The sequence below is a fragment of the Canis lupus genome, chromosome 23 (genome assembly GCF_003254725.2).
Source record: "Canis lupus dingo isolate Sandy chromosome 23, ASM325472v2, whole genome shotgun sequence".
Classification (NCBI taxonomy): Eukaryota; Metazoa; Chordata; class Mammalia; order Carnivora; family Canidae; genus Canis; species Canis lupus.
In genome coordinates this window covers 5,104,437-5,248,615 of record NC_064265.1, presented here as the reverse complement: position 1 = coordinate 5,248,615, position 144,179 = coordinate 5,104,437, and the positions used below count along the sequence as shown (strand labels likewise).

General features: G+C 36.5%; 1 long non-coding RNA gene across 3 annotated transcripts; it reads left to right on the top strand.

Annotated features, from left to right (window-relative positions):
* Positions 1 to 48,116: 48,116 nt before the first annotated feature.
* LOC112668793 (uncharacterized) lies at positions 48,117 to 106,040 on the top strand. 3 transcript variants are annotated; one of them, XR_004808740.2, is made up of 4 exons: positions 48,117 to 48,367; positions 82,670 to 82,782; positions 85,576 to 85,642; positions 90,716 to 91,459. It is a non-coding gene; the product is annotated as an uncharacterized LOC112668793 (long non-coding RNA). The 3 variants fall into 3 exon arrangements; XR_007405312.1 differs by lacking the exon at positions 90,716 to 91,459 and adding an exon at positions 105,931 to 106,040 and having other exon boundaries at positions 48,118 to 48,367; XR_003141879.3 differs by lacking the exon at positions 85,576 to 85,642 and having other exon boundaries at positions 48,178 to 48,367.
* The last annotated feature ends 38,139 nt before the right edge of the window (positions 106,041 to 144,179 follow it).

The following is a 144,179-nucleotide window of genomic DNA, read 5'->3' as shown; positions in this document are numbered from 1 at the left end:
GTATAACTTAAAGTCTAGAATTGTGATGCCTCCAGTTTTGCTATTCTTTTTGAAGGTTGCTTTAGCTATTTGGGTCTTTTGTGGTTCCATACAAATTTTAGGATTATTTGTTCTAGTTTTGTGAAAAATGTTTTTGGTATTTTGATAAAATTTGAATTAAATCTGTAGATTACTGTGGATAGTATGGACATTTGAATAATGTATATTCTTTCAATTCATGAGCAAGGGGTATCTTTCCATTGGTTTACATCATCTTCAATTTCTTTCATTAATATTTTATAGTTTTCAGAATACAGGTCTTTCACCTCTTTCATTGAGCATATTGCTGGCTATTTTATTATTTTTGATACAATTATAAATGGGATTATTTTTCATTTCTCTTTTTGCTATTTTATTATTAATATAGAAATGCAATGAATTTCTGTATACTAAGTAATGTGCAGAATTGTTGAATCACTATATTGTATATCTGAAAGTAATATAACACTGTAATTATACCGGAATTAAAAAATAATTTAAAAACTATATTGCTTACTGTGATGGCTATAAATAATAATACAAGGAATAGTCCACATGAACATTGGTAACACAAGGGGGATGATGATTCTCAGGAGACAGAAATTCAGAGCTACTGTCAGGTTCTTCACTAACAATTTGTTAACAGGTTATTAAAAGTGATCACATTAAGCAATGTATTGGTAAACAAGACTCTATAATGTTTAAAAGTATTGAGTACTCACAAACTACCTAAATACATTCTAGTGACAAATAAAACCCAGGTAAATAGAACAAAGAAAGACAAACAATATTCTGAGTATGTAAAAATATCTTCAAATGTAATTTTAAAAGTAGAAAATAAAAACAGAAAAATGAAAAAGACAATAAACAGGAATTCAAAAAAATTAAAACAGAGCCTCATGCCAATAATCATAGGTAACTTCAAAATCAATCATAAAAATTAAAATGGTAAATTTAAATTGTTAAATTCTTATTAAAATTAAAATAATAAACACCTGTATCCTATTTTTATTTAATTATTTTTAAGTCCCAGGGTTTGGAGAAATAGGTACTTCATTTGACCTTTACTACCTTCGATTTATTTTCCTCAATAAAGTTTGTTTTCTTATATAGAAATTGGATTAATCAAATTATGACAAATGTATTTTAAAATTATATTGAGTTGGAAAACACTCACCCACTGATTTTTAATTTATAAGTCACTTAATACTATATTTACTTCTTTTGAATATATCCATATAGTGGTTGGTTCTGAATTATGAGTATACTAACATATCCCCTGGGGAACATATTAAAACACATAGAGCCAAGCCCCTTCTTCCTAATTCTATAGTTTTTGGATGGAATACTGTAACAAGGGCCACAATTTGAGCAGCACAGAGGTAGAGTAAATGACAGAACTTGTAGCACATATAAAGAAAGGAAGAGCTTGATACAGTTAGTTAGATGCTAGACTGATCATGACTCTTGTCTGGTGAAGATGGCATTCAGGAAAGGAGACATAAAATCTGAAGCACTGGGTGGTCCATGGAGAAAAGGCTGAGAAACAGGTCATGGATGCCTAAGGTAATAGGTCTGTGTAATCTACTACAGACCCTTATCAGGAAGTGGTCTTCAGGGGAACATCATAAATCAATTAGGAGAGTATCTAGAAGATAGGTCAGCAAAAGGAGACAGTGACCAGAAACTCTATGACAAATATGTTATAAATTGAAATTTTGCGTGAGACAATTGAAGTTAAAGCATAAGTACCACTTTTTTAAATCAAGAGTGTCTAAATCTTGTGCAAATTAATCTTCTGTTTGTATTTAGGGGAATATACTTCTTGATTGTCAGGGGCTGAGGAATAGAGAAAATAGGAATAAATAAACAAAATAGATTCTAACAACAAAACAACAACAAAAAGAATTCTAAAACAATTTGTTGTTAAAGTTTTCATAGGCTGGAATTTTGCCTTACTAATTATTATTATTATTATTCCTAACAAATAACTACTGAAGATCTCTGTGTCAGATAGTTGTTCCGTCACTAGGAAAACATCAGAGTATAGTGCATCCAGATCCATGGCTTCTTGGAGCTTACCTTCTAGAATAGAATGACAAAAAGTAAACAGAAAAATAATTTCTATGGAACACAAAAACAAGAGCAAGATTAGGAGGGCTTGAAGTCTGGAGTGGTGATTGACATTTAAATAAGATAAAAAGTAAATTTGATAAATGATCTGAAAGATTAAAGATAAAGCAGGACCAGTGCATCATGTGATTTATTTGAGGGCAGGAAACTACAGATTGCTATAATAAAGCAATCACATTTGTCAACATTATCTTAATATTCAAGATTGAAGTTGGATGCCAGAGAAACTGAATACCAGGAGAATACTTTTAAAAAAACCCTTTTGGTGAAAGGTAAATTCAGGGTATTTTAGGAGCAACCACACTCAAAAAAGAGTCTAAAGGTTCATTAGGGACACTTTAACTGTCCTTACTTAGTATTATAAAATGATTAAGAACCAAGTAGGTATGGCTTAGAATTCATGTTTTGGAAGAATATTTTTGGGAAGACCCCTCTGGCTATAACTTCCTCTTCATTTCCTTTGTAGCCCATGATCTAAATTACTGGGACACTTGGCTAATATTAAAATGTAAATTGAAGGCACTCTATTTTAGTTTCAGGGTAGGACCCTAGGCAATCTAAAAACACCCAGAAAAAAAACAACATCCTTCCAGGAGTTCCCTACAGGCTCTCAACAATGGACGTATTACCATACTAGGAACATGATAATGGCAGGGATAGGCAAGAATTTAAGCCCACAATAGCAGTGAAATGGATTTAGCTTTGGAAGATTCTATCCTCCACTGAATGATACTTAGTGGAAAGCAGACTGGGGTGAGAATTCAGTACCTGTTTCAGGTTCAAAATTAGCTTTTCAGAGTTAAGTAAAGGTCAGCCTTCTTTGTGACATTGGATTTCCACTGTGTGGTTGCCTTTGTCTGGTACTTCCCTTCCAAACAAAAATTCACAACTACAAAAACCCCAGGGAAAGACATCTAACCCTATTCAGGGTAATATGCAAAAGCTAGAGTTGGATGGACCTTAGTGAACAAGAGAGAGGATGGCACAAATGTGTTTAAGCACATAGAGCTTTACAAATCATGATGAAGTGTAATATTTTATTTAGCCCAAGCGAGGAAAGAAAATCTTGAGCCCTTTTAAACAGAGGAGTGATTTGATCTGATTTGCACAATTAAAAACTTACTCTGGATGTTCTAAAAGAGCGATTGAGAAGGGAAGTAGGCATGAAAGCAGGGAACAGGGAGGTGTCATTGCAGCCAAAGAGGAAACAAGGGGAGCTTTGGTAGGGCACTGCAGTGTTGGGGTGAGAAGAAGCAGTATTTCAGTCTATGTTGGAGGTGAAATTCAGAGGACTGATCAGTTCTAGAGTGTGACGAATAGAGTGAAATAAGTCAGGTTCCAACTTTCTGCCAAGCTTTTGAGTGGATGATGATGGTTTTTCATGATCACAGACCAGATGCCCCATGTCTTTTTAACCCTATTGAATGCTCTTAACAGAGACCGGGGACCTGGAATTTATTAGCTTTGTGTCCTTGGGAAAGTTACATGATCTCTATGACTTTCAGATTGTTGGTTTATTGGTTTGTTTATAAAATTCAAACATCAAATTATTATTCACAGTTTCTACAACTTAAAGGTGAGTGTGTGTGATGCATCATATGAAAAAATCAACTCCTTTACCTGACAAAGTGCAAGAGCTCAATAAATGATAGCTAAATTGTAGTTGATACCATTGTTATAAATTGTTGCTGTTATGTTCTGATACGGAGACTTTTACTTTCTACTATCCAGTAATAGTTAGCTTTTGTTCTCTTATTTCTGATCAAGAACACGAACGTGTTCCCTTGCCCTAGAGTATCTTCCTGAATCCCAGAAGAACTCAGAGGAATTCTGCTAGGTTTGATGATACTTTCCAGTGTCACATGCTCTAGAATGTTTTCTGTGCAAAATTGGAAAACAGCAGCTTCCTCAGCAGGGGTAATAAGCATCAGTTGATACAGTTCAATTCCAGGTAAAGGTCGATAAACCTATGCGGAATGGTTAAAGTGAAACACAACAAGAGAAAACAAAATAAAAACAGTCTGTTGAGACTGGTGAGTAACTAGGAAAATATTTCAGTAAGGGGAGAGATGGAGATAAAAATACATTCACCTCAAATGATCCAACTCTACAAATGGATAAAGAATTTTTTTAAAAAAAGTTAAACCTGTATAAAATGTTCAGCCAGTACAGATGAGTAGGAAATGAAAAATCCTCTATCCTTAGCCCACCTTCAGAGGTAATTAATTTTCAGAACTTCTGTTTTAATTCTTCTAGTGATTTGCCAATATGCTTATTCACTCCGTTTCTTAATGTTCTCACCTATAAACCTACTTGTTTGCTCTCTGCTATAAGATGAGGAATTTTGATCACTTCCCCTGGTCTTGCTTTCCCCCCCCCAACCACCTCCCAGGGTTCATTATAATTTTCCTTTCATACATCTATTAGTCACATTTATTTTTAAATCCATTAACCTTTTAGACAGTATAATCGATTCCCTGTTTACAAAAGATAAGTAATGGAGCATCACTATGCTTGTTCATTTCTCTTCTTCCTTCTAATACCTGAACCCTCTGAGCTACACTATTATGTCTATGACTTCAGAGTTTACAGTATTTATTTTCCACACTATAATTCTACTTAACTTTCAGTGCTTGCCTCTATTTCAACCTTAAAAGTTGAAAATCAATAAGTGGTTTTTATGTTGTTAGAAATACATGAACATCATTCACAGCAATCTGTTAGGCTCATAGGAAACCAGTGATCCTTTCATGGCAACTTTGTGCTCTAGGAAAATTATTCCAAGTATCAAGGTCATATGTCTTTCTCTTCTCTATCTCTTGCTCAAAATCTCCATATTTGAGCCATGGCTCTATTATATAGCATTTTTACATAGAAGTTTTTTTTTTTTAATTTTCTATTTTAAATTCAATTAGGCAACATATAGTACATCATTAGGTGTAGTGTTCAATAATTTGTTAGTTGTGTATAACACCCAGTGCTCATCACATCATGTGCCCTCCTTAATGCTCATCACCAATTACCCCATCTACCCACTGACCACCCCTCCAGCAACCCTCAGTTTGTTTCTTTTTTTTTTTTTTTAAAGAGTTATTTTTCTTTCTTTTTTTTTTTTATTATTTATTTATGATAGTCACAGAGAGAGAGAGAGGCAGAGACACAGGCAGAGGGAGAAGCAGGCTCCATGCACCGGGAGCCCGATGTGGGATTCGATCCCGGGTCTCCAGGATCGCGCCCTGGGCCAAAGGCAGGCGCCAAACCGCTGCGCCACCCAGGGACCCCCCTCAGTTTGTTTCTGAGGGTGAAGAGTCTCTTATGGTTTGTCTCCTCTGATGGCTTGCCCTTCAGTTTTTCCTCCTTTTCTCTATGATCCTCTGAGTTTTTTCTTATATTCCACATATAATTGAAACCATATGATAATTGTCTTTCCCTGTTTGATTTATTTTGCTCATCATAATATCCTCCAGGCCTATCCATGTCAATGTAAATGGTGGGTATTTATCTTTTCTGATGGCTAATATTCCATTGTGTGTATATATATATATATATATATACACCCCACATCTCTTTTTCCATTTATTTGTTGATGGACATCTGAGCTTTTTCCACAGTTTGGCTATTGTGGACATTGCTGCTATGAACATTGGGGTGGGGTGCAGGTGCCTCTTTGGGTCACTACATTTGTATTGTTGAGGTAAATACCTAGTAGTGCAATTGCTGGGTCCTAGGGTAGCTCTATTTTTAACTTCTTGAGGAACCTCCATACTGTTTGCAAGTGGTTATACCAGCCTACATTCCCACCAACAGTGTAAGAAGGTTTTCTTTTCTCTGCATTCTTGCCAATATTTTTTGTTTTCTGTCTTGTTAATTTTAGTCATTCTGACTGGTATAAGGTGGTATCTCATTGTGGTTTTGATTTGTTTATATCAGCATTTGTTCTTGTTGAGAGATAAATTATATGTATACTTCACTAAGATCATCACGTTCTTTTTTTAAAAGACTTTATTTATTTATTCATGAGAGACACACAGAGAGGCAAAGACCTAGACAGAGAGAGAAGCAGACTCCCTGTGGGAAACCTGATGCAGAACTCGATCCCAGGACCCCAGGATCACAATCTGAGCCAAAAGCAGATGCTCAACCACTGAGCCACCCAGACACCCTGATCATCACATTCTGTTAATCATATTACTTGTTGAGGGAAAAATGAGCACAGAACTTGAGATTGATTTTCACCATTTTCATCATATGGAGTCCACTGTTCCTGGGATCTAATATCCTCCTACTCTTCCTTCTTTTTTTTTTTTAAAGATTTATTTATTTATTTTGGGGAGAGAGAGCACATGGGAAAGGGAAGAAGGGAAGGGAGAGAGAGTGAGAGATTCTTAAGCAGACTACTATTGAATATGGAGCCCAATGTGTGGCTCCATTTCATGACCCTGAGGTTATGACTTAAGCCAAAACCAAGAGTCAGATGCTCAACTGCCTGAGACACCTAGGCACAGCACCCCCCCCACCCCCAACGGCCTCTTTAAAAAAATTTTGTACATAGCCGAGAAGATATTTTTCCTCTCAGGATAGGGTTGCGTACTAGGACTTATCTCCTTAACATTAGTAGTAAGATAGTAGTTGCTGATGTGGATTGAAATGCTGCCATGCAAAGATATAATAACATACTCATAGATATTTGCTTCTATAATATTCCCAGTCCCATTCTAGTTCCCATGATATTCTCAAAGTGATCACTGGCATATAGGTTCATCTTATACTGCAACCAATTAAACATGTTAGTAGAGGACATGAAATTTGAACCTTCTCTTCCTTTAGTTACCGAGGTTTCAGGCTCAATTATGTTTCTGTAAAGATGCAATTACAATAGAACTCAGTTTTGTATTAATTGCACAGAATGTAAAATTTCTTGATGTCTTTCCTTCTAACTTTAGCAAATCTTATAAGGCAATTGCTCTTATCTTCGCTTCATATTCAGATAAAGAAACCAAAACACATAGATTTTCTCAACATCTCAAGGTATAACCAGGACTTCAACCTAACATCTGAATGTATGTTTGATATACTTTTTACCTTATCAAAGGCTCTTCCTGGCAATGTGCTTCAGAATTTGAAGGTGTGGGAGGAAAGGATACAGTTCAGTAATGTCCCCTGAAATGGGTGAATTATCAAGTAAACAGTGAAAAAAATGTTACAAAGAAATTTTTTAGTATGAGAATTTGGGAGAAGCTGTTATACACAAAGCGATGCTAGGGCTATGCTGTGAAGCAAGATTTCATATGAAGTTTGTATATACCTGATAGTGAAATTTTTATTTATTTATTTTTATTTTTACTTTTTAATTTTTTAAATAAATTTATTTTTTATAGGTGTTCAATTTACCAACATACAGAATAACACCCAGTGCTTATCCTGTCAAGTGCCCCCCCCAGCCCATCACCCATTCACCCTCACCCCCCACTCTCCTCCCCTTCCACCACCCCTAGTTCATTTCCCAGAGTTAGGAGTCTTTATGTTCTGTCTCCCTTTCTGATATTTCCCACACATTTCTTCTCCCTTCCCTTATATTCCCTTTCCTATTATTTATATTCCCCAAATGAATGAGAACATATAATGTTTGTCCTTCTCCGATTGACTTACTTCACTCAGCATAATACCCTCCAGTTCCATCCACGTCGAAGCAAAGGGTGGGCATTTGTCGTTTCTAATGGCTGAGTAATACTCCATTTTATACACAGACCACATCTTCTTTATCCATTCATCTTTCAATGGACACTGGCGCTCCTTCCACAGTTTGGCTATTGTGGACATTGCTGCTAGAAACATCGGGGTGCAGGTGTCCCTGCGTTTTATTGCATCTGTATCTTTGGGGTAAATCCCCAACAGTGCAATTGCTGGGTCGTAGGGCAGGTCTATTCGTAACTTTTTGAGGAACCTCCACACAGTTTTCCAGAGTGGCTGCACCAGTTCACATTCCCACCAACAGTGTAAGAGGGTTCCCTTTTCTCCACATCCTCTCCAACATTTGTGGTTTCCTGCCTTGTTCATTTTCCCCATTCTCACTGGTGTGAGGTGGTATCTCATTGTGGTTTTGATTTGTATTTCCCTGATAGCAAGTGATGCAGAGCATTTTCTCATGTACTTGTTGGCCATGTCTATGTCTTCCTCTGTGAGATTTCTCTTCATGTCTTTTGCTCATTTCATGATTGGATTGTTTGTTTCTTTGGTGTCTTCTCCCATTCTGTAGGTTGTCTTTAGTTTTGTTGACTGTATCCTTTGCTGTGCAAAAGCTTCTTATCTTGATGAAGTCCCAATAGTTCTTTTTTGCTTTGTTTCTTTTGCCTTCGTGGATGTATCTTGCAAGAAGTTACTGTGGCCGAGTTCAAAAAGGGTGTTGCCTGTGTTCTTCTCTAGGATTTTGATGGAATCTTGTCTCACATTTAGATCTTTCATCCATTTTGAGTTTATCTTTGTGTATGGTGAAAGAGAGTGGTCTAGTTTCATTCTTCTGCATGTGGATGTCCAATTTTCCCAGCACCATTTATTGAAGAGACTGTCTTTCTTCCAGTGGATAGTCTTTCCTCCTTTATCGAATATTAGTTGACCATAAGTTGAGGGTCGACTTCTGGGTTCCCTATTCTGTTCCATTGATCTCTGTGTCTGTTTTTGTGCCAGTACCACACTGTCTTGATGACCACAGCTTTGTAGTACAACCTGAAATCTGGCATTGTGATGCCCCCTGCTCTGGTTTTCTTTTTGAAAATTCCCCTGGCTATTCGGGGTCTTCTCTGATTCTACACAAATCTTAAAATAATTTGGTCTAACTTTGTGAAGAAAGTCCATGGTATTTTGATAGGCATTGCATTAAATGTGTAAATTGCCCTGGGTAGCATTGACATTTTCACAATATTAATTCTGCCAATCCAAGAGCATGGAATATTTTTCCATCTCTTTGTGTCTTCCTCAATATCTTTCAGAAGTGTTCTATAGTTTTTAGGGTATAGATCCTTTACCTCTTTGGTTAGGTTTATTCCTAGGTATCTTATGCTTTTGGGTGCAATTGTCAATGGGATTGACTCCTTAATTTCTCTTTCTTCAGTCTCATTGTTAGTGTATAGAAATGCCACTGATTTCTGGGCATTGATTTTGTATCCTGCCACACTACCAAATTGCTGTATGAGTTCTAGCAATCTTGGGGTGGAGGCTTTGGGTTTTCTATGTAGAGTATCATGTCATCGGCGAAGAGGGAGAGTTTGACTTCTTCTTTGCCAATTTGAATGCCTTTAATGTCTTTTTGTTGTCTGATTGCTGAGGCGAGGACTTCCAGTACTATGTTGAATAGCAGTGGTGAGAGTGGACATCCCTGTCTCGTTCCTGATCTTAGGGGAAAGGCTCCCAGTGCTTCCCCATTGAGAATGATATTTGCTGTGTGCTTTTCATAGATGGCTTTTAAGATGTCGAGGAATGTTCCCTCTACCCCTACACTCTGAAGAGTTTTGATCAGGAATGGATGCTGTATTTTGTCAAATGCTTTCTCTGCATCTAATGAGAGGATCATACGGTTCTTGGTTTTTCTCTTGCTGATATGATTAATCACATTGATTGTTTTACGAGTGTTGAACCAGCCTTGTGTCCCGGGAAGGCTTGGTCATGGTGAATAATTTTCTTAATGTATTGTTGGATCCTATTGGCTAGTATCTTGTTAAGAATTTTTGCATCCGTGTTCATCAGGGATATTGGTTTGTAATTCTCCTTTTTGGTGGGGTCTTTGGTTTTGGAATTAAGGTAATGGTGGCCTCATGGAACGAATTTGGAAGTACTCCATCTCTTTCTATCTTTCCAAACAGCTTTAGTAGAATAGGTATGGTTTCTTCTTTAAACGTTTGATAGAATTCCCCTGGGAAGCCATCTTTCCTTGGACTTTTGTGTCTTGGGAGATTTTTGATGACTGCTTCAATTTCCTCCCTGGTTATTGGCCTGTCCATGAATCTTTTTAATTCTTCCTTAATTTCCTGGTTGACACTTTCATCTTTTAGCAGGATGGTCCTTAGCCTACACGTGTTTGAGGTCCTTCCAAACTTCTTGTTGTGATTTAGTTCTAATTTCAAAGCATTATGATCTGAGAATATGCAGGGGATGATCCCAATCTTTTGGTATCGGTTCAGACCCGATTTGTGACCCAATATGTGGTCTATTCTGGAGAAAGTTCCATGTTCACTTGAGAAGAATGTGTATTCAGTTGAGTTTGGATGTAAAGTTCTGTAGATATCTGTGAAATCCATCCGGTCCAGTGTATCATTTAAAGATCTCGTTTCTTTGGAGATGTTGTGCTTAGAAGACCTATCGAGGGTAGAAAGAGCTAGATTGAAGTCACCAAGTGTAAGTGTATTATTATCTAAGTATTTCTTCACTTTGGTTATTAATTGATTGATATATTTGGCAGCTCCCACATTTGGGGCATATATATTGAGGATTGTTAAGTCCTCTTGTTGGATAGATCCTTTAAGTATGAGATAGTGTCCCTCTTCATCTCTCACTACAGTCTTTGGGGTAAATTTTAGTTTTCTGATATAAGGATGGCTACTCCTGCTTTCTTTTGAGGACCATTCGAATGGTAAATGGTTCTCCAACCTTTTATTTTCAGGCTGTAGGTGTCCTTCTGTCTAAAATGAGTCTCTTGTAGACAGCAAATAGATGGGTCCTGCTTTTTTATCCCGTCTGAAACCCTGTGCCTTTTGATGGGGTCATTAAGCCCATTCACGTTCAGAGTTACTATTGAGAGATATGAGTTTAGTGTCACCATGATATCTATTCAGTCCTTGTTTTTGTGGATTGTTCCACTTAACTTCTTCTTTTTTTTTTTAAATTTTTTTTATTTATTTATGATAGTCACAGAGAGAGAGAGAGGCAGAGACACAGGCAGAGGGAGAAGCAGGCTCCATGCACCCAGAGCCCGACGTGGGATTCGATCCCGAGTCTCCAGGATCGTGCCCTGGGCCAAAGGCAGGTGCCAAACCGCTGCGCCACCCAGGGATCCCTTCTTCTTAAAGGGGAATTTTAAGAGTCCCCCTTAAAATTTCTTGCAGAGCTGGGTTGGAGTTCACATATTCTTTCAGTTCCTGCCTGTCTTGGAAGCTCTTTATCTCTCCTTCCAGTTTGAATGAGAGCCTTGCTGGATAAAGTATTCTTGGTTGCATGTTCTTCTCATTTAGGACCCTGAATATATCCTGCCAGCCCTTTCTGGCCCGCCAGGTCTCTATGGAGAGGTCTGCTGTTACCCTAACACTCCTCCCCATAAAATTCAGGGATTTCTTGTCTCTTGCTGCTTTAAGGGTCTTCTCTTTATCTTTGGAATTTGCAAGCTTCCCTATTAAATGTCGAGGTGTTGAACGGTTTTTATTGATTTTAGGGGGGGATCTCTCTATTTCCTGGATCTGAATGCCTGTTTCCCTTCCCAGTTTAGGAAAGTTTTCAGCAATGATTTGTTCAAATACATATTCTGGCCCTCTGGCCCTTTCGGCGCCCTCAGGAACCCCAATTAAACGCAGTTTTTTCTTCCTCAGGCTGTCATTTATTTCCCTTAATCTATCTTCATGGTCTTTTAATTGTCTGTCTCTTTTTTCCTCAGTTTCCCTCTTTGCCATCAACTTGTCTTCTATGTCACTGTCTTGTTCTTCCACCTCGTTAACCCTCATGGTTAGGACTTCTAGTTTGGATTGCATCTCATTCAATTGATTTTTAATTTTTGCCTGATTAGCTATAAATTCTGCAGTCATGAAGTCTCTTGAGTCCTTTATGCTTTTTTCTAGAGCCACCAGTAGCTGTATAATAGTGCTTCTGAATTGGCTTTCTGACATTGAATTGTAATCCAGATTTCGTAACTCTGTGGGAGAGAGGACTGTTTCTGATTCTTTCTTTTGAGGTGAGGTTTTCCTTCTAGTCATTTTGGTCAGTGCAGAGTTGCCAAAAGCAAGTTGTATTGGGAAAAGGAGTAAAAGAGAAGAGAGAAAGAAGGAAAGAAAGGAGAAAAAGAAAAAAGAAAAGAGGAAGATAAAAGGAAAAAGAAGAAAAAAAGAAGGGGAAAAAAGGGTGGGTGAAGGAAACAAATCAAAAATTAAAAAAAAACAAACCCTCCCACCCCCCAAAAAACAAACACAAAACAAACAAACAAAAAACACGGGGGAGTATCTTCTGATTCTGTATAATTTAAGTCCTTGACTTCCCCTGGAACTTGTCCGTCCAGCTGGTCTTCTGGGGGCGGGGCCTGTTGTGCTGCTTTTCAGGTGTCAGCACTTGGGGGAGCTGCTCAGCCCCTGCCTGGTGCAGGGCTTGCTGAGTAATGTTTAAGCTGCTTATCCGGTGAGGCCACTGTGAGGCTCAGTGGGGGCTGTTTACCCCGTGAGGCCCCAGGAGGAACCACCGCAGTGGCGGGGCCAGCTCTGGAGCCCTGGAGTCAGCTCCCGCAGTAGCTCCGGAGCTCTCGGTCTGCAGGGCCTGGAGGCTCCGGGCGGGGCCGCTGATCTGCTCAGCTGGGGCAGGAGCGTCCTCGCTGTCCTGGGCCCTCCGGCCTCTGCCTGTCCCGGGGGAGGCCGGATCCTGGGCTGTGTCCCGGCTCCCTGTGCTCCCGGGGCCTGCGCTGGTGGATTCACGCTCCCGCCCCGCAGCCCCCTCCGCGGAGCCTCTTCCTCTGCCCGAGCCCCTCCGAGCTGCTCCCGCCCCGCAGCCCCCTCCGCGGAGCCGCCGCCCGAGCCCCCCCGAGCTGCTCCGGGTCCCCCCGTGCGCGCTGCAGCCCTTAGGGAGCTCGGCGCACTCTCCCGGGGCGCAGGTGTCTGTTAGTGTCCCCGGGAGCCCGAGGGCATCCCCGCCCTCCTGGGTCCTGCTCCACCTCCCCGCGAGCCCCTTTCCGCCCGGGAAGGTCGGTGCAGCTCCTGCTCCTCCGGGACGGGGCTCTCCTGTCCTGGGGACACTCGCCCCGGCCTCAGCCCGGCTCCTCGCGGGCCCCTCCCCCTTGGAGGCCTTTTGCATCTTTACTTCTTTTTCCCCGTCTTCCTACCTTGATAGAAGCGCGAACTCTTCTCACTGCAGCATTCCAGCTGGTCTCTCTTTAAATCTCAGGCCAAATTCATGGATTTTCAGGGTGAGTTGGAGGTTATCTAGGTAATTTGGTGGGGACAGGTGACTTGGGGACCCGACTCTTCCACCATCTTGCCCCTCCTCCCATTTTTACTTTTTAAAAAGATTTATTTAGTTATTTTAGAGGGAGAGAGCACACAAGTGCAAGCAAGGGGAAGGGACTGAGGAGGAGAGAGAGAAGAGGGAAAGAATCCCAAACAGTTTCCATGCTGAGCATAGAGCATGATGTGGGACTCAACCTCATGATCCATGAGAGCATGACCTGCGCCAAAACCAAGAGTTGGAAGGTTAACCGACTGAGCTGCCCATGTGCCCTATGGTTGTGAAATTTTTAATATAACATTTTCAAAATAGTGTTCCAAAGAATATTTCTTCCTCAAGATATAGAAATATGTTATTCTGAGTAGGGTTTGTGTTTGAATGAATTTTAAAAATAGGAGGTCAAATTAAGTTAAATAGGTTCTTTACTACCAAACCTCTGAAAGTCATAAACATATGTTAATATGCTTTATTAATTTTCAAGTGTGAGATTGTGAGGATGAATAGAATAGAATAAAGGTCTTCCTAAATTATGTTACTATGGGACACTTCTTTCTTAGAGCAGCATGCTAGGCTAGTGTGCAACCCACTTTGTGGAACATTGAATCATATCTCACACCAACATAAAATGACCTCTTAATGTATGGATAAAATGTTTCATGAGATATTCAAGATTATAAAACAGAACATTCTCTATTATCACTCATGAAAATACAAGAAGAGGAAATACCCTCCAGGCCACTAGAACTTCCAATTATATCCTTCCAATAGTATACTTGCCTTTAATAGCAGATGTAGAAAAACTTGCTCCATTACAATATCACCCTTTTTAGATATTCACCATATCTAGGTTGTATAAATTCCTTTTTATGTGCTCATAGACAATAATTTTATTTTCTATTGGAATAATCACCTAGCATTGACTTTCCATTGTGTAGAGGCCAGGAAATGTTCATAAAGATGCAGAATCATCTGAATTTAGTAAACAGGTTTTATCTTAAAATGGAAATTAACACTTGGACTTGAGAGGCTTGGATGAGGGCAAAGTATTTGTCTTTCAGGTAGGGTGGTAATTAATCAAATATTCTACTGTAGTGCCAGGGCACATTGGGAAATTAGTATCTGCCAGCAGGTGATCTTCATATGAAATGTGAACAGCTAAATGAAGTATTCACTTGCAGGATTTTTGTGATATTAATTGGGGGGCCTTTTTTTCTAAAGACACTTAGCTGAAGAAGGTAAATGTATGTAAGTCTTTCCTATTAAAAAAAAAATCCTTCCAAAGAGATGCCACGTTTGTTCAGTAAAGAGTACATTCATTTTCTGTTTCAGTCTTACTGAGCACCCTCAATCTTCAAGGATTTTGGTGTAAGAGGAAGAACACATTAGAAAGCACAACAACAACAACAACAACTTCTATAGCAGTCTTCTAACAGCAGGATAGATGGTATGTCTACTATGGAGATGTTACAAAATAAAAAATGAGAGAATTCTCAAGAAAAGGTGATAGCTAAAAACTGCTTCCCTGCATATGAGATTAAAGTGGACGATTAAAAGCTCAAGAGAGGAGTTTCTTAAATCAAAGATGGATATTACTTCTCTAGTTCCAAAATATGCATAAAAATAGTATGAAATTGTGATAGTATGAAAGTATACTGTAAAATAGTATGCATTAGCATGAAAACAGTAAAGTATGAAATAGTATGAATTACTATGAAAATTTCATAGTGTCAGATATTTTACAAATAAAAGTGAAACAACATTAGGCGGTAGGGAATATTATTTCATTTCTATTAAAATAGAATTTTATTAACTTATTTGAAGACCAGAGATATTAATTTATAGTTATGGTTTTTTTTTGAATATATGATAATATGAGGGAATCCCTGGGTGGCTCAGCAGTTTAGCACCTGCTTCAGCTCAGGGCGTGATACTGGAGTCCCAGGATTGAGTCCTACATCAGGCTCCCTGCAGGGAGCCTGCTTCTCCCACTGCCTGTGTCTCTGCCTCTCTCTGTGTGTCTCTCATGAATAAATAAATAAAATCTTAATATATATATATATATATGACAATATGCACTCATAAAAAATAGAAAAACATCAGTAATATTATTTAAAAATTTCCTTTGAATTGCTACTTAATAGGCATTCATATGAAATTTGCTGGATGTATTTTATCATTCTCATTTTGTTATGCATTTAAAATATTTTTGAGCTTTCACTATTACATTTGATGATGACTCAAATTCTTATGTATGAAATTTTGTGTAAATCTATGATTATTTGACTTTTTTATATGACTGATGCTTTCTCTTACTAAAAACTAGTACCTATATATAATAAAATTTTCTATATAGGTGAACATGGGAAAAGAAGTAAAAATAGTTATAATTCCTGAATCTAAGTCACAACCATTAAATAGTTGTGAATGTCCTTCAATACTTGTACATATTACAAAAATAGGAACTACCTACTTACTAGTTTGATTTTGCTTTATTCATTTTGGAATATATATCATTTCATCTTATTTTTTAAATATTTTATTTATTTATTCATGAGAGACATATAGAGAGAGGCAGAGACACAGACAGAGGGAGAAGCAGTCTCCCTGCAGGGAGCCTGATGAGGGACTAGATCCCAGGACCCTGGGACCACACCCTGAGCTGAAAGCAGATACTCATCTACTGAGCCACCCAGGTATCCCTCATTTCATCTTCTGTATCATTCTCTTAACTTATTAGAAGGGATTAATATATTGACTATTCTTATAAGCCTATTTGTGACATAAGCCATAGTGAACAAGCTATTTAATCTCTCTTGCTCTCACTTCATTCATCTGCAGGAAGAATACAATAGATCTTAATTATATATACCCTTTTTATAGGGCTCGTGAGAAAATGGAGAAAATGTGTGTGTGTGTAGATGTATACATATATATATAATATTTGTATCTGTATGTTATGTGTCTATAATATAAACATGTATAGTTGAATATTACACATATATGTTGTGTATAGGTGTAGGATACACACATTTACCAACATATATCTTCTTAGTTTCTGAAAGGATAAACAAAAAACCATTGAGTGTTTACCTTTAGGCATGGAGTTTTTGCTACTTAAATGTTGTAAGTAATTGTATCATTTTCATTTTTTAATGTCAAAGAGGCTTGTGAATTCTTCAATCATAAGTCAATTCAGTCTTTAAAAATTGTTTCTTTTGCTATTGGAAACTCAAATATTAAAAATATATAGTTTATAAAAAGAAAACTATGGTCTAATAATTATAAGACTTTATGATTACTATATATATTATAATAATTATGTTATAAGACTACATCTCACCTACAATGCTTAGCTATAGAGTCTTAACTATAGGGTCTTAGTTATAGAATCTCATATTATATAGGATATTCACAAATCAGAGCACCTTCAAAGAAGATTACCAAATTCTCTAGTGGTATAAAAAAATCTCTTGCATGTAGGGAACGGCTAAAGAAGCAAGAGATAAGGAAACACTGGAGAGGAGGAAGGAGTAATGATACTTATCAAATCCTAGAGGGTTGTCCATTGGAAAATGGAATAAGCTGGCTATGTCTAGCTCAAAAGATTTATCTGTATAATAACAGAGCTTATTCCAAGATTATATAGAAAGTAATTTTGTCATTAATCCATTTGCTAATCCAGTCATTCAACAAATACTTACATGCCTGTCAAAAGTACTCTACTGAAGTACAAGGATACTTTTGAGAATAAGGCTGAAAATGTTCTGCTTCAGAGTGCATCTTCAATGTCAGATAGAATATACATACACCTTGCCAGTCACAAAAGTAGTAATACCACTCTTCCAGGATAAAAGAAGAGATTAAGACTCCATAAGGTTGTTTTTTTTTTTTTTAATTAAACGTGTTTTTTTCTGTTTGAGATAAATATAGAGTCACATGCAGTTGGTAAGAAATAATGCGGAGAGGGGCACTTGGATGGCTTAGTCGGTTAAGCATCTGCCTTTGGCTCAGGTCATGATCCCAGGGTCCTGGGATGGAGTCCCACATCAGGCTCCCTGCTCAGCAGGCAGTCTGCTTCTCCCTCTGCCCCTCCCCTGCTTTTGCTCTCTCTCTCTCTCACTTTGCACACTCTTTCTTCCAAATAAATGAATAAAATCTTAAAAAAAGAGAAATAATGCAGCGACGTTTCATGCATTCTTTACTCTTTTAAACAATGGCAGCATCTTGTAAATGTATAATACAATAACACAATCATCATAAGCAGGATATTCAAAATCCAAAGCAATCCCACCAGGAAAAGTTTCCCTTCCATTGACTTTGTATAAATACACCACTTCCCTCCCACACCCTCCTTCAACCATCACTAATCTGCTCTCTAGTTGTGCAGGTTAGTCATTTCAAAAATGTTATATAAATGAGATCATACAGTATGTAACCTGTAACTTTTTCTTCATATGAGAATACTTTGATTTCACCTTCATTTCTTTTTTCCTTTTTAATTTTTTTATTGAGTATAGTTGACACATGTTACATGAGTTTCAGGTGTACGACATGGTGATTGGACAAGTCTGTATGCTATGCTGTGTTCACCACACATGTAGCTACCACCTGTCACCATACAGCACTCTGACAATATCATTCTCTACTCTGCATTCTCTGTACATTTGAATCCCATGACTTAGTTATTTCACAACTGGAGTTCTGTACTTCCCACACTCCTTCACCCTTTTTGCCATGCCCCAATGCCACCCCTGTGCCAACCACCAGTTTTTTCTCTGTATTGATGGCCTGCTTCCACTTTTTGTTTGTTTATTCATTTGTTTTTTTGGATTCCACATTTAAGTAGACATTTCACTCAATATCGAGTTCTGTCTTGGGGCACCTGGGTGGCTCAGTCATTTAAGCTTCCAACTCCTGATTTTGGCTCAGGTCATCAACTCAGGGTTGTGAGATTGAGCCTTGCATCGGGCTCAACACTGGGTATGGGGCCTGCTTAAGATTCTCTCTTTCCCTCTTCCTCTGTCCCTCCCCTCCAAAAAAAGAAAAAAATCTAGCTTTTTCAGCACTCAGAAAATGTCCACGTCACCTCCTTATAACTTTGCTTATTTCTGATGAGAAACCTGCTGTCATTTGAATTGTTCTTACCCTATAAAGTAGGGTGACATCTTCTACTTAGGTAGGCAAAGAGCCATCACCCTGGCACTTCCCCCTGTGGTAGAAGTTTAGTTTCCTCATTTGGCTTCTAATGATGCCTTCCATTGACAGAGAGAGGGTTCCTTGTTGGTGCTGGGCAAAGATGAAAGTTTTGGTTTTTGTTACTCTGGCTAGAAAAGACAAGGATAGCTTTCTACTTCTCCTCAGATGGCCATACTGATAGCAAAAGTAGATGGACTTACTGCTGCTGTGTGGTGGTGAAAGTTTAACTCTACTTGGTCTCCTCTGACCTTTCCCCATTTTTCCTCATTACTTCCAGTTGGGCGTAAAAGTCTAGACTTCCCCTGTGGTCTCCCCCAATACTGCAGGACTGGGGCCTCATTATTATCCAGGAGAGCTGAAAATTCTCACTCCCTACTTGGTCTATTTGGCAATTCATTACAACCTGGTGATGAGGATTGTGGGAGTTTAAGTTCCCCATTCAGTCTTTGCTGGCAGGAGTGGACATTTGTCCGTGGTATTCCCTGAGTTGTTTGGTTAGAATAGAACAATTATTGTCTACTTTCTCTTCCTTACCAGATACCACTTTCCTGGCTCTGTGGAGCTAGCAGGCTCCTTTGGGGCTGGTGTGGCACATATACACTTGTATTTCCAAGGTACTGGCTTCCAGGCTCAGACACATAGGAAAAATGAAAACTGAGGGAATTCACCATTGCGTGTTCCTCTGTCCCCAAATCTCTGACTGACTGGCCTTCAGTGTCCTTTGAAACAGAGTTATCTTCTGTTTGTTTTATATATCCTGTGCAGAACTTTTATTTTTATGAAGTAGGATAAATTGTGAAAAGTACTTCTCCATCATCCCTGGAAGTTGAAATTAACCTAAGTCTTTTTAAATTTTTTAAGATTTTCTTTTTTTTTTAATTTAAGAGAGACACAGAGAGAGGCAGAGACTTAAGCAGAGGGAGAAGCAGGTCCATGCAGGGGACCTGATGTGGAGCTTGATCCCAAGTCTCCAGGATCATGCCCTGGGCTGAAGGCAGGCGCTAAACTGCTGAGCCACCTAGGCATCCCGAAATTAACCTAAGTCTTCAATTTAATTCTTTAATTCCATCTCCACAGAGCCACTTAAACCAGATGCCTAATTTGTTATATCATCTTATGTAGATATGTGCATGTTTAGTCCAAGATGAGATTTGGAATCTGATTTCACTTAGTAGAAACAGTATTTCTAAGTTAAAAACAGGAACCATTTGGAATAATTCTGAGCAATGAAATCCAATCCACTGACTTCTTGGGCTATTCACGGATCCTGTTTGGATCTGTTTCTTTGTGTATACATAGCCTATTAGTATAGTTGTAGATGTGATTCTAAGAGCATGTCATAGGAGGAAGGATTGAAATGTTAAAGTAGTGAAAAACATAATAGTATTTATGTATTACAAATGTGTATGTTTTTTATAATATTATATATTTACTGTGTCTGTGTATTATGTATTTCATTACTCTAGTAGTTAGTCTTTTAAAACTGAATAATTTGTATTTGTTGGCAAAGTTTTGCTCACATTAAAAAAAAATCTGCAGTAACTTTCAAAATCCGCTTTTCCTCTGTCCAAAACATTTTATGACTAAGTGTGACATTCTTATGTGGTTTTTTTATTTAATAGCTTTACTAGTGTTATTTGCCATAAAACAGACACAACCGGAAGCAAAGCAATATAAGGTCTGTTATAATGAGCTTACTTTATCACCAGTTTCTCCTAATGGGATTATAGTCTATAAATGATGGTGTTACCATAGCAACATGATTTAAAAGCCACACCGGGCTGTAAAGGCAATAACAACACCTGTGTACCATCATTTTCTTGGGTAGTTTATATCATTTTTGGTCCAGCAAAATAAGAGGACATCAAAACAACAACCTATTGTTTCAGTCATGATTTCCTATAACATTCATTTTATATTCAGTCATTCTGAACTTAAATCAGTAAATTCCACACAGAAGATGGAAGGAAAACTATTTTGATCACTTCGCTGAATTAACCCTGCATAACATCAAAAGAAAAACTTAATTAATGGAAAGATTAAATTTCCAAATGGAATACAGTAGTATAAAAGAAATACATTTAAATACATTTCAGAGTCCCTTGCCTTCTGAAAAATTAACTTAGTTCGCACCCAATTCTGCTTAACATTCATGTAATTGTGATGTAGTAGGGGATAAAACTATTTTGCTTTGATAAAAACAAAACAATTTCTGTTAAATGTACACTAGACATTGGTTCAGAAAACAAATTATGCCTTCACTGTTTGGCTTCTGATAACAATAAAAAAATTGGAAATCTTACCTTCACATCTTTCACCTAAAAGATGAAGTCAAAGAGCAAAAGTGCAGGGCAGGGGTGGGGAGGAAAAGATTGTCAATAAAAACAGTGCCCTCTCTCGCTCAGTCTTTTGATTTTAATTCTTTCATTGTGTAAGTCTGGATGCTCTAAGTTTGTTGGGTTATTGACAACTCCCGCTTCTCGGTGGCTTAAACAATGAGGATATATTTCTCCCTTCATTCCCTTTTGTGTCTTTGCTCGTTGCTTGGGTGAGAAGTAGAGGTGTGCCCACTCACTCTCCAGGACCTCTTCCCATCAGTAACACGTGTTACTAATATTTCATTAGCTAGTATAGGTGCCAGGATAAGGGCTACATCTCTGACATCTTCCAATTGTGAGACCTTTGTTGTTTCTTGACTGGTTGCTTTTCTCCATCTCCTTACATTTAATTTTACTTCTCTGAGAGGCCTTGTTGCTGTGTCTTCCACCCATTCTTCCTCTTCCCCAACACCTTATTTGCTTTTCTCCCTGGATTTCCCAACCTTTCACTTGTTTTTTGTTTTGTATGTTTGTTTGTTTGTTTTTTTACATTGTCCTTCTATTTGTCTTCTTGGAGATTTTTAAATTGTTTTTATGACTTTTTGACAGGTGGTATAACTGGGTAGAAATTCTGAAAGGAAAATTACCTGTTCCTTTCTCACTAAAGATAGCTGAGTCTCCTGTCTAATAATATTATAGGATCATATGCCTCAAATACCTTTCCAATTTGTATTAAGTTTAAGGTGAATAAGCAAATCATGATAATTGTAACAGCTAACATTTAGTAAGTTCTTATTTCAGGCGCTTGGCAAGCATAACATACAGGGAATATCCTATTTATTCTATTTATCTTATTTCAAAATCATGTACTGCTGATAGTATCATTCTCTTTATGGTTAAGGAAACTGAGTCAGAAAGAGGCAGAAAGATTTACCCCAATTCACACAACTGGTAAGTGGTAGAGATGCAGTTTGAATCCAGATACTTTATACTCCAAAGCCCACAGTTTTGGGTATGATTTAACCTTTCTTTTTTTTTTTTTTTCTTTTTTTTTTTTTTATTTATTTATGATAGTCACACAGAGAGAGAGAGAGAGAGAGGCAGAGACACAGGCAGAGGGAGGAGCAGGCTCCATGCACCGGGAGCCCGATGTGGGATTGGATCCCGGGTCTCCAGGATCGCGCCCAGGGCCAAAGACAGGCGCTAAACCGCTGCACCACCCAGGGATCCCTGATTTAACCTTTCCATTTTACTAAGATAGAATTATTTTAGAACTGAGTAAAAGTATGATATTACTAAATGATTATCCTTCATTCAATAGATTATACATTTATATTAATAAAATTTCATTGTCAATTTAAACATAAGCAAATGTATAGTAGTAAATGCAAGAACTATAAACATAAAATGGATTTTGAATTATTAATTTCTTCTTCCTGGGGTATTCTGTAGTTAGCTAGGAGTTTCTAAAGCGTGTGTTTCAGCCTGAGCTTGTCTTCTTTTGCTTTATGTCATGGTTCAAAAACATTCTCTGATCTCTGTGTGTTTTTGGTCTATGTCTCATGCTGACTAATGCTAACTTAAAATGAACTTTAAAAAGTACTTCAGACACATGTATTGTCTCATTGCAGGGGAATAAATTCTTAGGTAGAATTACTTGGAGAAAGAAAAGAATCTTCACAAAGAATTTGTATGCCATGTGATAGTTCTGATCACATTTATTACTAAACATATTTCTGCAAAAGATGGCTACTTACCTAATTGTGCAAACATCCTGATTTGGTCACTTGTGAATTACTCAAGCATTCCTTACTTGAACTTGTAAAATTGGAATGCCTAGGTGGCTCAGCCGTTGAGCATCTGCCTTTGGCTCAGGGTGTGATCCTGGGGTGGGGATTGAGTCCCACTTGGAGCTCCTTGCTGGGACCCTGCTTCCCCCTCTGTCTATGTCTCTGCCTCTGTCTTTCTGTGTCTATCATGAATAAATAAATAAAATATTAAAAAAGAACTTGTAAAATGACCATCTTAATTTTGCAGAAAGTAAAACAACTTTCAGAGCCATTCCTTCGGAATGTCTTTTTTTTTTTTTTTATTCAGAATTTCAATTTCTACAATGGCAATTCTCCCCTTGCTGATGTAGCTGGAGCTAAATCATTAATTTATTATTCTTTTGAATGGAAGGTTTGCCCCACTGAATTTAATGCTTGTTTATATGAGTAAACTTTTTATCTTTGCATCTTTTCTTGATAGATGTTACATTCCTGAAGGCAAGGACATGTTTTTATTTTATTTTATTTTATTTTATTTTATTTTATTTTATTTTATTCTATTTATTTTATTTTATTTTATTTTATTTTATTTTAAAGATTTATTTATTTATCATGAGAGACAGAGAGAGAGAGAGAGAGAGAGAGAGAGGCAGAGACACAGGTAGAGGGAAGAGCAGGCTCCATGCAGGAAGCCTGACATGGGACTTGATCCCAGGTCTCCAGGATCACACCCTGGGCTGAAGGTGGCGCTAAACTGCTGAGCCACCCAGGCTGCCCAATATTTCATAATTTCATGTGTCTGAATGCATCATGAAACCTATGAAAAAATACTACATACAATTAATGGGAAAGAATTAAAGTTTGAAAAGAAAATAATTGAGTTTTCAACTGCTTTCTATATAATGGTGTTTTTTAAAATATATAAAAAAGGATTCATTGTTGGATATTGTGTTGAGCTTTTTAAAAAATTTCCTAACAACTAAAGCTGAAATTTTCAGAAGTCTTAAAGTCTTTAGAGAATTCAATTGAGAGATGAGACACAGCAAGGAGCAACGTGGGATTTTGTAATATGTGACATTCCAAGATCGTTAAGTTTTCATTGGAGAATTAAACATTAACCAATAAACCTGAAGGTAAACTGTGAGGAATGGAAGAAGCCACTGTTGCTCTTCTACTTTAATAGAATTCTCTAACAAGACATTAGGATTTGAAATGCTTTAATTTAGATGGTCTTGTTAGTCACTGGAGATATCAAATACCAAATGCTAATTAGATCATAAGTTATAATAACTAGCTAGATGGAAATGCCAAAATATTAAAGGTTATTTAGTCATCTAGAAATGAGAATTTTCCCCCAGAAGACACACGATATATACTCCTTTTCCCCCAGAAGAAGAACTGAATTTAGAATGGCTTAATTTACAACAAGACTAGTTGCCTTATATTTACAGTAAGAAAACTACTATATACAGCCATAAATATCCAGCATGGCAAATGATTATGGCAATAATTGATATTTATCTCAGAGGAGGTTACTATTATTAACATACATATTTATTTATATATCACTTTAAAAATAAAAATTCATCCAAATAACTATATATGTATATGTATATATATGTGTATATCTATATCTATATCTATATCTATATCTATATCCATATCTATATCTGTAGGTAAATAACTGAGTTAATGAGGAATTTTTAAAAAGCACTTTTTATTAATTTTGAATAACTATTGTAATATCAACTGACTAGAGACAAATTTTATGGAAACTGGAATTCCTTGATGCCTCTAATCAGTATTATCTAAGAGTCATTTTAATAAACAGAACTTATAAACATATGTGTATTTATATTGTTCTTTAGAAAGCTATTTGCTTCTAAAATATATACACCTATTTTATTTACCTAGTAAATACTTTTATTAGTGAATCTGTAGACTTCTGATTTAATATAATCATCAAAGCCTTAGATTTACCTATTTTCTAAGCTAAATCCCAACTGAAATGTGTATGTGTGTGTGTGTGCACATGCACATTCGTGCTGGAAAAAAGTGGATGATGGCATTATTTGAAGTAATTCAGCTTATTAAGTGTTAAACCTAGAACAAGAAAAGTATACTTAATTTCTAAGCCTTGATTCCTCATTTGTGAAATAAAGATCATCATATTATTTTGTCAGATCGTTGTTTTAAGAATTAATGTGGTAATGCATGCTAAGAACAGAGTCTCGAATATACCAATGAGTCACTGCTAGTTATTATCTGTATTTTATCATCATTATTATGAATAACCTAATACTTCAGTGATTTTTTCTGCAAATTATAACAGAGTAAGTAGATTTTAAAGGATCATGGCAACTAACCAAATACTGAGGAAAATGCAAAAACAAAAACAGAAACAATGCATGGGCATTAAGTAAGAGGCATAATACTAAAATCACATCAGTTGTCTAGTTCCTCACCTATAAAGTCAAACCCCTGAAGTGAAGAGTTGTGTTATTTCAGTCTAAGTCTGGGAACAGGGAAATTCTCAAACAATCCTGTTTTGTAGGTATAAAATTGGTGCACACAGAATAGGATGTTATGAATCCTCTGTCAACTGACAATCAAGCTAGAGGAAGTAATCAGTAATACACCCACCTAAGAAAATTGTTGCTCGCCTGTTTCAGAACTGACAACTCAAAATTAGCATATAAACCATTCAGCCCTGATGAGAAATTCCTATATTCCATCAGAAGGAGAAAAAGGAAAAAAAAAAAAAAAAAAAGAGGAAAAAAAAATAAATAAAATAAAATGAAATAAAAAAAGAAGGAGAAACAGGTGAAAAACAATTGCAAAGTCATTAATCCAAAACAACCCTACACCCCAAAAGACCATCTGGTATTACAAGCTATTGCAGTCAATAAGGAAGTTGGGAGAAAACTTTGATACAACCACTGAAATTCAGGAAGTATAATGGAGAACTAAAAATTATGCTCCTTTTTTAACTTGGGAATGTCATTAAGTAAGCAGAAACATTGCTGCAAAGGTCTTATAATGAGGAAGTTATTGATAATTATTTTTTAAAAAGAGCAGAGCCTATTAACTTCTGATAATTACAGCAAATGTGAAAAAGTCAGTTATGAACAACAATGGAAATGACAGTATGTGAAAATTTTGATGTCTGGGTATTTCCTTTCTTCCTTTTGTTTTTGTTTGTTCTATTTTGTTTTTCTACAGCTTTTGCTTTTTTCCTTTCCTCTTGCAATATATACAACAGGTATCTGATGAATACCACATTTTAAGTCTCTTCTGTTTGAAATATCTGAAGTTGTTTCTGTATTGATCATGACCTCTATTGATACGCTATTTGGTACAAGGAAGCAGACTTTCAAAGACGGGATACTAATTAAATAATGAAATGATTGAGAACAAATCCAAGTATGATCCAGTTGTCTTTAGAAAATGGAATACTAGGGTAACTCACAACAGGCAATAACATAACTATTAAATTGTCACCTATGCACACTTGACATAAAGTGAACATTGAGAAAAACTGGGCCAGATACTTGTTATTCTCAATTCTTGTAATATTTTTACTACAAGGTTTTTGTAATGGTCTTTTGTATCTGGTTAACCAAAAAGCTTATAAAAAGACAATAACAAGAATGAGCTCAAAGTGTCATCGGAAAACTACAGAGCTTCTACAGAATCCTCCAACTAATACCATATTTGTAGTTCAAACAGTGCAAACAAAGCTAAAAATCTGCCCACAAGTTTTAGAATGCATGTTTAAATTTTAAGCACTTATTGAATTCACAGGCTCATGAGTCTTATATGTGAAAATTGTAGCACTGATTGAGAAGATTTGGAAAAGGAAAATTTGAATCCCCAAATCCCCCTTGAGCCTCCTTCAGGATATCTGAATTAAATAGTCTTCTCTTGTCTTGTGATAACCTTATATGAAGCAAATGATTTGTAAAGAGTGTCTATTCTCATAGTCAACCTCTGGCACCCATCATTGTTTTCAGATTCTAATCCGAGGCAAATTCTAGCAATCCCAAGAGGGAAATATACAGTCTGCACTAGAAAGAGCTTGAATGTCAGAAGAATTACAAAATTGGGTTAATTTATATTTGTAGAAATTTAGGGTATATGTTTGAATATGTATTCTAAGATACTATGTCAAAGAAGATATAATGTTGGATTGGAATGAATGTACAGAAATGGAATTACATATCAGAGATTCTTAAGAAAAATGTTAGCTATACAGTTGGAAGTGGCTTTAACAATTTGCTTAGTTGACTAAGAAATGGTTTCCTACATTAAAGAAAGGTGAGATGCCACAATTTCTGTGATGCAGAAGGGAAAGGCAGAAGGGGTTAGGGATGGGTGGGGGAGGAGTTGGGGGAGAGAGACAGAGAGAGGAATATCAAAATTCAGGATATTAGACATTTTGGAAAGGATTTATTATATGAGACCTACATACCCATCTGTCCAACCTGTCCCACAGGAAGATTGAAAAGATTCTCCCATAAAAAAGTATCAAAGAATGCACTAACAAAAGGAACACCAGCATCTTTGTAAAACAGTGCCTATCTTCTGTAGTCTGGAGATGATGTTAAGAGATACTACCATTGAAGTCAACTATCTCATTTTAACACGTTGATGGAACCCAGCGGTGGTAGAGATCTCAGGTAGCTTTTAACTGCTAGATGCAACATAGGATGAATAATGTAATACATAGCAAAGACAGGTACAGTTTGCTCAATCTGAAGGGATCGTTAGCATTGGCTAACTGATTACAGTGTGGCAAGAACTAAGAACTGAACCCGAGGACAGAGAAATATATAGAGCTTAGTATATAGTACTTGGTCTCAAAATCCTTCCTCACTAACACTTTTTGATCTAAAAACAGGGCAAGAGATATGTTAAACTGATGAGATATATTTAAAAGATGGCTTTACTTTCAGATTCTCTTTGTTTTGTATTGCAAGCTGGTGTGATTTCTTTAGCTCTTATTACATATGTAAGAATATGGTTGTGATACACACTGCCCTCCAGATCTTTAGTGAGTCCCTGACACCTCAATGTTAAAGCAGAAATGCAACCTTTCTATTGGAATGGACAATCATGATAACTGTCAGAAACTTTAGAGAGCCTTGAGGAAATTAGTGGATGTTTTTATCTATAAATGAGAGACTCAATTATATTTCATATCAAGACGGTTGAACCTAACAATAGAAGTCCATCCCATAAAAAAGGTATTGAGATGTAGACTCAAGTCACCTCTCTGTCACACATTTTCAGGGTCACTGAGCCTTTCTGAGGCATGATCTGAGTCAAATTCAGAGATTATAGTTATAAGTTTAAACTCAACATAAACAGATCCAGGTGTATTTGTCTGAAATAGGTATTTTCATATGCCAAATGTGTGTAGACAGCTTTTCCTCTTTGGTTCTCAAGTAATATTCTTGCTCATGTCTTTTGATTCTTCTCATTTGCTTCTCAACTCTTAAGTAGATGTAAGATTTTTTTTCATTTTTACTTTTGAAGACAGCAAATACCACAAAATGATCCCTTTTTGGACTTGTTTTAATAAGACACTTGAGCAGCCCAGGTGGCTCAGTGGTTTAGCTCCGCCTTCGGCCCAGGGCCTGATCCTGGAGACCCGGGATCAAGTCCCACCTCAGGCTTCCTGCATGGAGCCTGCTTCTCCCTCTGCCTGCGTCTGTGCCCCTCTCTCTCTCTGTGTCTCTCATGAATAAATAAATAAAATCTTTAAAAAAAAGTAAGGCACTTGGCTCCCATGTCTAAAACAAAACAAAACTTAATGAACAATGTACCAAACCAGATACAAAATGTGTAAATACATGTAATACACATTTTGCAATGCATATAGTGTCCCATATCCTCACAGTCCAGAATATTTCTTTCTTACTCTGTCAATTTCTAATTCTAGAAAGGAAACACTAAATAATAATAAAAGAAAACATCAGAAAAACCCAAAACTCCAACTTCCCAAGTCATCAAGAATTTCTCATAGTACTAAAGTAGTAAGAAGTAGTTCTTCCCTTTTCCCTCTCCTAATCCATTTGTATATTTGAAGATACTGTTGTTTGTGTGTGTGTATGTATATACATATATATGTACCTATATACAAGGTGATATATGTGTGTGTTTAGAGACTATAAAATCAAAATCAATTATTATTAAGATAAAAACCACCTTGGTAGCTCAAGTCTATATATGCTTTATATGAGGAAACAGGAGATATATTTATGTAAGTATATACTGATCATATCTAGAAACAAATAGCTTTTGAGTATATACATGGTCAAGTAGCTAAAGCAGATAGAATTAGTTATTATTACAATTATATTTATTGTCTATATGATTAACATTATATGTAAATATCTATCTCCATATATGTCTGTGTGTATCAATCTTAAAAATATACTTACTGAGCTTATAATATTTGCCATGTGACAGACTATATTAAGTAATCTTTGAAAGATAAGGATGAATAGAGTATCCATCAGTCTTGTGCTCAAAGAGGTCAGATTCAATGGAAGGTGAGGGGTTGGGAAAGGTCAAACAAAAAAAATTGCAGTATAAGGTGATTTGAGCCATAGAAGTTGGAATGATAGAGTGCTTACAGTACAATGGAAGAACACATACCCAATCTTAAAGAGATCAAAAATAGCTTTGTATAGTATGAGATACTAAAGGTATGTCCTGAAGGAATGTATGTGCAATGCATGTCTCGTCTTGAAAGAAATTTGTGTGTGTCTAGGTCTACATGTGATTGCATACACACAAGGACTTCAGCTAGGTAGAAAGCTTTATTTCCATTATTTAACCCGTCCATTATGCTATCATGCAGGGCAACTGAGCATGTGCTTGTACAAATGGGCTTGGTAATATAAACAACTTAATTGAAATGGCTGGTCCCAAGAAACTCATTGAAGAAGGATGATGCTTCCTGGCGGAGTTCAAGATGGCATAAAATGTATCAATGTTAAATCCTTGACATATGCAACTCTGTTCCCCTTGGTTTATGGCTCTTCTAGGAGATGCAATACCCATTTGCTTTTATCATTCCTCTGAAACTGCATTAGAGAAATTACAGAGTATTATCAAGATAAGAAAATAATTGCATTTTAATTTGACATGAGAGTTTCTTTGGAGAATAAAGCGGAAATTGGATCAAGAAAACAGACAGAACACGTCTACCTACCTCCCACACAATATCATGAGAAATGACAGAAAATGTACTTCACAAGAATTTAAATCTGTTATAAAGCTGGATAGCAAAAAAGTAATGCCATAGTGGGCCTGCCATTTTGAGGAATTTCTAAAAGATAAAAAAACATAATGAGTTGTATCTTTGGAGAAACAAGACTTAAACAGATCTGAGCTGAAAACCCATGGTCAGGAGATTGCTATGCAGAGAAGTGTCATTGGTTCCAGGTAATCTTCAGGCTCAGAATGTGAGTTAGTTCATGGAGCAAAGGAGGGAATCTGGGTGTCCCTCTATGTGGTATCCTGCAAAACAGCATTCAGGAAAGATGGGCTTTCTGGACACTACCATCTTCTCCTTTGTACTCACCTGTGGGCTCTAGAGACTAAAGCAAGGAGTGCTTGTGTTCAAATTGGAGAAGCAGAGCAGAATGTCCCATGGAGCCTCCTATGCCCACTAACCCCCATATTACAACTAAAATCTCCAAGGACAAGTCACTGTAATCAGAACCAACATCTAAAAAATAAATCAGGAAATCTAAAACGCAAATATGAGCAAACAACTGGTAATTTCAAAAACTAGAAAGACAAAACTTTGGCAAGGTAACATCTAAGTAAAATAGAAGAACGCCAGAAGAAACAGTTGATAAAGTATACAGAATAATTAAATGTGAGCTTATACCTGAAACCAATATAATATTATATGTCAACTATACTCCGATTAAAAGTTTTTTAAGAATACAACTTTAAAACAAGTGTGAGCTAAAGCATAACCATACTTACATCAGACAAGAAGGACAAAAAGCCAGGGGTACAATAAACAAAGAAATTCATTATATATAATGATAAGACACCAATAGATCAAGAAGATAAAATGATTAGAAATACATATACTCCCAACAAATTGGGCCGAAAGTTAGAAGGAAGGAAACAATATAGATCTCAGTGAAAATAAATGAAATAGAGACCAGAAAAACAATAGAAAGGATCAATGAAACTAAATGCTATTCAAAAATATAAACAAAATTGGCCAACCCTTAGCTAGATTATCTAAGAAAAAAAAAACAGAACACATACATAAAAATATTTTTAAAAAGATGTATGAAAACTGATACTACAGGGACGCCTGGGTGGCTCAGTGGTTGAGCATCTGCTCAGGTTGTGATCCTGGGGTCCTGGGATTAAGTCCCACATCAGGTTCCCCACAGGAAGCCTACTTCTCCCTCTGCCTATGTCTCTGCCTCTCTCTGTGTCTCTCATGAATAAATAAATAAAAATCTTAAAAAATAAAACATACTACAAAGATACATAGAATCATGAGAAATTACAATGAACAATTATATGCCAACAAATTAAATAATATAGAAGAAATAGATACTTTTCTAGAAATACACAATTCATCAAAACTAGATCAGAAAGAAATAGAAAATCTGAGTAGACCAATTACAAATAAAAAAAATTGAATCAGTAATCAAAAGCTCCCAACATAGAAAAATCCAGAACCACACAGCTTCTCTGGAGAAATCTAGCCAACATTTAAAGAAGAATTAACACCAATCTTTCTCAAACTGTTCAAAAATATCAAAGAAAAGGAACACATCCAAACTCATCCTACAAGGTCAGCATTACTTCTACACCAAAACTAGGTAAGGATACTATGAGAAAAGAAAAGTACAGACTGTGATAAACATCAATATCCCTCGATGAATATAGATGCAAATTTTTTTTGAGATTTTATTTATTATTATAATCATTGGGAAAAAGTTAAGTGTTATCTTTAAGATCAGGGACAAGGCAAGGAAGTCCTTTCTCATCACTCCTATTCAATATAGTAGTGGAAGTCCACCTACAGGAATTAGGCATAATTGAATAAAAGGCATCCAAATGGGGAAAGAGAAATAAATGGTCATTATTTGCTGATGATCATGATGAAACATATGAAACAGAAATAAAGAAAACCATTCCATTTACAATAATATCAAAAACAATAAAATACTTAGAAATAAATTTACCAAAAAAAGTGAGAGCTGTAAAATGGAAACTACAAAATTTGCTGAAAGAAATTGAAGAAGACACAAACAAATGGAAAGACATCACCGTTCATGGATTAGAAGAATTGATAGTGTTAAAATGGCCATAATACTCAAAGTCATCCACAGATTGAATGCAATCTCCAACAAAATAATAAAGACATTCTTCAAAGAAATAGAAGAATTGTCTAAAATTTGTGTGAAACCACAAAAGCCAAAGCAATCCTCAGAAAAAGAACAAAACTTAAGGTATCATACTTCCAGATTTCAAAATATACTAAAAGACATTGTAATGAAAACACTATATGTGAGTGAAAAAAATTTCCAAACAACAATTGGAGTTATTGTTAACACTAACTAATGGAACAGAAGAGAGAGCCTAGAACTAAACTCCAATGCATATGGTTGACTAATATTTGACGATGGAGCCAAGAATACTTAAAAGGAATAAGATAAGCTCTCCAATAAATCATGCTGGGAAAACTAGAGAAACACATTCAGAACAACTAAATTGGACCTCTATATCATACCTACCATAAAAATTAACTTAAAATTGATCAAAGGTTTAAATATAAGACCTAATACCATAAAACTAGAAGAAAATCTAGAGAAGAGGCTTATTGATGTTGGCAATTTTTTTTTGGAAAAGATGTCAAAAGCACGAACAAAAGAAAAGATCAACAAATCGGACTATATCATACTCAAATGCTTGCACAAAATAAAATAAATAATAAAATGAAAAAGCAACCTACACCACAGGAGAAAAATTTTGCAAAACACTTATTGGATATGGGTTAATATTCAGAAGGTATAAAGAACTCAGTCAACTCAATAACAAAAAAACAAATAATCCAAATTTTAAAAATGGGTGGAAAAACTAGATATCAAGATGTCTAAAAGATAATGATGAGATATTCAACATCACTCATCATCAGGGAATTGCAAATCAAAACCACAGTGAGATATCACCTTACACCAGTTAGAATGGCTAGAATCAAGAAGACGAGAGACAACAGGTGCTGGTGAGGATGTAGTGGTCTGATCACTATGGTAAACAAAATGGAGTTTCCTCAAAAAATTAAAAATATATCACCATACAATCCAGCAATTACATTTCTGGGTATATACACAGAGGAAATGAAAATTGGATTTTGATGAGATATATACACTTCCACATTTGTCATAGCATTATTCACAATAGCCAAGATATGGAAACAACCCAAATGCATGTGAAGGGATGAATGGATAAAAAAGATATGATCAGTTATGATAAAGGAAGATATCCTCCCATTTGTGACAAGGTGGATGGACTTTGAGTACATTATGCTTAGTGAGATAAGTCAGACAGAAAATGACAAATACCATATTTATAACTTATATGTGTAATCTAGAAAAGTTAAACCCCCCAAAAAACAGAAAGTAAAATAGTGGTTACCAGGGAATTGGAGTGTGGATTAGAGTGATGGTATTTCAGGGAACAAAGTTATGAGTATTAAATAAACCATAGAGACCAAAGGCATAGTATAATAGATAGGGACAACAATATTGCACTATAATTATGTAATGTGATAAATACAGCTACAACAGCAGTTATAAAATATATATGTCAAAGTATAGATATGCTGTATACCTTACTTTTATACAAAGTCACACGTCAAAGTTTTTCAATTAAAAAAATGAGCTTACCACATATTTTCAGAGACAGTAGAAGACTACTGCATCCTTGAAAAAGAAATTAATGATCTTACAATATAAAAATAGAGACATTGAAATTTAAAAATTAAATAGTGGGCAGCCCGTGTGGCTCAGCGGTTTAGCGCCACCTTCAGCCCAGGGCCTGATCCTGGAGACCCGAGATGGAGTCCCACGTCAGGCTCCCTGCATGGAGCCTGCTTCTCCCTCTGCCTGTGTCTCTACCTCTCTTTCTCTCTCTCTGTGTCTCTCATGAATAAATAAATAAGAATCTTAAAAAAATAAAAATTAAATAGTTTGTGGAGGAGAAAAAAAAGATTGGAAATGTATTAATGAACTGGAACACTGAGCCCAGTGACCATCCTTGAAAAAAGCATGAAGGGAATAAATAAATGGAAAATATGACAGCAACAAATGTACAAATATAGAATGTACATCTGGAAGTTCCAATGTGTGTGTACTGTGAGTTCTCAAGGATAAAACAGAAATATTGGATAGAGAAAAAAAGCATAATAAAAGAACATATTCCACTATTTAAAAGATCATGAGAAAAATCTTAAAAATATCATGGAGCAAGAAAAATAAATGACTATTTGGAAACGTTTAAGAAAGAATCAGAATGCGATGAGTTTTGAGAAAATATGGTGCAATTTTCAAGTTCCAAGTACAAATTTGTTTAAAAGTAGAACTAAAAGAAAATAATAAAGGCAAACTACAAATCAAGTGCGAAGGCAAAATAGGGCAATTTCATACATTCCATACTTCTTAAACGTTGCCCTCCATGAGTTTCTTTGTTGTTTTTTGTTTTTGTTTTTGTTTTGGTGAGGAGCAACAGAGGGAGAAGGAGAGAGAGAATCCTAAGTGAGCTCCATGCCCGCATGGAGCCCCAAGAGGGCATGATCTCACAACTCTGAGATCATGACTTGAGCTGAAATCAAGAGTCTGATCCTTAACCGATTGAGCCACCCAGGCACCCTTTCACAAGTTTCTTCTAAAAAAATGTATTGAATATGTTTTCTTATTACATAAAATTTGTAGTTAAATTTGATGAATACAGAAAAATAAGACTGAGGTAATGGTTTCATTTTAAAAGGTTAATGTTCATAAACTAATAGATGCAACAAGCTTGAAAATTTTGTACTTATGGTAACAAATTTAAATACTAATTAACTATGGGAGAGAATAAATATTATTTCAAAATGTTTTGATAGGTGCATCAGCAAAAATGTTAGAAGAATATTTATTGTCTTAGAAAGGGCAGGTCTCACGTAAATAAAATCCAGCACACCCTTATTGCTCCTTCCACTGACATATATTCTACCCCCCCCCCCATTTTAGGAAACACAAAAGGGTGGTCTTACTCTTATTTAGAGGTTGGTGTCTTGAAGATTAGGAATAAAAATGAGTTTTAAATCCACCCTTATTTTTATGGAAAAAAAATGATGGCTTTAATCTAAGGATTCTTTCCAACTTGTGAATAGAAAAGTGGATAAAGTAGCAACTGCTACTGTAGAATAGTTACAGGATATTTAGCATACATCATCTTGGTGGTTGAGTTTCTCTGACAGTAGCATAAAAGTTGGCTAACTTGAAAATCTGTTAAAGTCTTTTCAATAAATGCCAGGAACCAATACCATCATCACCCTTTGTTAAATGTGCTTGTAATGGCATTTTTATGATTATTTTGTGTAAACGACTGGGGCTTGGGGAGAATCCAGAACAAGTTCTGTGAACTTCCACAACTCATTATTCCACTTTTCATCCTCCAAAAGAAATGAGATTTTTGCATTTCATACTGTAAGATGTGACTCTGGCCAAGTTTTCCATGATCTTGCAGATACTGATGGTGTTGTACCTCTTGAGGTTGATACATGTCAATGTATTTTCAGAAGCAAAACAGACTATTCATTTTAATTTTGTTACAATCTACATAAGTCCAGACAGATCTGCTTTTTAGTATCTAAAAATAACTTCTGTGTTTTAGTTGCAATATCTTCAAATAATAAGTCTAGATTCCAAATTGTGAAGACTTGACATCATTAAGATATCTCAATGTTATTTATAGATTCAATGCAATTCTAATCAAAACCTCAGTAAATTCTTGTTTGAATATTGAGAAACTGGTTCTAAAGTTTACATAGGAAAGCAAAAGACCCAGAATAGGTAGCATAATACTAAAGAAAAACAAAGTTAGACAAACAGTACTGAACCTCAAGACTTACTATAAAGCTACTGTTATCAAGACAGTGTGGCAGTGGAAAATAATACATGAATATATCCATAGAACAGAACAGAGATCCCAGAAATGAATCTATATACATACAATCCCTTGATTGTTGACAAAGGAGCAAAGGCAATTAAATGGAGAAAATATTTTTTTCAACAAATTATGTTGGAACAACTGGTCATTCATATGCGAGAGAGACAGAGACAGAGAGAGAAAGAGAGAGAGAGAGAGATTGACATGGAGTTTATACCCTTCACTAAAATGAACTCAAAATGGATGAGAGACATAAATGGAAACTGCAAAACTATAAATTTCTGGAAGATACCATACAAGAAAACCAAAGAGACAGATTAGGCTAGGACTTTTTGCATACCACACCAAAATACCTGATCTATGAAATAAATAATAGGTAAGTTAAACTTCATTTAAAAAATCTGCTCTGCAAATGACACTGTTAAGACATTGAAAATATGAGACCCATAGACTAGAAAAAATACTTTTAGAACACATATCTGATAAAGGACTTGCTTCCAAAGTATACAAAGGACCTTAAATTCTCTTTGACATTTATTCAAATGATCTGGAAATGTGTGTCTATGCAAAAACCTGCACACTGCTTATAGCAGCTTTATTCATAGTTCCTCAAACTTGAAAGTAACCTAGATGTCCTACTGTAGGTGAATTAACTGTAGCACATCCAGAAAATGGAATATTATTCAGCAATAACAAAAACAAAAAGCTGTCAAGCTATGGAAGGACATGGAGGGACATTAAATGGATATCGTTAAAGGAAAAGAAGTCAGTCTGAGAAGGCTGCATATTGTATGATTGCCACTATATGACATTCTAGGAAAAAAAAAATTAGAAACAGTAAAAAGTACCAGCAGTTGCCAAGGGCTTGTGAGGAGGTAAAGAGGGATGAATAGCTCCAGCACAGAGGACTTTTATGGCCGTAAAACTATTCTGTATGACACTATAATGGTAGATATGTGACATTATACGTTTGTCTATACCCATAGAACTGACAACACAAAGAGTGAATATAATGTAAACTATGGATTTCAGTTAAGAACCATGTATCAATATTGGTTCATCAGTTGTGACAGATGTACCACATTAATGAAAGATGTTGTTTATAGTGAAAACTGTATGTAGGTTGAGGGAAGAAGGATTTTATGGGAACTCTGTACTTTTGGCCCAATTCTCTATGAATGTAAATCAGTTCTACAAAGTAAAGTACTATTTTTTTAAAGTCCATTCTTTTATCAGAAAATCTATTCCATTAATTAACATTAATTAACAATGGCTTCAAATTCATGTAGAGGTTAGTGTGGCTACAAAAGAGCCCACAAAAAAATCAGTGGGACTCACAAATATCATCTCATTGCTTCTGTACACACACAATAATTTTGAGATATTAAAAAAGTTATGTTTAGAATTTGACCTTATAATAAGTTTCCTGTAACCAAATGGCTTAAAAGTAGGTGTATAAATATGCTTACTGTTTCTTCTCATGAACTTCCATATTTTTCTGTTTTATTCAATCATAAAAAAGAATGAAATCTTGCCATTTGCAATGACATGGATGGAATGACATAGTATTATGTTAAGTGACATAAGTCAGAGAAAAACAAATACCATATGATTTCACTCATATGTGGAATTTAAGAAACAAAGCAGATGAACATGGGCGGGGGGAAGAGAGAGAAAGAAACCAGGAAACATAGTCTTAACTATAGAGAAGAAACTGAGGGTTGCTGGAGGGAAAGGTGGATGGGGGAATGGGTTGAATAGATGATAGGAATTAAGGAGGGCACTTGTGATGAGCACTGGTTGTATACAAGTGATGAATCACTAAATTCTACATCTGAAACTAATATTACACTATATGTCAACTAACTGGAATTTAAATTAATTAAAAAAATTAAAACTTTAAAATTTTTAAAAACACTATTTTAAATATTTTACAGAATAGATTCTAATATATTTAGTTTGTAATATTTTATGTTGAATAGTCTGAATATTTGGAATATATATATATACAACGAATATGTAATATATTTAATATAGAATACACATTCATGTAGAATGCATATCCATATACTACATACAGGTATACTTAGAGAGAAAACACATAGAGAACAAAACAGGGAGAAAGGAAAAGTTTCAATCACTTTTAATATTTTAAGCCACTTTGAACATCTTAAAACACTAAATTTTTTAAGATTTCTGTTCTATAATTTAATGCAATGAAAATGAAGTTAGGGTGTATCATCATAAAGAATGTTCAAAAAATTTTTGGAAATGCTGGGTCGACTTATGTTCATAGTTGAAAGGAATTATCTTTAGCCCTTCCTAGCTGTGCTTTGGACACAGGAACCATGAACTCATGTAGCAGTGCCATGGGACCTATGTCCACCTGTGTCACAGGACTTGCTGCTGGCTGCTAAAATATGAGCACTGTTAGGTGGAGGAGGGTCAGTAATGTATCCTCTATTGAGAAGGCACTTTAATAATAAAGAACAACACAAGTCACTCCATGTCATTTACACAGACTTTTATTCAGGGTAACTTACTAATAGGGGATCGCACAGACAATCCAGGCAGCTATGCAACTATTCTTTGCCACCATTCTCGACACAGTCCAGAAATTGACCCACAGCTATTATAGCATGAGGGGCATGGGGTGAGGTCAAAGGGTAGTTATCTGGAGTGGTACCATCTGTGGGTCACTTTAAAGAAGATCAGAACAAGCCTTCCTGCATCTGGTCAGGCTGTACATTAACATCCACTGAGCCTGGAACACATGGCCCCAAGGGAGGTCACTGTGCAGACATGAACAAGACGGAGGGCCAAAGATGGAGTCTGACTTGTCAGCACTCCTACAGGTACAATGGCAGATCCTCCCCCGGTCATGCACCCAGTGTTGCACCAGGATAGCAATACTTGAATATTGCACACCATGCTTTCTCTTTGCTAGAACCAAATAGTTCTGCAACCTGAGGGGAAATTATTGTCTCATGGCATATCTGAGTCCCCTCTATGGAACTTTAATGTGTTGGGCACATCAGTAGGGAAGCCTGAAGTTGCAAGAGCATATTAGAAGTCAAAGAGAAAGGATGATGTCCATGTGAAGCTCTGTTTCACCGCTGACAATTCTAAATTAGATCTGCCATAATTTTTTGGCGTTATTTTACAAGAATGTCTGAGTCTACTCTTTAAGAGCTTAAAATATTTTTTTTCAATAAACTGAATTTCACTAAATGGCTATGATGAAATCATATATATTTTTTAAAGAAGCAGAATAACATCATTTTAAGATAGCAAACATTCCTTCTTGTTAGCTATTCCATTACTTGATGTTGACATCCAATGAGTCCCTTATCATCATAGGCAATTGCTATTCTTCATGGTTCATCCTTCTTATATCTTTGCAGCTTTTTGGTACAGATGACTCACCTATTTCTCAAGTTTTCATTGCCATATAATCCAAAACATCACAATCTCTTTGTCCTTGCCTTTCCTCTTTATTCACTCTTTGTCTTTTTCTATGATTATCCTCCTTCTGGCCCCCAAATATATGCATGCCATGTTCTTTTTAACACCCCTTTGAACTTACGAAACAATTTACTCATCCTCCCTTTTTGGCATTTATCATTTATCATTATCTCCTTGTATAATTCATTGTGTGTACTGTCTCTCTGTCAAGACTATAAAAATTTTAAGGTCTTAAATTCAATTTATTTTAGAATCATTGTGACCTCCAGAAAAACTGCCTGGGGGGCTCATAGAGCCTCAATAAATATTTGCTTTTAATAAGTGAATTGGTTTATAAAGCAACTTTCTACTAAATAAGTAGAGAGAGCATCATGAATTTAATAATGTAATTATAACATTTGTTCCCCAAGAGAAGGTCAATCTTCCTCCTGCCTTGGATGATTTAAAGCAGGAACAGAGTAGCTGTACTTCAGGAACCCCTCAGGGAAGATAATATTGAACCCTTAATTGCTCAAGAAAAATAATCTAACAGAAGTATTTTAATGGAGAATGAGTCTGAAAAATATATACCCATTCAATCTTCTAATTCTTCTAAAATATATCCCTCGATAACATGGACCAAATATCAGATCATTAAAAAATCATGTTTGTTGAAATATGTATTGATCTCATGCCAGCTATCTGTATTCAAGAAAGTTGAAAGAACCAGTGCTATGTTCAATATATGGGCATTGTTGAGGATGGTGCTCCTGATTTTGTGCAGTATTCTATTCATGGTGACCAACAGAAGAAACTTGACAATGGTCTCAAAACATGGGGAAAAAGGTGTTATGCTATTCAAACGTGTGGCACCTTGAGCAAAATGAGGAAGCTTTAAAGTGGTTGTCCATCTATCTGCTGGTTCTGCCTTACTTTCTATATTTCTTCCTTTATTTCAAATGTTTTCACTTCTTTCTCTAATTCTGCTTGAAGACATACCTCTTTATAAGACACTTCACATTATTTTTGAACAAGTCAGGTTATGAATAAATAAATACAACAAAAATAGACAAGCAAATGAAACCAAAATTAAATTTATTATGTAAGGAAAATGTATAACCCTGGGAACTTTTTAAAGCTTGTTAAGATTTACATTTATAAAACTCTGCGCCACCCCCTGGCATTTTTTAAAGCACCAACATCCAAGGGATGAATGTACCATTTTCATTCCAAATTATCTCTTTATCTCAAAGTAAGCATTGTCATTCGCTTCTTTCACATTTATATTTTAAGAAATGAAATCTATGAGTAACATCTTGAAAATAATATGTTTAAAATAGCTGAAAATGACTTGGAAATATTTTGAATATATATTTCAAAGTCCATATTGCAGATATTTTTTCTTCCAGAAAACAGCATGTTTAATACTTCCAGTAGTCAGAGCTACATGTCTTTGTTAATCTGTTCCTTTCATACACTCCAGCTATGGTTTTAGGTCTAGGGTCTCTGGTGGTAACAACTCCACTATTTGAAATGGAAAGACGGCTCATTAAAAAAAGGATATTTGGCAAAGATATTTTAATTGATACTGTGAGATTTGATGCAAATTTGTTTATGGATAGGAGAAAAGTAGATCTTTAAGAAAATGAGTCAATTTAATATTATGAATTTATTCTTATCTGAAAAAGAATTTGCCATCACTTTTCTTAGCTAGTACCCTTAGATTTTCAGTAAGAAAAACCTCTGAGTATGAGACAACTTGAATAATTGGAGAATCTATTTTAAGAAAAGTCTATTTTAAGAAAGAAAAGGACAGTTAATCCATCCTCTTCTGGAGGCAGGAAATCATACATGGGGGAAGGCTGCAATAGCATGTCAGGAGAGCCAGTTGTAGCCATAGCTTTGCCACTAATTAGCTACAGAAGTTGCTGAAATAAAGATTATTATGTCCTATCTTAATTTAGTACTCTCAAGGTGCCAGCACATTGAGACAAGATTCAATGTATCATCTTATCTAATGATACAATAACCCTAAAAGACTAACACGCATCATATCATGTAATCCTTATCATCAACCTAAGAATTCAGCATTATTATTATTACACCCATTTTCAGATATAACAACCTTAGTTATCCACAGTGAGTAAATATTTAGCTGTATTCCTTTCCTACACTTTGTTAACTACAAAGACTGTGCTCTTCTTCTATCCAGTTAAACCACCTCATTATCAACTGAGACCAAGTTAGAAATCTACCATTTTTCTTTTCTTTTTTTTTAAGATACATATTTATTAAATTTTAGCTTGTACATACAATGTGATTAGAGCAGTTTCTTATATATTCTAGGAACCTGGAAGACGACTACATGCAGAGTAGGACACAAAGGTAAAATGTTGTTAAAAGTAAAACACGAACAAAAATGACTTAATTTGGTCTTGTGAAAATTAGAGGTATGATGTTTAACTTGAGGATTATTTATTTCCCTTATATTCATCACATCATCAAATCTCACCTCTCTATTTTCATGTCATATCCAAAGTTATTTTCTGGAAAATTACATAGCACTTGACTCATTGCCAACAGAGTTTTCTTTTACTGAGTTCTGATCTCATCCTTCTTCAATTTAAAATTCTGTAATAGTTTTCCATTGTTAAGAGAATAACGAGAAAAGTGTGCCCCTACATATATGTCTAATCATTTAGAATTGTTCCTTCTATGCACTATGCAACCTAGCCTAAATGGGTTCTTCTATTGATCTAGAAACTGCCATAGACATTCTGCCCACTTCTTTGTTGTATTAGTTTTCTTTCTGCATAACAAATGATCAGAGATTTATGGCTTAAAACAAAATTCATTGATTAGCTGATGGTTTTGTAGGTCAGAAGTTCAGGCAGGCTCAGCTGAGTATTCTTATAATCTGAAGGGCAAATTAAGGTGTTGGCAGGGCTGTAATCCTTTCTGGAGGCTCCAGACAATAATCTACTTTCAAGTTCATTCAGGTGGTTGGTCGAATTCAACATCTTGTGTTTGTTGGACTGAGATCCTTGGCCACCTTCCGTCTTCTCTCTGGCTTCCTCCTACTTCAGCCAGGAAAGACCTATCTGTTTTTAAGGCCTCGTATGATTAGGTAAACCCTGTTAATCCAGAATAATCATCTTATTTTAAGACCAATGACCTTAGCTACATCTGCAAAGATTCCTTTAGAATGTAATATAACATATTCACAGGTTTCAGAGACTAGGGTATGGACATCTTTGGGGGGTTATTCTGCCGACCGCAGTCATGCAGTTAGATGTATGTGGTTGGCTTGTCCCTCCTTCTTGAACTACAGAACTTTTTTCTGAAATTATCACAAATGTAAAGCCTTTTCAAAATTCTCAGTCAATTGCTTCTTTTTCTATTCTGAATAAATGCCTGTTATATATGGAAAATAGTGCATTTATCTTTTCTAGGTCTTCATTTTCTTAAATAAAAAAATGGCTATGTATCATTAGGACCACGTTTATCACTTCATATCTAGAAATATACCAGAAAAATAGTCTGCCTGTATGATCTTAATAATATACTCTCTTTCAAAATTCTTTGGTTTCCTGATTATTTATTTGCTTCAGTAGATACATTATCTATTGGAATTTTTATGATAAGTCTATGAGATAAGTATTGTTATCTTCATTTTATAGATGAGGAAATTGGAGGCTCTGAGACATTAAGTGACTTGCTAAGGTTGAATATCAAGCAGGAAGTGAATCTTAAATATGAAGATATAACTGTGATTACAGTTTATTCCATGACTCTCTTCACATATGTTTTCTTGCAGAGTATAAATCCTATCTGCAGTTTCTGAATAATAGTAACAATTTATCTGAAAATAATATAATGACATTGAAAATTAAACTGCTTTTCTACTGAATGAATGAGGCATAAGCAAAAATCAGTATCAATTGTAGTTTGTAAGCTTTTATTTAAGAAAAATTAGAACATTTAGGTTTAAGAAGGAGGATGGAACATATATATATTCATCTCTTTCCTACACCCAGAATCAAATGAAGCAAAAGTTTAGAGTTCTCAAGGCACCTGGATGGCTCAGTTGGTTAAGCATTTGACTCTGGTTTTATCTCAGGTTGTGATCTCAAGGTTATAAGATTGAGTCGCACATCAGACTCCAGGCTCTGCACTCAGTGGGAAGTCTGCTTGAGTTTCTCTCTCTACCTTTCCCTCAGCCCCTCACCCATTCTCACACACATGCTCTCTGTCTCTCTAAACAAAATATATATATTAGAGTTCTCAAAAGGGGTAAACCCATAAAGATAAAGAAAATTGGAATCAGCAACAGATGAGACATCTCAAGAAAATCCTGGACTATAGATAGAAAATGGAGTGGGGAAAAAAAAGAAAAGAAAAGAAAAGAAAATGGAGTGGAAGAATGTTGACTGGTAGAAGAATGCAACTATAAGGAAGCTGCAAAAGAAGTGTAAGATGTTTTAATCTGGGCTCAAGAGAATCTCTGGATCCAAAGAGGGTATATGATGGAAGTAGGAGTAAGAAACAGGCTGGAAGGTCATTTAGTTGAAAGTGAGTATACAAAACAAATACCTTTCCTCCATTTACACAGCATTATTTTTAACTTCCAAGTGGAAAAAAAATAGAAATCTCTTCATGGTACCATCTAACTCAAATATCTAGTATGACTATTGGTGATCTTGCATTTATCATTTTCTTTTGGTCTTCCCCCTAAAGCCTTATTGGCAAAATCCAACATAGACTTGGTTTCCAATGGAGAAATGTGCTTTGCAAACTCTTAGCAGAATTATAGGAGGGTGGCTCTGAAGCTGAGAAAATAGCTTAAAAAACAGCACACCTCCATGATAATTCATTCTCCTCCTCCACTTTGGTGCAGGATAGGGCTCTACTGTAATTATTAGAACACTCAGAATCATAGAATTATTAACTAATAACTTCAAATATTGATTATATCTGAAAATGTCCTGGCCCTCTTTGATCCAGGCTGGATCTCCTTTATACCCCTCCAAAAGTCCAACATAACTATGCTTCTTTGGGTTCTGCTTTCAGCCCAGTGGCTATACAACTTCAGGGCAAGGACTACAACCAGTCCCCTTCCTCTCTCATCTACCTGGGCTGCCTCATCAGAGCTCCCTTGCTTTATGTAGTGCCTGAAAATTAGCTTACTGCCTGCCTCATAGCACATAAAAACAACATTTTGTTGACCAAATGGCATCAAAGGTATATTTAAAATTCCAAAAAGCTGCATTGTTAATGAAAAATAAATATTTTCATTACATTCAGACAGATCCATCATTACTGAATCAAAATACTTTCCTTCTGTATTGCAAAGAGTGATCATTTTCCAAGTTTTATGAAAGGCAGTTCTTCCCTTTACAGAATTATTCCCATTTAGGATTTTTCTCATGCCCCTCTACTCATATTCAAGGACTTCTAATTATAAAACCAGGAAACAGTTGAATAGAATAATGTAAAGAAATCAAAACAAAAGAATACTGACACGTAATGGAAGTTACTAATTTGTTGGAGGGGATCATTAAACACATTCACTTCTGTTTGTTACAAAGAAACAAGTACTCACTATTATCACCAGCCTATTGTGGACATTGGTTATTTCTTCTTGGAGCCCATCCATCATTCCAGCCAGCAAAGGACATGTATTATTGTCCATTCATTTCCTTTTTAAAGTGTTTTCCTTTATAAAACTAGAAAATGGACCAAATAAACCTTGGCAAAATATTCTACATAAAGTACTGCCTTCTTAATTACATTAAGGAACTTCCTACTCAACATTAAAAATTGATTCACTCAGCATCTTTTCCTGGGAAACTTTTCCCCCTGGCATCACTCTTTAATTCATTTAACATCAATGATGATAGATACATAGAGGATAACTCTAATAAAATATTCCTTGTAAGCTAAAATACCTTTGCGTTGACAAGGAGACAGAAAGTAATCTATTGTAGGGTTATCTTATTATGTTATAATCACTTAAAAATTAATTATCTCTTTATGGCCCTTATGGTTGACTCTATTTGACAAGCACTGAGAAAATCAGAGGTTTTTTAAATGTTTGAGTTGTGTAAGACCTCTCCTACCAAATGTCATCTACTCTATTATCTTATTGTCCAGACAAATAATCTACCCTCAGAAATATATGGGCAACTTGCTCAAATTCAAATAATAATAGTGCTGGGATAAAACCTCCATTTTCCATAATATCATTCAGTGCTCTTCCCAATATGCTATACCAAACCAAACATTTCTTTCTCAGGCCATTGTTTTAAGATTTTATTTTTTTATTCATGAGAGACACACAGAGAGAGGCAGAGACATAGGCAGAGAGAGAAGCAGGCTCCATGCAGGGAGCCTAATGTGGGACTCGATCTTGGGACTCCAGGATCACAACCTGGAGGGGCCAAAGTCAGGCACTCAACTGCTGAGCCACCCAGGTGTCTGCTCAGGGTGTTAGATAGTGTTCCTTCACTCTCAATTTATCACCCTAATGTGTTTTTGACAATGCAGACAATATCTGAATACCTAAAGCAATGTAGAAGATGAAAAAGAATGAATAATTAAAAGCCATATATTTTGATATTCTGCTTTTGGCAATTGTTCAAACATCATCTCAAATAAAACTTGGTTCAAATTTTCCAATACATCTCAGACCAAACTAGACTATGGCCACAAAACAATAAAAAGGAAAGCAAACATGTATTGAGTGTACTTGGTATATCACATGTTTTATATATGCTATTATCCATAATTTTAAATAACTCTATGAGGTAATTATCATTATATCACTTTACTAATCAGAAAACTAACAGTCATATATGTTTGTCTACACACCTAAGTTCACACATCTTATAAGCCTGAGCACTGAAGTTTGAACCAATGACCTTGTGGTAAAAATATAATATATATATTATATTATACTCTGCCTTATCTCACTAACTGTACAAAGCCCAAAGGAAAGTATAACTAAGTATGGCACAAGGGACAAAATGATCTAGATGATTTAAAAAATCAAATATTGGGCAGCCTGGGTGGCTCAGCGGTTTAGCGCCACCTTCAGCCCAGGACCTGATCCTGGGTTCCCGGCTTCTCCCTCTGCCTGTGTCTCTGCCTCTCTCTCTTTCTCTGTGTCTCTTATGAATGGATGAATGGAATCTTTAAATAAATAAATAAATAAATAAATAAATAAATAAATAATCAAATACCATATCTCTGGGTAAAAAGAGTTCAGTTGAATGGTCTTTATAAATTACTATTAAAACCTCTGCCAGCTAGGTTAGCAACACAGTATAATAGAAAAAGCTATGCTCCTCAAGACATGTTTTCCATTCCTTATTTAGTTTAAGTTCCGCAAAATATTGAGAAACTATAATGTGTCATATTTTGGATGTCTTACTATAAAATGTGAATAAAACTCTAAAGTTGTCCTAACAAGAAATGTGTGATTGGGCACGGCATGTTTGAAAAAGTACTGGTAGGTCACATGTCATGAGGGTAGTATAGCCACAGGATAAGAAAAGGAGCTGGATATTATGTCAGGCTAAGCAATATCATGAAAAATCATTATAAGGAATCTGGTCTTTATTTTTGAGAAGTGAAGTTACGAAGTGATCATTTTTGTTGCAATGCATGAGATGGACTGGATGGAGTGGTTTGAATGAAGGGAAACAGTAAAGAAGTTGTGAAATCAATCCATATTATACAGAAGTAAATTAAAAGTGAATGAGTGGAGATTGAAGAGAAATTGGAAAAATACTTGCAGTGAATATTGAAAGAGGTTGATAATCCATTGGGTACACAGAAAAAGATGATTCAGAGGCAAAACTTGGTTTTATGATTGAGAGTGTAAATATTATTGAGATAAGAATTGCTATGGCCAAATATAAGAAACAACGGATTTTGAATATGGTGGTAGATACTGAGTTCAATTTTAGGCATTTGAGTGCCTCCAGCACATCCTGATGGAGATATTCATAAAGGAGTTGGATAGAAATTTCTGTGAAATAGAGAAGAGGTTGCTGCTAAAACCACACGTTTCTTAATTGTTGGCATTCATTTGTTAATCAAGATCATGAACGTGCATGAGGTCATATACCATTTAACCTCTCTGAGTCTCTTTCTTGAAAGACATGGAGCTTAGCCTGTGCAGTCTCTAAGGTCTTCATCCAATTGTAGTATTGAATAACTTTGTTAATGGCTGGAAATATCATTTATTATTTGAATTGCTTACCTTCTTACTCTGAAAATCATTTATCTAGACTACTCTTACTTTAATTATATATACATATAGGCAGATATAACAAATTTATTAACTGTTAATTACTTTGATACAGGTAATTATTTTTCCATAATAGGCTATATTTTTCTTAAAAAAATAGTGTTAGTTGAATTAATACTGAATTATTGTTAGTTCTACTGGTTGTTGTTTTGTGAGGCATAAAAATACAAAATGTATGAGATTTGGAAGCTACTGGACAAAGGACAAAGAAGATAATATGAAACTAATACTAGTTTCTTGAGGTAAGCATTAGTAACAGCAGTTTGAGTCAAGTGCTCCCGGAACAGAGTAGAAATGCCTGGCATCATTAGAGGAAAGCTTTCCTAAGATATCAAAGGAGCTATACCTTGAAGAAAAAACAAACAAAAGGGTGAAACTTATTCAAAATAGAGAAAGAACATGAACGAAAATTGTATGCGAACCAAAGAATGTGGCTAAATCTGTAATAGCAAGTTTTCATTAAGGCAAGATTAGGGAGAATGTTCCATCTCAGTCCACAAGTAGATCAGAGCTGGAAAGGTAGATTAGGAAGACATTACCAAGAGCCTTATGTCCCCTTGCTGTGACTGTGGCTTTAACTACAGATTGTGAAGTCACACTGGGCACTTAAATAGAAGAAGGGATCATACTCAAAGTTCCTCTGATTAATATTGCCCTAGTTGTTCTCTCAGATCAACTGAATATACAGTTTCCTGTCTTTCTGCATTCTATAGAATACTTGATCACTATAGAACCCATCTCTGATGACATAGAAACAGACTTGAGCACTGTGCTCCAATTACAAGGTAATGACAATCTATCCCTCTAGGGAGGATAAACATGGTTGTGAAAAATATTTTGTAGAAGGTTGTAAAATTCAATAGAATTTAGGGACACATCATATCAAGATTACTTTAAATATCCTACTAAATGTGTTTTAAACAACTTCTTAACATGTGAGGAATAATAAAAAAATTTCATTTAACATATTGATATAAGTAATTTTATTTTCCAAATATTTTACTGAAATATACAATTTTATTTTATTTTCCCTGACTCAACTCTGGCACAAGTACTTTGGGCTCATTTTCTCCATAGATATATACATGGTGAACCAGTTGCTTCCATTCTTAGACACCATGAACACTTTTGGACACTACCACTGGACCTCTTGGACTTCTGCACTGTTATATCTTACTAAGAGATACACATGTAGAGGAAAGTGGCTAATTAGAAAGGAAACGGTTCTCAGGTAACTGTCACCCAAAGTCACTTATCTGTTTGGATTCTAAGCTTATAACATAGTCAATTGGGAAAGTAAAGACACAAAACTCACATGGGTGTGGTGCCTGGGTGGCTCACTTAAGTGACCAACTCTTGGTTTCAGCTCAGGTCAACAATATATCAGAGTTGTCAAATCAAGCCCTATGTTGGGCTCCATGCTTACCACAGAGTCTACCTGAGATTCTCTCCCTCTGCCCCTCCCCCACTCACATGCATTTTCTCGTACAAACAAACAAACAAACAAAATCTTTAAAAAGAAAAAAAGACGCAAAACCCACATAGGTAAAGGACAAGTATCCAAAAAATGTTATAAAGAATTATACTATTTCTGGGGGGCCCCGAGTGGCTCAGTCAGTTAAGTATCCAACATAATTTCAGCTCAGGTTATGATTTCAGGGTGGTGATATTGAGCCCCAAGTTGGGTTCCACGTTCCGCATGTACTCTGCTTGAGATTCTCTCTCTCCCTTTGACCCTCCCCTCACTCTCTCTCTCTCTAAAATAAATAAATAAAATATTTAAAAAAAAGAATTATACCATTTCTAAAAATTTACCTGGGATAAAAGCCAAGAGATAGTATGGAGTAAAGCACCTTAATGTGTGCTATTCAAGTAGGAACGAGCTTTAATGCTTTCCTCAAGCAGAGGCTATATACTGTAACTACAAAATTAGTTTAGTAACATAACTCTTAGTCAATAATTTGGAACTTTGGATACTAGAAATGATAAGATTGTGGAGAGAGTAAACTAAATTTGGAAAAAAAAAACACTTTTTCCAAATTTGTTGAATGGTATAAAAGTGTTTTTTTTACAGATGGCAATTGTAAACAGCTTTTCAAATGAAGGAGTATTGAATTATCAGTTTCTGAGGACAGCCTGGAGCACCTCATTCCTCCCTGCTCTCTGGCAGTGGAATCAGAGTGCTGATCTCAGGCATCACTGCCTGCCTTGTGCTATTCTTAGCCTAATGTTAAGAATGCTAAGCTCATCAGAAGCTAGGAGTATTTGAAATGCTGAATTAGAGACTGACAATCTATCCAACACTGGCACATGAGTGACATTTTAAGCCACTTTCCCTAAATATATTACGTGATGAACAGTGTGGTGCATGCCAGATTGTACCATCTGGGAGTCATCTCTTCTTTGTCTTTCCTTGGTTCTTTGGTTAGAACTCTTATTCTGTAATGTGCCTGGTGCTCCTAATCATAAATCTATGTGTCTGTCTCTTGCATTAGACTGTGAACTTTTTGAAGCAAAGGCTAAGTTTTCTTCCTATTTGTATTATCCCACAGGACACTGCTCATGTGATGAATGCTTACTGAATTGTATTGAATTGCATAATGGAAGTTCTTTAGAAGCTTTCTCAATAATCTCAGGCCTTTGAGTTGGATAAGGCCCTGGGGAACTCTTAGGGGTAATAATACCAACCTCAGGGCTCTAATGTTTTTTAGGGACCCAATAGTGATCTTCCCAATAACTAACATACTTAATCTAAATTTTTTTAGGCACCATTTGCCAGTGCTTTGGGGCTCTTTCAGGTCGTACTCTTTAAAAAATAATGTTGGCTATAAGCAATCTAGCTTTTCTGAATATGAAAGGTCTTCATATTGGTCTTTGAGGATCCAAGCTTTCTTAGTAGTGATGTTGGTTGGGGAGTGACCTCCCATCTTATTCAATTACCAAAAGCATTTGGAATAACATATGACTTATTTAAGGTCTATTTGAGCTTTGCCAATAAACCCAGGAAACCTCTTGTCCTAGACTTAAGTTGAAACTATTATAGAAGAAAACTAGGAAAGATACTGAATCCAGGATGAAAATTATTTTGTTTTTCAGCATGAAAATCAAAATATGAAGCCAAAAATACTCATGAAAAACATATCAAAAAAATGAAAGGAGGGGATCCTTGGGTGGCTCAGCAGTTTAGCGCCTGCCTTTGGCCCAGGGGCGCAGTCCTGGAGTCCCGGAATCGAGTCCCGCATCCGGCTCCCAGGATGGAGCCTGCTTCTCCCTCTGCCTGTGTCTCTGCCTCTCTCTCTCTCTCTCTCTCTCTCATGAATAAATAAATAAATAAATATTAAAAAAATGAAAGGAGTAACTCATGCAAAACATATACAAAAAAAAAAAATGAAAGGAGTAACTGGGTGAGGACTTTCATTGGAAACTCTGAAAGTTTCTTAACGTCACTAAGAAGACATTAAGCTGATATTTGAATGAATGAAACAAGCCAGATGTGGGATGTTCAGAATAAAGAACAAGCAAATAGTAAGAATAGAGTCTACAGAGGCCCTACTTATGGGAACCATCTTGGTCAGTTACAGGGACAAAAAATATGGGACTAGAAGATGCTGGCTGGCAAGTAGATCAGAGGCACAGATGAATTGGAACGGTAGCTGGAACCATGCCACAGAACAAAATCACATTACACTCTGCAAATCAAACTGCCCTCTATTTTCCTTCCAGAGTATCTCAGGCTCCCAAATCGTCATAGCCTGTGGAACATGGGTCCCAGCATTAGTAACGTCCTTACCACATTGAAGTATAACCATTAAACATCCTGAACAAGAAGACCAATTTGGGAGTAGCATGAAGGAATAACTAGAATGGGGACTCAGTCTAGAGAATAGAGACAACTGAGTAGATCTCTCCCTAGAAAAGTCTGCAGAAAGTCTTAAGTTTTTGAGTCCACAGTTCACAATGGGTTAAGAAGCAAACAGAAGCCATCCTGAGGTCATGGGCCTTGGCAGAGTCACTGCTGATCAATGGGCCACCTGCTTGCCCAATCAATGCTGCCCTGACGGAGCACTAATAGACCATTCAAAATGTGGTTTCTTCCCTGCAGACACAGCTTTACTGTCGGATGGAAATATATTTTACAAATATTGTTATCTAAAGACAGAAACTCCATCCCTATGAATGCGAAATTCAATCTGAAGGGTCTCTTAGGATAAACAAAAGGCTCTGTGTTCCTTTTGACAAACCCAGAATCAAGAAAATTGAAAGCCTACCTACACCCTTGGAAAATTAAATTCTGATTTAGTTAATGCTCTCCTCATGACTGAAGTGGCTACTTAAGGAAAGATAATGACAGTGTAAGGATGTTTAATTGCTGCTTAATCAGTATCTCTATAGTTCCTGCTGGAAAGAGTTCATGTGTTGGAGGGTAGGGTAGTTAAATAACAAACTGAATGAAATTCCACCATCTCAACCCTAGAGAAAAATCTTACGTGTATCTGAGTAAGACTCACAGACTTACATGGGTTGTTTATAGGCACCTGGGAGCCTGTGTGCTGAACAGGCCCCTCAGAGAGCAGACTGGATGGAGCTGCTGGGAGTCAGATAAGTAGCAGAGCCCACCAGTGTGCTGGGACCAAACTCAAAGCTTGAGCGACCAAGTGCAAAGCTGTAATCACTTTTCCACACTTAACTCTCATATTAATATTTCTAAATGGATGAACAGATTTTTCTTAGTCTTACATCAAGCTAGAAAACATCCTGATGATGTTTGTTTTATATGGCAACCCTGGAATCCAGGCTAATACCAACAGTAACACAAAGCTGGTCAGGATTAGGGATGTAGCCAGGGGCTGAAGAAGGACGTTTTTCCCTAAGCTTCTATAATTGGCCAATAAAGGTGTTAAGTCTGGGAATATTGGGAACATTCTTTACTGTCAAAGCTAAATCTAACTTCATCATTGGACATTGTTGGGCATTGTAGCCTTGTTCACTATCAAATCCGCAGCATCCAGCACAGTGTCTGGTACATATGTAGACACTTGGCAATTAACTGTTGAGTTAATTACTGTGCACATCTAGATATCACTAACATATTTTGAGGAATTACAACATGTTGGAGGGTTGTTGTTTTTTCCATGATACCCAGTATGAAAATAAAACAGAAAGAAGTCTCCACATCATAGTCCCTCCAATAAAATATACGGGGGCCCCTTGCTCTATTCAGACAGTGTGAATAGAAGGCATTTACCATTTCCTTGCAGTTTGAGTCCTCTGGGATGAGAGGAAGAGCAAGCAACAAGCAGCCAAGCAGCCATCTCTTATTTGCAGCTTTGTGCTTCAGACTGCAAATTAGATATTTTCTGAAGGATTAAGGCCTGTCTTGGGCAGCCAAATACAGGATCAGCTAAGACTCATGAATTCAACCTGTTGGTGAAGATGTTTAACTGCTTAAGGATACTATATTCATCCTCAAATTTAAGGCTAAACAATTTTTAGGTAAATACAAACATTCATAGCATCACATCATGACAAATATGAGTGATTTTGAGATAAAATAAAATTCACTTATTTATAGTAAGCATGGAACAATTAAATACAGAACTGCTGGGCACATCCTCATAGGAAGTATTTTTGGAAAGCAGAATGATATCTTCTAGACTCTTCCTAGTAAAAATGAAGTCCCTGGATCATGATCTTGGCTAACAAGTAGCTGCATGATCTGGGAGTTTCTTAGGAATACAATATCTCCATTCTGCAATCTTATTCCAGATCTGCTAAATCAGAATTTACATTTTAATAAGATCCCTTGGAAATTCATGTGCATATTAAAGTTTTAGTAGCACCACTTTGGGTTCAAATTATTACCCCCAGCTGGGTAACTTTCAGGAAGTTGATTAATGTTCTCTTGCCTCAGTTTCTTTCTGTGGAAGCTGCAGATGATAATTAAATTACCAACTTTATGTGCTGAATGAAGATAAAATGAAACAATGAACATACATTGCTCAGAGCAGGGTCCAGAATCTTTCAAGTACCCAATAAATACCAATTATTATTACATTTTGGCAAAGGAAAATATTTTAGTCCAAATTACTAAATCCAGGAAGGTTTTGGGTTTTTTTACATGGAAGTTGGGAGTCACCAAGGAAAGAATTTTTTTATGATTTTATTTATTTTTGTGGGAGAGAGCTCTAAAGGACAAGAGAGGGAGGGGCAGAGGGAGAGGCAGACTCCTGGGTGAGCAGGGAGCCCGGTGCTTGACTCGATCCCAGAAACCTGAGATCTTGCTTTCCTAATATTCAACTGATATAATTTTGTTTTCTTTGCCTGTATGTAGAACAACGGGTCTATGCTCCTTCCTGCTACAGCAGTTGTCATGTTTCCCAGACATGTTAGGGCAGTTAGAGGATTTTCCCAAGCATAAGTTATCTTTTGTTCTTGCTTTGCACACACAGCTTTGTGCTCCAGTTGTAAGGAAGCTTACAGTTTTGCCTGATGTGAGTGGGCTTGTTGTATGGGAATGGCTGATGTAGGTGTCCAACCTATAGTAGGCATAGTTGGTTCACTGCACAGATTCCCTTTACCAGATTGGTGGCATTCATCTCCAAGCTTCCCCTTGTCTTCAAATTACCCCAGGTCGACAGAAACTACTCGGCAGTTTACTTCTTGCAACCTCCCAAAAAATAGCTCATGGCAATGAATGAGTGATCCAAGGGCATCAAAGTGGGGCAATTCATGCTTTGAGGCTCCATTGGATCTAGGATCAGGAAGCCTTATCCTCAAGAAGCTCTTTCTTTTGCCCCATCTTGTTTCTCTCACGTCTGCTTCTCCTGAGATCACTCTCACAATAAATTATGGTTCTGCTTCCAGGAGGTCCCACCTTAGATGAGATTAGACAAACTGGAACAAGATGGAACCATGACCAGAAAAGAGACACAATCAGACAGATGTCTCAGAGAGTTTAGTGAGGACTATTTGCTATTCGGTTGTGATATATGCTGTAATATATCATCTAAGTCTGTATGCTTAACTATTGGAGAACTGAAAATATTTTATTTGATATTTAAGTTCAAATTGATGTATTTGTTTTCTTTATAAATACCTGTATTGAACTAAAGATACATATTTAGCTATGTGGTGATATCTGGCTGACCTGTATTGAGGTAAACACCCTGGTCTTCTGATGGGCTATGCTTTGGTGACATGGATTTGAAGGTATGATACCTTCCCAGGGGGACTCCTGTGGTTAGCAAAAGTCCCCATTCAAAGATGCACTCCTCAAAGACTCCTTTATTCTTCTTGAATTATGACAATATTTTATCTTTTGAATTATTAGAAAAAGTATAAACACTGCACATTTCCAATAATAATCTCTAATTACTCACCTGACTGTGAGTACTTTGAAAGGAAACACTTCATCTCCTTTATTTATATAAGACAATACTGAGAATAATTCAGATAATATTAAAATTACTGATGAAAAGTTGATGACAAGCTCAAATTCTAAAAACTTAAAATATTTTGGGATCCCTGGGTGGTTCAGTGGTTTAGCGCCTGCCTTCATCCCAGGGCGTGATCCTGGACACCCAGGATTGAGTCCCACATTGGGCTCCCTGCATGGAGTCTGCTTCTCCCTCTGCCTGTGTCTCTGCCCTCTCTCTCTCTCTCTCTCTCTCTCTCTCTGTCTCATGAGTAAATAAATAAAATATACAAAAAATTAAAAAATATGTAAACTTAAAATATTTTATAATATAGACTTTAGGAAGAAAATTTTTTTCCACAGGTAATTTCTAAATTGTTTTTTAATGATATGTGTTATAAGCTTTCACAGAGACATTTATCTAGTGGCTAGTAGGAGAATTTTGTAAGAGATTCAAAGGAAGGCTTCCTTTTCCTTAATGAAAACACTTAGCCAGAACATATATGGAGATAAGTTCTGGGATGCTTGGGAGGCTCAGCAGTTGAGCTTCTGTCTTGGGCTCAAGGTGTGATCCCAGGTCCTGGAATCCAGTCCCCTCAGGATGCTTGCTTCTCCCTCTCTCTGCATCTCTGCCTCTCTGCCTTTCTCTGTGTGTCTCTTGTGAGTAAATAAATAAACAAATCCTTAAAAAATAAAAGAAGTTCTGCAATTAGCAAAAATTATGCAGATCTGGTGAACTTACTCTAAACCTGAGCTAGTACTAACAAGAATAATTTGAATACTGTAATTAAAAATTCTTAACACAGACTTCACAAAGACTTCAAGAGTATATTTGAAGAGCTATTTTCCTATATCATACTGAATAGTTTTAAGAAATTACTCAGAAAATATCAAAATCATGTTGTAGGTTTCCCAGCATTAGGAATGTATAGGAGCTTGGGGATGTGGTTGCTCACTGGACCTGGTATCACAACTACTACTTCTGCTGACTGAAATATGAACTACTTTGAGACAAACTGACTTATGATTTTTGTCTTCACCTAGTAGCTTGTGGTTCTTTACATTATTTGAAAAAAGATGTTTGTATCTCTGACAGTAATATTAGTCTTTTTTTCTTTCTCTGTTTTTGGGATATGGGGAAAAGGAGAAAAAGCTGCTATCCAAAATTTTATGAAAAGAAAACCAAAAGAGAAACAAAAACAAAAAACCACAGTAATAGCACAACATTTTTTTTTTTACAAACTTAAGTTTTGGAGGTATCTTCTGAACTCTTGTGCTCTTTTATCTTAGAGTCTCTAGATGTATTCTGCTTCATGGAAGACTTTATGGTTAGTGAGACCAGACACTAATAAAAGTTCTACCAGAGCATGAATAAGGTATAAGATTGGTTGTGTTTTAAAAAAAAAAAAAATGCTTTCCTGGATGAACTTGATGGTCAGTTGTAAAATGACCCTGCTGTGGAATGCTTATAAAGATATATATTTTTAATGGACTAAATACTGAAAGTAAAACTTTTGTTTTCATCTTTGTATTTCAGACTTTCTTTGTTCAAAGGAGCTCAACATTACACTTTGTACAATTCTTTCTATACATGCAGATTCATGAATGTTTGTGGTTTTTTAAAATATTTTATTTATTCATGAGAGACACACACAGAGGCAGAGACACAGGCAGAGGGAGAAGCAGGGTCCGTGCAGGAAGCCTAATGTGGGACTTGATCCGGGACCCCAGGATCATGCCCTGAGCTGAAGGCAGACCCTCAATCACTGAGCCACCCAGGTGCCCTCATGTGAATATTTGAAACAGCTTCAGAAAACCCAGATGCAACAGGAAGCTCTAAATCTTCAACTCTCTGAGCTTCCCCAGAATGTCACCATTGTCCAGTGTCCTATTAAGATTAAGGATTACTTTTACCTGTACAAAGCCATCATCTGTTGCACTCTGAGGCAAATAGCCATTTGAGTTGCCTGATAGTCCCTTGAGGGAGTCCGAAGACACCCAACTAGAAAGGGACAGTGAAGACATGAATGGAAGAAGCCATATTCTAAGACCTGACTATGTGGTTTGCCAAAGGAAGGTGTAAAGAAAGAAAATGAGCATTTACTGAGTATACTCCACCAGGAATTCTAATTATTTCTAATTATTTACATGTCATGATGCTACTAAAAATGAAGACATTTTCTACCCATTAGGAATAAAATAAAATTTGTTCAATGAAAGGAACATTTTCTACCTTTCACTATCAATTTGCAACAGAATATATGATAGTTAAAAATGGCATTTCCCCTGCATATGTGTTGCTATGGCAAAGCTCTGCTTTTGGTAGATCATACTCAGGCTTGTTTCAGGAAAAACTGTGAGGCAGATATATGTTTATCTTCATATATTTAGATTTTCCCACTTTCCCACTTTCTCTTTATTGTTTCCTTTCTCACCACCTCAAGAATATAAAGGATATGTGTGTGTGTGTGTGTGTGTGTGTGTGTGTGTGTTACATCCATATTAGCACTTAAAGATTTTCAGGCACTCAGAGGAGATAACTGGGGAGCAGAACTGCCTTTGTAATTACACAAACAACATCTTGAGGCCAGCTGTGGGCTGCTACAACCAGACCCTAGCAGGGTAGAGCAGACACAAAGCAAAAGGTTATACAAATTTCACCCTCTCTTGCTCCGAAGATTTCCTTGATCCTTACCTCAGTTCATCATCAAAGTCAACACCAGCACCCTTCAACCAACTGCTCAAGCCAAAGCCTCAGGTTGTGCAAAATTCCTCTTACTTCCCCAGTAGTAGATTCCATTCATCTATTTCAATAGATCCCAAATCCGATCACTTTTCCCCATCTCCACCTCATCACCTTACCCAAGACTCCACTTCTGCCCTGCAGCTCCAATAGTGCCTGCATTTCTGCTTCTTATGATCTGTGTTTTCTGTACCATCAGAATGGCCCTTTCAAAACTTACATTGATTATCCCACACTCCCAGTTAAAAACTTCAGATGACATTTCCTAATAGCCTCAGATTATAATCCTTTCTCTTTTTCCTAAATGTCCCTACATGACTGATATCCTGACTACCTTCCCCCTGTTCTACCTCAATCACTCCACCCTAGCCCCTTCCTCATTGTTTTTGGATATGGCAAGTCTACTTTTCCTCAGAGATTCTTCTGCCTAGGATGCTGTTACCCTGATTTTCATATCTCATACTTACTTCACTAGATTTCTATTCAAACATTGTTTAGAAAAGGCACTCCATCTTCCAACCTAAAATGATAACTTGCACTCAGCCTCTCTGTAAACCTGCTTTAGGTTTAATTTTTCTTCATAGCACTTATATTTATCAAAAAATATATGGCAATCCAATTACTTGTTTCTATTCTTTGTCTATTTTCTCAATTAAATATGCATACCTTCAAGGCGTGAACTTTGTGTTAGATACAGGGTATCTGGTACAAAGTACTTATGAAACATTTTTTAAACTCTAATGAAACGAGTAACAGCCTAAGTTAATTCCCCCTAACAACTTTTCTTCTTAAGTTAGATTATTTTTATTAGCAAGAGATGTCTACATTCTAACTTCAACCAACATGAACCAGCTGGAAGGTATTTCTTTTTTTTTTAATTTTTTTTGGAAGATATTTCTTAAGTTTGTCCACTTTACATCAAATGGTGCCCTTGCAATTAGAAGAGGAGTATACACTTTTAGTAGTACCTTCCCTACCGTTTGAAGGCTTCACACACCAGGAAATGTGGTGCACTCAATGTTTTATTTCTTCACTTCTTAGTCATTTTCAGCCTGATGAGTTTTAATTTTAACAGTACATAAGTAAAAATAAGACTTCTTAGACTCTTAGAAATGGGCAGGTTTTGACATCATATAATTAGACTCCTTCAGCATATAGGTACTGGTATCAGTTCTACTCCTATTAAGAGGGAAGACTAGATTTAGAAAAAGGTGACTGAGTTGTTTATGGTCCTATAAATCATTATCAGTGAAGATGGGGCTAGAGTCAGTTTTCCTAATTCCTAATCTATTACCCTTCATCTCCTTACCACATTCTTGAGTACTTGTTGCATATTTTATCAACTATATGGATAAAACTGCGTATATAGTAGCCTTAGCTTTATCAGTTCTACATTTTGTAATTTTTCTATGCAGTTGAATATGTCTAAGAAAAGTATGAGGCGATATTTTTTGAACTCTTACCATATGCTAAGTACATAACTTAATGTGCTAAGTACTTTACTAGATACTGGAACTAGATACTGGAACCATTTAAAGATCTAGATTAACTAGATACTGGAACCATTTAAAGATCTAGATTAACTAGATACTGGAACCATTTAAAGATCCCCCCCCAACATACATACACACACACACACACACACACACACATGCACAGCTTACTGTCTACAATAGCACTACTTGACCATTTTGGGACACTCTCCTCCAGACCAATAACTTGAATGTTCATTATAGAAACTTCCAGAACAATTCATCCACTTTTTAATAAAAAGCATCAATGAACATTTTATGTCTCAGAACCCTGAACTTGCTATTTCTACCCATCCTAAAACACTACCCAGTGTTAATGTGGTCTTCACCCAAACCTGACCAAGCTCCTGCCTTCACCCAAACTCAAGTTCTCTATATATGTGTGATATTGACTTTCTTAAAGTGAGATAATACTGCACCTCTGTAGAGGTGGTGTTCTTGCTTTTCATAGGATCAATAAACTCAGTTTTGTCTTATCAATTGATTATATTAGTGATGTTTGGGGAGCTGTCATTGGACATACATCATTATATTTTCATAAAAACCTAGGCAGGTATTTTTTCTTGATTATTTAGATGAAGAAATAGGCATGAAAAAGTTTTAAAAAATTGTTCAAGGACATGGTAGCAGCGACAAGCCAAAACATAAGTACAGATGGTCTGGCTTCAGAATGCACCCTCCTAACCACTGTTGGTTTGCCAGTCACTGTGAAACAACATAGCTAATCTGGAAGCAGTTAATTCTGTTTAGCTGAAACCAGCCACTACTTCATTAAAACAGGAGAATAAATTTTAACATTTTAGGATTTTTATTCCAATTTCAGTCTATTTTTAAAATTTTATTTATTTTTTACTATGTTAACCACAAGACTAGCAGAAAGACATTAAATCAAAGTCTTGACAGTTAACTGGTAAGGCCAAATGTTAATGCCACGCATGAGCTTTCCTTTGGCTGGGACATCTGAAGAAATTTAGCATCAGGAGTGAAAGACTCTGCTCTTCCTCAGGGATTCCTTGATTGAATCTTCATTTGCTGAGTGTCAACATTTGCATTTCTATCTGCTTGCATCATCTTCATCATCAACTGCTATCATTTCGTTTTCTCTTAAGAATGTGCATAACCATCATGGGGAACAGGGGAGTAGCAATGCTAGTCATCTTGATATGTGGCCTTAGCATCCTAGAAAATTTCAGGCTTTGCCTTTTCATGGCCCATACTGGAGGGCACTCAGGATTATCAAGGATTTGGAATGCAGGGAAATAATCTGCTGCTTGTACTCTCTGTGAGCAAACACACACATAAGGCACCTCAGAAGGCTCAACTGTTGTTTACTTTAGAAGCACAGCAGCAGATTCCAAGCTACACAGAAACACGGCAAGTCTTAAAACTGGACATGGTAACATGTGCGCGTTGTTAAAGGAATTGCCTTTTTACTGAAAAAAAGAAATATGAATCTCATTTTCATGTATGTACATAATGATGATATATGTAGTCCTCCGCCCCCCCCCCATTTTTCCCCCTTTTTTGATGTCTTATTAAAAAGATAATTGTCAAGACCTATGTCAAGCTCCTATGTTTTCTACTAGAATATTTATGGTTTCAGGTCTCACATTCAGGTCTTTAATCCATTCTGAGTTAATTTTTCTGTATGGTGTAAGATAGTGGTTGAGTTTCATTATCTTGCATGTGGCTATCTTCTCAGCACCATTTATTGAAGAATTATCCTCTCTTCACACTATATTCTTAGTTACTTTGTCATAAATTAATCAACCATATAAGTATGGGTTATTTCTGGGCTCTCTATTCTGTTCTATTGATATATGTATCTGTTTTTATGCCAATGCCATACTATTTTAATTACTAAAGCTCTGTGGTGTAGTTTGAAATCAGAGAGCATGGTGTCTTTAGTTTTGTTCTTTCTCAAAATTGCTTTGGCTATTTGGCCTTTTTCGTGATTTCACAAACATTTTATGATTATTTGCCTTATATCTTTGAAAAAGGTTATTGGAATTTTGATTGGGATTGCACTGAATCTGTAGATTGCTTTTGATATACAGACATTGTAACAATATTGATTCTTCCAATCCATGAGCACAGAACACCTTCCCATTTATTTGTTTCTTCTTCAATTTCTTTCATTAATATGTGGTTTTCAACGTACAGATCTTTTACCTCTTTGGTTAAATTTATTCCCAGATATTTTATTCTTTTTGATACAATTGTAAATGAGATTGTTGTCTTTATTTCTCTTTCTGATAATTTATTAGTGCATAGAAATACAACAGATTTTTGGGTATTGATCTTTTTTTATCCTTCAACTTTGTAGAATCCATTTGTTAGTTCTAACAGTTTTTTGATGAAGTCTTTTGGGTTTTCTCTAGGTAACATCATAATCTGCAAATAGTGACAGTTTTATTTCTTCTTTTCCAGTTTGGATCTCTTTTATTTCTTTTTCTTGCCTTCTTGCTCTGGCTAGAACTTCCAATACTATGTAAAAATGGTGAAAGTGGGCACCTTTGTCTTATTCCTGATGTTAGAGGAAGGACTTCCAACTATTCACCATTCAGTATGATGATAGTCATGGACTTGTCATATATGGCCTTTATTATATTGAGATATGTTCCCTCTATACCTAGGAAGTATTCTTAGTCTCAATTCTAAATTTCCAAAACTGAGTACTAAAGTAATCTATAACCTTATAAACTGTCACTATATCAATAAAAATGAACTTATTAATCCTTTAAAAATTGACTAATGTGAAATAATTATTGACTGTGCATAACTCATTTTTAATGTATTGATAAATATTTTTTAAACTAAAACTAATTACTGGCCATATTACCCAGGGAAATTGTCACCTAAGAGTATAAAGAAACATGTGAAAGGATATGCCTTGCAGCACCTTTAGCTATACAAAACATTATAGATAACTTGGCAAATGGTTGACTCACAACCCTGTATAAAATGTTCTGCAACACTGGAAAAAAATACTAAAAGCATATAAAACAACATGAGTAAATTATTTTAAATATAGTGTCACATCAAAAAAGAAATAAGAAAACACAATCTATAGCATGATATCTTAGATACAAATACCACCACATATTTTTCAAAGATTAAATATATGAGGACAAATCTCAGATGTGCTTTACTGTGTATGAGAGGAAAAGGTAAAAGTGAAAACAAGAGTCAGATAATGGGGGCTAAAATATTAAAATAAAGTTAAGTAAGGTAAAATAGAGCTTGCCTGCCTTAATGATAATGATATTTCAGAAACAAAGATACATAATTAATTCAATTCTATGTTCTTGAGATCTCAAATGTTAAAATAAAGTAAAACTAAGGTGAAAATATAGCAAAAGTAAAATAAAAGTCAAGTAAAATAGAAGTAAACTAAACTCTGTATGTATCTTAGGACAAACATTTGTGTGGGTTGGAAACATTGCTTTCAAATAATTATCTATAATTTTTATAGACAGCAATGTAACTTGGCTACTCTTGCTTTCATGCCCCTCAAAGCAGTCTTGCAGGATACTGTCCACTCTGCCTGCAGAATATATTCAGAATCTGATCATTTGTCACTATCTTCACTACTTCTATCACCTGCCTTCTGGTCTTTTGTTTATAATTGCTTCCACTCTGACCCCTTTGTTGTTTCTTCTCCAGAAAACAGATAGAAAAATCCATGTCAGATCATGTCACTCCACTGCTCAGAATCCTCTAATGCTTTACATCTTCCCTAGAATAAAATCTCAACTCTTTAACTTAGCCTTCAAGGCCCTGCATCACCTTGCCCCTTGCTTTCCAACTTCATTTTCTACCAAGTCACCCCTTGCTTACCATGTTCTTTTTGTAAATATGTTATTTACTCATGAGAGACACACAGAGAGAGGCAGAGACAGAGGCAGAGGGTGAAGCAGGCTCCCCATGGGAAGCCCAATGTGGGACTCGATGCCAGGACCGCAGGATCACACCCTGAGCCAAAGGCAGACACTCAACTGCTGAGCCACCCAGGCATCCCTTGCTTACCATGTTCTATCTACAGTGACCTACCTGTTTTCCTGAAGCACAAAAAGTATGCTTCTGCCTCAGTGCCTTTGCATTTCCTATGCCTCTTCTGCAACATTTTTCATTACTTAACTTATTCCCTCACTTATTTGTGATCTATTCACAAATGGGACCTTATCAGCAAAGACTTTTCCATTTACCCAATCCAAAATAGTACACTTCCTCATCATTTACTCTTTCCTTTCTTTGCTCTTGTTCTTTAAAGCATTTGACAGCACCTGATATATTATGTTTTCATCTGCTCCCCTCATTGGAACTGCAAGAGAGGTTATTGCTTTGTCTACGTAACCTAGAACAATGTTGGGTTCAAGTTTGTGTACATAACTATAGGAGCGCATCACTGTGACATTCTGACCTGAATAAAATGCAATGGAAAATAATTGAACAAGATAAGGCAATAGTCATAACACAGCATTTTATAACATTTTGAAACTTAATACATAACCTCATTTGCAAGAGTTATGCCTTCTCTTATTTAAAAAAACGACAACAAAGCAAAGAGGATCGGCAAACTTCAACCTTTGCTTAGAACCTCTCAGCTTGGAAAAGTTAATTTTATTCTTAGGATTAAAATCAGTGGACTCTTTGTTTTTAACCCTTTTCATCGAATGACTACCCCAGTATATTTTCAAAGATTTCTCATCTTTCCCCGCAGTTCATCATTTCATCCCAAATTAAAACTTTTAAAGTTTTATCTGTGAAAGTAGAAAATATGTGAGATTTCAGGAATGTGGTCTGACTCCTAAAGCAAGAGTCTGCTTAAATAAATATAACAACCAGGAATTATTTATGCCTTCATGATAGTTTTCAATTTGGCAGTTTTAAAAGGGTGGAGGTTGATCTCAGGGGAAGAAGCTACTAAGTTCAGCAGTATTTGAATCAAATAGCTTCAAATTAGTCATAAAATATGGAGTTTGAAAAAAAAATATGGAGTTTGTTGCAAACCTGTAGCCTCATGCAGAAGATATAAGACAGTTTTATCAATGGGCATGAATCAAGAGCTTTCTTTAGGAGCCGATTCTGTAGGGGAATTTTCCCTTCATAAAAATTGTTTTAGTAAACAAACACGTGATGAAATAATTATGTCCCCTTACTCCATAAAATAGACTAGTCTCAAGCTTGTTCTGCAAAAGGCAAGGAATGTGTTTAGTGCAATATCTCATGCAGTTTATGCAGCCACAAGTAGATTGCATTGTTCTCCCTTTGGAACATAATATGAATCAAGATGGTAGGAAGAATACTTTGGTATGGCCTCTTAAATGCAAGCATTGATAAATGGTTGGGACTAATTTTTCTTCAGCTTCTGTCAGAATGCCAGGTATGTAGTAATGAAGTTCCACTATATATAACAGATACAGGATTCAAGCTAATTTTTCCTGCAAATGTTAAGGAAGGTTTAGAGTGGTGCATAAAAGCAAACAACTTTATAGTGAGAAGATATCTAACATTTCCCAAAAATGAAAACAGGATAGACATCCAATTTCGTTTATTCTAGTGTCCGACTAGCTTTATCCTTTGTTAGTGATCTTGTTTAGCAATTTAGATAAATCAACATGTAAGGTGTTTCCCAAACTGAATTTTTACTTTTAACTATGTGATTCAGAGGATATATCTTTTGAAATAATATTCCCAGTCTCTTTAATTAGCCACTGGTTGTTTCCAGAGATTTAAGATTGGCACAGTAAACAATATCTTCAAATGAACATTAAATTTGAAATGATATAATGTGTGAATAACATAACTGTAGTTTCCAGTTGCACTGTCCTAATACCTAAACGTTTATACCTGTTCTTAAAGGTTTGTTATGTTCAGTCTTTGATAATATGTGAACCCCTAGCCCATACAGCATACCTGAACCCAATGAGTTAAACAAGGAGTTACCTGGGATCCAGCATCATCTCTATATTCCAGAGTAGTGGGAACTTCCAAAATACCTTTCCCACTCAAAGTCTGAATTTATGCACCTATTGGACTAGAGGATCTTATAGGAATTACCCTAACTCCTCCCTCTGAATCACTGCAATGGGCCATTGCTTAAAATGTATTATTTGGGGGTTTGTTTGTGTCCTCCACTTTTCATAAGCTTTACATTAATTCTGTGCCTTCATATCTCCTCTCTTTCTCCAAGAGTTAGTTCTCATGAAATTGTCTCCTATCAGCTGCCAAGGCCTGGCAGTGGACTCTGGCAATCTTCTTTACTCCTATAGTCAGGGCTATGGACTCTAGATTTAGGTTACCAACTGAAAATCCTGGCTCCTTATTACTTGCTTGTCAAACTTCAGGCCTCAATCTCTTTACCTCTAAAATGATGATGATTAACATTTTGACTTATAATGTTTCCAATAAATAAATGGAATGATAATTATGAAGAACGTAGGAGAATACTTACCATAGAGCACCTGGTTGATAAAAGAAAGATGCTTTTAATCTACCCCAAATACTCTGAATTTAGAACACCATTCCTTCGCATCCTGTGTCCCTTTTGGACATTTATTAATCTTTCATACTTTATTCCTTCAAAAGTAAAATATCTACTGCGTTATTTATTAAACTAATATCAAAAGAAAGGAAGAAGTCTAAATCCCATCAGTTCTGCAAATGATTTCATATATCATATACTTTGATATTTGCTTGCATTTTTTGTTTCTATCTATATAGCAAAAAAACGTTTGCACCAATTTGCCCCTGCTATTAGAACTGGAGATACATGGGCATTTTAGATACAGTTCAAATTTTGTTTATGTTCACTCCATGGAACTTTGCCTTTAATATCATTTCAAGGGTATACCTCTTGTTCTTTCTACCAGATTGTAAACTCATCTGAAATAAATGCTAAGTTCAACTTCTTTAATATTTGTCACCAATGAGTTGGGCATCAATTACTCTTATGAGCATTTCAAATTAAATTGTTGGAAAAGTTCAGTGAAGTGGAACTGACTACTGCCAACATTACCTTTAATGAGACTATATAGCTGCATATTCGAAACCTGTAAATGACTTCTTCCTGAGAATTCTAACTTACTTACCTTGTCCAGGGTTCCCCTTCTTGGGTTAGCTATTCTGAGGCCTTATACATATCTGATCTGTAACAAGTAATTCTGTCTGTCAAAAGAATACATTGTTCAAAGAACACAGAGCCATTTTAACAGCAAACAAATCCAAATGAGAATTCTATATTTTTAGTTGATGATGGAGCTAGAAATATAATCCAGCTCAAACACTGGAGCAAACATTTTTGGCCATATTAAAGATGTAAGCAGAGGAAAGTTGTCAAAAGAGACTATTTCCAACAATCAATATTTATTAAACATCTACAATTTTCCATATTTAGACACTTGACAAGAATAATGAAAAAGACTAACAGATCTCTGCCTTCATGGAGATTTCAGTACAGACAGGGAGACAAACATAAATTGAGTGTGGCAATCATTTATTATTATTTTTAAATGGAGTTAGCTAATATTTATCAAGTGCTTACCATGTACAAGGCCTTGACTTGGTATATCAGATCCAAAGACAATTAAGATGCAGTCCCTTTTGTCAAGGAATTAGCCATTTAGTAGAGGAGATAAACAAAAAAAAAAGTAGAGAACTAGCTTCTGAGAGTTCTACTCTTTAATGTTTCTCAAATGTTCATTATGTGCTAGATACTCTGCTAAGTTTTTACAGAAGGGTCCTCATCTGTTGTGTGAGTTTGCCTTCTTGCTACTTTGCTCTATGCACCCACAGTTAGACTCAAAGCCCCAAGAGTGAATAGCTGCTAAAGACATAGCTCACCAGATTCAAAGGCTAACAAAAGAGACACAGAAGTCTTCTAGCTTTTAATAATTTGAATGTTGGTCTTATACCCACAACATATCAAGATTCTGCATTTCTCTAAAGAGCTCATTCATAAAGTTGAGTCAAGTAGAATTCTCAAACTAGTCTTTCTTACTTATTCTCACTTCTTTTCCCTTTGAAGAGGAGATACCTTGATGAAGAGTCTATCCTAGCCCAAAAAGGCTGATGTAAAGCTCATGTATTATCATAAAGCATTTTTTTACCAAATCATCTCGAATGATTATAATAAAGCTAATTGGGAATCACTCTCTACCTAAATATTATCAGAAAATTAGAGTTAAAGAATATTGGGAATGCCTATTTACACTTATTGATGTATAGAACTGGAAAGAGCATCACCTCTACCTTTACAATAACAGACAAGCTGGACATACTGCAAGTTTATGCATTTTCTTATAATTATGAAAGCTGAGGTCATGGGGCAATCAAAGTCTAGGGAGGGAAAAGTGTTTGTGGGAGGACACAAGATAAAATGTGAGAATTGTCTTTCCTGTGGTTGATGAAACCATTCACTGATAGGAAGAGTTTAACCAGAGTGGCTGGAAAATTGTTAAAGACCAAGTGTGCAAAGACCAGAGAAACCCTTGTGGCCATAACAATTAGGGAATCTGCACCTGTTGAAGGCTGTTTCTTCTTTAATCCCACAAGGCGCTTACAGAAAATATTCGAGTCTTAAGAAACGTCCCTTTGTTGTGCACTCTGGGGATAGAGAACAGCAACCTCTGGAGGAGGGATTACCCAAACGATTCTTTTCTATCACTCTAATAAAAAAAAGCAAACCTTAACCTAAACACTGTCATCCTAGGGTACTGGTGAAAATCCATTACAGTTGAGGGAGAAGGAAATAAACCTATCCCTGGTGGAGGGTCAGAAATTCAAACTGGGTCTAGAATAACATTTGAAAGAAAATCAAATGGAATACAAAAAGACCACAACCCCCAAGCTCAAAGGATTTATGCCTAAGACCAAAGCTATATCAGAACAAGAGAAAACATTCTCTAATATGGTTTCCCAATGCTCAGTTGATAAGCATTGAGAAACAAATAATAGCAGAATGTACCTGAAATAGAGTAAGGAGAGGGGGAAGAGTTTCAGAAGAGATGCTCTTCAAGAAACACCACAAAGAAAAGACATAGGCTGAAAGTGAAGCTGACTTTTGGCAAACCAGCCTCCACATTAAACAGAAGTCATTACCAGAGAAATTTAAAGCTGATGGTGAACTTTGAGGTAATGTAACAGCAACCCATTCAAAGTTAGCTCAACTTCTAACTAGATTTACTTTAAAACCCCATACTAAAGGTTTGACAGAGGAAAATTATACCTGTTTTCAGACTCAGGACAATTTTTCTCACTCTCCACTATACTATATATGATTTCTGCCATTTCTTCCATTTCAATGAAAAATGATGAGACATACAAAAAAGGCAAGAAAAAAATAATCTTAGATGTGGGGATTTCTTGGCAAGATGGCAGAAGAGTAGGGTCTCCAAGTCACCTGTTCCCACCAACTTACCTAGAACTTTCAAATCATCCTGAAAACCTATGAATTCAGTCTGAGATTTAAAGAGAGAACAGCTGGAACGCTACATAGAGAAGAGTTTGCACTTCTAATAAGGTAGGAAGATGGAAAAAAATAAATAAAAAAGAATCCAGTGAGGGAGGGGCCCCTGGGAGGAGCTGGGCTAAGGCTGGGGGCAAGGACCTCCAGGACAGGAAAGCCCAGCCCCGGAGAAGTAGGAGCTTTAAAAATCTTCTCAGATGGAAAGGCGCTCGCAGGGAACTTGGGCAGGATTCCAGGACGGGCAGTGGGGCCCCCAGGTTCCCAGGGGCACTAACAGAGGAGGTGCACCCCGGGGAGAGCAAGCCACACCCCGCCAGCCAAGTGCAGGAAGGGGCTGGAGTGGCTGGAGCGCACTTCACAGGGTCTCGGGAGCAGGCAGCTCCGGGAGGAGGGCGCCGCACGGCCGGCAAGCACCATTCCAGCAGCGCAGGCCCTGGAGCCCAGGATGCCAGGGGACACAGCCCAGGATCCTGCATTCCCCTTGGAATAGGCAGAGCCCCGGAGGGCACAGGACAATGAAGACGCTCCTGCCTCTGGGCGTCCCTGAGCTGAGCAGGTCAGCGCCCCTGCCCCCTAAGCATCCAGGCCCCTGTGGACTGGGAGACTGTGATGGTTACTGCGGCAGCTGACTCCAGGGCTGGAGAGCTGGCCGCCGCCACTGTTGTTGTTCCTCCCTGTGTCACCTTGTGCCTGGGAGGGTCAGGGCCACCAGGGAACAGAGGCCTCACTGGATAAACAGCTCCAACTGAGCAGTGCACCTGGCAGGGATGGAGCAGCTCCCCCAGGTACACACACCTGAGAATCAGCACAGCAGGCCCCTTCCCCAGCAGACCAGTTGGAAGGACAGAGGAAGAGCAGGTTCTTGACTGAGCAGTGCTGGAAAGCTCCAGGGGAAGTTGAGGGATTTACAGTATATAGACCAGAGGATACCCATCCTTGTTTTTTGTTTGTTTGTTTGTTTTGTTGTTGTTGTTTTGTCCCTTTTTTCCCTCTTTTTTTCTTCCTTTTTCCAGTACAATTTGTTTTTAGCCACGCTGCAATGAGCAAAATGACTAGAAAGAAGAACTTACCACAAAAGAAAGAATCAGAAACACTACTCTCTGCCACAGAGTTACAGAATTTGGATTACAATTCAATGTCAGAAAGCCAATTCAGAAGTAAAATTATAAAACTACTGGTGGCTCTGGAAAAAGGCATAAAGGATTCAAGAGACTTCATGACTACAAATTTTAGATCTAATCACACCAAAATAAAAAATCAATTAAATGAGATGCAATCCAAACTGGAGGTCCTAATGAGGAGGGTTAATGAGGTAGAAGAAAGAGTGAGTGATATAGAAGACTAGTTGATGGCAAGGAAGGAAGCTGAGGAATAAAGAGAAAAACAATGAAAAGATAATGAGGATAAGTTAAGGGAAATAAATGACAGCCTCAGAAGGAAAAATCTACGTTTAATTAGGGTTCTCGAGGGTGCCGAAAGGGACAGAAGACCAGAAAGTGTATTTGAACAAATCATAGCTGAGGACTTCCCTAACGTGGGGAGGGAAACAGGCATTCAGATCCAGGAGAGAGACAGAGGTTCCCCCCTAAAATGAAAAAAAAAATTCAACACCTCTACATTTAATAGTGACTCTTGCAAATTCCAAAGATAAAGAGAAGATCCTTAAAGCAGCAAGAGACAAGACATCCCTAACTTATATGGGGAGAAGTATTAGATTAACAGCAGACCTCTCCACAGAGACCTGGCAAGCAAGAAAGGGCTGGCAAGATATATCCAGGGTCCAAAATGAGAAGAACATGCAGCCAAGAATACTTTATCCAGCAAGGTTCTCATTCAAAATGGAAGGAGAGATAAAGAGATTCCAAGAAAGGAAGAAATGAAAGAATATGTGACCACCAACCCAGATATCTATCCAACAAGAGGACCTAACAATCATGAATATTTATGACCCTAATGTGGGAGCTGCTAAGTATATCAATTAATTAATAACCAATTTTAGACATACTTAGATAATAATACATTTATTCTGGGAGACTTCAGTACGGCACTTTCTGAAAATGACAGATATTCTAAGCACAACATCTCCAAAGAAACAAGAGCTTTAAATGATACACAGGACCAGATGGATTTCACAGATATTTATAGAACTTTACATCCAAACACAACTGAATACACAGTCTTCTCAAGTGCAAATGGAACTTTCTCCAGAATAGACAACATACTGGGTCACAAATCAAATAACCCATACCAAAAGAGAGGGATTGTCCCCTGCATATTTTCAGACCATAATGCTTTGAAACTAAAACTAAATCACAAAAAGAAATTTGGAAGAAACTCAAACACTTGGAGGTTAAAGAGCATCCTGCTAAAAGATGAATGGGTCAACCAGTAAATTAGAGAAGAAGTAAAAAGATTCCTGGAAACTAATGAGAAAGAAGATACAACCATTCAAAATCTTTCAGATACAGCAAGAGCAGTCCTGAGAGGGAAATACATCGCAAAACAAGCATCCTTCCAAAAACTGGAAAAAACTCAAATACAAAAGCTAACCTTGCACCTGAAGGAACTGAAGAAAGAACAGCAAACAAAACCTACACCAAGCAGAAGAGGAGAGTTAAAAAAGATTCGAGCATAACTCAATGAAATTGAGACCAGAAGAACTGTGGAACAGATCAACAAAACCAGGAGTTGATTCTCTGAAAGAATTAATAATATAGATAAAGCATTAGCCAGCATTATTAAAGAGAAGAGAGAAAAGACTCTAATAAAATCACGAATGAAAAAGGAGAGATCACCACCAATACCAAGGAAATACAAACGATTTTTAAAACATATTATGAGCAGCTATACGTCAATAAATTAGGCAATCTAGAAGAAATGGATGCATTTCTGAAAAACCACAAGCTCCCAAACCTGGACCAGGAAGAAATAGAAAACCTGAAGAGGCCGATAACCAGGGAATAAATTGAAGCAGTCATCAAAAACCTCCCAAGACACAAAAGTCCAGGGCCAGATGGCTTCCCAGGGGAATTCTATCAGACGTTTAAAGAAGAAACTATACCTATTCTCCTAAAGCTATTCTGAAAGATAGAAAGAGCTGGAGTACTTCCAAATTCATTCTATGAGGCCAGCGTCCCATTAATTCCAAAACCAGACAAGACCCTACCAAAAAGGAGAACTCTAGACCAATATCCCTGATGAACATGGATGCAAAAATTCTCAACAAGATACTAGCCAATAGGATCCAACAATACATTAAGAAGATTATTCACTATGACCAAGTGAGATTTATCCCCAGAATGCAAGGCTGGTTCAACACTCATAAAGCAATCGATGTGATAGATCATATCAACAAGAGAAAAACAAGAACCATATGATCCTCTCAATAGAGGCAGAGAAAGCATTTGACAAAATACAGCATCCATTCCTGATCAAAACTCTTCAGAGTGTAGGGATAGAGGGAACATTCCTCAGCATCTTAAAAGCCATCTACAAAAAGCCCACAGCAAATATCATTCTCAATGGGGAAACACTGGGAGCCTTTCCCCTAAGACCAGGAGCAAGACAGGGATGTCCACTCTCACCACTGCTGTTCAACCTAGTACTAGAAGTCCTAGCCTCAGCAATCAGACAACAAAAAGAAATAAAAGGCATTCAAATTAGCAAAGAAGAAGTCAAACTCTCCCTCTTTGCAGATGACATGATATTGTACACAGAAAATCTAAAAGCCTCCAACCCAAGATTGCTAGAACTCATACAGCAATTTGGCAATGTGGCAGGAAACAAAATTAATGCCCAGACATCAGTGGAATTTCTACACACTAAGAATGAGACTGAAGAAAGAGAAATTAAGGAGTCAATCCCATTGCACCCAAAAGCATAAGATACCTAGGAATAAACCTAACCAAAGAGGTAAAGGATGTATACCCTAAAAACTACAGAACACTTCTGAAAGAAATTGAGGAAGACACAAAGAGATGGAAAAAGACTCCATGCTCATGGATTGGAAGAATTAATATTGTAAAAATGTCGATGCTACCCAGGGCAATTTACACACTTAATGCAATGCCTTTCAAAATACCATGGACTTTCTTCAGAGAGTTAGAACAAATTATCTTAAGATTTGTGTGGAATCATAAAAGACCTTGAATAGCTAGGGGAATATTAAAAAAGAAAACCATAGCTAGGGACATCATAATGCCAGATTTCAGGTTGTACTACAAAGCTGTGGTCATCAAGACAGTGTGGTACTGGCACACAAATAGACACATAGATCAATGGAACAGAATAGAGAATCCAGAAGTGGACCCTCAACTTTATGGTCAACTAATATTTGACAAAGCAGGAAAGACTATCCACTGGGAATAAGACAGTCTCTTCAATAAATGGTGCTGGGAAAATTGGACAGCCAGATGCAGAAGAATGAAACTAAACCATTCTCTTACACCATACACAAACATAAACTCAAAATGGATGAAAGATCTAAAATGTGAGACAAGATTCCATCATAATCCCAGAGGAGAACACAGGCAACACCCTTTTTGAACTTGGTCACAGCAACTTCTTGCAAGATACATCCATGAAGGGAAACAAAAGCAAAAATGAATTATTGGGAATTCATCAAGATAAAAAGCTTCTGCACAGTCAACAAAACTAAAAGACAACCTACAGAATGGGAGAAGATATCTGCAAGTGACCTATCAGATAAACAACTAGTATCCAAGATCTATAAAGAACTTATTAAACTCAACACTCAAGAAACAAACAATCCAAACATGAAATGGGCAAAAGACATGAACAGAGATTTCACAGAGGAAGACATAGACATGGCCAACAGGCACATGATAAAATGTTCCACATAAGTGGCCATCAGGGAAATACAAATCAAAACCACAATGAGATACCCCCTCACACCAGTGAGAATGGGGAAAATGAACAAGACAGGAAAGAGCAAATGTTGGAGAGGATGTGGAGAAAGGGGAACCCTCTTGCACTGTTGGTGGGAATTTGAACTGGTACAGCCACTCTGGAAAACTGTTGGAGGTTCCTCAAAGAGTCAAAAATAGATCTGCCCTAGGACCCAGCAATTGCCCTTCTGGGAATTTACCCCAAAGATACAGATGCAGTGAAACCCCGGGAACCTGCACCCCGATGTTTATAGCAGCAATGTCCACAATAGCCAAACTGTGGAAGGAGCTTCTGTGTCCATTGAAAGATGAATGGATAAAGAAGATGTGGTCTATGTATACAATGGAATATTACTCAGCCATTAGAAACGACAAATACTCACTATTTGCCTCGACGTGGAGGGACCTTAGTGAAATAAGTCATCATAAAAGGACAAACATTATATGGTCTCATTCATTTGGGGAATAGAAAAATTCATGAAAGAGAATAAAGGTAAGGAGAGAAAATGAGTGAAAATATCAGAAAGGGAGACAGAACATGAGAGACACCTAACTCTGGGAAATGAACAAGGGGTAATGGAAGGGGAAGTGGGCGGGGGGGGTTGGGGTGACTGGGTGATAGGCACTGAGGGGGGCAGTTGATGGGATGAGCACTGGGTGTTATGTTATATGTTGGCGGAATCCCTGGGTGGCGCAGCGGTTTGGCGCCTGCCTTTGGCCCAGGGTGCGATCCTGGAGACCCGGGATCGAATCCCACGTTGGGCTCCCGGTGCATGGAGCCTGCTTCTCTCTCTGCCTGTGTCTATGTCTATGCCTCTCTCTCTCTCTCTCTCTCTCTCTGTGACTATCATTAAAAAATAAAAAATAAATAAAAAAATATGTTATATGTTGGCAAATTGAACTCCAACAATAAAATAATTACTATAAAAATTTTATGTGTATATACATTTATATACATGTGTTTTTATGTATATGCACACAACATATGCTAGCATGTGTCTGCTTAGTGCATCTGTAAGCAATGACATCAGCTTATTAATGAGTGCAACTCAGCAGCTGAATCTTGGATTCTAAATACTTTTCAGTGAAAGGGGCCAGAGCTTCTTGATAAAATAAAAGATTTTAGATATTGGGCAGGAAAAGCCCAAGAGAAATTTAGAGTATTGATGGTTCCAGAATATAGGGAAAAAGAAAAAAATAATGAAGCATGTCAAAAACAAACAACAAACAAACAAAAAACACAGAAGTGAACCTGGAAGAGTGTCCAATAGCCAAATCATGGATAATTTAAGAAAAAAATGTAGTAATAGACTATAATAAAAAGATTAAAAGAAATATCCACTAGCCCATATTGAGAAAGAAAGAAAGAGAAAGAAAGAAAGAAAGAAAGAAAGAAAGAAAGAAAGAAAGAAAGAAAGAAAAGAGAAAGAAAGAAAGAAAGAAAGAAAGAAAGAAAGAAAGAAAGAAAGAAAGAAAGAAAGAAAGGAGAAAGAAAGAAAGAAAAAGAAAAGAAGAGGAAAAAAGATAAGGTTGTCTTCAGGAACAGATTTAAATTATTAAATGTAGAAGAAATAAAAAAAAATAACAGAAATGTACCTACAGAACACTAGGGTACTAACTGCTGCCTCAGGACCCATGCTTAAACTAAGTAGGTAAAAGTGGAAGTAGAAAAAGGATATTTGCAGCTTCCAAATATTACCCCACCCCAATATTTATAAATTGCAAAGGGAAAACAGGCACTCTATAGGGGAAAAAGAAAAGCATGGCAGCAGATGCCACCTTAACCATGTGACCAAATTTAACATCATCAGGAATAAGGCATATCAATATAATGTACCCACTGGCATGATGTACAGTGGAGAACATATTGCATCTAGGGAATAATTCTCAGTACAGCATAACTTCAATCTAATCATAACTCTCCCAAATTGAGGAGAGAGAGAAATAGTGATCTGTTTTCTGAAAAAGGGTCAAAGTCATAAAAGAGTGAGAAATTATCCAGTTTGGAGGAGACTAAGGAGTCATACAACTAAATGTAATGTGGATTTTAGTTTTAACCTCAGAACAGAAAAAAAATAGTGGGAAAGTTGGTGAAATCAGCATGATTTTCACTGAATGTCACTGTCAAATGCATGATGTAAACATGCAAAAAAGAGCAAACTTGGTGGATCCTCTTGAGAGTGAATATATAATCCAAATGAAGCTATGGACTTAGCTCATTAATAGATCAGTGTTAGGACCTAAATTTAATTGATAGATTAATGTTGGTCTATGAATCAAATTGAGTTTTTCAGCCAATACTTCTTAATCTACCTATTTTTATAATCATGTTCCTTGCTATGCCTTCTGATGGGCCATGCTGGATAGATTGACAGTAGTCAAGCAATCATGGGTATCAACAAGTGTGTAGTAAACTTTGTTTTCCTAGTCCAGTTGGTTTAGAATCTCAGTTTTCCAGATGGCAGGATAATGTGACCACATGGCCTTCCTTCTCATGGCTATCAGCATACTGTCATGAAACAGTATGTTTAGAAGGTGGGTGATTAACTTTTATTTATTTTATTAAAGTCCCACTGAAGCAAAGGCACTTATTACATGCAATCCCACTAAGTCCCATGACATAATATCTAATGGTTATACTAAATTCCATTTTACAAATGAGAAAACCAAGATCCTGAGGGTTAAATAACATTTTCCCAAGGCCATAGACACTAATGAGTAGAAGATTCAGGATTTGAAATCAGAATGGTCTACCCCCATCTACCATGCTTTTTTTAGGTGGGGTTGTTAAACTCTTTTTAAAATACATGACATTTTCCTATAATTTAGCTATTGTTTGACATGCTGCTATAAACATTGTGGTACATGTATCCCTTCAGATTAGCATTTTTGTATTCTTTGGGTAAGTACATAGTAGTGTAATTGCTGGATAATAGGGTAGTTACATTTTTAACTTTTTTGAGGAACCTCTATATGTTTTCCAGAGTAGCAGTACCAGTTTGCATTCCCACCAACAGTGTGAGAGGGTTCCCCCTTCTCTGAATCCTTGCCAATGCCTGTTGTTTCTTGTGTTGTTGATTTTAGCCATTCTGACAGGTGTAAGGAGATACCTCCTTGTAGTTTTGATTTGCATTTCCCTGATGATGAGCAATGTCGAGCATCTTCCCATGTGTCTGTTGGGAAAAAAAAGAGAGAGATAAACCAAGAAACAGACCCTTAAATACAGAGAACAAACTGATGGTTACCAGAGGAGAGGTAACCGGATATCCCCTCAGGGGGATGGATGAACTAGATGATGGGGATTAAGAAGTGCACTTGTGATGATCACCAAGTGTGTTAAGTCAGTAAATTCTGCACCTGAAAGTAATATTGCACTGTATATTTACTGACTGGAATTTAAATAAGAATTTAATTTTTTTTTAATAGAGGCACCTAGTTGGCTCAGTCAATTAAGTGTCTGACTCTTGGTTTTAGCTCAGGTCATGATCTTAGCCAGTACTGTGTCAGGCTACATGCTCAGCAGGGAGTGTGCTTGAGATGCTTTCCCTCTACCCCCATCTACATTCTCTCTCTCTCTCTCTCTCTCTCTCTCATAAATACATAAATCTTTAAAATTTTTTAAAAATTAAAAATAAAGGGAAAGAAAGCTTTGCAGACCTTCCGTTTACATAAATACACTTTGAGAGTCATCAGTAAATATAAGCACATGGCTCAAAAAAGGGAAAAAATATTTGGATGAGTCAGGTGCTTAAATTGTGCTAGATTTTTAATATTAAAAATATCATTACTTTTCATAAAAAATATATAGCGTTTTTTAAGGAAAGTACACAAAATTAATGTAGAGAATGAATTATCTATGATATGCAATCTACTTATAATCACAATTCAGATTAAAAAAGAATCTTAATATTTCAAAAGACACGCACATCTGTATTCTCTCTAAATCACTACTCTTCCTATCTCCCCAAATTTATAGGATATTTTTATTTCCAACACCATAATTTATTTATGCCTACCTACGTAAATTATAATAAAGGAGATACACATATAAAATGTGGTTGTTTGTGGCTGACTCATTTTACCTAATATTACATCTGTGAAATTTGTGCATGCTGTGTTATATACATATTGGTAGTTCATTCAGTTTCATTTTTCTCTGATACTTTAATGCATAGATATACCACAATTGACTTATCTATTGCATCATTAATAGATATTTGGGCAGTTTCCAGTTTTTGGCTACTAAAAGTATACTTGTCTGCTCAATTTTATGTTTATCTCTTACACATATGTAAGTTCATGATATTGTCATTTGTCACATTTGTTTATATTTAATAAAGATATATACATATAGCTTTATATATAGTTGTCACTTTGTTATCTATATTTAATAAGTATATGTATATATATGTAGTTGTCACTTTGTTTTTGTTTTAAAGATTTTATTTATTTATTCGTGAGAGACACAGAGAGAGAAAGAGAGGCAGAGACACAGGCAGAGGGAGAAACGGGCTCCTTGCGGGGAGCAATGGATGCAGGACTCAATCCCGAATCCCGGGATCAGGACCTGAGCTGAAGGCAGACACTCAACCACTCAACCGCTGAGCCATCCAGGCATCCCTGTAGTTGTCACTTTCTTATCTTCCTCTATACACACTTAAAGTAATAGGGTGGAAGTTATAAATTTCTAGCCTACTGGAAAAACATTGAGAAAAATAGGTTCATAATATCTTTTAGCTTCTCATCTTCCCATGAGAGGCATCCAAAACACTTTTTGATGTCTTTTAATGTTTCTCCTTACAATTAGGTTCATCTTTTACTCCAGTCTAGAATTCTATAAAAGCTTTGTTTTGTACTTATAGACTATATAAACATAAATTATTATCACCACAAAAGTTAAATTTGAAAAGACTTGTATCCACTTTCACTTACTTCTCTTCAAATGTGTTGCTAGATGGGTTATGTTTGACGATGACATAAAGAATCTGACAAAAGCCTGTTTCCCTATTAAGAAAACTATGACTTTAAAGTTTTTAAATATTAACTAATTATTGACAATTATTGGGATCCTGTTACTTAATATTACTATAAATAATAGTAATAATAAGAAAAAACTCACTTTTACCTGTAAGGAAACCTCAGTTTTCATTCCAAATTGCACTTAACACAAAATTACTACATTCTCCAGAGTGAATAGCATGCTTCTGTAAGAACTAATTGAGCAAATTACCAGCGAATTGCACAAGATCAAACAGTATTGATTCCTAGTTAGCCATGTGACAGAATCAATTTCTTCTGCTGTATCTGGAAAAACTGGAAGATGTCACTATTTCATCATTGGAGATAAATGATTAGGAAGGGCATTAGAAATAACAACTCTGTTCTGGGATTGCATGAATTCTGGGATATCAAATAATTTATGTGTAGCTCTGTTTCTGAGTTGAAGTTAGCCATATAATGACAACTGCTAATGAAATAAAGCAATTCATTAGTTTAGAAATTCCAAAATTGGACTCCCTCAAATAGTGTTTCATACAATACTCTAAGAAACAAAAATCCAAGGGCAAATAAATTTATGAAATTCTGTGCATAGAGCCCCTTTGATTCTTTAACATAATAAATAGTATGGGAAGTCCTGAGGTCAAGAAGCCAGGTTGACATCAGTGCCCGGCTAATCAATAAAGACATTTGCACCAATTTCTGGGAGGTATAAGGAGCACCAATATAAAACGGTGATATTCTCCTAGTCTTTGACTCTACCCTTTCCTCACACAAAAGAAAGTGGGCTTTTCTGTTCTAGGATTCAGGTTTGATTTTGTCATTACTTGTCCTGAGCTACCCTGGAAGGGCAAGTAATGGAGGTTGGTTGGGAGGATGCAGGACGCACATTACCAAGCTCTCTGATAGAGCCTAAATTCACAGGGAGAATAGTGTAATGACCACAGTAGGGACTGCTTACGACAGTAACGTAGACTACAGAAAGGAAGCTTTGCTGCAACGTACCCAGAGATATGGTACAAAGCAAAAATAAAGCGTAACTGTTGACAGAGGGGTGACAGGCTAAAGAACATCAGTGACCATGGCAAGCTAAAGTTGTGGGAACCTTTAGAAAATTTGTTGGGTTACAAAAGCATAAAAGGTTATTATAAAATCAACAGGGACAAGAATGACACCTTAAAAAATAACTCAAATTACATATTCCTTAACATTTTTATTGTATTAGTTTTGTAACTTTAATTCCAATTTATGTTGTGTGGATTAGAAATAAAACTATGTTTTTCTGGAAAAAATAGCATGTCTCAGTTCTCCCAATACCATCTGTTTAAATAATATATTGTTTACTCACTGCTTTGTGTTGCCAACTCTACCGTATGTCATTTACCATATGCATTTTTGAGAAGTTCTCTAATCTTTTCCATTGGTCTGTTTTTATGTTGCCACATCAATGCCACCCCTTGAAAATACTTTGGCTTTATAGAGCATCTTTAACTTAAAATAATGGATTTCATCTTCACGCTTTTATTTTTGAAAATTGCCCTAGCTTCCATAGAAATCTATTCTTTTATATCAACTTACAAAAAAGTAGTCAAATTTCTCAATGAAACCTTTGAAATCTGGAATTTAAATTGAGTTTGTAGATTCAGTAATGTAAATTAACATTTTTATAATCTTAGGTCATCAATTCCATGAATGAGGTGTTTCTTCATATTTCTCTAAGATTTTCTCCCTGTGAATTCAAAGTGTATATTGAAATCTTTTCATAGACCCTTGAAAATCCCAATAAGTTAATTCTTTAGTTAATTGATAGTTTTGTTTTATTGCAAATCACATTGTATTTTTAACTAAACTTCTCATTTATTTTTGTTAGTATATAGAAATTTTATTGACTTCTATAATTTGATCTTCTTGGACTTTCTTACTGATTACATAGTTTGTATGTGGAGTTTAATTTTTATATGTAGATGATCATATTTTCTGCTACAAATGAGCATTTTATTTCTTCCTCCCTCATCTTATGCTTTCAAGTAATCTTAAGGGTTCATTTTGTTTTTTTCTTGTTTTATTGCATTGGTTGGTACCTGCAAAACTATATTGAGCAGTGAGAATGATAAAAAGAATTGTCAGCTTTTCATTATTAAAGCAGATAAGCCCAAAGATTTATATAAAATAAGATGTCTGTTTAAGGTTTTGATCTATAACTTTCAAATTTAGGAAGCTGTCTTCTACTTGTACTTTTCTGATCATTTTTATCTTAGCAAATGCTGAACAATATTAAATGTATTTTTCAAATGTATTAAGATAAATTGTTTTCTTTTATATACTAAACTACACTAATATATTTTATGCTGTTAAATTGTTCCTTCTGTTCCTGGGAAAGACTCGGTTCTATCACAAAATATTACTTAATGAATGTTTTAATTAAGTGATACATTTTATTGAGAATTTCTGGCTTTTTGATAATAAATTAAATTATCTTTGCTTGTCCTTCCCTTACCCACTTTTGGAATCCAATTTATATTTAGCCTTACAAAATAAGAAGAGGAAATTTCTCTTTTTATTTTCTAAAATAATTTATATGAGGTATGGATTAACTATTCTTTGAATGTTTGATAGACAAAAAACTATAAAGTCTATGCAATACAGGGTTTCTTGTATGTGTATGCAGAGGGAACTAATAATATTCTGATTTTTAAAATAATTTTCTATTGAAATACTCTATTTTTATCATCAATGTGGACATTTTACATTTCTCCAGAAACACTTCATCTAAATTTTAAAATATATTAACATATAGTTATGCATAGTGATATTTTACTATTTTTCAAATATTCTCATTTGACTATTTCCCCCCACACACACCTGGCCCCCTTTTATAGCCCCAGGGATTCATTCAACTTTCCTGTTAGTTTTGCATCTCAAAGTTTTGCATATGTCTTGACTGAACTCAAGGGCATGAGTAGGTATTTTACAAACTTTTAAAAACAGGGGACCTTTTCAAGGCCCATAAGCTCTTTGTACTTTTTGAATTCCTCTTCTTCCTAATGTCTCACTAAAAATGTATGTCCATAAAGGTTTATTTATTGGTTGATTTTTCTCTTTGGGGGCACTATTCCCACCAAAGAATAACAATGTGAAAACAATAACTAGACTATCAGTGTCCCTTATGAAAGACACCTTGAGCACTGAGGCCTGAGAAAAAAGAATCAGAGATAGGATATAAAATGCATAATTACTTGTACACAGAAGACTCATGCAGTTATTGTGCAATATAAATTCATCAAACAATATCATAAACATTCAAGTGTCTAATAAACGCTTGCCAAAAACAATTTCTTCTTGACTATTTATGCCAGATCTATCCTTTATAGAAGATCAAATAATTGGATCTCTTTGTAACATCATACAACTTTTCAACTCTGCCTGCATCATCATCCCAAAATGGGAAAATGCAAGTTCTTTTTTTTTTTTTTAATTAACATTGCCACTCGTTCCTTTTCTATTAAAAAAGAAAACATTTTGCCTTTGATCTGACAAATGAAAAATACTGATAACTCAGCGTTTGGCTTCCTCTAGACTGTCTAGTTATTATAGCTCATGACCTTCATTAGATCACAATTCACCAAACTTGACATCTTTAATATAACTTAGTTCATATTTTCCTTCTCTTAAAAGCATTTCTCCTACTTCCACAGCTATTCCAGACAAAACTATGTACTATTTTCTGCTAAGATGTTGGACATTTTGTATGAATTGCCTGATAAATGTACCATTTTACCTGGCCCTCACTTCTCTATTAAAGAAGCCACTAAACAAAATAATTATACTAAGTGTAGAATAAAACAAACAGAGAATTCAAGATATGAATTTATAGGCTATGAGTAGAGTATGAATGATAAACTACATGTAAAAATGGATTTATTCTCATGGAAAAATGCATATTGTTTATGAAATGAAAAAGTTGATTTAAAACAAAGTATTGAGAGTCTTAACACATTTTCATTTTGTGTCTTACACAATTCAGGTTTCTATAACAAGAATATCATAGACTACATGGCTTGAACAAAAATTGTTTATTTATCACAGTTCTGGAGTTTGGGAAGTGTGAAACTGAGGTGCCTGCATAGTCAGATTCTGGTGAGAGCTCTCTTCCTTCCTTTATAAGACCACCAATCCTATCATGTAAGCTCTACTCCATGACTTCATCCAAATCTAATTATGGCTCAAAGTCTTCATTTCAAAACATCATCATATTGGAGAATACGGCTTTGAAATATGAATTTTCAGGGATAAAAAGATTCAGTCCAACATAGCATTTTGAGTACATAACTGAAAGAATTTAATTGTACCATAATAGAGCTAATATCTTAACTGAATGTAAATATGCATGATTTTAATTATCTTTTTTCTTTTATCTATATTTCAAATCTTTTCTACAGTTTATTACTCTGTACTAGTTATCTATTTCTGTATGACAACAATCCAAATACTTAGTCATCTAAAAAAGCTATATATTATTAGTGTTCACCAATGCTGGACAATTATGGAAATATAAGCAGACTTGGATGATTTTGACTGAGATTCCTAATTGTGGGCTGTTAGCTGACAGACATGTTGTTTGAGCCTTCCTGGTCTAAGGGAGCTTCACGTATATGTATGATGTTTGAATGGCCCCCAGATGTAACTGATCATCATATACTTCTTCATTCAACAAGCTGGCCCAGCCTTATTCACATATCAGGGAAATAGTTTAGAGAGAGAGTGAGGCCTCATCTCAAAACTGTTACAAAGTTACTTCTCCCACATTCTATTGGTCAAAGCAAATCATAGCCAGCCCAAATTCATGAGGTGGAGAAATAGATTCTACCTTTTTGAGGGAAGCCACAGTTCTACTTCAAAGGGTCATGGATATAAGGAGGTATATAATCCTGGTCATTTTTGTAAACAACTAGCCACCATTACCTACATTATAAAAGTTGAAAATTATAAAAATAGTAAAACACTACTTTTAGTGTTCCTTGTATCTCAACTGTGTACTTACCTGCAGAAAACAGTTGATTGCACCATGTTGGTGGTCCATAAATATTAATTATACATTGATGGAGGGTGTGAACACTGATAATACCCATGTTTTGTTAGGAAGCCCATCCTATTCTCATATAGACCAAATATTTGTGTTAATCAGCACTGTTTGTGTGTATTTGATGTGTAAGTAGAGATAGTTCCATTTCTAACTTCAAACCTGCTCCTCTTTTTTGTCCCACTATGTATTAATAATGTTATCATCAGTTAAGATATCCAGAAGCTTTCACACTGGATTCAGCATTGTCACTTACCCACCAGCCTGTTACTAATCAACAGATGCTACCTTTGCAATAACTTTAATACCACATTCTCATTTTATTCCCCATTGACACTACATTGGCAAAAACATCTTTCACATCCTCTACAGAGTTACTGAAAGAACCTCTTGACTTGACTCTCCAAGCCAAGATAGTCTAGTCTAGTATATCACATTCTCCTCTGCCTTATTTATTTCCTCAGGGAATAGTTCTGATCATGTTATTGTTCCACTTGAAACTTTAAATGGCTCCCTTGAAACTGCTGAAAGTAATTTAAATTCCTTCAGCATGGCATGCCATTCCTTTAGAGCTTTCCAGGAAGGTGAGCAAATTATATTAATCTCCATTATCTCCTGCTATTATTCTTATGCCATTTAAGCCAAGCAGCCCCTTGAAGGATCACCACCAAGATGATATGTCAAAAATATTAGCCAAATGAAAAAATGTTTAAAAAATATTTGTCTGCTTCCATAAAGCCCTCTTTTTTAATAGCTTTTAAATGCTCTTAGAGTAACTCTAATTCTATAGCTCAATAAGACAAAGTTGACCTCACCTTCTATCATTCTCTATCTTCTTTTTTTCAGATACATTGCCCTCCCCATTCTGTTCCTTAAACACATGCATCTGCATCTTGGTTTTTTTTTACATTTCCCCTTTTGACACTGCCTTGCCTTAGCTCTTCACGGGGCTTTTTATTTTCATCATTTAGACCTTTTGTAAGAAGCCCTTATCTTCCAATATTCTCTTTTTCAGAGAGTCTACTATGCTCATGTTTATTAGATGGATTGCTTACCATTTTCCATTCTCCTGCCTGCATAGCCCTCTCAGACACGTTAGAAAATCTTTTTTTAAAAGATTTTATTTATTTATTCATGAGACACACAGAGACAGAGAAAGAGACAGAGGGAGAAGCAGGCTCCGTACAGGGAGCCTGACGTGGGACTTGATCCCGGGCCTTCAGGATCACACCCTGGGCTGAAGGCGGCACCAAACCGCTGAGCCACCTGGGCTGCCCCACTATAGAAATTCTAATTTCAGAAAAACATGAACAATGTTTCCAGGAATTTACCATAATGTTGGTACTAAAGTAGTAATAAATGGTAGTGTACTAAAATAGTAGGTACTAAATAAATATTTGTTGAATCCATAAATAAATGAATATTACAACTAACCTCTGAAATGTATATACTTGGACATTTTCTTCTACAGTAATAGTAACTATGACACATTTTTAAAATCATTCCAAAGTCAAAACTAAGAAGAAAACTATCAGTCCAAATATGAAAATGGGAAGATGATTTCACCAATGAGAGGGAGGCTTTTTATTTTGAAGGCATATTGAACCTGTCTTTTAGGTTTTGCTCACGTCGTAGCTTCTGACATAAATTGTATACAATGACCAGAGTTTAAAAACCTATTCTTGTCACTGCCATCCATCTTGGAAAATCCCTACAGATCAGTTCTTTTATGTGCATCTAGTTCTTCACAAGTTATGCCAGGCTTGAGATCCAAAGGCAACCTCTTAGTTACTAATTTCAATCACCAATCTCAAATCAGTCTGCAAAGATGGACTATTCTGTTTATACAGGAAAGCTATGTGGAATGAATTTGGTGGCATGTAGACCCAGTTACAATACTTAACTGTCACATCACAGGTATGTCCATATATTCATATTCTTAAATGTGTTTATCTATTGTTCATCTTCTGACCAAACAACATGAAACACAAAAGCAGAGCATAGTTTCATTGGCAATCAGCTTATGTAAGCACATTCATTTGCTAGGACTGCCATAAAAAAACACCACACACTGGATGGTAAGCAACAGAAATTTATTTCTCACAATTCTAGAGGCTTAAGCTACCCAGTCAGCAGGTTTGGCTTCTTCTGATGCCTCTCTCCTTGCCTTCTCCCTGTGTCTCACGTGATCATCCTCTGTGCATGAGTGTCCCTGGTGTCTGTCTAATCTCTTCTTCTTTTTTTTTTTTTAATTTTTTTTATTTATTATTTATGATAGTCACAGAGAGAGAGAGAGAGAGAGAGAGAGAGGCAGAGACATAGGCAGAGGGAGAAGCAGGCTCCATGTACCGGGAACCCGACGTGGGATTCGATCCCGGGTCTCCAGGATCGCGCCCTGGGCCAAAGGCAGGCGCCAAACCGCTGCGCCACCCAGGGATCCCTAATCTCTTCTTCTTATAAGGACACCAGTCAGATATGATTTGGGCCCATGTTAACTACTTCATTTTGACATAATTATCTCTTTCAAGGTTCTACCTCCAAATTCAGTCACATTCTGAGGTACTGGGGTTAAGGTCTCAACATGTAAATTTGAGAGGAGACAGTTCAGTCCACAAGAGAAGAGAAAGCAGTAATCTTCTCAATCAAATGTGGAGAACAGTACTTTGTTGGTTCCATTCCCTGCTTGCTGTTCTCTGCTGGCATCCTATCTCTTATATTTTCCACACCCCATTAAGCTTATCAAACAAACTCCTATGAATTTCAAAGGAGGTCCTCCCTTTAGAAGATCTCTCTACAGGATGTGGAGAAGACATGAATGGGCTGGATTTACTGAGGACTTCAAACAGAGTTTCCAGCTGAATTTCCCTCCAACTTTCACCAAAGTCTTATTTTAAAAAATCCTAACTTCTTTGGCTGAAATACCCCAAATTCAGCCTGGAGTCTGGTCATTATCATGGCCATACTCAAGAGCCTTATTTGTAAGCATCCCTGTGTGATTTTAATAAGTATCTCGAGGGGTTGCTGCTTGTATTAGGCCAGCAGGAAGCTCTGGTTCCAAATCTCAGAGGCTCCCAGGGGACTCAGGCTCTCTGCACCTCAAATGTGGCAAAAGCTTTGACAAATCCTCAGAAACTTCTCCTAATAGGTGATGAGTCAGCCTCTGGGAGCACTGGCCCATCAGAGCAGCAGGCAGGTAAAAGTAGATTTTTCTGCATTTTGTACCAAGCAGCCCCCTCGCTGGCATCACCAATGAGATAGTGTGTCACAAGTGTCAGTAAAGATATTGTTACTCTGTCAGGAACAATGGAAGATATATTTTATTAAAAATTATTATCATCATTATGATTTATAGGCTGCAGTACAATGTCAATTCAAGAGTCAGGTATACTTTGTTATTAGAAAGTGTTTTTTAAATAAGTATGTTCTCTTTATATAAAATAATTTAAAAAAACAAAATTAAATAGCCTTTGTTCAGTGAAGATATAAAATGTTATTAAAGCTTAGATCATATTAGAGGAGAGACTTTTACCCTTGGCCTTGCTCTGAAATAAGTTAATGTGCTAAATGAATGTGAGCGTGTGTCATGGAGATGGTGAGCTTTGGAAAATGTCCTTTCCAAAGGGTTTTTGGAGTTTCTTCAAACTCCAGTTTAATCAAGAGAAGTCTAGAACAAAGTTTTGCTAACTAGTGTGACAGTTTTTAGTTGATGTTATTGTTGCTTTATTTTGTTTTGTTCCCAATCCATCATGGGCTGATATTTTAGTAAAATGCAATATAAATGAATTATTAGAAAAATGAAATAAAAATCAAAGATAAATAAAATACAAACCCTGTTTAGTTTTATTAATAGACTAAACAGACATTAAATTACTTTACTACCAAAATTTTCAACTACTTACTTTCAATTTCTGTTATTATCTTCTTGTGTACTGGTGACAAATAATTCACATGGTTGGAAAAATATGACAGTTATGATTTAAGAATAGATGACCTCAGTCTAGCTAGATGAATATCAGTGTTTCAAGGAAACATAGTTTGACAACCACTGTTAAAGTACTAAATGTATGGTGTATACACAAACAATTCTGAAAATAATTATCTTTAGGACACACAGTTTTGTAATGGTCTTTTGTTTCATGTGTTTGTTTTTGTTGTGTTTGTTTCTCATTGCAAACACCTTTAGGATATCATTTTTGTTTTATTTCAAAAAAGTTCTATTTTCAGTTGTTTTACTGATTTTATTTTTCTTATTAAAAGATTACTTCAATCTGAATTCAGACAATTAACAGATCTTCACATCTTGTGGTTTTTAAAAGCAATAATTGGCCTGCAAAGTTGTTTTGATTATATATGTGAAAATGAGAAATTTTATCTGACCTTCATAAACCATTTAATATGAAAGAATAAGTTAATGGAAGCCTGGATGGATGGATGGATGGATGGATGGATGGATGGATGGATTCTATGTATAGGCTTTCTAATTTCTCTGCAAATTAGAAATTACTCCTTTCCTGTATGCTCTTCAAACTGAAAGACCCAGTAAGAATCAGATAAGATCTTCGCATGATTCATAATTTGCTATAAGCTATCTTATTCTGATCCCAAATCAGGACAGTCCCCGATCCATGACCATCACAACAGTACCATGCACATTTCCCTCAGAACACTCTTAAGAATATGCTTTTTTTTTTTTTTTTGCCAAAAAATTGGCTGTGCTAAATTATCATTGTTTTTAATTCTGCAGTGCCCCAGACATAACTTTCATACACTTGAAGGAACAGATAAAAGAGATAAGAATGCACTATACCACTTACTGTGAATGCTTTTCTATAAGGAATATATGCAACATTGCCTTTCCAGGATAAAGAGACTGTGTGAAGGTTACACAATGACAAAGAGTATGTATTGCATTGCTTGAGTGAATCATCCTAGTCCTTCTGATCACATTAAATCCTGTGCATACACACTACCACATCAATACTGAAAAGCCACTGTGAAGTGGAAGTTTTAAAACCAGATGAATGGCATTAGTCCAGTTGAAGGTGGTTTACTTTCTGGCTCTTGTTCAAAAGATGAAAAGAGCTTTCTGTCCAAATCTGTGCTTAGAAACTGATGGAGACTAGTAGCAACAGCTTCAGGGCTTCAGATAATTTCTTTGTGTTTGAGTTCTCTTCACTCCATCACTCTTGAGCAGTGTTTTGTCTCAGGAGGCTGTTTAAATTTGAATTATATCTTTGTGATTTCTGCATTAAGGCAAAAGTCAGAACAGAATTTTGAAGAACTGTCCCTGGCAAAATCTAGAAAGGTAATGTGATCCATTTTCTGTTGAGTTTTGTGGGATGCCAGCAAAATTCCCTTCTGTGCAGAGGAAAGCCTTCTTCTTTGTCCTCTGGGCCTTCTGCAGTTCATTTACAGGGTTTCTTGAGGCAGGATATATATCTCAGTAGGTATGCAATATTATGTTGTAGGGGCAACAGGGGGCCATTAATAAAGTTAAAAGGTAAACATAACTTATTCTTCCATCTTTTTGAAGGAATAATTGTACCCCATGGTAATTAAATTTAGTGTTATTTCATGTAAAAATAAATGTAGATATATTAGGAAGTAGAATGCAAATTACATACATATTATGATAAACATATAAGGATTAAAATTTCCAACATGCATAAACTACTTAGGCTTCCAGGATTCTCCTAGAATGCCTGGGATGCATCCTCATCCTCTTCTGCTGACAGTGGTATGTGACAAACAAATCTGTGTATCCCTGCTGGAGAAAGGCTCACTTCTGCTCTGAGATGACCATGACCACACATAAAATAATCCCCTGCAAACCAGGATTAGTAAATTTTGATTCCTGAAGTAGTCTTATTTGTAATGTAGCATTATTCTTATAAGGCTCACAATCCTACTGGATTAAGATTTCACCTTAATACTTTGTTTAACCTGAAATACTTCCTAAAAATCCTATCTCCAGAAACAATCACATCAGAGGTTAGGGCTTCAATATATGAATTATGGAAAAACACAATTCAGTCCATAGTATCTGTAACAGCTCCTCCCTTCAAGGGACTCTTACTCATATTGAACAATCAATTATAAACAGATGACTTGCCATTGAGGAGCTGAAAGACACTCTTCTTCTTGAATATAAAGTGCCCAGAATGACCCAGAAGCACATGGTACCAAGGATGCTGCAGAGGCCATGTTGGAAAAAAACCCAACCACTTGCTTTCCAGAGTGAGACATCTTAGAAGGAACTCAAATATAACAATATCAAATGATTCTGAACACAATAATAAGGAAGACTAAGGTCAGAACAAGACAATGTAGAGTAGTGATTTGATACTGACCTCACTAACCACTGCCTGATATGGAAAGATTTTCAAGGTATATTAAGTGAAAAAATGGTGGCAAATGGTATGTAGCATATGACCTCGTTTATATAAAAAACATGTAATAAATATATTCACATTAACCACAAGTATATATATTCACACATGTGATAGAAGGATTTTAAAAAATAGATGGATATCTACCCATAGATAGACAGATAGTAAATAGATGATAGATAGATAGATAGATAGATAATGATAGATAGATAGATAGATAGATAGATCGATAGATAAATGATTGATTTGGAAGAGTACATCAGAAATTATTAAGTATGATTAAACTAAGGGGGAAAATTATTGATGTGAAGACTAAGGCTTTTATTTTCTAATTCATATATTCATGTTCTGTTTAAATGGTCTTAGCATGCACATGTACTTAAATATAATATTATTTAAATCTTAAATAGGTAAATATATCTCTTAGTAGTGGATTTAGAGATTTTAAAAAAAATTATGCTATAAAAAATTTTGTTACTGTTAAAAATACAAGATAAAAGAATTTTAAAGTCCTTAGAAATGATTATTTACCAGGAAGGTTTACCTGGAGAAATCACTGAGGACATGACAGAAGCTTCTAAGAAACATTTCTCCCTTTCAGCTCCCCAGCCCCCACCACCTTCCACCCAGCCATGAGGTCACCAACCTGCAACAGCATGTGTGACAGACCACAGAACCTGGAATGAAACCCTGGGGCTTGAGTCCTGCTTCTACAACTGATAACAATATAAACTTACACATTTGAAACCATGGAACATTAATTTTCGCATTTGTAACAGAGCTATGATATCTGCCTTACAAAGCCCTGTGAATTTAAATGATAAAATATATGTGAGAACATTTTTCAAACCATAAAACAATACATAAATATTCTTTAAAATAGTGAAACTGCATTGTAACAAGGACCTCACAATACTTTAGTAATTAGATTTATCTTCTTGATAATACTTGAGATGGAACTTCTTCATATTCAGTTCTTCTCTTTTAAAAATGACAGTTTTAAGTCATCTGTGCTTTGAAAAGCCTGCAGAGAAGAAACAGAGGAAGAAGCAAGTATGGAGGAAAGGAGGGAAGACTTAAATTCATTCCAAAGAAGAAAGAATTTTTTGTTCTGACCAAAAAAAAACATTGGGCTACTTTAATCCCCTTGTATCAAATATGAATTCAAGAAACACTGGTAGATTTTTTAGCAGTGTCTGAGGTAGAATAAGCATAAAAAACAATTTTTTCAATAGATGTAATCAACTTCAGATGATAATAATTTGACTAACAAGATCCCTCTGTGCATGGCATGAATTATCCTGAGGTTACCATAATGGTATAAGGAGAAACTTCAGAATTAAAGTCAAGAAAAGTAAGTTGGTCCTTGACTGATTGCCTTATTTTAGCTCCTCCCATTGGGGCCAGGAAGGGGGGGGGATGGGGATGGGGCTGTAAATGGACTATGAGGTAGAGCACCCTGAATAGAAGGGATAATCAGTCATCAAACCATGTAGAAAAGCTGTTCATAATAAACACAATACAATACACCAAAGTAAAAAATTCTTTTTTTTTCTCCTAAATAGAGACAAAGAGGAATACAGTGATAAATGTATTAAAAGATATTTTTTTCCATTGAAAAAAGAAAACTGCTTTAAAATGTACTATCCTGTCAGATTTCTCATGTCTTTTTCTAATTATATACAGAAATATTCCTTTCATTGAGGATAGCCTATTTGATGTTTCTATCTTTTCTTAGTTCTTTATATTGTTAAAGATGAGGGATAAAGAACAAGGGAAAATCTTTAGGTTATATACTTTCATTTTATTTTTTTTAAGATTTATTTTTTATTTATTTATGATAGACACAGAGAGAGAGAGAGGCAGAGACACAGGCAGAGGGAGAAGCAGGCTCCATGCAGGGAGCCTGACGTGGGACTCGATCCCAGGACTCCAGGATCACTCCCTGGGCCAAAGCCAGGAGCAAAACTGCTAGGCCACCCAGGGATCCCCTCATTTTAAAAAATTTTATAGGACATATCAAACATTGAAATACAAAAAAATAATAAAACAGATACCCATATACAAAACACACATATTCAATTACTTGTAGCATTTTACATGATTTTCTTCATTCTTATGTTTTAAGGGGAAAAAATTACCGATATAGCTTTTTATTTTCTTTACCTTTTTGATTTTTTCTATTTGCTCTTTTAGTTATTTATGTCTTTTATCTTTACTAACCACCTTTCTACTTTCTTTGGCTTTATTCTATAACTTTCAAACTAGTTGCTTAGTGAATGAGCTCATTAATTTATGATCTTTCAGTGTTTTCTCTAGTATGTGCACTTATTTTTTTAAGTTTTTATTTAAATTCAAGGTAGTTGACATACAGTTTAATATTAGTTTCAAGCGTACAATATAGTGATTCAACACCTCATACATCACTCAGTTCTCATCATGATGGCAAGTGTACTCCTTAATCCCGGTCATCTATTTCACTCAATCCCTGTCCCCTCTGCTCTGGTAACCATCAGTTCATTCAGTATAATTTTTCTAGGTTTGCTTCCCTCTCTCTTTTACTTCCCTTTGCTCATTTGTGTTGTTTCTTAAATTCCACATATGAGTGAAATCATATGATATTTATCTTTCTCTGACTGGCATATTTTGCTAAGCATAATATTCTCTACTCCATCTCTGTTGCTTCAAATGGCAAGATTTCATTCTTTTTAATAGCTGAGTAAATTCCATTTTATATATATGGCAATATATGGCAATTCATTAGTCAATGGACACTTGGGCTATGTCCATAATTTGGCTATTGGTGCTCTAAACATTGGGGTACATGTATCCCTTTGGATTAGCATCTTTGGATTCTTTTTGTAAATACCTCATAGTACAATTGCTGGATTATGGGGTAGTTTTATTTTCAACATTTTGAATAATCTCCATACTGTTTTCGAAAGTGGCCGCACCAGTTTGCATTTTTCCCAACAGTGCAAGAGGGTTTCTCCTTTCTCAAATCCGCATCAACACCTGTTGTTCCTTGTGTTATTAATTTTAGCCATTCTGACAGGTGGGAGGTGGTATCTCTTTGTGGTTTTGATTTGTAATTACCTGATGATAAATGACGTTGAACATCTTTTCATGTGTCTGTTGCCCATCTATATGTCTTCATTGGAAAAATGTCTGTTCATGTCTTCCACCCATTTTTTTAATTGGATTATTTGTATTTTTGGTGTCAAGCTTTGTAAGTTCTATATTTGTAAGTATATTTTATATACTAGCCCTTTATCAAAGATGTCATTTGCAAACCTCTTCTCCCATGTTGACTAATTTTGTTGGCTATTTCCTTTGCTGTGCAGAAGCTTTTTGTTTTGATGAAGTTTCACTGGATTATCTTTGCTTCTGTTTCCCTTGCCTCTAGAGACATATCTAAAAAGAAATTTCTATGGCTAATGTTAAAGAGGTTACTGCTTGTGTTCTTCTCTAGGATTTTGATGGTTTCAAGGCTCACAGTTATGTCTTGAATCCATTTTGAATTTATTTTTGTGTATGGTGTAAGTGCTCCCATTTCATTCTTTTGCATGTTGTTGTCCAGTTTTTCCAACACCATTTGTTGAAGAGGCTATTTCCCATTGGATATTCTATCTTGCTTTGTCAAAGATCAATTGACCATATAGTTGGTGGGTTCATTTCTGGGTTTTCTGTTCTGATCCATATGTTGATTTTTGTGCCAGTACCGTACTGTTTTGATCACTACAGCTTTGTAACACAACTTGAGTCCAGTATTGTGATGACTCCAGCTTTGCTTTTCTTTTTCAAGATTGCTTTTAGTATTTGGAGTCTTTTGTGGTTCCATACAAATTTTAGGATTCTTTGTTCTAGTTCTGGGGAAAATGCTACTGGTATTTTGAATTGCATTAAGTGTGTAGATTGCTTTGGGTAGTATAGACAAATACTTGTTGTTCCAATCCATGAACATGGAATATTTTCTATTTCTTTGTGTCATCTTCAATTTCTTTGCACTGAGTTTGCAAATTAAAAAAAAAAAAACTTGTTTATGTATTGGCCATACATTGTTCTCATTGTTATTTTGCTCTAAAAACTTGTAACTTTCACTATAATTTCTTCTTTGGCCTCCAAATTATTTAGAAATATATGGGCATAATTTTAAATTTGCGATACTTTTTATTTTCTATTTTATTTTTATCCTAATTTTAATCCAATCTATTCAGAACAGTTAGTTTGTATGGTGCTGATTTGTGCATATGTATTTTCATATTTTCTTCCATGTAAAGTTGAAAAAAGATATGAACAACAAAACCAAAGCAAGTAATCAGAATATTCTGACTCACATAAGCCTATGTCATTAGCTAGTTGATCATAGTGTCCCTAGAAAAGAACTAGTTGGGAAATATACTAGTTCTTACTTGATCTGTAAAAGAAAACCAGTTCCAAGTCTTGTGAACAGAAGTTTAATTTCAAGAACCAAAACAGAGAATCACAGCCCCTCAGTTAATTCTCTGACTCCAGCCCATTTACAGATTCAAATTCCCTTGAAATGAGGAGTACAGTCCACTTGAGGAACGACCCTGGAACACCACCAAAAATGTATACCTCTAATTTTTTTCCTGGTTTTATGCAAAGAGAACCCAGGCCATTTACCAGGGTGACTATACTTTGGAAAAATACAAATAGGCCTTTGGTGATGACTAGATACTGTCTTTGAACTGAAACTAATTCCAGAAGACACAAAATATGACTGTGGTCAACTGGTGAGAGTAAAAGCATATGGAAGTCAGGTCATCAGTGGAGCTCCAGCTCAGATGTATCTCACAGTGAGCCTAGTGGGTCCCTGACTCCATCCCATGTTTATTTCCCCAGTCCTAGAATGTATAATAGAGAGACATATTCAGTCACTGATAGATGTGGATATCAACTCTCTCATTTGTGTTGTGAAGGCTGTTACAGTGGAATAGGCCAAGTTTAAAACATTAGAATTGTCTCTACCTACAAAAAAAAATTAAAATAAAGGCAATACCATATTCTTGGAGGAATGGCACAGATTAGTCCCCTCATCAAGGACTTGAAGATGCTAGAGCAGTATGATTTCCACCAAACCCTCATCCAACTCATCCATTTGACCTGTGAGAAAATGTGTATCTTGGGCTAAACTGTGCTGAAATCTCATCTCTGCTCTTTGAGAGTTGTGTGACTTTGAGTGAGGTACATTATCTTTGAGCACCTTTTTTCTTTATATATAAATAAGCTAGTTATACCATTTCACACAGTTACTATGAAATTAAATAAAATTTATGATAAATAAAATATCATCTAAGGAGTTGTCATTCTTTTAATATAAATCAACTCTTTCCCTAAAAATGCTGGTGATTGAGGGATTTAACATCATTCCCTACTTCTACTGTTTTTCCCCCTCCAACATGCTTTTGTTTATTTATTCATTCACTCATCAAATATTTATAATCACTGTATGTCAGACACCATGAAAGGCACCCAGAAAACAATGATGGATAAGTCACACTTAGTGTCTACAATCTATGTGTACAACTAGCTAAGAAGATAGTCATAGAACATATAAAGTGCTATGAATATTATGAAGAAAAGTTGCAAAGTGTTTTGGGAGCTTATAGATGAGTACCTACTCTAGTCTCAGTACTCAGAAGATCCTTGTGAATGGATAAGTTGAGAATAACAAATAAGCTTTCACAAGGAAAGGGGCCAGGGAAGTCCAGTCAGATGAAACATATATAGAGATGTCCAGAAGATAGAGATGGTCTGGGGTATTCAAGGACCAAAGAGAAGGTGACTAAGACTGAACAATAGTGAATGATGCATAGAGATGGCCATGTTCAGCCTACAGAAGCTAGCAGAGACCAAATTAAGTCCCATATTTCAAGCTCTTTTTAGAGTTTTGATCTTTATTCTTTGAAAAAAAAATGGAACACTGTCGAAATAAATGAAATCAGCATTCCACTGACTGCATCAATAAACAGGAAAAATGTGTTTTATGAGGGTAAATTGTTTAGATGTAATTAATACCTCTGTTTTCAGAATGTGAAATCAAAATTTACAACAGCTAAATACCATTCCCCCAAATCACACAAACCTGAATTGTACAATTACGAAATGAACCAGAAGTGGAGAATGAAATGGTGAAAAAGAAAATTTCAAGTATGTTGCCTCACTTTTTTCAAGCTCCCATGACACTTGACTGTCATCCCAGGACAAAACACAATCAGGCAAGTCACTTACAGCTTTGTGTGACCCAGAAAATCATGTAACTTACACATTGGGAGATAAGTAAAATCATAAAATGGCAGCTTCATTTTTTAATGATCTGCTTTTGGAGAATGAAGAAGTAAGGGTTGTGATTTTGAAGAGATTCTATATTCACTGTATCTAAGTCTTGCAGGCAAATGTGCATAACTGAGAGTGTGTAACCGAATGAATAAATAATCAAAAATAAATGCAGGCCCATAGGATCTGTTCATTAAGAATATATCATATACACCAACCAAACAAGGTGAATTGTGAAGAACTGAGACTTGAAGCCCAAAGACTTAGTTTCCAACTTTAGCTCTATCACTTCCTATTTGTGTGACTCTGGGAAAATCACTTGGCTCTCTTTTTTTTTAAACTTATCTATTTATAATTTGAGAGAGAAAGAAGAAGAAGAAGAAGAAGAAGAAGAAGAAGAAGAAGAAGAAGAAGAAGAAGAAGAAGGAAAGAAGAAAAGAAGATCCCTGGGTGGCGCAGCGATTTGGTGCCTGCCTTTGGCCCAGGGCGTGATCCTGGAGACCCTGGATCGAATCCCACGTCGGGCTCCCGGTGCATGGAGCCTGCTTCTCCCTCTGCCTGTGTCTCTGCCTCTCTCTCTCTCTCTCTCTCTCTCTCTCTCTCCCTGTGACTAACATAAATAAATAAAAATTTAAAAAAAAAAAAGAAAAGAAGAAAAGAAGAAAGAAGAAGAAAAAGAAGAAGAAGAAGAAGAAGAAGAACGTGAGGAGGAGGACGAGGAGGGAGAGGGAGAGGGAGAGGGAGAGGGAGAGGGAAATAGAATCACCAGCAGACTCCATGGTGAGCAGGGAGCCTGACACAGGGATTCATCCCAGGACCCTGAGATCATGACCTGAGCTGAAACCAAGAGTCAAATGTTTAACCAAATGAGCCACCCAGGCACCCTTCACTTGGCTCATTTTGGCAAAATGAGCATAATTGTATTGAAATTAGTATATATTTATAGAAACTTATAGCTAGAAAGGTCCAAGAGATCATTAAATCACTCATTGCCAATTCCCCCTGTAAAACTATGAGGATGATGAGGCCAGCCACAGTAAAAGAACTGTCTACAATACACCCACAACTTTTGACCTTAACCTTCGTATTATTTCCAATATGGAGCTTGACTTCTAGGAGTTTGACTTTCCTGGTATTTTATCCTTATAATAACCCGATGATATAATTTTGATCCTTGCATTGTGGATAAAGAAATAAAGGATTATAAAGTTTAGGAAAATTGCCCCCAATCATAGCTAGTGGAATCAGTTGTAATTTGAACCTAGGTCTTTATTTTATTTACTCCTTCCCCCTTAAGCTCCAAGGCATCATTACCCATCATACATTCTTCTCTTCTTCACATCTACTTTTTTTTAAAAAAGATTTTATTTACCCATTAGAGACATAGAGAAAGAGGCAGAGACACAGGCAGAGGGAGAAGCAGGCCCCCCACAGGGAGGGAGCCCCACATGGGACTCGATCCCCAGACCCAGGATCACACACTAAGCGGAAGGCAGACGCTCAACTGCTGAGCCACTCAGGCATCCCTTCACCTCTGCCTTTTTGCCTGATTCTCTCCTCATACATATAAAAGTATTTGAGAACTTTGGGACAGCTCCTGGCCCCAGCACTCCCTTCAGGAAGGCCTCAGGCTTGGTACATGTGGAATATGCTCTAAGCAAAGTCTCAAGGTTGAGCTAGTCAACTTCCTGATCTCATAAACACACAGAAAAACCTCTAAAAAACAAGTAAGAATTTGGTTCAAGTATGCGTTCTGAAATAATATGGATAATTTAGGAGGACAGAGGGTAATGACTAAAATTAACATATGGCTAGGACTTTTCAACTCTTCCATCTGTGTCAAACTGCCATGAATCCCCACATCATTTGTATAATTTGAGCAATGATAAGAGAACTGATAATGATGAGTTTGAAATGACAAAAGGCTAGTAGTGCCTGAAGCAGCCTCACCTAGCATCCCACTCATCTACCTTGAAGGCATATGAGCAGGACAAAATTCAAAGAGTAAAAACTAAAATCAGAAGATAGCCTATCACCATAGTACATAGAATTGTTGAGTCACTATATTGTATGCTTGAAACGAATATAACGCTCTATGTTAACTATACTGGAATTAAAATTTACAACTTAATAATAAAGACAGTAGGGGATCCCTGGATGGTTCAGTGGTTTAGTGCCTGCCTTTGGTCCAGGGTGTGATCCTGGAGCCCCGGGATCAAGTCCCACATCAGGCTCCCTGCATGGATCCTGCTTCTCCCTCTGCCTGTGTCTCTACCCCTCTCTCTCAGTCTGTGTCTCTCATGAATAAATAAATAAAATATTAAAAAAATAATAAAGACAATAAATTTTAAAAAGAGAAGATTACCTATCACCAGACATTAGGAGAAAGTTTCAGTAATAGCAACAGTAAAACAGGATTTAAAGGAAAAGAAATGGTAATCTAAACATAAATTTGGCTCTAGAAATAAAACAGCCTTAACCAGCTGAAAAAAGGTAAGATTTTTAAAATCAAGTTTACCTGAATGGAAATTTATATACAGTAGCTTTATTGGAAAGAGTTTTTAGGAGCAATGTCTACAAGGAAATGAACTAATTTCGACTAGGGAAAATGCTTAATTGTGATTTAGTTATCAGCTCTGAAGCTTGGACAGTTCCACAGAGATCTCCTGGACTGGGAACAGGGCCTTTGCCTCCCTACACTGATCAGCCCCTAGGAAGTATATTTAACCATTGATGGCTCAGCTCCCTTTTATGATAGATAATCCACAGTGAGGACTTTGCATCATCTGCAGTCAATACTCCCAATATCTGGGACAGCTTGTATCTGTCCCAAAGAGGATATCAGGTATGTGCACCACAACATTCACTTAAACACTTTCTTTTCAAATTTCTCACTAAGAGCTCCCAATCAGGCTGTACCAAATGGAAAAACTGGGAATCGATATTATGTTAGAAACTGACAAGATGCTTCTCCCCCTTTGTCCCATTTATCTACAAGTACTCAGAGATGACAACTCCTTGAAAATACAAATAATAGGACATTTCAGGGAAGTGGAAGCAATGTGTTAAGTATTTGGATGTATAATTACTAGAAAAAAATATTTTACCAATACATGAAGTCATGATGACTGCTGATTTTTTTTTAATGTACCCACTCGTTTAGAGTTTAACATCAACAGACGAGACAATACTTTAAGTGCTCTGGGCCTTATTAGAAAAATCCTGCTAAATACCTGTAATTGGACTGGAAACCATTTACAATAATGTTCCTGAGCCACAAATCAGATAATTGAATAACCATTGCCCAATTCAAAAGTAGAGGAGCCATAGCCAATACATCTACTTGCAGCTTGGAAAACTCCACATCTAGAGAGAAAGATGCACTCTTATTTTAAATAAATACATATATATATATATATGTATATATATATTCCATTTATATATAAATGTTATATATGTAAATATCTATATTTAATGAATATGTTATGGGTGTATATAATATTCTACTATAGGTATTATATTTACTATGGGTACATAAAGTATGAGTATATAGAAGAGACTGGGAGCTGGAATTGGGAATTCTGTTCTGGACACTAGAATAATATATCTTAATAGTATTTCCTGTCATATGAGATTAAAATGTATAAAGACAATGGAAATCCACTTTGAAGGAATAAGTAGGTAGATAGATAAAATAACAAAGACATTGGGAATCACAAAAAAGTATTTTTAAAAAGAATGAAATAAAAAATACAGGCTAAAAAAACTCCACAGAAATATGACATAAACAATAGGATGAGAAAATAATGTGGATAAATGAGATAAGAAAGCTTGCCATAAGACTATGCTTACAGTTAAATAATTAAAATTCATACTGTTGCATTGGAATTTCTAACAAAGCAAACATACATAGAAATATTAAGCCATACATGGCTAACTCAAATATGAGGACTTCTTCAAAATACAGAACTGATGGTATAGTTCAATCTGAGTCCAAAGGACTGAGACCCAGGAGAGCCAGGGGCATAAGTCTCATTCTAAGAGCAGAAGACAGATGTACCACGTTACCCAGTCAGCCAGAAGGAATACATTCTCCCTCCACCTTTTGTTCTTCTATACAGGCCTTCATCAGGTTGGTTGATGCCTATCCACCCTGGGATAGGCAATCTTCTTTATTGAATCCACCGATTCAAATGCTAACCTCATCTGGAAACACCCTCACAGATAAACCCAGAAATAATGTTTAATCAAATATCAGGTACCCATGATCCACTCAACTTGATGCATAAAATCAACCATTACACTATTTTATATAAACAATTTTAGTAGGACTCAAATTTCATTGCTAAAAATGAATATACATTCATTAGTTCATTCATTTAGCATGGCTTTATAAAATGCATACACCTATCAGGCACTGTACTATGTTTAAGATTAAAAATTAACAAAACAGACGGAATCTCTTTCTTCAAGTAATTATGGTGTTGCCAGATAGACTAAGCAAGAAATAATAGTTAAAAAATGATTTCTATCATGACAGGAGAAGAAATTATCAATTACCTGTTAGGACAAAAGCTCAGTGCCATACAACAAAAAAAATAAGCGTGGCACTTCTTCAGTTCTGGGCAATGCTAAACCAATCTTAGCCAGGTGGAGGGGATGGCTAAGCGTTTTGTCTCTCTTCCTCCAACAGACTTTTTACACAGTGGAAGCAGGATCCCCAAGGAGGTTGTGTGTGGCAGGAAAGTGCCAGGTTCAGAAGTAGCCCCTGTCGTTTTTGCTACAGTTGATTGGGCAAATCTAGTCACAGGTACCACTCAGGCTAAAAAGGTAGAGAAATAAGCTCTATTCCTTGATTGGAGGAGTTACAAAGTAATATTGCAAAGGGTCTGAATAAAGAAAAGGTGAAGAATTGCCTCCATTGTTTAAAAAACAATTGAGGTGAAAATCATATAACATGAAATGAAGCATTTAAGTGAAGGGTTCGGTAGCATTTAGTATTTAGTACATTCATAATATTGTTCAATCTCTACCTCTATCTACTTCTAAAACATTTCCATCAACCCCCTAAAAAAGGAAAACTTTAAAACATTTACATCTCATTACCCCCTTCCTGCCCCTAGCAACTATGAATCTGCCTTCTGTCTCTATGGACTTATTTATTATGGACATTTCACATAAATGGAATCATACAGTATGTGATCTTCTGTGTCTGGCTTCTTGTGTTTAGCACAATGGTATCAAGTTTCATCCATGTTGTAGCATGTGTCAGTACTTCATTCCTTTTTATGGCTGAATAATATTTCGTTATGTATATATGTTACATTTTATTTAATGACTCATCACTGATGAATATTTGGGTTCTTTGACCTTTGGGTTATTGTGCCTGTACATGTATTTGTTTGAATACTGGATCTGTTTTCAATTCTTTTTGGAATATATACCCAGAAATGGAATTTCTGAATCAGATGGCAATTCTGTTTAATTTTTGAGGGACCTCCAACCATGTTACTTCCACTTTTGTAATCAAGAAATCACAGAGAGAACTGAGGAACTCTTAGAAGGGGCAGTTTACCTGTTTTACAGAGTTGGGGAACTGAATTATGAAGGATAACTGAGATCTGTACAGACAAAGTTATGGCAGGTAGAATGGCAATGAGGAAAGAATGTTCCAGGAAGTATGAATCATTTCAAAAGTCTGAAAGTAAAACAACAGGATGAAATATCTGAATATGAGATGGACCCTGCTTTGAGTCATTAGAGCTGTGTGCTGATAAAGATGGCCTTTCCCTGAAGAGATCATTGTTTCTCTGCAGAGAACACAACTATATAGTATAGTACTCACCAGTGGCCTAGAGACTCCTGATAAGTATCCTCAGTAAGCTAGTCTTCACTCTTACGGTAAAGGAATGGCTTTTTGATGTTTGGTGTTGCTGTCTCCTGTTCCTCCTAATTTATCATAGGTAAATACTTGAGGAAAATACAATCAAAATGCCCAGTAGTGTACCATTGCTATATAAGATTCTGAATGTTAATACTCACTTCCTGTATATGTCTTGCTGTGGATACATAACAAGTTTGCCCACTCCTTGAGTACCTCTGGTTTAAACTGCAACTTTGATTGAATGCCATCATCTGAATGTCTAACTGGCCCACTCCAATAACACCGGCCCACCCCCTCGACATTGTTAGTCAGCACTACTAATCTAAACCACTCAGGGCATCAACCATCACCCAGATTATTAGCCTTATAAAGCTTTATGCCTTCAAGGACCTGACTGCTTCTTCCCTCCCTTTCCATTCTACCTGACCTTCCCTGGTGTGCTTTCTGAAACTGAGTGTAAAAGAACAGTAAGATCCCCTAAAGTACATGACACACACATGCCACCTATTCCATCTCCTCCTTATTAAATTTCAAAGTGTTCAGGATAGCAATGAGCCATTATGAGTCTAAGTCAATCACGGCATTCACCTTCACCTTTGCTAGATAGCTGATTTGTGACATTCAAAAGGTGCGTCAATTTGATAAAGCTCTAACCATCGATTCAGTAAGGGCAACCTTTGAACAGACTTTTGGGGAATTTACTTCACTGATGAAAAGCAAGAACTGCTTGGGGGAGGTCAGTTTCTTGCCACCCCAGGCCCACCTCCAGCTTCCTGGATTTGAATGCTGTTTTAATATTGAGACAATGCAGTGAAAAGCCTAAGGACCAAAAACCCAACCTGTTAAAGATGGCAGAGGAGAAAGCCAGAAAATATTCTGGGTCATGACAACACTTTCAGATTCCTGAAACTGTCAGTGGCTGTCTCTCTTTAGACTTTGTTATGTGGAGAAAATTTGAATTGATATAACTGGTATCTACTCCAAACTTTCTCTACACCACCTCACTCTCACAAAAATTTGGAGGCATTCTTTGGATGCAGCTTTCCCTGCAGTTCTCTGAAATAGAAGTATTTCCCCCTCCATATTACATGCATCTTGGGGTTTAAATGCACAATAGATATTCCTAATAGTACTTTTGTTTTTAACTCAGAGGTTGGCAAGTGCTTTCTGTAATCATACAAAAAGTAAATATTTTCCATTTAAAAAGGGATAAGGTCTGTCACAGCATAGCTCTGCCATGGTGGCTCCCAAGCAGCCATAGACAACGCATAACTGAATGGGTTTGGCTGTGTTCCAATAAAACTGTTAAAAAAAGAAGTGGTGAGTAGCTTTGGCCCACAGTCTGCAATTTTCCAAGATCATTCTTTTTTTTTATTTTTAAAATTTTTTATTTGAATATAGTTTACCCACAATGTTATATTAGTTTCAGGTGTACAACTTAGCAATTAGATGAGTTTATACATTATGCTATGTTCACCTTAATGGTAGCAACTGTCAACTTACATCACTATTACAATATCACTGACTGTATTCCTTATGTTGTGCCTTTTATTCCTGTGATTTACTCATCCCATAATTGGAAGCCTGAATCTCCCTCTGTCCCTCACTCATTTTGCCCAACTCCCCACACCCCTCTTTTCTGGCAATATCCCTCTACTCTAGATCATTGTTCTACCTTCTTCCATCAAAACTTCATATCCTTTGAAACACATGTCATTCTGACAACTGATTTACTATCATTCACCACTCTCTCATCACTTTCCTTCAATTCTTTGATAGAATTACAAACTGGCCCAGGAAATTCCTCACCACCAACTCCTCCTTCCACTGTTTTCTCACTGCAGAAGCCCTAGCCTTTCAGTTCCTTGATCTCTTAAGCAATGTTTTTCTTTGGAAATTCCTAGTCACTCACACTAATATCCCAAACCTAGATATTGTTATCAACCACAGCATCACCTCTTTCAAAGCTTTGGAATCTAGAATTCTAATTTCAGATCATTCTTTCTGGTTTTGCCAACTTAGTTACTTGGGATCCCTATTCTAACAATTCTTTATCCTCATTAAACTATTCACACCCTGGCTTGCCCTCACATCTCTCTTTGCCTAGTGCAGAGTTTATGGTTAAAAACTATAGGTAGTCCGGGTGGCTCAGCGGTTGAGGGCCCACCTTCGGCCCAGGGCGTGATCCTGGAGTCCCAGATCCCGAGTCCACATCGGGATCCCTGCATGGAGCCTGCTTTTCCCTCTGCCTGTGTCTCTGCCTCTCTCTCTCTCTCTCTCTCTCTCTCTCTCTGTGTGTGTGTGTGTCTCTCATGAATAAATAAATCTTAAAAAAAATTATAACCAGTACCTTGAACATACACATAATTCCACCTCTTGTCTCTATTCTGACATAATTATCAGGCAGTAACTAATTAGGAATAAAACTTAAATGCCTGCTATGATGTTTAATTTTACATATCAGTTTGACTTGGCTAAGTGATACCCAGATTTCTGCTAAAACTTTATTTCTGAGTGTGTCTGTGAGGGTGTCCCCAGAACAGATTAGCATTTGAGTTAGTAGATTAAGTAAAGATCTTTCTCACTGATAGTGGTTAGTGGTCATCCAAATCTCTTAATGGCCTAAATGGAACAAAATGGCAGAGGAAGAATAAGATCACCCCTTCTGCTGGAGTTGAGACATTCATCTTTTGGCACCTCCAACATTGGCATTCCTGGTTCTCAGATGAAGATTTATACCATCAGTCTTGTAGATTTACAGGTGTTCATAGTTGGGTTGAAATTATACCACCAGTTTTCCTGGTTCTCTAGCTTGCAGATGGCAGATCATGGGACTTCTTGGCCTCCATAATCATGTGAGCCAATTCCTATAATGAATCTCCATATATTATATATATATATATTGTACTGTTTGTCTGGAGATCCCTAACAAATACACTTGCCTAGAATAAACAGTCAAGCAGCTGAAGGTTGCTAGGGGAAAATCCCCAAATGATGCTGACTGATCATTCTATTTTATGTTTATAGCCCTCAAACTAGCACTATCCAAAAATCCTACTATGTTTCTCTAGTAAATTCACTTTACGTTCCTCTAAGATAACTACTTTATATCTTTTCCTTGCCTCAATGCACTTTTAACCATCAATCTGGCATTAGTGTTCATTCAAAAGCCACATTATTTATTTACTTAAAAAGTTAAATTCATACTATAGAAGTGTTATCTTCTAACACCCCTAAATTTATTAATCTTCTTCATCTTTACCCTCATAACATGTCTTCTTTTTATGTAAAGTGGCCTGTTTATCATGGTGGCTGAGGGTGTGGCCTCTATAGTAGGACAACTTGGCTTTAAGCCCTAGCTCCTCTACTGGAGAGCTCTGTGAGTACAGAGGAGTGGCTTACATATTCTGCACCTTTATTTTTCCCTCATTATATCCAAAACAGTGATAGAAACTATCTCTCAAAGTACTCCTGCAGATTAAGTAAGTTAACATTGTTCAAGTACCTAGAACAATCCCTGTCAAATGGTAAGTGCTTAGACTTGGAATATGTTAGACATATTTCCAATTCATTATTAAAATAAAGGAAGAGTCTACTTTCATTTAAAGCTAACTTCTTCTTTTGTGTTCCAGGCCTATTTCCAGCTATTCCATTCAGGGAGATCACAGTGAAACCTGAAATGTAAATAGGCTATGGCAACAACTATATACAATATGTTTTATGTATGCATACACACAGGTTGTGATGTAATTGAAATAAATAGATATAATGTCTGTTATGATGTGAAATTCCTATATCAATGTTTTCTTTCCTTTAGAGTTTGTGCTTTTATGTTTATGTGTGTGTGTTTATGTTATGTTAGAATTGGTTTAAAAAAGTATGTGTGCCCTAAGACCTCGTATACTCCTAGTATCTGATATTAAATGTATTTTAAGAGAAGAAATATTGAAACAACCATGAATCCAGATTTTGCTGGACCTAAAATTTATACATTTTAAAAATATGTATATATAACTTTTAAGTATAAAATGAATTACAGTGCCAAAGCAAGATGGCTGACTCTGCTTCTTACACTTCATTGCATCTCTTTTAATACCCTCAAGAATTTTAAGATGAGGATGTTATTATCTCCTACATATTGGCAAATAAAAATCAAGTAACTTTGTGGTTACATAAATAGTGAGTGACCTAGCCGTGATGTCTTCAGTCTCTCGGTGCTAAGACCAGTGTCCCTTGCCTCCATATTCCAGCTTCCTCTATCCTTACAGGCAGAAAGGAGGTTGGGGTCCCAAAGTTTACATCTTTTATTCAATTTCCTCTTTCTCAGCATTTACCCACATTATGGGTATAACTTTTCCCCACAGTTTTTCTGCTGCCACTATTAGACGTTACATGGGGAAGTCTTTAATTCTCACTGAGTTCTGAATCTCTGGGGAACATATTGACCATTGAAACATTCAACCCCAGTAAGGGTATGATGATTACTGGGCAATCACACAATCCTCAAAGTCACAACAGCAGATGCCCTCAGATCTCGCACATCTTCCTCTGTCTTATTATCCTACTCATAATATGGAAGAGTAATCAGTAGTTGTAAGAATGTAGTCTCAGAAGCAAGCAGTGGACATGGTAACATATGCCAGCAAATGTAAACACTTCCCTGGTAAGACAGGGAAGATTCCTGCTGCAGGACAGGAAGCAAAGAGCAATGAAATTTAGTACCTTGAATAGTAGTGGTGGTAAGATATCAGGGAGGCTGGAAATAACTGAAAATAAGAGAATGTTCCTAAAAGATAAATCCAGGATAGTAAAAGACCAAGAATCAGTTCTCTAGTGAATGGATGCCAAAGAAGCAATCACAATAATATTGTCATATCTGAGGAGGAAGAAGCCATAAATTCCTTAAGGAACCATAAGGACAATTGGATGTCCTTCATGGAGCTCTGTGGCTGAGTGTATCCAAAGAGTGAGGACACTGCTAACCTGGGAAACTTTCCTCCTAATCTGAGAAACACTGTCTCCTCTAACTTTTGTAGAATTGCAATGACATCATCAGACATTCATTCATCATAATCCATGGCACGATGGTAAATATATGGCTGAATAAAAGAGCATTTATTCTCAAGCTTCTAACTATCTATCTGAGAAGAAAAATTTGAAAGAGTAGAATGTTGTTCCAGAACCCTGAAGCCATTAATGATTTACACTGCTCTTTGTTATTCTTTTATGTAAATGTAAATCCCTTAAGAGAAGAATAATGTCTATTCCTTAATGTGCACCCAAATACAATTTTATGGAAGTAGCTCTTATGGGATTCAGAGTGATTCAAATCCTCTCTAATCTATTCACTGGCTATGGGCTATAAGTCACTTAACTTCTCTGCTCCTTTGTTTCTCAATTATAAATTTCAAATTAGAGGTGTGTGTTTAAGGAGGTATCCCACAATGACAAACCTCCTGTACAGCTTACTGCACAGAAATATTATGCTTTTCCTCCCACCTTGCATTAGGCCCCATCCCATCATTTACTACATTGCAAGCATCTCCTTCCATTTTCTTCAAGATTTCCACATATATTTGCCTTTCTCAAAACTTTCTCATCATTTTTATGATTCTTATAATGAGAAATTTCATTGTAACTCATTAATCTACACATTTCTGATTTTAAAAGTGCTCCAAATATTCAAATGCCTCATTAACCCCCATGACGCTCCTCAGAGGGCATACATTTTAAAAGCATGCAGTGACTGCATTTGAACAAGGAAATAGTTACTGTGTGCCTACTTTGTGCCAGATGGTGACTAGAAACTGGGGAGATGAATAGTCATAAAATATAAGGCCTGCTTTCAAAAAATTCACAATCAGGGAAGGAGAAGCTATGCATTATCAGTTAAAAAGGGACCAAAAAGGATAGGCTGAAGGAGTAAGGAGGAAGTCAATATCACACTAAGCCATTGCAAAGCCTGAGAGAAAAGGAAGATATCAGTACTACAGAACCTGTCTATTTAAAATTTTGATTATTTTTATCATTGATTCTTTTGCATTGATTTTTTAAAATATTGCATGAAAATATTATTTACCTTGATTACTGTTTTTTGTTCTTAAGTTTTGCACATCTGATTGAGAATGTTATGGACTGAATTGTGTCTGCCCTCCAAATTTATATGTTGAATGTGACTACATTTGGAGGTAAGACCTTTACAGAGGAAATTAAGGTTCAGTGAACTTAATAGCGAAGTTTCTCAACCAATAAGACTAGTATCATTATAAGAAGATAAGACACCAGAGAAAAGGCCATGTGAGGACAGAATGAATAGGTGGCTATCTACAAGCCAAAGAGAGAGGCTTCTGGAGAAACCACCCTGCCAACACCTTGATTTTGGAATTCCAGCCTACAGAACTATGAGGAATAAATTTTTGTTATTTAAGCCACCTTGTCTGTGGTATTTTGTTATGGTGGCCCTAGCAGGCTAATGTAGAAGGTAAGAGATTTCATAAAAGAAGATTCATACGAGTTTAGTCTTAAAAAACAAAACAGTCTAGATAGTGAGAAAGATAGTTCTGGAAATTTTAAGCATGGGATAGAAATTGGAAAGGAGATCTTTGGGCAGAAGCAATGTCTTTGAGGTTAATACTGACTGCCAAACTTACAAACATGTGCAGTCAGATACACATCAGGCTGAACTAGCCTTTGACACAGACTTCTACTAGTGCCTATTTTTGTAAGGCCCATGAGCTATGAAATTTTACATTTTTAAATTGTTGAAAAAAAATCTAACAGAGACTATTTCATGATGTTGAAAGTTATATGAAATTCAAATTTCAGTGTCCATAAATAATGTTTTATTAGAACACAGTCATGCTTATTTGTTCAAGTATTATCTATAGCGCTTTTGTGCTGCTACAACAACAGAATTGAATATTTTAGACAGAGACCATATGGCCCACAACAAACAATTGCTGTCTGACCTTTTACGGAAAAGGAGTGCTAGTCCCTATATTAGACCATTTCCTTTCCAAACTCGTCTCTAACATAAGTATATTTGTTTAAGACAAAGGAAGGAAGGAATCAAGGAAGGAAGGAAGGAAGGAAGAGAAGAGAGAGGGAAGGAGGGAGGGAAGGAGGCTAAAATGGAGAGAAGAAAGAAGGAAGAGAATAAGAAAATATGTATCTCTTCTGTTTCCCCAATGCTTCACAAGAATAAGGGCAAGACCTCTTAATTTAGCATAAATAAAGGTGAGTCTGGGGCCAGGCTGTTCTGAAAACTCATCATTTACAGCATCAACAGCACCACCGTAAAAGCTACTGTGGTCAGCCATCAACTCTGATACAGCTCTTTTCTAAACCAAACAGGAGACACATGCTCACTTTGTTACAATGCAGAGCTCATTATCCTGAGCACACTTAGTAAACTGTCTTGGACAAAGTGCCTCATTTTCCCGTTGTAATGGAGGATTTGGCATAACAGTGTTCATTAAATCTCCATGCCCTAGTTGACACCCCATAGCTGAAATCACCCATAAACAAATTTATAGAAGAATCATTAAGAGTAAATGAGCGAATGAGTTATCACTTTGGAGGGATGTTTTATATAAATGAAAGCACTGCTAAGTCCAAATTTAAAGCAATAATCTCTATATCTAAGTACATCCATTTTGTCAAGAGAATAAACATGACTCAAACATTGATGATGTGATTCTCTTAGAGTAATCATTTGCAAATTCCAGGATCCCCAGTCAGGTAGTGAAACCATTATCTTGCAGACCTTCAAGGTAATGGCTTCTGCTCTCCACCCCCATCTGGATTAATCAGCAGTATTTTTCCAGCCTTGACTAAAACTAGAAAAAAAACCCCATTCTGTGTCATTTTTATTCCCTGTGAAGCATACACCCATATGCATTTTCTGACATGTGATCTTAAAGGGATCTCTAGTCTCTCTAAGGTAAAAGATCTAAAAAGAGTAAAGATGATGAAATCAGAAACACCTGGACATAACTCTCAGCTTTGCTATGCATTAGCTTTGAGCAAGTTTCTGGCAAGTTACCTACTATCTCTAGGCTTGCTTCTCATAAAATGAGGTTCAAAATAGCAACCTCCTCAATTTGCTGTGAGGATTAAGTGAAATAATGTAAGTAATCCTCTTTGCCTGGCACCCACTTTGGCACATACATGTTTAGTTTGATTTTGCACAAGTTTGGAAATTTTCAGCCCTAAAGTAAAAAATAATGATCTCTGGGTCTGATTGTATGTTCCAGAAATACAGCACAACTTCTTTTTTAGAAAATGTTCTTTCTGTGACTGTCTTCGCAATTTAACTATCTTTTATATTATAGAATCTACAAGGCACAAAATAATTCCTATTATTTTAAGCACATGCACAGATATTTTATGTTAAAAAAGAGAAGAAAAGAAATGAGGAATATTTATAATTTTTTGATTTGGGCTCACTTCTCTGGGTGATAGAATGTTTGCAGGCTCTTTGCTAGGTATAAAGAAGAGATGATATTTTGGAAAAACTAGGCACATTCCTTCCTTTTCAAAAGTTGTAAACACCTCAAACAGGAATACATTTTTAGTCTGAGGAAGGGGAAAAGGAACAATATGTGGCCTGGGCATTCTGCCACTTGGGGGAAGAATTGGTTTGGGGTTGTTTGTTTGTTTGCTTGTTTTCTAGCAATCTACACAAACCTATTTCTTCATGATACCAGGGAAATACCACTGGCTGTCAATTCTATACTCATTTCCCTGCAGCCTCCTCAATTCTTTACCTGCAGAGGTAGGAGAGTAGGACTAGTCTCAGTATGGGAGCACACCTTTCCAAACACAAGTGAGCCAGCATACCATAAAGGCCACATCCCTTCATAGTTGGAAGGAACCTGAGATATCACCAAGTTCAGCACTAGATCCTATGACAAAAGTAATTTCCCTTTCCCAAGACCAATTTACAAAGGTACAAATCCCCTAGATTTGGCACACAAATTTAAGCAACATTCAGAACCCCCAATGTCATCCATGAAGCCCAAGCATGGCTCATGGACCTCAGACGAATTCCTTCCATGGATAATGTTTAAAAGAATGAGAAAAGAAATAGAAATTTCTTTGATCAACAAATTTCTCAAAACATTTTATAAAGAAAAAAATCTGGCGAAAAATGTTCTTTGTTCTCAGCAACTGCTTTTGCTTGGTTAATATTTTTAGAGATCCTGGCAGATAAGTAATTTACTTCTGGTAAAATCCATCATTTCCACATATAGTGCATTTGTTAGTGTGTCCAGTTCTTTGTGGTATCTTTTTTTTTTTTTTTGGTGTACTATATTTATTCTATCTAAAAGATATTTAAAACAGAATACATTTTGGACACTAGGTAATTGAAAAATTGCCTCATGCTGAAAGGATAAACTAAAAAAGAAAAGTGTGGCAAGGACGGTCATATAATAAATCCATTCACAGTGCACATCAATAAACTCATTTTTAATAGATATACAAAGAGTAATTGTTGTAAGTGCATTTGTTTTAGATAAATTTTTAAAGATAGATTTTTTTCAAAAAATTAAATGTTTCTCTGATATGAAGTTTTCTGTGGCTATTAGAATTGCATAATTATGAAGCAATATGAAAAAAAGAAATGTGCCAAATTGCGGGTACAGAATGATTAACAAGATAAAGTGAAACATCATGTCATCAAAGAAGAAAGAACAGAAAAAATGCCCTAAACTTTATTATGTGTTATAGAATACATAGCAGGAAGCTATTTTTGTACTATTTTCCACTTGCCTGTTTTCCTATGACATGATTTTGCCACTTCCATAATGAAATAAAGATGTTTTAAAGAATAACCATGTTGGCTAGGGATACTAAATTTTTCTATAGATGTGAGGTCAGACTGCAGCTGCTAACCAATTACTCTGTGCCAGGCCTCGGAGCCATACATGTAAATGCTATACTTCTTTCTTTTCTTTTTTTTTAAAGGTTTTATTTATTTATTCATGAGAAACACACAGGCAGAGGGAGAAGCAGGCCCCATGCAGGGAGCCCAATGTGGGACTTGAGCCCAGGACTCCAGTATCACACCCTGGGCTGAAGGCAGCGCTAAACCGCTGAGCCACCTGGGCTGCCCGCTATACTTATTCATTTTCAGAAAGCTCTTTAGAGAAAGTAATCATAACAAGGTTAACCTCCCATCACAAATAGGAATCTTAGACTCTGTGTAAGTCATAAACCCAGTAAGAGAGAGAACTGGGAAAAATGTATGCCTCTTTTAACTCCACCGTATTTTTCAAGTTTTTGAAAACAAACACCATACTATCTTGCGGTCAAGACCAATGGGTTTTCTGAGCATAGAATGCATGACATACAGAGCAACACAGTCGTGGTCAGTCGGAGAAGGTGTGAGGAAGCATGGAAAACAATAGTTGAGACTTGTGTTTTCTCTAATATCATTGACTAGCTGAGGATGCATAGACGTATAAACACCTGACATCACAACCACAATTCCAAAAGATCATGCAAAAGTTGACATGAGAGTCATAATTCTTGTCTCAGTGGGATATATTTTTCATTTTCATTTGTTTATTTTTTTGTTCTCTGAGATAGGGAGACAGAGAAGAGTAAACAAAGTCAATATTATTGAGTGACATGGATGTGTCATAAACTAACATAGGTTAGTGGAAGGACAAAAGACAGTTTGATAATTATAACTTTTGCAGAGGAATTTTTAAAATTCCTCAGTCTTTCTGAAAAGACTCCTCAGTCTTTCTGAAAAGAGGTCTGTATAGCACTAAGGCCATAAGCACACTTGCATGACAATATAAAATGCATAGATTTGTTCATAAATCAACATATTTACAATATATTTGTGAAAGAATGGCATACTCAGATAGCAATATGACTCACTTTTTAAAGAACCAAAGTATATTTGTAATGGACACTAAGCATGAGGGCGTGTAACCTTAGACAAGAAAAAATCAATATCTAACAATTGTTATCATCTGGCTCATCCTTTATTCATCCCTAGGGCTTTTTCTCTTAGTATTTTCCATATGAGAGTATATCAAGACCAGGATGTGGAAAATTTAAAACCATCATGTGGAATACTCCTTCATGCCTTATTCTTTGTAGAACTGAAAACATAGAGGAAGTTTAAAATATCTAATTTTCAACCGTACTGCTACCTAGCTCTGTCCTGTGCTTCCTGGGGGGATAAAAGAAAAAAGGAAAAAAAAAGAAAAGAAAAGAAAAAGAAAAACACACAAACAAAAGCATCACTGTGTATTTTACCATAGGATAGCTATTTACTTGAAAGCTGTAGCCTATTTTTGTGAATCCCATGGATAATCAACACACAAACTTGCCAAGCCTCATTCTTTTCTCATAATAGTGACACAAGGAAGCATCATTGTCTGGCTAGAACATATGTACCCACCACTTCCATTTATATTTGAGAAATAGTTTATCTTTTACTACAGTTCCCCCATTTTAATAAATTGCACATGTGGATTTTTCTCAGTTATTGTCCTATAATTCATTCTGGAAGTCCTCACTCTTTATCCTTGGGTACCCGCTGGCAGTGTTCTCTGTCTGGCCTTGTTTACTTCTCCATATGTCATCAGCATTAATCATTTTATCATCAATTTTAGGGTGGTCTGGCTGCAAGATCTTAACTTCTGCTCCCCCTCCTGGCCCCTCATTTACTTTGCAGCTGCAAAATAGAGCTGTATGTAGTACATGAGCCAATGCCACATCTAGGAATTGGCATCTCATAGGAAAACAAAAAAAGACCAAAGCCAAGAGAACTTTCCTCCAGAATCTGAAGATTTTTCAGATAACTCTGTCTTCTCAGTTCAGAGTCTTTCTGACTTTATTCAGTTATTCTGAGAACTGCTGTGAAACATCATACAGTAGATATCTTCTGGATTTATTTCTAGCCTGTTTTGCAGATATAGCAAATGTGATATTAACTTGATTTCCTACAAAATTATTGGTGATGCACTCAGAGAGGAAACTTTGCACTGAATTCTCTGATACTGATTCTATGTCCTCATTAAACATGTAGTTACAGCTATAGGAATCATGGAATAATTGTTGAAAGAATGAATAAATCAAAAGTCACTTCCCCTTACCTTCATCAGTTGCTTCTTGATCTTGCTTGTTTGTTTATTTAAATAAAAAAGACTCTTCAGGATTTGGCCAGAGTGCTACACAGGGTGTTCAGTCTATCTGCACCTATACTTATTCTCCAACCAACCATATCCCAAAGATTTTCCATGGAACATGCATCCATCATGATGTCCTAATAAATGAGCAAACACAAAAGTAGAAGAATTTCTTTGGCAAGTATGGCAAATATTTCTCTTAGCATTTAATATGAACATTGTTATATTAAATATACACATACAGATGTATGTAATAAATTCTTGACATTAATGATGCCCTATAAAAACTAGCATTCAATAAAACACCTGCTGGTTATTACTACATATTATTTTAGTGCTAAAATCAAAGCCTCCCTTTTTTTTTTGGCTCCCAGAGTCATCAAATCACAGTGATAGTTATCAAGCAAATGTCTCCAGGGTTTGATGTACCATTCATTTTATAATTATCAATGCACAGTGCCTAGCCTACCTTGCACTTTTCCTTAGAGTTGGTGATCACTTAATATTGAATGACTAAATGGATAAATGTGTGAGCCCCCAGCTACAGCTTAGAAATGCATATTTTCTGTGAAAGAAATATCTTTAGCAATTGAACTCACCACATTAAACTTTTATATGCATAAAAACCAAAACACAACAACCAAATCCACAGGAAAAAAAATAGTTCAATAGCATGTCTTCACTTATTCAAATCATTTATCACCTCTTTTGTTCATAAGACACACTATATTCTAAACTGTATTTCAGAAAATTTGTGCATCTTCTCCTAAATGCCTATGTTCTAAATAAGTACTTGGATCTGTCTTATTTTTAGTTACAGTTATAAAACTTCTTAGTGAGAAGGAAAGCTTTATGATTAGGAAAGACCGATGACTCCATTTTACAGATGAAGTAACTAAGTCTCAGACACACAGGAGAAATTTGTAAAGAGTCACTCTGCACTTTTTCCTGCATATCCAATGGTCTCTAGCTCATTTCATAAAAAAGATTGATATGTTAATTCCTTATATTTATACCAATACCCGTGTTACAAGGTACTTTTTAGGTAGACCAACTTTTCAAGTCTAGTATCTTAAGACTTACTAGAAAGGAAACATTTCTTCACTAATTAATTAGAACACTGTGGGGGATCCCTGGGTGGCTCAGCAGTTTGGTGCCTGCCTTCGGCCCAGGGCATGATCCTGGAGTCCCAGGATCAAGTCCCACGTCAGGCTTCCTGCATGGAGCCTGCTTCTCCTCTGTGTCTCTGCCTCTGTGTGTGTGTGTGTGTGTCTCGTGAATAAATAAATAAAATCTTTAAAAAAATAATAATAATTAGATCACTGTAACTTATTAAGAAGCGATACACAATAGGTGTAGTTCACACACACACACACACACAAATCAAGTAGTAAGTAGAGCAGAGCAAAGGAGAAAGTAAGGTACCAGTCAGTAACAGAAACTTCCTCAGCTCTACATGATTTTGCTTCATCAGATACCACGTATTGCTTCAGAGGACACATCTAACTCTCAGAGTTTAAAGAATTAGAGGGATGCCTGGGTGGCTCAGTCTGTTAAGCATCAAAATCTTGATTTCAGCTCAGATCATGATCTCAGGGTCCCGAGATTCAGCCCTGCATGGGGCTCTGCTGGGCATGGAGCCTGCTTGGGATTCTCTCTCTATCCCTGTCCCTCCTGCCCTCTCCCTCCTTGTCTCTCTCTCTCTCTTTCTCTCTCTCTCTCTAAAAAAAAAAAAAAAAAAAAAAAAAAAAAAAAAAAAAAAAACCTAAAATAATGAAGAAAGAAAGAAGAAGAAGAAAGAAAGAAAGAAATAGAATAGAAATTTTTAAAGATTTTATTTATTTATTCATGAGAGACATTGAGAGAGGCGGAGACATAGGCAGAGGAAGAAACAGGCTCCCTGTGGGGAGCCTGATGTAGGACTCAATCCCAGGACCCCGGGATCCCAACCTGAGCTGAAGGTAGATGCTCAAGCACTGAGCAACCCAGGGGCCCCCAAATTAGCAAATATTGATATGGAAGTGGTTTCAACACTAGCAACAGAAAAAATAAATTTTGAATAAATATAGTATGAGAAATAAGACTATTTACTTTGATAAAAGAGAGAATGCATAATGATTATATGGCTGAGAACAATATATAAGACAAAAACAGAACTATGGAAAAAATGGACACATTTATAAAAATTGTAGCTTTTGGGATGCCTGCATGGCTCAGCGGTTGAGCATCTGCCTTTGGATTAGGGCATGATCCCAGAGTCCTACATCGGGCTTCCTGCATGGAGCCTGCTTCTCCCTCTGCCTTTGTGTCTGCCTCTCTCTCTGACTCTCATGAATAAATAAATAAAATCCTTAAAAAAATAAAAATAAAAATTGCAGCTTTTAACATAAATCTCAGCCCTTCAAAAAATTTAAATTAAGTAAATATAGAGATTTTTATAATAAGGTATAACATACCTTACATAATACTCATACAATGGTTAAATAGCATTTTCCACATGCACAGTGAAAAGTTATTTTGAAATTTTCTTGGAACATAACACAAATCAATTGTATGCAAGAATACAGGAAAATCTCAATAAAGTCCAATAACTAAAAATGTGAAGGACATTTTCTCTGTCATAAAGCAAATAAAACTAGGAATGAATAGCAACAATTTAACCAAAGAGTTACAGAAAAAAAAAGAGGGGCTGACAACTTTCTTTGAGGACTTTTAATTTTATTCTCAGAACGTTGTTAAAGAGAAAAGACTCATGTATTTATAAAGCCAGTGCAGATAGTTAAAAATAATCTGTCATTAGAAATGTATATCGTAAAAGAAAAATCCGAGAGCTGAATTTTAAGCAAAGCTTTGGATTCAGCAGTAGACTTGATACTGCAGAGAATCATATCACTAGAATAGAATAGAAGACAAACAGGGGCAGTATCCTAGAATTTGCTGGAGAAAGCTATAAAATAAGAATTAGAAAACAGGTAAGAGTTATGGAAAGCAGACGACAGATCCAAACGATCCAGTCTAAGATAGGCTAAAATATTTAGATCTCATTCCCAATGAAAAATCTATGGCAATGAGAGTAGAATCTCCCTTACAAATATAAGGCATATTCTATGTATATTAACACCCAGTTCAAGTTAAAGGGCAAAATGCTAAAAGCATTATCAAAAAAACTCAGAAATAAAACTGAAATGTTTAACTTCAAAAGTGTATTTAAGGACATGTAAGATATTTTGAGAATTAAAGAAGAAAGTCCATATGTGCTCAGAAAGGAACATGTAAGTTTATGTTACCCATGAGAATTTCTTCTGTGTCATTTAAATTCTTACAGTCCCATGAGTGGGAGACTAAGTGTATGAGACGTAACCCTCCAGCTCAGTCACTTCTAGGCCTCAGTTTATGTATGGATAAAATAATGGGAGTTAGCTAGATGATCTTTAATTCCTTTCCATTGATCATTGTCAGTAAGTCTGAGACAAAAAGCCTCAATGTGAAACACTGATTATGACCATGTCATGAACAGAGGTTGCTTTCTAGCTCTGATGAGAAGGCAAATTTTGAAATGGAATTAAGAAGCTGACATACACACCTGAGTCAGACTTACCCATGCTTCAGTGGTTTAACCATATGACCATGCCATTTTTTCTCTAATAATAGCTAATATTCATTGAGTGCTTATTATGTGCCAGATATTATTTTCACAATTTAATCTTTTGAGTATCAGGTCCATACTTTTTTTTTTTTTTTTTTTTTAATAAAGAAACTAAGGCCCAAAGGAATTAAATAACTTGGCAGAGGTCACACAGCCACTAGGTGTCAGAGAAATGTTTCTAACTTTTGAGATAGATCCAGAGAGGCCGTGCTCTGAGACCCTAGACAACGCTGCTACTCTATGGTGTTACTTCTCAGGATTTTAAAACACTACCTCGCTTTCCTCTATACTATCATAATTTCCACTAGCTCTCTTTGCATAAGATCCTGTGTCCCCTGTATCCTGTTTTTTTGTGGTTTTCTTCTTGAACCATTCAAACCCATGTGGATCTGGGAGCTACTTCTGCTTGAGCAGATGGTATGGAGATGTGCACCCATGCCCAGTAATTCTTTTATGACTTGGCCCTCTTCCATAGAGGCTCATGCTATGTTCAGGGAAAGGAAGAAGAAAAAAAAGAGCTCAGTTTCCCAAACTATGCTCTGTAGAACACAGAACAATATAAACTTTAAACTGATATTTTATGGAAATAATAGAGTTCCATGTTCAATAAAATTCTGGAGCATATAATCATATTTATTTAATAAGAAATGTCCCAAAATTTACTATGCTGTTATGTGCTATGCAAGATTTCTTAGGTAGTGATAGAAACTTTGGTGGGTTTTGTTGTTGTTTGTTTGTTTTTTATTACCGGAACACTTTGGGAAGTGCTGAATTACCCAATTATTTGTATCTTCATGAAAATCAATAACATTTATATTTCATTGGGAAGCTTTGACTCTTTGGACATAATCTCAGAGAAATAAATGGTCAGATAAATGGACCTGCCATTACTGTTTCAGTGTGACAAGAGATGAGCTATAAATAAACAGTTAATCTACATCTTCATTTTTGAGAAGGAGGAGCTGTTTGGGGTCACTGAGTTCAGTCCTATGTATTTGTTTCCTCCTTTCTGACACAAACTGTTTATAACAATGGAGTCCAGGTGGTGTGAATAGGCAATATAGGAAACATGACCTCCATTATGGTTAAACCACTGAAGCATGGGTAAGTCTGACTCAGGTGTGTATGTCAGCTTCTTAATTCCATTTCAAAATTTGCCTTCTCATCAGAGCTAGAAAGCAACCTCTGTTCATCTGTGGAAATAGGCAAGGTTTGGGTCCTTCCATTTCTGTTGGATTGAAATGTTTCTTTCTCCTTTAGAGCATAGAGCTATCTATTATAATACTGGATGTCTAACACCACAGAGCACATCATTCCTGGCTTGTTCGCAACGCTTGAGTAATACTGGTGATCAAACTTCTGAGAGCAATCTGCAGTAGGTCACATCATCATTGACAGATCCCAATGGAAAGTGGGAAAAATGGACTAAAGGCTAAAATAAAGTAACTGTACATTTTCCCCAGATGGATTATGTACAATAAAAGGGACATGTATGTACATATAGAAATACATATATGCATATATAAATATACACATCTATCATATATATTAAGGGGAAGACAGATTGCAACTTTTGGATGCAGTCTAATATATTTTATTATTAAGTTTTTGAGTAAGATCCATAGACAAGAAATTAAAATTAAATTTAATTCACTTTTTTTTCCCTTCTGGACACTCCTGAACATTTCCTTTCCCCTTGAATTCCCATAGGGATTCCATTATGATAAGTAGTGCAAACTACAAGAACATAACTAATATAACTAATTCAGTTTCAAAACAAGTGATTTGGCAAAAATTTTGTCTCTTGCTCTCCAACTCTGCTGGTTTCCTTGCTGGCTTTTTATGCAACAAAACTCCAAACACTGCAGTATTTATTTCAGCATTTAGTCCTGGGTGTTCTGTCCCAATGTGTTAAACTGCAGAAATGGCTTCTATTCTTAGTAACTCCTTCTATTAGGAGTTGGAATTTTGGGATTTCAAGCCTTTGCCTCAAGAGGCATTGTGTACTTCCATCCTCCTTTTGTGCACCATCATTAAGTGAATAATCCCAAGGTAGCTGGAGGGTGAAAAACCATGTGGAACAGAGATTAGCCATCCCAGCGGAGCCATTTTAGACTCATCAACCCTAAACTGATCTGTCTGAAAAAGCATGAGTAAGACCTGGCAAGATCAGCAAGCCTCACCCAGATATGCAGAATTACCTAGCAGAGTCCCGCACAAGTTGACACACTCCAGAATAGTAAACTTAATCCTTGCTAGTTGTCTTAAATAGTTTTGGGATTATTTGTTAAGCAGCAATTTTATTTTCTTTCTACTATCATCTGCCACAGGCTGTTATCATTTCTTGCTTTACTATGTATTGGTGATTTGCCTGCAAAGGTAGATCAATTGCTTTCTTTGTCTTTTCAAAACACTTAGTAACTGGACTGGCACATTTAAAGGGTTCATTGAATAATTGTTGAATAAGTAAACACATGATTAGATGATAAGTGTTTATAAGTAAACTTTCCAGAAGCACATAAAAATGACTATTTCTACCAATTTTATTCGTGATAACTTTTATGCTCTCTAGAATTATACAATCACTTTTATGTATATTTTTAAAGCATATTTCCTATTTTTGTTTTAGATTCTTTTTCTTTTTTTAAAAAAAAGATTTTGTTTATTCATGAAAGACACAGAGAAGGCAGAGACATATACAGAAGGAGAAGCAGGCTGTCTGCAGGGAGCCTGATGCATGACTTGATCCCAGGACCCTGGGATCACACCCTGAGCTGAAGGCAGATGCTCAACCACTGAGCCACCCAGGCATCCCTAGATTACTTTTCTACCATTAACACCTACTTCCTTGTTTTAGCATATTTCTACCATTTTTAAATTGTGCATATCCATTATATTTAAATAGCCTGTGTTATGTCTCCTTCACTTAAATTCAGTTACAATAAACATCCACTTTTATATTTTTAATTGCTTTATTCCACTAAATATATAACAATCATAACATGCTACTAAAATATGAATAAAAATCAAAACCAAGAGACAGAAATACACTCAACTAGAAAAAATATGTTCACTGTGGTCTTAGAAACTTATAAGTTGCTAGAGTTCCTCTGTAAATTTGATTCTGACCTTCCTGGTAGGTCAGGATAAAGGTAAAGATGATTTTTATTTATCATAAAGAGAAAGCAGATCAGTTACTTCTTCCTTACTGGGAATTTGTTTTGATTTTAGAGCTTCAGCCTCTAATAATTGTTGTAATATAGGAGGAATCTTATAGCAATTAAGGTAGAGTGTTGAGGACATATTTTACTACTTCATTAAGTGCCTGCTGCATGATGCCTAATTAAGATATTTCATTTAGATTAATTGGAAAGCTCTCATCACTGAACTCTCCTACATTGAACTCCTTGTTACCTGGGTTCCATGCAAGGCAGAAGGCTGTACTTTTCTTCACTCTACACAATCAGCCATCACTCCTTGTACAATTAATTCCCCATCTTCAAATTATTATTATAGTTCTAAGTTCACTGAAATGCTCTCCTTTGTTCTCTCTATTCTTCTATATGTTTTATCTTTTCTTAATATTTTACTACTGTTTTTTGGGAGATCAGGGGTTTTAAGAGATGAAGAGTTGTACTCCTTGTGAAGTTTCTTTTTTTTTTTTGTAAATTTATTTTTTATTGGTGTTCAATTTGCCAACTTATAGAATAACACCCAGTGCTCATCCCATCAAGTGCCCCCCTCAGTGCCCGTCACCCAGTCACCCCCGCCCCCCGCACACACCCCCTCCCCGTACCCCTAGTTCGTTTCCCAGAGTTAGGAGTCTCTCATGTTCTGTCTCCCTTTCTGATATTTCCCACCCATTTTCTCTCCTTTCCCCTTTATTCCCTGTCACTATTTTTTATATTCCCCAAATGAATGAGACCATATAATGTTTGTCCTTCTCCGATTGACTTACTTCACTCAGCATCATACCCTCCAGTTCCATCCACGTTGAAGCAAATGGTGGGTATTTGTCGTTTCTAATGGCTGAGGAATATTCCATTGTATACATAAACCTTGTGAAGTTTCTAACTAGACTTGTGCTACAGTGCCTTTGCTAGGCATAAAGATGAAAAATGGCTACCTTCATTGCAGAGTCCAGGGGCTATATTTCCTCACTGTTCTAACCCTTGTGTTAGGTGCTGTAGCTTCTTATGTAGAGTAGATGCTCAGTTGAATCATGTAAAGAAAACTCTCCAACATTGCTCTTCAATGTCCCTGTCCTTCTCACCTGTTGTTTCCTTTGCCTGAAATGCCTATTAGTGCTGGTTAACTGGCAAATTCCTGTTCATAAATCAAAATTCAGCTGACATAGCACCTCCTTGTAAGTCTTCTTGTTTACCCCAAGATATAATGAGTCACTCTCTTCTTCTCCCTCCATCAGTACCTTCCACATACTTACAGCAGCAAACAGCACAGTGTATCACAACATACTCCTGTGTGTGCTTATAAGTTTTACTGATATAGAATCCTTGAAGAGATAGACAATACCTTACTCATTTTCATACCTTCTTACATCTAGCACAGTTCCAGGTAATTGTTGGTCTTTAATAAAGGTTTATTTTTAATGTAATTTTATTCATTTCATTTTATATTTCTGGGCCTCAGTATATTACTTTCAAACAAAATTGCCTTTATTTTGAAGCTTTTCTATCTCTGCCAGTCTAGCTGTGTGACTTTGGACAAACTATCTAAATTTTCTCTGCCTTATTCCTTTTATCCTACAAAATGGGAAGGCTAATGTGTATGATACTTAGCACAGTGGCTGACGTGTATACATGTGAATGACGCCACCACCATCATCACACTGCCATGCTTGTGCACCCAGGAAGCAGCATTTGTATCTCTGTATTAGCACTGATGACACTGTGCTGCCTGTTAATGTGTCTGTTACTCTCACTGAACAACTATAGAGCCTTGGAGTCAAGGATTTTGCCTGTTCATATGTATTTCCCCAGCCTCAAGACTAGTGACCAAATGTTTCTCAATTAATGTTTATTAATAAAACTGATTGAATAAATGGAAAATATACATATTAAAGCATTAAAGACTTAGAGATGGAAAGAATATTTGCCCCTTTCAAACTTTCTTAAATAGTACATTTATAATAAATACTATTTGTTTGGATTAGTATCTGTTGTCCGCATTCAGTGAATCTAAGGACCAGAGTCATTATAACTTAGAAAATGTGTACTTTACCTAAAGGATTCTTCTCTAAACCATGAACACTCAGAATATTGTATTATATCAACTACATTAGCTTTTACATGTTAGAGTCCCTGTTACTGCTATTTTTCAGCATCACAAGGATTTTCACCTACTGAAGTTGCCTTATGTGTCCTACTCTTCTTAGGGCGACAGTTTCATGATGGCATCATCCTTGTAACTTCAGTCCCATATTTGACATATCTCATCTTCATGATTTTGGAGAGAGGTGATGCAATTTGGCCTAATACCTACCTGGCAGTAAATCTGCTTCCCACTCATGCATGACAGGTGGCTCCCAGACAGGTAGGCTGGTAGAGCTGGGCTTCCTTTCATGCTGTCAAGGAGCAGCAGCATCCTGCTGGTTGATAGCCATAGCATCACCATCATGTGGAAAGTCTCTCTTTCTTTTAATTCCCCTAGCCATGAATCTTTCAGGGATTTGCTCCTGTTGTGAGCAAGGCTGTTGCAGTTGGCAAAGCTCTACGATGGTCTGCTTATCCCAGTGAAATGTATTTCCATCTGTGTGGGGCATCTGCGTCTATTCTGCCATCTGACTTGTCTTAGACCAGACACTCAGACATCCCTTAGGGAAGGCAGGAAAGACGCCCAGAATTAACCTCAGGCTTATATTGTAGCTGATTCTACACTTGTCTTTCAATCTAATGCATCTCAAATTTTGATGTGCTTATAAATTTCCTGGGATTCTTCTTAAAATGCAGATTCTAATTCATAAGTTCAGGTGTTGGCCTGAGATTCTGCGTGTGTAAAAAGCTCCCAGGCAATGCTGTTGCTGCTAGTGTGAGAAAGATACTTTGAGGAGCAAGGTTTTAATCAGCTCATTTTAGAGGCTAATTTGTCTCCTACCTCTGGGCTCCCATGACACCCTAGCTGTCATTTCCTCATTGTACTTGGGAGTGTTTTCCTGGCATTCCAATTAGCTATACACTTATCACCTGAAACTGGGCTAACTCATCACCCTAAGCATCAGTACCTCAAGTGCTAAAAAAATATACATTGAGCTAAATGGTTGAAAAGGAACAGAACAAAACTCAATACAATTTACTCAGTAATTAATAAATCAAAAGATTGATCAACAGATCAACAATTATGCCTGTTTTATTTCATTCCTGATTTAATATTTTGTGCTTGTCAGAGCTTTTAGTAAGAGAAGAAAAAGGAAGGAAGATGGTTAATTCCACTAGATCCAATGCATTTCAGCTAAACAAACCAATTATTGAACTAGGTGCTTTGGAAATACCAAGAGGAACAGGCACAACCTTTCCCTCCAGGGCTTTACAAAGCCACAGGGTGCATGGATGCTGATGTGAGTAGAAGGATGGGTAAAAGGTATGCTCACAGACTATACGGCATAATGAAATATGGTGAGTGCTACTGGATAGGTAAGAGGGGAAAGGATGTTAGGGTGTTGCTACTCCATGTGGAATCCATATACTAGGAGTATCAATATCACTTGGGAACTCATTAGGAATAACACTTCTTAGACTCTAATGCAGAAGTATTCAGCCACAGTTTGATAGGAAAACAATCTTTGTTTGACTAAGCCCACTAAGGGGCTGTGACATAGAGGATAATTTGAGAGCCACTGATACAGAAAATAAGTACTATCTATAGCCAATGAAACAGAGGTGAACCAGCATCGCACAGTGCTATGCAATACAAATAAATATGACCCATATTTATTTAAACTTTAAATTCCCTGGTACTGCACTAAAACATTTTAAGTGAGAGGCACCTGGGTGCTCAGTTGGTTACACATCTAACTCTTGGTTTCTGCTCAGGTCATGATCTCATGGGCCATTGGACTGAGTCCCATGTTGGGCTTCATGCTCAGTAGAGCGTCTGCTTAAAGATTTCTTCTACCCTTCCCCTTCCAAATAAAAAATCTAAAGGGAAATATTTTAAGAGAAAAGAAGTATAATACATTTTAATGATATATTTTATTTAGCCCAATATATCCAAACTATTACCAACATGTAATTAATATAAACTTATTAATGAGAAATTTTGTATTCATGCTTTTTCAATAATAAATCTTTGATATTTTATGTGCATTTTGCACTTACAGAACATGTGGACTAAGACTAATCACATATCAAATGATATGCTTGAGAGCTCTACCTGGAACTACATAGAAGCTTCCATATTGGATACTGCAGCTCTAGATGTTACTATTTCTTTTTTTTTTTTTTTTAACATTTTTTAATTTTTTATTTATTATGATAGTCACACAGAGAGAGAGAGAGAGGCAGAGACATAGGCAGAGGGAGAAGCAGGCTCCATGCACCGGGAGCCCAATGTGGGATTCGATCCCAGGTCTCCAGGATCATGCCCTGGGCCAAAGGCAGGCGCCAAACCGCTGCGTCACCCAGGGGTCCCTAGATGTTACTATTTCATGTGTGGTCCCTGGACTACCAATATCAGAATTCACTTAGGATCTGAATCAGAATTTGCATTTTATTAAAATCTCTGGGTAATTTGTGTGCATTTTGCAACTTGATAAATATTGTCTTTGAATGGACTGAAGTCCACATAATAGAAAAGCATTTTTATCTTCTTGCATGGCAAAGACTTTCTAAAGTAAGTACACTGGTACTTACTTCCCTTATCTCCACTCTGTGCCTTTCAGAGCTTCCAATCTTCTGCAGAGTCCTTTCAATCTCAAGCTTCTAGGAAATGGCAAAATTTAAGAGGGAAGACTAGCATTTCAGCCGGTACAATCACAGACTATTTGAGGAATCGCTAGGAGTCCAAAAATACCTGAATTCCCACAGAACTTTGTAATGCTGCCTCACCTTTTCCCTGCTAATTTGCCTGGGACTACATGAAAATAAACTATTATATTCAACATTAGCTATCTTAAAAAGAAAAATTCATAATGTAGAAGTTCCTGAGATAATGTAGTTGGTCTTGGATAGAAAAGAATAAGGCAGAGTTCTGGAAAGGTCAATGGAAAAAAATTTCAGTTATGGAGCAGGTTATGGGGAGACAGATCACACTATAAAAATGAATTAATTAATCAGGTAAGTGAAAGATGCTATATCAGCACCTGGTCTTTAGGAGAAAGGAAAAAAGAAACCAGTACTGCCAATCCCCAGAGTATGTTGACCAAGAAGTGACCGCATAAAGGGAAAAGATGAGACCCTGTAGTCAAGGCCTTCCTTCTCTATCATGAATCAAAATAGTAGGATATGCTCTGAGTATTTAGGGGGCTTTTCTGAAGAACTAGGTGAAAATCTTAATCCCTTGGGGTATATTTCTAAGACAATGAGCTGGCATACCTGAATGATCCTATTATTGGTAGGGAATAAGGCAGTGAAGCGAGAAGGGGCTATTCCTCAGGAATGGGTCACAAAGGCAATATGTTTTAGGACTCATTCATAAAAGCACATATCAGCTCAACTTTTTATGCCCAGACCAGGTTCTCTGGGAAATGCTAATAGACTGTGCTAGAAGTGTACTTTTCGAAATTTGGATGCATATAAACCTAGCAGTAAAGGGCTGAGTACAAAGACAAGTTGAGCTACAGATGCGTCTTTGTGAATAGGCCAGTTAAGAACAGACATATGAGGGAATTAGTAAATGCAAGTTTTTCTTTTTACAGTTTATTCCGAGTACAGGTAGCAAAATCCTTTTAAAACCCCCTTAGCACTTTTTTTAAAGTCACCCCAGGCTTATATTTAAAAAGTTTTTTGTTGTTATTTCAGGCAATGCCTTCTTAGGAAACAAATGATTTCTGTTATTACTGTTTAACACATTCCCAAGGTTCCAGCTTTCATTTATGTTGCAGAAGTCACATTGAATTATTTCTCACTTTTCTCCCTTAAAGGGCCCAAAGTTATATACAACTAAACCATATAGCACAAAACTTCCTGTAAGTGCTGGCCGCGCTGAAAAACAAAACAAAACAAAACAAAACAAAACAAAACAAAAAACAAATGATGAGAGATCAAAAACACAAAACCACTTCAATTATATCCATTGAGACCAATTTTAGCCTCAGACAGACAGGCATATTTATTGGCCATGTAAAAGCTGCTATGTTTAGGATGCAGCCCATGATTTCTCATGCACATAATCTCACCAAGAGTTTCTGTGAGCAAAATAAATAAAAGCATCTCTGAAAGATCTCCTTGCCAAATGCCTGTGAGGCTTGGAGGCTGGAATTGACTAAGGCTTTAAAACCATAGCCCAGGGAGAATCCATGACACCAGCTAAGATGAGCACCCAACAGTCTTTCTTTATAAGGACAGTTTTCACTATGACTTGCCTCTGGTCCTGGCCAGCTCTCCCACGTTTCACACGCTTGCTGTGCCCATGGACACAGGCTTCAAACACCAGCTGTCACTCTAGAGCCTGACTCAGAATGTCACCTCGACACTAACACCTGCATACATGTAGTAATTCACACAAGTCCTGACCACTTAAGGGGCCACAAGCTTGCCATGTTGGCTCCTTGCATCTGGTGCAAGTGTGGGCTTGGCATTCCATCAATTCCCCCAACTCTCAGAGAGACCTGGGTTTTCTTCTACATGGTCTCAGCCTGGGCCATCTTTTTTTAATCCTGCACTTCTTTTTCCTATTAAGAGAATATGTTTATGTTGTAAAAAGTGGCAAATAGCCCTTCCTACAGATGAGAAGAAAATTACAGAATCCCAGAACTCAGCAGTCAAATGTGAGAAGCCTCATAAACTCCCAACCCATCCGACAGATAAATGAAATCCCTCCACAACTTGTTGGAGGAATCAATATAAATCAGTATGTGCAGCAGTACACTTTTCTCAAAGGACTTGGCCTTTGAGTAAGTGGGGAAACGTGTTTTCTAAAAGGCCAAAAGCATTGCATGGAGAAGGATATGCCCCTGGAGTGATGGGGAGCAATCTAGGGGCTGCTTTCTCAGTCTGTAACCCTGTTTCCCATTTCTACAACATGCCCCTGGGGTGAGGTTGGGTGGGAGTGTCTTGAAATAAGACAGACCAAAACACAACTTTTTTCTGCTTTCCCTGCTGCCAGGAGAATGAATCACATCTTTGGAGTGTGTTGTGTTTGTTAAGTCTGACTTTGCGGGATTAGCATAAGGAGATGATGGTAGGTGCCATAAACCACTTAAGTGGCAAAAGGAAGACTGAAACTGGGCCAGCTTGCAGTCAGAGGGCAGGCACCTGCTGACTGACGATGAGCTAATCTCACACACCTCTGAGCTTCAATTTCTTTATCTATGTCATGAATACAAAACCCAGCTTCAGTTCAGTAATTTGGATTATAGTAGGTAGCACCTATCAAGGCACTGTAACAATTATAAAGTGTAAGACAAGTAGTAATTATGGCTATGAGCAGACGGAACTGTTCTTTGGCATTAGCGGTAGTCCATGGCAATCTCAACTCCCAGAACAAAGCACTGAGACCCAAGTATCAGGGAATAAAGCTGTCATTCTCAGAAAGCTTCTCCCTGTTTGGTGAAGATGTAGATCATGAGCTCAGAAGGCCCAGCTTGATTCTATAACATCCTATGAGCAAAACTGGTCGTTACCCTGATGTGCACAAATGACCAAAGGAAGAATGAAGGGGGGAATGAAGAGAAGTCAGTCCAATCTTGGGCCGATGATGAAGTGTGACCAATCAAAAGGGACAATGGAAGTATTTCCTTACTGGAAGATATGTTCATGAAGGGTGACACATGTGCACTTACATAAGATATATAGGCACAAAGATAGTTTTAAAGGCAGACTCTCAAATGGAAAATATAGTGTGGCATTTAACAAGAAAATATAGTCTAAAATAATAACTCATTTTTAAATAATACAAAAGTGAAAAGAAAGGAAGGCAACTTTAGCATCAGGCAATTTATGTACATTTTTATTCTTAATCCTTATGACAACCTGGAAAGGAGAGTATTATTGCCTCCATTTTACAGTTGAGGAAACTGACATGGTAAGCCATTAGACCAAGTGGAAAGTAGAAAGAAGATTCCAACATAGGACTCCCAGGCTTATGTTGTCCTAGCAACACTATCCTTGACATGAACACCATTGTCATCCTCACCACAGAGAAACGACTACCAAGCAGAATATAAATAGCACCCTACAAGAATAAGAATCAAAGAGATTAAGTCTTTCTTGATTCAGAGAAGTCTTTATAGAAATGATAGTGTTCACACAGGACATTCAAGACAGCAGACAACTGACTGGCTAAGTAAATATTCAGTAAGATCAGGACTATTGTCAATTTAGGACTTGAGGAATTATTCAAACATTTTAGAACCAGTAAGGCAGGAATATTGTACAGTGATTATTCAAAAAGGGTATTTCAGGCCTGCCTTCCCCACAGACAGTTCTCTAACCCAGTGAACTCTCTCCATAGGAAAAAGGTATCGCTGGCATCCTCAGCATGCAGTCAGCTGGCAAAACCTGAGGATTTGACAAGAGAGGGCCTGAGAGGTAGGTGTCAGCCTGGACTCCAGAAAAGCAATACATAGGGGCTCACAGATGGATGGGGCTACAGAAAGCCCAGAGCCACTGCCTCCTGTCCCTCCAGTTCACAGAACATGAAGCTGTCAGCATCATCACAGCAGGGTCTCTGTGGTCAGAAAAGGTCCTCTGCAGAAAATGGATTATTTTGCTTGCAGGAATTTCATGCCTAATGGCCACACCGTTGTTTAATGAGAACCATGCTGTAATACATATGCATTAGCTCCATTAAATTATGTCCAGAGGTGGAGAAAACCCTATAGATATGACTGTCAATTTTGTTCACACCACACAATAAGGCCACCACACAATGTATTGTAAAAGCACTGAAATATGTGCTTCATTTTTTAACTTCTCCCCACCCAACATGCTTGCTTCAAGTGTTTCCACAGACTTTAGAACAGTTAGTTACAGATCATTCTATTATTTCAGTGAAATCTTAATTTTTCACAATAACTCTGATTGTGTGTCACAGAATACATTAAAATCCTCAAATTACCCCTAACCTAATCTTGAAAATTCAGCCTAGTTTAGAAATAAGATATTTAAAACTAAATGCTTTTAATTCATCTCCTTTTTCCTTTTCTTCTTTTCTTTATTAATTTATTTCATAAAGTTGACACAAATTAGGTCTGGGAGGTAGAAGAGAGGGGAGGCATAATTCTATAATGAAGAAGTTTGAAAAAGCTGACCAACTGATCTTGGGCATATTAATTAAACTCCCTGAGTGGAGGTCTCTCCCTTTGTCAAGTGTGAATAATATAACAGTATACTTATGTCTTATACCAAGGATTTTCACAAGAATAACATAAATAGTGCTTCTGAACATCTGCTTCTTAAACTGTAAAAGATCATAGGATTGTAAAACATACATATGAGAAAAACACACAAATTGTAAAGATAATGCGTTGCTGAAAAAACAAATAGAGCATATACTGAAAGAAAATGAAACCAGTCAGGCTTGCTGTTAAACATGGCAGAGGGGCCATGTGTATTTATCCCTTCTTTCTGCAATATAAACTCTAATTTAAAAATAGCAGAATTGAACAGGGCATTACAACAAAGCCAAAGGGAAGTAGAGAATGGTCATGGTATAAAAAAGATTTGGCAAACTTTTTGGAACTTGAAAAGCCAGGGGAGGATTGGCACAGAGTTAGTTAAAGAAAGAGTTAAAGGAAGCACTAAGTAATGTGCCTACAGAAAGGAACACCACTGAGAATGAACAGCCCAACCTTTAGTCCTGCGAAAGTTATAGGACTTGAAGGATCCAGGCCACAGAGAAGATGTGAGTGAGGCATGCACGCGAACACAGCTGAATTATCTAAAAATCTGCAAAATAAACACAAAGGCTACAACCCAGTCCACACCCAATGTAAAGACAAGATTCCTCAATACAAGAACAAAATGATTCAGATAGCAACACTAAATGATAATTCTTCAACAAAAATTTCCTCTGCTGAATCACCTTACGATGGAGCCACAAAGTTCACAAATCATGTGCCTACACAAAGAGCATTGAGTGAGCACTTTTATGCCTCCATTTTAAAAGGAAAATGGGAAGCCAAAGGACACCAACAATTGAATTAAATTTCAACACACACACAGAAACCACGCAAACAGAAAAATAGAAATCTAAAAGAAATAAGGAAAATGAAGTAAGTATGAATTAGATAAATAAAAATAAAACAAATTAAAAAAACTATTATACCTCATGAGAGATAAAAGAAGATATTACAAGAGCAGAGTATTATTAAAAAGGCAATAATTAAAAAAACATATATATCAAAATATTATATCAGGAACTTTTTAAAAGGCAGAAATCTTTGAATCTAAAAAGTTTAAGGACAATTCCCAAAAGCAGAACACATATGCACACACAGACACACACATAATGAGATTGAAAGGAGGAGAGACATGATAAAAAAATTAAATTTAAGTAACATGGTGTACATTTTAAATTTACACAATGTTATGTGGCAAAATCCAATTAAGAAAAAAGAATTAAAGGATAACTGATGATGTTTCAACTGAAGAATTCTAGAAGGAGAGAATAAGACTAAAATAATCAGAGCAGAGGAAATTAAACAAAATAATACAAGAAAAATGTCCAGAATTGAATGACAGGACTTCCAGGACAAAATGAAGAAAAGGAAAAGAAAATCACATTGTGTAAACAAGAGCACATCATGGTGATTTTTCAGGACAATGAAGATAAATATCCTAAAAGCTTGGGAAAAGTTGGGTCACATGTAATAGAGTGAGACTCAGACGGCACGCATAGGGCTTTCAACAGCAGCACAGCAAACTAGATGAGAATGAAGCCTTGTTTCCAAAACTCTGATTTTCAACCTAGAATTCCTATTCTGCCAAAGTACTCAATGATGTAACAGTAAAATAAGGAAGATCAAAACAAACAACTACAACCTTTTTTTCTTCATATCTTTTTAAGGAAATTACTAGAGGATATGACCTCATACCCAACACAGGACTGAAGTGAAAGGAAACCAGCTTCTCCTAGAACAAAAAGAAAGGGGTGAATTATGAGAAGGTGATAAAACTTAGCAGTCATCTGAATAGTGCCAGTTGGTTAGAACATTTACTAAGAGACTGTAAGAGGTACATAGTTAAATCCGTGAATGAAGTAATTATATAAATATCAATTCCAAGAAAAAAATGTAACAGTATATTAAAAAGGAAAGAGAATCTTGCACTTGGCAGGAGACATCATTTATATAGAAATAATAATCCAAGCATTGTGATTGGAAGCATGAGGTGAGAGAAATCAGATTGGGGATACATGTGAGTGAAATAAATTAATATATTTTATAACAGGAAATGTGCAAGGTCTGAACACGAAAAATGCTAAGGTCCAGTGCAATCCCTATCTTCAGAAATATGGAGATAGAGAAAAAAAAAAGAAATATGGAGATACAGGCTGGAGAGGTAAGATGGCAGAGGAGTAAGGTGATCTTATACCTGCCTCTTAGCTCAGACACAGCTAGATAAATATCAAATCATCCTGAACATCCAAGAAAGCAATCAGAAGTCTTAGAGAACAAACCTGCATGTCTACAAGCCAGAAAAATAGCACACGGAAGATAGGAACTGCGGAGAGTTGATCCGTGGGAGAAAAGAATGGTGTGTGCTCCCAAAGGGAAAGAGCCCTAATTGACTAGGGAATAGCCAAAGAGAATGAGAGAGAGAAAAAGCATGGAAAAAAAAATAAAAGAAAAAAGAGTGAAAACACACTCAGGGGACTACATTGCCAAAACCCATTGATGGGGGGTGGGAAGGAGAGGGTTACAATACCATCAGTTTTCTATAAACAGCAGAGCAGAGATTCCGAAGTTTCAGAGGTCTGTGATATTGTCAGGTTAGTGCCTGGGGAGCTAAGCAGTGCTCCATTGGCAGAGAAGAGCTGAGCCCCAGCAGCAGGCAGCCTGAGAATCCCCAAGGTCACACAGGGAGAAGCAGTTCCCCTGCTTAGAGTGTATTTGCTGGAGGTGATACAGCCTCTCCATGGGCAAAGGACCCTATGGACTCCACTAAGCTGTCCCACTCACCAGTGCAGGAACAAAGACTCCCGCTGAGGGCTACAAAACCTGGCAGAGGCTGTGTGTTGTGATTCACCATAAAATCTAAACTGCTGTGTACTCACACCATGTCTTCTGCTACAAGTCAGTACCAGCCACAACACAGGGAAACCCTCCCCCAAAGGATTAGTGTAGGTTGGCGTCTTGAGGGTCTCTGAAGTGTTTTTTTTTTTTTTTTTAGATTTTGTTTATTTATCCATGAGAGACACACACAGAGAGAGAGGCAGAGACACAGGCAGAGGGAGAAGCAGGCTCCACACAGGGAGCCCAATGTGGGACTGGATCCTGTGACTCCAGGATCACAACCTGGAGCAAAGGCAGGGCCAAGCCGCTGAGCCACCCGGGGATCCCCGTATTGGGGTTTTGAAACACAGCTGGCCTGAAATAAAACACAGGACTGTTGCATGAGTTGGCAGACAGACAGCTCTGACATAGACAGGACAAAGGCAAGCTACGACAGAAACCAGGAACTCAGAAGGGATCATTGTTTGCACCTCTTCAAGGGCTCACTGAAGATGGATGACATGGATTTCCCAATCCAGAGTTGAGAGAATGGGGTAAAGCCCTTTTCTCCTAGTACTCACCAGGTTGATGGACCTCAGTAGGCTAAACAGTGCCAAGTGGAGAATGGAGCCCCTAAACCAAGCCCACTCCCCAACTCCAGTGCCCTCAGGCACATCTCCACTAGGGAAATTCCACCTGAGAATCAGAGCAACAGGTCCCTTCCTAGAAGACCAACACAAACCCCTTGCCCACGCCAAGTCTGATGATAATGCTACAAAGTTTCAGCACTAGGGATACAAGATCTCACATCCTTTGTGGGGATGCTGTTTATTTCTTTTTGTTTTGTTTTTGTATCTGTTTTTGTCTGTTTTTTTCCTTGTTATTTTGTTTTGTTTTTTGCATACAAAACAAGCATTTTAATTTTTTTATTTGATTTTATGTTTTTAATTTTTTCTCTTTTCTTTTGCTTTTATTTCTTTCTACTTTTTTTTTCTAAGAATCATCTCCTAAAAAGGAGACCAAAACACACCTAGGATCTAGTTTTTTTTTTTTCTTTTATTTATTTATGATAGTCACACAGAGAGAGAGAGAGAAAGAGGCAGAGACATAGGCAGAGGGAGAAGCAGACTCCATGCACCAGGAGGCCGACGTGCGATTCGATCCCGGATCTCCAGGATCGCACCCTGGGCCAAAGGCAGGCGCCAAACCCCTGCGCCACCCAGGGATCCCCAGGATCTAGTTTTTTATATGTATCTTATTTTCCCTTTATTATTTTTTAATTTTTTAATTTTAATTTTTAATTTTTCTTTTTTCTTTTTTCTTTCTTTTTATCTCCCTTTCCAAAAAAACAAGATGTAAGAATTCACCCCAACAGAAAAAACAGGACGAAGTGACAGCCAGATATTTAATCAATGCAGATATGACTAAAATATTTGAACTAGATTTAAAACGACAATTTTAAGAATACCTGCTAGGCTTGAAAAAGGCAGAGAAGACAGTAGAGAATCTCTTACTGCTGAGATAAAATAACTAAACTCTAGTCAAGCCTAGAGAAAACAGTATATAGAACTAGAGGGTCTTATTTTTTATTTTTTTCCTTTTTCCATAACGACTCGTTTTTATATCAGACTAAAACTTTCCACTATTTTTTCTCTTTTCCCACCTTAACTATAATATTTTACCAACTCCTCATTTTTAAGTTTTTCCTTTTTGACTTCCATATTTCTACAATTACATGTCTTAGATATATTTTTCATTTCTGGATTCCCTTCAAAGAATTCAATTTAATTTTGGTAGATATATGAGATATGGGTTTTTGTTTTTTGTTTTTTGTTTTTTCTGCCTCATTTTGTTTTACAATGGTGGAAGTTAGTACCTTCTAAGACATGACCAACATACACCCAGAAACAAGTCGAACAATGTGTTGGTTCATTCTGTTAGATTATATTTACTCTTCCTTCCCATTCTGCACACTTCTTTTATCTTTATATTTTTGTGGTCAGTGTCGGGGCTTTATATAAATATTGCTGTTTTATATAAATTTGGGATTGAGCATCTTCTAACATACAGAACACAATCCACTCAGAACCAAAAGGATCACACTCTATGACCACTCAGGTAGAGTACATTCTCACTCCACTACCACTTCCTTATCACCACCATCCCTCCCGCTTTTTCCTCTTTTTCCTGTTTTCTTTTTTTTATTTTTGGTTTTTGTCTGTTTATTTTTACTCTTCGTTTTAAATTTTTTTTTTTTAAATTTTAGTGGTCCTTTTGTTTTGTTTTGTTCTGGTTTCTTTTCTTTTCTTTTCTTTTCTTTTCTTTTCTTTTCTTGTCTCTGACCTCTTAAGAATCATCCAGGGGGTATTTTTACTTAGGTTGTGGTTGATTTTTGACTCAGCCCACTCATGCAGTCACTCTACATTGGTCAAAATAACTAGAAGGAAAAATTCACCACAGAAGAAAGAACCAGAAGCAATACTCCCTGCCACAGAGTTACAGAATTTGGATTTCAATACAATGTCAGAAAATCAATTCAATTTTTTTTTTAGATTTTATTCATTCACTTGTGATAGAGAGAGACAGAGAGACAGAGAGACAGACAGAGACAGAGACAAAGGCAAAGGGAGAAGCAGGCTCCATGCCAGGAGCCAGATGCAGGACTCAATCCCGGGACTCCAGGATCATGTCCTGGGCCAAAGGCAGGTGCTAAACCACTGAGCCACCCAGGGATCCCCCCAGAAAGCCAATTCAGAAGTACGATCATAAAACTACTGGTGACTCTGGAAAACAGAGATTTTGTTACTACAGAATTGAGATCTAATCAGGCCAAAATAAAAAATAGATTAAATGAGATGCAATTCAAACTGGATGCTCTAACTGCTAGGGTTAATGAGGTGGAAGACAGAGTGAGTGACACAGAAGACAAGTTGATAGTAAGGAAGGAAGCTGAGGTAAAAAGAGAAAAACAATTAAGAGCCCACGAGGAAAGGCTTAGGGAAATACATGATACCTTGAGAAGGAAGGATATACATCTAATTGGGATTCCAGAAAAGGCTGAGAGAGAGAGAGAGAGGATCACAAAGTATATTTGAACAAATTGTAGCTGAGAACGTCCCAAATCTGGGGAAAGAGACAGGCATTCAAATCCAAAAGATAGAGAAGACACCCCCAAAATCAGTAAAAACTGTTCAACACCTCAAAATTTAATAGTGAAACTTGCAAAGCAGCTCGAGACAAGAGACTCTTAACTTATATGAGGAGAAATATCAGATTAACAGCAGACCTGGCAGGCTAGATAGGGTTGGCAGGATATATTCAGGGTCCTAAATGAGAAGAACCTGCAACCAAGAATACTTTATCCAGCCACGCTGTCATTCAGAATAGAAGGAGAGATAAAGAGTTTCCAAGATAGGCAGAAACTGAAAGAATATGTGACCACCAAACCAGCTCTGCAACAAATATTAAGAGGGGGCCTGTAAAAGAAAGAGGGATCCCAAAGAAACAATCCACAAAACAGGGACTGAATAGTAATACAATGACATTAAATTCATATCTTTCAATAGTTACTCTGACCATGAATGGGCTAAATGATCCCATCAAAAGACACAGGGTATGAGACTGGATAAGAAAGCAAGACCCATCTATATGCTGTCTACAAGACACTCATTTTAGACCTAAGGACACCTCCATCCTGAATATGAAGGGGTGGAGAACAATTTACCTTTCAAATGGTCCTCAATAGAAAGCCAGGGTAACAATCCTCTATGTCAGATAAATTAGAGTTTATACCAAAAACTGATTTAAGAGATGAAGAGGGACACTATATCATACTTTAAGGGTCTATCCAACAAGATCTAACAATCATGAATATTTATGCCTCTAATATGGGAGCTGCCAAGTAAATCAATCAATTAATAACCAAAGTAAAGATGTACTTAGATAATAATACACTAATACTGGGAGACTTTAACACGGCACTTTCAGCAAATGACAGATTTTACAAGCAGAATATTACCAAAGAAACAAGGGCTTTAAATGATACACTGGACCAAATAGATTTCACAGATATATACAGAACTTTTCTTCCGAAAGCAACTGAATACACATTCTTCTCAAGTGCACATGGAACTTTCTCAAGAATAGACCAAATACTGGGTCACAAATAGGGTCTCAACTGGTATCAAAAGATGAGGATTATCCCCCGCATATTTTCAGACTACAATGCTTTGAAACTAGAACTCAATCACAAGAAGAAATTTGGAAGAAACTCAAAGATGGAGTTTAAAAAGCATCCTACTAAAAGATGCTGGGGTGCACCAGCATCTTTTGATGAATGGGTCAACCAGGAAATTAGAGAATAATTAAAAAGATTCATGGAAACTATTGAAAATAAGATACAACTGTTCAAAATCTTTGGGACACAGCAAAAGTAGTCCTAAGAGGGAAATACATCACAATACAAGCCTCCCTCAAAAAATTGGAAAAAACTCAAATTCACAAGCTAACCTCGCACATAAAGGAATTGGAGAAAGAACAGCAAGTAAAGCTTACACCAAGCAGAAGAAGACAGAGAATAATAAAGATTTGGGCAGGACTCAATGAAATAGAGACCAGAAGAACTGTAGAACAGATCAACAAAACCAGGATTTAAAAGAATTTGAAAGAATTAATAAGATAGATACATCCCTAGCCAGCCTTATTAAAAAGAAAAAAGGCTCAAATTAATAAAATCATTAATGAAGAAGGAGAGATCACAACCAATACCAAGGAAATACAAAAGATTTTTAAAACGTATTATGAGCAGCTATATGCCATCTAATTAGGCAATCTAGAAGAAATGGATGCATTTCTGGAAGACCACAAATTACCAAAACTGGAACAGGAAGAAATACGAAACCTGAACAGGCCGATAACCAGAGAGGAAATGGAAGAAGTCATCAAAAAACCCCAAGACACAAAAGTCCAGGGCCAGATGGCTTCCCAGGGGAATTTTCTCAAATGTTTAAAGAAGAAATAATACCTATTCTATTAAAGCTGTTTCAAAAGATAGAAAGGGAGGGAAAACTTCCAAACTCATTTTATGAGGTTTGATTCCAAAATCAGATTCCAAAACCAGACAAGGACCTCACCAAAAAGAAGTATAGACCAATATCCCTGATGAACACGGATGCAAAAATTCTCAACAAGATACTAGCCAATAGGATCCAAGGTACATTAAGAGGATTATTCACCATGACCAAGTGGGATTTATCCCCAGGATGCAAAGTTGGTTCAACACTCGTAAAACAATCAACATGAAAGATCATATTAACAAGAGAAAAAAACAAAAGCCATATGATTCTCTCAATAGATGCAGAGAAAGCTTTGACAAAATACAGCATCCATTCCTGATTAAAACTCTTCAAAGTGTAAAAATGGAATAATCCTCAGTATTTTAAAAGTCATTTATGAAAATCCCACAGTAAATATCATTCTCAATGGGGAAAAACTGAGAGCCTTTCCCCTAAGATCAAGAACACTACAGAGATTACCACTCTCACCATTGTTATTCAACATAGTATTAGAAGTCCTAGCCTCAGCAATCAGACAACAAAAAGAAATAAAAGGCATTCAAATTGGCAAAGAAGAATCAAATTCCCCCTCTTTGCAGATGACATGATACTATATAGAGAAAATCCAAAAGACTCTACCCCAAGATTGCTAGAACTCAGACAGCAATTCAGCAATGTGGCAGGACACAAAATCAATGTTCAGAAATCAGTGGCATTTCTATACACTAACAATAGACTCAAGAAAGAGAAATTAAGTAATCAATCCCACTTACTATTGCACCCAAAAGCATAAGGTACTTAGGAATAAACCTAATCAAATGAATAAAGGATCTATACCCTAAAAACTACAGAACACTTCTGAAAGAAATTGAGGAAGACACACACAAAAAAAGGAAAGATATTCCATGCTCATGGATTGGAAGAAAAATATTGTGAAAATGTCTGTTACCCAGAGCAATTTACACATTCAGTTCAATCTTTATCAAAATACCATGGTCTTTCTTGGAACAAATAATCCCAAGATTTGTACAAAACAGAAAAGACCCTGAATAGCCAGAGGAATATTGAAAAATAAAATCAATGCTGGGGGCATCACCATGCTGCATTTCAAGCTGTATTACAAAGCTGTGATCATCAAGACAGTATGGTAGTGGCACAAAAACAGACACATAGATCAATGGAACAGAAGAGAAAACCCAGAAATGGGCCCTCAACTCTATGATCTACTAATATTTCACAAAGCAGAAATGAATATCCGCTGGAAAAAGGACAGTCTCTTCAATAAATGGTGTTGCAAAAATTGAATGGCCACATGCAGAAGAATGAAACTCGACCATTTTCTTACACCAGACACAAAGATAAACTCCAAATGGATGAAATATCTAAATGTGAGACAAGAATCTATCAAAATGCTAGAGGAGAACACTGGCGGCACCCTTTTTTTAACTTGGCCACAGTAACTTCTTGCAAGATACATCTATGAAGGCAAGGGAAACAAAAGCAAAAATGAACTATTGAGACTTAATCAGGATAAAATCTTCTCTACAACAACAGAATAATTCAACAAAACTAAAAAACAACCTACAGAATGGGAGAAGATATTTGCAAATGACATATCAGATAAAGGGCTAGTATCCAAGATCTATAGAGAACTTTTGAAATTTAGCACCCAAAAAACAATCTAGTCAAGAAATGGGCAGAAGACATGAACAGATATTTCTCCAAAGACCTACACATGGCCAAGAAGCACATGAGAAAATGCTCTGCCTCACTTGCCATCAGGGAAATGCAAACCAAAACCACAATGAGATACCACCTCACGCCAGTGTGAGTGGCTAAAATTAACAAGATGGGAAACAACAAATGTTGCAGAGGGTGTGGAGAAGGTGGAACCCTCTTGCACTGTTGGTGGGAATGCAAACTGGTACAGCTACTCTGGAAAACTTGTAGAGGTTCCTCAGAAAGTTAAAAATAGAGCTACCCTACAACCCAGCAATTGCACTACTGGGGATTTACCCCAAAGATACTGATGTAGTGAAATGCCAGGACACCCCAACTTTCATAGCAGCAACATCCACAATAGCCAAACTGTCGAAAGAGCCACAATGTCCTTCGACAGATGAATGGATAAAGATGTGGTATATACATACAATGGAATATTACTCAGCCATCAGAAAGGATGAATACCAACCATTTGCTTCAACGTGGATGGAACTGGAGAATATTACACATTGAAATAAGTCAATTAGAGAAGGACAATCATCATATGGTTTCACTCATACGGGGAATATAAGAAATAATGAAAGGGATTCTAAGGGTAAGAAGGGGAATTGAGTGGGAAAAATTAGAGAGGGAGACAAACCATGAGAGACTCCTAACTCAGGGTTGCATAGGGGAGGTGGGCAGGGGGATAGAGTGACTGGGTGATGGGCACTGAGGAAGGCACTTGATTGGATGAGCACTGGGTGTTAAACTATATGTTGACAAATCAAACTTCAATAAACAGATGAAGAAAATAAAATTAAAAATTAAATAAAATCTAGTCAAGCCTAAATTAACAATGCTATAACATAGATTCTAATACAGTTGAATTCCATAAAAATGAGACTGAATGAAACAGAGGGACAAATCAGTGATATAGAAGATAAAATTGTGGAAAATAATGAACCTGAGACAAAAGGAAACAGACAATACATCACAAAGGTAGACGTATGGTCTTATTAAAATGGAATAATATTTGTATCACAGGAGCCCCAGAAGTTTAAAAGAGAGGAAAATGGGCAGCCCGGGTGGCTCAGCAGTTTAGCCCCACCTTCGGCCCAGGGCCTGATCCTGGAGACCTGGGATCAGGTCCCATGTTGGGCTCCCTGCATGGAGCCTGCTTCTCCCTCTGCCTGTGCCTCTCTCTCTGCATCTCTCATGAATAAAAAAAAATTAACAAAAAGATAAAAGAGAGGAAAAGGAGCAGAAGGTTTATTTGAGAAAATTATAGATGAAAATTTCCCTAATCTGGAGAAGGATACAGGCATCAAAATCCAAGGGGAGAGAACTCCCAAGAAATTCAACAAAAGCTGACCATTGCCAAGGAAATGTCCATCAACTGATGAATGGATAAAGAAGATGTGGTATATATATTATAGAGTATTATTTGACCATCAAAATAAATGAAATATTGCCATTTGTAACACTGTGGATGGAGCTAGAGTTTATTATGCTAAGTGAAATAAGTCAGTCCAAGAAAGACAAATACCATGTGATATCTTCATATGTGGAATTTAAGAAAGAAAACATATGAACACATGTGAAAGGGGAAGGAAGAGAGGGAAATAAATCATAAGAGACTCTGAATGATAGAGAACAAACTGGGAGTTGATGGAGGGAAGTAGGAGGGGGATGGGGTAGATGGGTGATGGAGGGCACTTTTTGTGATGAACACTGGGTGTTGCATGTAAGGGATGATTCCTTGAATCCTCTCCAGAAACCAATATTACACTGTATGTTAACAAACTTAAACTTAAATTTAAAAAAAATTTCAATCAAGATCTAGTTTGTAACATCAAAAAATTAATTAATAAAATCTCAGAGGAAAGAAACTGAATTTAAATTACGTATTTACAGTAATATTAATTACTTTTTATTTTAATCAATTTTAATAAAATAATATCTTTTCAAAAAAAGAAATATAGAGATATGTATCAGGAAAAAATAGTTTTTTACAAATGCAAAAAAATGTATGCCTCTGTAGAACAAGACTGAAGAATGGGGACAGATTTTTTTTTTTTTGCCATTTGATTTCAATAACTATTTACCTGCATAATTTGATAAAGAAAAAAAAATTGAACAGTTTTATCTGAATTAGTTTGGATCCCTGGCTGATTCAGTTAATTGTGATCTTGGACAATTTACTTAATGTCTCTACTTCATTGTTTTCACTTGAAAATGGAGATTACAATAATATCTACCTCTAAGAGTTGTTATAAAGATTATCTATGAAAATATATAAAATATATAGGAATGCCAGATTTCAGGTTGTACTACACAGCTGTGGTCATCAAGACATGTAAGACGCATGGCATTTGTAAATGCTCAAACAAAAAATCTTATTTTATCTCCTCTTTCGCTTCCCTCTTTACCTAAATTAAGAACTTTCACTAAACAACACAAGGCTAATCTGGTTCACAGTGGGCATGGCCCAGTACCCTATCTCAGTATACCCTTCAGAAGCTATTTGGGGTGGAATCTTTTGGCCCAAGATTGCTAGAACTCATACAGCAATTTGGCAGCGTGGCAGGATACAAAATCAATGCCCAGAAGTCAGTGGCATGTCTAAATACTAACAATGAGACTGAAGAAAGAGAAATTAAGGAGTCAATCCCATTTACAATTGCACCCAAAAGCATAAGATACCTAGGAATAAACCTAACCAAAGAGGTAAAGGATATATACCCTAAAAACCATAGAACACTTTTGAAAGAAATTGAGGAAGACACAAAGAGATGGAAAAATATTCCATGCTTATGGATTGGCAGAATTAATATTGTGAAAATGTCAATGTTACCCAGGGCAATTTACACGTTTAATGCAATCCCTATCAAAATACCATGGACTTTCTTCAGAGAATTGGAACAAATTATTTTAAGATTTGTGTGGAATCAGAAAAGAACCCGAATAGCCGGGGGAGTTTTAAAAAAGAAAACCATAGTTGGGGGCATCGGAATGCCAGATTTCAGGTTGTACTACACAGCTGTGGTCATCAAGACAGTGTGGTCCTGGCACAAAAACAGACACATAGATCAATGGAACAGAAGAGGGAACCCAGAAGTGGACCCTCAACTTTACGGTGAACTAATATTCGACAAAGGAGGAAAGACTATCCACTGGGAAAAAGTCTCTTCAATAAATGGTGCTGGGAAAATTGGACATCCACGTGCAGAAGAATGAAACTAGACCACTCTCTTTCACCATACACAAAGATAAACTCAAAATGGATGAAATATCTAAATGTGAGACAAGATTCCATCAAAATCCTAGAGGAGAACACAGGCAACACCCTTTTGAACTCGACCACAGCAACTTCTTGCAAGATACATCCATGAAGGCAAAAGAAACAAAAGCAAAAATGAACTATTGGGACTTCATCAAGATAAGAAGCTTTTGCACAGCAAAGGATACAGTCAACAAAACTAAAAGACAACCTACAGAATGGGAGAAGATATTTGCAAATGACATATCAGATAAAGGGCTAGATCTATAAAGAACTTATTAAACTCAACAGCAAAGAAACAATCCAATCATGAAATGGGCAAAAGACATGAAGAGAAATCTCACAGAGGAAGACATAGACACGGCCAACACGCACATGAGAAAATGCTCTGCATCACTTGCTATCAGGGAAATACAAATCAAAACCACAATGAGATCCCACCTCACCCCAGTGAGAATGGGGAAAATTAACAAGGCAGGAAACCACAAATGTTGAAGAGGATGCGGAGAAAAGGGAACCCTCTTGCACTGTTGGTGGGAATGTGAACTGGTGCAGCCACTCTGGAAAACTGTGTGGAGGTTCCTCAAAGAGTTAAAAATAGACCTGCCCTACGACCCAGCAATTGCACTGCTGGGGATTTACCCCAAAGATACAGATGCAGTGAAACGCCGGGACACCTGCACCCCGATGTTTCTAGCAGCAATGGCCACAATA